The sequence below is a fragment of the Anabrus simplex genome, chromosome 3 (genome assembly GCF_040414725.1).
Source record: "Anabrus simplex isolate iqAnaSimp1 chromosome 3, ASM4041472v1, whole genome shotgun sequence".
In the NCBI taxonomy this organism is placed as follows: domain Eukaryota; kingdom Metazoa; phylum Arthropoda; class Insecta; order Orthoptera; family Tettigoniidae; genus Anabrus; species Anabrus simplex.
This window is the reverse complement of record NC_090267.1, coordinates 504,801,480-504,923,375: the sequence shown is the minus strand read 5'-3', so window position 1 is coordinate 504,923,375 and position 121,896 is coordinate 504,801,480. Positions and strand designations below refer to the sequence as shown.

General features: G+C 39.4%; 1 protein-coding gene across 1 annotated transcript; it reads right to left on the bottom strand.

Annotated features, from left to right (window-relative positions):
• Nucleotides 1-5,049: 5,049 nt before the first annotated feature.
• On the bottom strand, nt 5,050-85,371 carry LOC136866577 (exosome complex component RRP43). The gene is made up of 6 exons (XM_067143669.2): nt 85,235-85,371; nt 81,775-81,811; nt 72,025-72,162; nt 64,390-64,684; nt 44,285-44,405; nt 5,050-5,314 (listed from the first exon to the last, which is right to left on the bottom strand). The coding sequence occupies exons 1-6, from the start codon at nt 85,249-85,251 to the stop codon at nt 5,098-5,100; spliced, it is 825 nt and encodes a 274-aa protein (XP_066999770.1). The 5' UTR covers nt 85,252-85,371; the 3' UTR covers nt 5,050-5,097.
• Between the last annotated feature and the right edge of the window lie 36,525 nt (nt 85,372-121,896).

The window sequence follows — 121,896 nt, the reverse complement described above, 5'->3', positions numbered from 1 at the left end:
CAGCCTCGGGAGTTCAACTGAGCAGAGGGGGGTTCGATTCCCACCTCAACCATCCTCGAAATGGTTTTCCGTGGTTTCCCACTTCTCCAGGCAAATGCCGGGATGGTACCTAACTTAAGGCCACGGGCGCTTCCTTGTCTATCCCTTCCAATATTCCCATCCCTCCGCAAGGCCTCTGTTCAGCACAGCAGGTAACGCCGTCTGGGCGAGGTACTGGTCCTCATCCCCAGCTGTATCCCCTAACTCCAAGTCTCACGCTCCAGGACACTGCCCTTGGGGTGCTAGAAGTGGGATCCCTCGCTAAGCCCAAGGGAAAAACCAACCCTGGAGGGTAAAGAGATTAGGAAAGAAAGTGACCAAGGAGGAAAAGGCAATATTGTAGGATGTGACAGCACTCGTCACTGTGATCAAAAAAGATCATATGAACATGGGGACAATATGAGACGGTTGTGAAGACAGCCCTGTTTGAATGTAAACATTGATAACCTGGGAAAATAAGTCTGTTTTTATACATATATACATACATTATCATTATAGACTGTTATGCCTTTCAGCGTTCAGTCTGCAAGCCTCTGAGAATTTACTAAACGTCGCCACCATCCTCGATTTGCAACTAGTGTTGTGGCCTCATTTAGTTCTATACCTCTTATCTTTAAATCGTTAGAAACAGAGTCTAACCATCGTCGTCTTGGTCTCCCTCTACTTCTCTTACCCTCCATAACAGAGTCCATTATTCTCCTAGGTAACCTATCCTCCTCCTTTCGCCTCACATGACCCCACCACCGAAGCCGGTTTATGCGTACAGCTTCATCCGTCGAGTTCATTCCTAAATTAGCCTTTATCTCCTCATTCCGAGTTCCCTCCTGCCATTGTTCCCACCTGTTTGTACCAGCAATCATTCTTGCTACTTTCATGTCTGTTACTTCTAACTTATGAATAAGATATCCTGAGTCCACCCAGCTTTCGCTCCCATAAAGCAAAGTTGGTCTGAAAACAGACCGATGTAAAGACAGTTTCGTCTGGTAGCTGACTTCCTTCTTACAGAATACTGCTGATCGCAACTGCGAGCTCACTGCATTAGCTTTACTACACCTTGATTCAATCTCACTTACTATATTACCATCCTGGGAAAACACACAACCTAAATACTTGAAATTATCGACCTGTTCTAGCTTTGTATCACCAATCTGACATTCAATTCTGTTGGATTTCTTACCTACTGACATCAATTTAGTCTTCGAGAGGCTAATTTTCATACCATACTCATTGCACCTATTTTCAAGTTCCAAGATGTTAGACTGCAGGCTTTCGGCACAGTCTGCCATTAAGACCAAGTCGTCAGCATAGGCCAGGCTGCTTACTACATTTCCACCTAACTGAATCCCTCCCTGCCATTTTATACCTTTCAGCATATGATCCATATAAACTACAAACAGCAAAGGTGAAAGATTACAGCCTTGTCTAACTCCTGTAAGTACCCTGAACCATGAACTCATTCTACCATCAATTCTCACTGAAGCCCAATTGTCAACATAAATGCCTTTGATTGATTTTAATAATCTACCTTTAATTCCATAGTCCCCCAGTATAGCGAACATCTTTTCCCTCGGTACCCTGTCATATGCTTTCTCTAGATCTACGAAACATAAACACAACTGCCTATTCCTCTCGTAGCATTTTTCAATTACCTGGCGCATACTGAAAATCTGATCCTGACAGCCTCTCTGTGGTCTGAAACCACACTGGTTGTCATCCGTCTTCCTCTCAACGACTGATCGCACCCTCCCTTCCAAGATGCCTGTGAATACTTTGCCTGGTATACTAATCAATGAGATACCTCGATAGTTGTTGCAATCCTTCCTGTTCCCTTGCTTATAGATAGGTGCAATTACTGCTTTTGTCCAATCTGAAGGTACCTTACCAACACTCCACGCTAATTTGACTACTCTATGAAGCCATTTCATCCCTGCCTTCCCACTATACTTCACCATTTCAGGTCTAATTTCATCTATTCCTGCTGCCTTATGACAATGGAGTTTATTTACTATCCTTTCCACTTCCTCAAGCATAATTTCACCAACATCATTTTCCTCCTCCCCATGAGCTTGACTGTTTGCAACACCACCATGATGATTTCCTTTTACATTGAGAAGATGTTCAAAATATTCCCTCCACCTCTCCAGTGATTCCCTGGGATCTGTTATGAGCTCACCTGAATTACTCAAAACACTGTTCATTTCCTTTTTCCCTCCCTTCCTAAGATTCTTTATTACTGTCCAGAAAGGTTTCCCTGCTGCTTGACCTAGCCTTTCCAGGTTATTACCAAAATCTTCCCATGACTTCTTTTTGGATTCTACAACTATTTGTTTTGCTCTGTTTCTTTCATCTACGTACAAATCCCTGTCTGCCTCGGCCCTTGTTTGGAGCCATTTCTGATAAGCCTTCTTTTTACGTTTACAGGCTGCTCTCACTTCATCATTCCACCAAGATGTTCGCCTTTTCCCATCTTTACACACAGTTGTTCCTAGGCATTCCCTTGCTGTTTTTACTACAGCATTTCTGTATGCCACCCATTCACTTTCTATATCCTGAACCTGCTTACTGTCTACTGTTCGAAACTTCTCACTAATCATATCCATGTACTTCTGTCTAATTTCCTCGTCCTGGAGATTTTCTACCCTTATTCGTTTGCAGACAGATTTCACTTTCTTTATCCTAGGCCTAGAGATACTTAGTTCACTACAGATCAGATAATGGTCTGTATCATCGAAAAATCCCCGAAAAACTCGTACATTCCTAAAAGATTTCCTGAATTCAAAGTCTGTTAAGATATAGTCTATTATGGATCTGGTACCCCTAGCCTCCCATGTGTAGCGGTGAATAGCCTTATGCTTGAAGAATGTATTCGTAACAGCTAAACCCATACTAGCACAGAAGTCAAGCAAACGCTTCCCATTCCCATTAGCTTCCATATCTTCCCCACATTTACCAATCACCCTTTCGTATCCTTCAGTTCTATTCCCAACTCTCGCATTGAAATCGCCCATTAGCACTATTCTATCCTTGCTGCTGTTCCTGACCACGATGTCACTCAATGCTTCATAAAACTTGTCAACTTCATCCTCATCTGCACCCTCACATGGTGAATACACGGACACAATTCTTGTCCTAATTCCTCCCACTGACAAATTTACCCACATCATTCGCTCACTTACGTGCCTAACAGAAACTATGTTGCGTGCAATGGTATTCCTGATAAAGAGCCCTACCCCAGACTCTGCCCTTCCCTTTCTAACACCCGTCAAGTACACTTTATAATCTCCTATCTCTTCCTCCTTATCTCCCCTTACCCGAATATCACTTACTCCTAGCACATCCAGATGCATCCTCTTTGCTGACTCAGCAAGTTCTACCTTCTTTCTTTCATAAGCCCCATTAATATTGATAGCTCCCCATCGAATTCCATTTCGTTCGCCAAGTTGTTTCCAAGGAGTCCCTCGCCTGTCAAATGGGAGTGGGACTCCATTACTCCCATAGGTCCGAGGCTTGCTTAAAGTGTTCTGAGCTCGGTAAATTCGTGAAGCAGGATGCTGCCCTACTTGCACATAGTCCAAGTGAGGATCTCTCCTCTAACGGGTTATGGACCACCGGTGAATTGTATAGTCCTAGCCGCCTGAGCACAAGGAGGGCCACGACTCAGAATATGTCCGAGATGCCCACTCCCAGTCCATAGCAACTGGTATCCCGACTCTCAGGACCACTTACTAGGCCACTCAGCCGTTGCCCATGGTTCACGAACTAGGACGTGACTACAGTAACCCACAAACATGAACCATCTGTCTTTATATCTGTTTTTATATTTCTCTTTTTTACCATAGCAGTAATAAGATTACAATATGTTTCATGTCGTATCATTTTGTGGTCCAGAGACAATTTCACAGGAAGTTCTCAAAAATCCCACCACTGACCTCAATGCATTTGTCAACTCGCTGAAGAATGTGACATGCTGCTCTTCGAAGATCATGATGACATTCCCATACACCAAATGGAAATTCTAAGTTCCCAGGGAGGGAATTAGATTCTTTTCCACCAATAGAGCATATAAAAAATCAGATAAAAAATTAGATGGATGGCTTTTCCGGCGTTTGCTCTATTAACCAGCGTTTCGTCTTAGGTCTGACACTCCCACTCTGAAGAGTCTAGTGTCAGACCTAAGACGAAACGCTGGTTAATAGAGCAAACGCCGGAAAAGCCATCCATCTAATTTTTGATCTGATTCCCATACACCAGCGAGTGAGCAGTTCGTCTTGTGTATTACCTTTTCTTCTGTAGACTTCACTCTTCACCCAATAATCTGAGGGGTTGAGGTCGGAAGTCCTGGGTATCCAGGGAATGGTACTACCACAACCAATCCATCGATTAGGAAATGTGGTTAGCCTATAAAATAAGCTTTCTACTGGTGAAAGAATTTGAGACGCTGAGTGGTTCCTGAGATTAGTCTCCACATACACGGTCACAAACCTTCTCTCTTTACAATATTAGTTAGACATGTATTTTTCTTAAGTTTTAATGCAGTATACCAAACAAGGATAATAATAATAATAATAATAATAATAATAATAATAATAATAATAATAATAATAATGACAATAACAATAATGCTATTTGCTTTACGTCCCACTAACTACATTTTTGGTCTTCGGAGACGCTGAAGTGCCGGAATTTAGTCCTGCAGGAGTTCTTTTATGTGCCAGTAAATCTAGCGACACGAGGCTGACGTATTTGAGCACCTTCAAATACCACCGGACTGAGCCAGGATCGAACCTGCCAAGTTGGGGTCAGAAGGCCAGCGCCTCAACCGTCTTGAGCCACTCAGCCCGGCTAAACAAGGATATTTAGCAGAATCATAATACATGAAATGCACTTATTACATCCTTATCTCATAGCATCTCTACATTACAGTTCTTTAAAAAATCCTCAGCTGAATAGTTAAGAAGCAAGGACAATGTATGGGAAAGAGAAATATTTGCACACACAAATTACATTAAATGAAGAAGAAAACTGTCATAAATATAATTCAATAACAATACACTCAAATTATCGTTCAGGTGGATTTAAAGCAGTTTCAACCAACTGATTAATTTGTTCTGCTCTTTTCCTTGCTTTGGAGATACAGTCTTGCAGCTGATCTTCAGACAGTGGACTTCCGCCAGGCTTATATACAGAGCAGAGTTTCTGTCCTTGAACAGCAATTGTCAGCAGTCCTGTTGACAGAGTCTCTTCTTCAGTAGTAGGATCCGTAATGAGAATATCACTAAAAATGAAAACAACAAAATAAACACACTACCATATTAGCTTAGGTATAAAAATTTATTAGACTTCAGATATAAACAGTAGATTTTGTCATATAGTCACTGTCAAAAGTGGGAGACATTTATTCATCATTTCAACAATTGTAACATGCTTCAGGATAGTTATTTGTAGTGAACAGTGTTATCAACATCACTGAATCTAGTGGTTCTTAGGCAGTGTTCATAGGAGAATAACTTAAATCTATGAGATTTCTGAAATATAATGCTTCATTTTGTTGCTCCATTTGTAACACTACAATCACAGAAATATGTGTAAGAAAATTCAACAATAGTCTACTTCTTTTTAATTAACGATTTGCCACTTCATGCCCACAGATCAGTACAGAAACAGCGTCATTTATCTACACGAACAACATGCCCTGCCCACATACACATAAATAGCACTGAGAGGATGCTCTCTCTAAAACAAATAACCATTTGACTTCGCTTATTACGTATATAATGTGCCATTTCACTGTTCCCAACAAGATCTAAGTAGAACAAAAATGGAGTTAAAGTCATCAGAACGTCGATAATAAAGTGTCAGAGTACTACTATGAGCCGAAGGAGTAATGTTTTCGTCAAGCGCTCGACGAGAAAGGAGCATAGAAGGCGGTGGTAAAGAAAGACGTGAGAAGATTGTTAAGAGTTATTATTAAAAACTTAACATTCGATTCGCAGTAGGAGAACACTACAGACGTACTCAAGAGGAAGGAAGACATCGTTTTAACAAAATACTGGTCATAAAATAGAGAGAAACCTTTGTCCACAGACTGTTTTACGAAAATATTAGCGTTCGAGAATATTTCACTCCGTGAAATTAAATTGTATTTTTGGAATATAAAGACTTCCACATCGCTACGTCACGATATCTACCTAAGACGACGTATTAGCCGATACAATCAATTCCGAGAGGTACATAGCTGTAATATCGACAGGGAGAGAGAAGGAGAAGAATATATATACACAAATATTTCCATAATCCAATTGAAATATTCATTTTTACGCATTGCAAATTTTAGAATATTTCCAATGTCAATTTTCTAAAGAGCAATATTTCTATACCATATTCAGATGGTAGAAAAGCATATCCATAAGATGACGAGATTAACCAAACTGACGTCTTGTTTTGTTCCGATTGCCCGAGAGACCAGCAGCAACATGCATTAAGAAAATGGAGGCGAAGCTACCTAGGTTATGGCGACACGGGATGACGTTTCCAGCCCATGAGGACCAATAACCAGCCGAGACAGTCCCAGATGCTCCCAAACAGATGAGGGAAATGCTGTGAGCTGTGCCTGCATGTCCATCCACCCGGACATGAGATAACAACGGGGGAATCAGAGCAAAGATAAGTTTCTTTAAGTCAATGCTATAAATGGAAATTTATTTATTTTTCAAAGTGCTATTCCAACTAATGTCGGTGAGATGGTAACATATGGGAAGACGAATACCGTAGTTAGGTTAAAGGTCGATAGGTATTCATTGGACCTAAACGTCAAATCCATGTATAGAATGTAGTCAACCAGTGATACTGAGGTTAAATTTTTATATCTTGGTGAATTTTATACGACGTTGCGATAAACACTAGGCTTATGTGAGAACTTATGACATCAAATAATAGTGGAAAAGAGATCGTATACAGCAGGGATGGCGAACCTATGACATGTGCCAATAGGTGACACGCAAGCACGATTTGTGTGGCACGCTACACAACACACTACCATATATTTTAACGTTACGTTTTAATAAAGAATTATGTTACTGTTAAATCTATGGCCTTTTTTACAAATTTTATTAGGTTAAAGCGGAACCTCCGTGGCTCAGGCGGCCTCCCACTACTGAGTTCCATGGTTCAAATCCCGGTCACTCCACGTGAAATTTGTGCTGAACGAAGCGGAAGAGGTTTTTCTCCGAGTAATTCAGTGTTCTCTGTCATTTTTCATTCCAGCAACACTGTAATTTCATTTCATTTATCAGTCACTAATCATTGCCCCAGGTAAGTACGACAGGCTTCGGCAGCCGGCACAATTCCTATCCTCGCCGTTAGTTTTTATTAGGTTAAAGCAAAAATACATTTTATTCTTAAAATTTACCTTTTTAAAAATGCAATTTTCAATTATTTTTGCAAAATAATATCAGGAAACATTGACTCGAATGGATTTATATGTAATGCAATCTAATGTCTAAAGAGAATCGAAGGAGGGGGTTTAATGATGATGTTTAAAAGAAAATAACCGATGGCACACTAGACAACAGAACATAATAGAAGCGACCTTAGTTGACACTAGTCAGAAAAGGTTTGCCATCCCTGGTATATAGGATATGCTTGCTAAACAGAAGGATATGGTAATATTTTAAGGAATTATTAAAAGATTGAGACTATAAAGGAGTAGTCAAGTAAACAGTCAATGATGACAGACATACGTCGAGCTGGAATGAATTAATGCGTTTACTATGATGTGAAGTGTTATATGAGATGAATAATGTGAAGTGATTGTTTTATATGTGAATAATGTTATGAGGTTATAATGATTAATGCTGGTGATAATTATTGTTCACCGTAAGTGAGGTCATAGTTTATTTTAATGAGGATAGTATTTCAAGTTACGTATTTTTGAGACGATGAATGAATATAATTTGTCTTCAATCGACCGTTGATCCTTGAATAAGTCATATGTTGTGTAGGATACGATCTCAGTGACGTCCGTATGTTGATATTTTAATTGTAGATCATCAAATAGTTTCTGATGAGGAAGATGATATGAAATTAACCTACATCCATGTGTTTCTTCTGATCTGATCGTAAGAATTTTCTCACATATTAGGGAAGCTTTGAAGATTATTCCAATGCATTATCCGATATCACTGGTGACGTATCTTCACAACTAAGGGTTGTTGGTAGTAAGTAGTCTTCTCACAAGCTAGACCACCCAATTACGGTATGATTGGATTGAGTAATGGTCAGACACACTTGATAGCACAATTTTATGACAAAGATATGCACTAGAATTAATTAATGCTCTCAAATAAGAGAACAATTTGTGTAATTTCTAGATATGATGTTTGATCATAAAATTTTAAAGAATATAATGACTTAAAAGGGGTTATCTTTGTCTCTATAAGAAGATATACCAAGAAATTTGAGAACATGTTTGAAAAATGTGATACATATTAACTGTTTTAAATATTTCTGAAGACATTTTCTCATGTCAATCTGGTTGTGTATTTGAGCACAAATAGTTCGAATCAAGCAAAGTTACTTTATTGCAAGCAATTAATGAATATTAGATCAAGCAAGTAGGATTTTCGGAATAATTTCACAAGCATTTATATAATGAAAGTTGTGATCCTAATTTAATTTATTTGTAGCCAAGTATGGAAGCTGCGTCCAACATTTAAAGACTCTCAATCTACGACAGTATATATATTGTGATTCGATATAATTTTCATTCATTCGATTAGATGCATTTAATGTCTTTTTCAACCTAAGGTTTCTTTTCAATCAGATAGTTTTCAATCCAATGTTTTTCAATTAATGTCTTTTAATGTAATGTTTTCATTTTAATTATTCCAATTTGAGATTTTGTTTTGAATTTAACATTTCAAGATATCTCAATGCTTCGTACTTACAGTTTCAGAGAGAAATTCATGACAACTTTTTGAGTCAGACCTTTCTTGATTTTCAATAATTAATGCATAGTAAAACTTAGCCATTCTTTTAATGACTTCTAGAATAGATGCCTAGACATATGTGATAACCACTTGATAATTTCGTAAGCCGAAGGTGGAAACTAACTAGAAATACGGGAAGGAGATGTCCACCGCATAAGTTAGGTATTTCCACTAGCATAAACCAGTGATCTTTCCTCTAATGCGGAACCCATAGCCCATAAACTTCGAATAGCGAGAAATGTGATTATATTTGAGCTAGCCTGGATCTCACGCGACTCGACCTGGACGCGGGAACGGCGCAATAACAACATCAGTAACATAATATTATTCATCAAATGCAACACATGCTATTTAAGCATGAAGTCAACAAATACAATTCTAATTTGTCATAGACAACAACCAAGGCAGTGTCATCGATGACATACACCACCACAATTATTTTATACTAGTATGTAAGGCTATCTTGGACAGTAGAAATTAGTATGTAAAATGTAAATGTAAATTTGAAATGAACAAAGATTACATTACCCATGTTGCGTAGATTAATTGTATAGAATCGTAACAGAAATGATGAAATTTCCTCATGAACCATACTGACTGTAGTTGTACTTCAACGTTTATGGATCTGCAAACTGTTGAGTTACTCTATAGGCCTATAGCTATCCCTGGGTAAACATTGGAGTGGAGAGAATCATCCCAAATCCATGTAAAGTTTGTCCCTGTGCCTTGTGACAGAGAAGGCTAAAATTAGAGGAAACTGCCTCAGCTTTGTGGCATGTCAAAATTTCCAAATCTATTCTTGGCATAGTACACGTTCGTCCTGAAGCTGAGCCCATAAAAATTTCTGCATGAATATTTTTGTCTATCTTTATCACAGTCAAACTCGTCCCGCCATTTATATGTAGATTTATGATTTCTTACCAATATAACAGTGCTGAATCCATATATTTACTTTGAGTATAGTAACTTGATCAATAACAGACAGCAACTGGTCTATAAAACAATATGGCGCTCACGTGTGTCCGTTGGCTTCAATTCTGGCTGCAGATTGGTGAGGTGCTTTATCGCGCATCTTATTCAATTAAATTAATAAATTTCATTGTTTGTCCGTATTGAACCAAGATTACAACTTTTATTATAATTTAGATCCACCTTATTCAATACATAAAAACTGTTGTTTAGATGAAATTACAACATATATTTCAATCAGAACTAGTTTCGACGCCCTTTTTGCGTCATCATCAGCTGAAAAATTGGCAATCACATACGTTTATCTACGTCAAATTGAACACAATTTAAAACCATGTTAGCAACCTAAAACTGTGTTACAATTAAACTGTTTCAAAGTCCATATTTTCTACAAGTCCGAGACTTGCGAGTCTTAAACCTTAAATTGATGAAAACATGTGTAAACCGGTTTGCTCACTAATAAACTAATGTGGATTTAAAAGAACAGCAACTTAAAAATAAAATAGTCTTGAAGAAACATTAGTTTCATTTAACACACTTCTTAAAACATGACGTAGAATCGTATTAAAATAATTCAGTAAAATCTTCAGAGTCGCTTTAATGGAGCAATCCTAGTGAGGTGGAAACGAGCAATCGGTCCTTTAAGATGTTAACAAGTACAACGTTCCCAGTTCAATGCGGACCTGAAATAATAGGAATCTAATAAACTATCGCTTAACTGAAGAGGCAAAATATAAAATTACGTCTTATAACGTAAACGTTTTTACGTGACTCACCTCAAAAGATCGCTGTCCATGCGAAGCACAATGAAGCCTAGCGAGTAGTGTTGTGTTAGTAATCAAATGTCCAAGGTTGGTCTGGGCCGAAGGGGCGAAATAGGGGAAAGCGGGAAGAGCAACTGAGGAGCGGCAACCTGTTGGAGCTCCGGAGGGCGTGGTCGTAGAAAGCAACTAGTAAAGCTATTACGCCTAATATGAAACACCGCCCTATTGACCGGGATATGCACATTTTTTAAAAACTCAATAAGGAAATCAAAAAGAATATTTGATTTTTCAGAAATTTCATTTAAATTAAGGTTTGGATTAAAATACTGATTCAGGTGTATATAGCAGCCCTCCGTAACACCCAGCAAACTTCCTTTTCCTAAGTTCTCCAAGATCTCAATGTCCTGTTCTATAGATGTGAATTTATGCTTTAGATCATGTACATGCTGGCCTACCGCGGAAAATCTGTTATATTTTATTGCATTGGTATGTTCCCTGTATCTAATTTTAAAACTTCGTCCTGTTTGACCTAGATATGTGCACCCACAGTCGTTACATTTAAATCTATACACACCCGATTTGGTATATGGGTTCGATCTATTAACTGAGGCTGAATTGTGCAATACGACTGTCTTATTATTATCAGTACGAAACGAAACCTTGACATTATGTTTCTTGAAAACATTAGTAAACTTAAATATATCCTTATTATAAGTAAATATTGCGAACGCCTTCTGATTAGGTTTGTCTTTGGCCAAAGTGGTTTGTAAATGGTACCTGAACTTGTTGATACGTTCAATAAAGCATTCACTAAAACCATTAACCTTAGCCATTGAATGGATTATATTGAGTTCTTTATTCAAATTAGCTTTTGTCATGGGGATCCTAAATGCCCATTCTACTAAACTATTGTATGTAGATTTTTTTGACTCTGTGGGTGCTCTGAGTCTTGTCTAATAGTGACTGCCGTTTGTGTAGGCTTTCTAAAAATACTATAAGCAAAAGATGAATCCGATCTGTTGATTTTTAAGTCAAGAAAATTAATTGATTCATTACTTTCTGACTCCAAAGTAAATTTAATCTGTGGGTCAATGTTATTAAGTACATCTAGAATAGCCGTTAACACGTTCCGTCTAAAATTACTAATGTATCGTCCACAAATCTAGACCAAAACAGAATGTTGTCAAATTATCTGTCGTTCTCCATCATGTATGTTTCCAAAGAATCCAGATAAATCTCTGCCAAGATTCCCGAGGCCGGAGATCCCATTGCCAACCCATCCTGTTTATAAATGACCTTGTCAAAGACTAAGTAGTTATTGTTTACAAGTAACTTAACCAATTTCATGAAATCTTGTATTTCAAGTTCACTTAGCTAACTGTAGGATCTTAGATTCTTAAAAACAATAGGAAGCAACTTATTGGTTCTAATACTCTGAAACATGTTGACGATATCAAATGAATGCAAGGTATGGTGAGCCTGTAATTTAAAATTGCTTAATTTATTAACCAGTTCTATGGAGTTCTTTATGGATTTGTTTGCCATAAATCTATAGTGCTGTTTAAAGAATTTCTGAATGAACTTAGCTAATTTGTATAGAGGACTGGGTCTGTAATTCATCATGGGCCGAATGGGAACCCCGACCTTGTGAATCTTTGGGAGTGCTCTCGCTGTTGGAAGGCCCGGGTTCATATTTACTAGTTTTTGCTTCTCCTGTTCGGTAAAGAGGAAGGAAGTTTTCATGATATTGTCCCGAAGTACATTTGTTGCCCCAAATGAAGTCATTTGAAAGCAGTTGTTATATTTTTGGATATTTGTAAGGAAATGTATGGAATCTGTTCCTGTTACTGAAACCAATGAGTACAATGGATCTGGTGGTGGAATCAATGGCACTAATTTCACTGTGCCATTTGCGCAACACAATCCAGCGGCTTCATTTTTGTATTTCATTGCCTTACAATATTGGCAAACTGAGTTCATAGATCCAATAGTAATGCATTGATAGGCACTGTAGTCAAATGAAACATTGTAACTGAAAGCAGCTCGATTCAAACTTGTAAGATCATTAGCCGAACGACGCGCTGCACGGGTTTGTGATATCCGAATCCTTTCAGTTTCATTTCGTTCTTCACGTTGTTGTGCAGTTCGATTAGACTGAAAATTAGCTTGGCTTGTAGCATTTCGAGTTCTTCGACCGAAGTTGCTCCGCCCGCGTCTTATAGGCGACATGAGTCTGTAAATGAGTATACTGTGTATGGAAGCACACACAAAATAAATCAATCAACCAAAGAAATTGATGAACTTGTTTGTTGAGAAGCGAAGATTTAAAAACAATCAGGGTACACAAAGGTCTCCAACTATGACAAAACACGACACTGCATGCGACTGTCTGGAGAGCGTATGTTTGGGAGATCAGTACCGCCAATTGAGGCAGCGAGATAGCCAGCCAGCCGAGTCACGCGCAAAACCAAAATCCAAGGAGACGTTCTTCCTGTCACAAACTGAGAACTAAGCGAGATAAGAACTTGGGGTTTGTTTTAAAAATAACTTCCATATCCAAAAACCATTTGTCTCGCTTTGACCACCTATGCAAATTCAATAGCAAAGAAGTTGGCCAGCAAGGGACTTTTTCGTGCCTGCACATAAAAATCTCTGAACATGACTGAAAAGAAACACCAACAGTGCAGGTTCTTATCATTTAAATTTAAACACAAACTTATCTACGTCGAGCTGAAATGTTCCTTTACCAGCAATTATTTTGTAAACCGCTTTTTGTTAACGGCATCAAATGCGGCTTGAAATTTTGTACATAATCCGATATTCACCCATTTTAACCGATAACATTCAGATTTACGGACATTTGGCAAATGCGCTGGATTAGAAGAGGAAAGCGCTAAGCACAAACGTGGGAGAAGGAAAGAGAGACGAACAGTTTGAATGGAAAAAAGAGAAATGGGGCTTTTACGTTTTTCCTGCGATTTTTTTCCAATTTTTCTCTTTGTAAAACCCTCACTCGAACTTCGACGAATATTTGAAAAAAAAGAATTAGTCGAATTGGTCCAGCCGTTCCAGAGTTTTGCGCTTAGCAACACATTTAGCGATTCATTTTTATTTATATAGATATATATAAGTTTACTAATCTTTTCAAGAAACATAATGTCAGGGTTTCGTTTTGTACTAATAATAATAATAGTTGTATTGAACAATTCAGCCTCAGTTAATAGATCGAAGCCATATACCAAATCTGGTGTGTATAGATTTAAATGTAACGACTGTGGGTGCACATATCTAGGTCAAACAGGACGAAGTTTTAAAATTAGATACACGGAACATACCAATGCAATAAAATATAACAGATTTTCCGCGGTAGGCCAGCATGTACATGATCTAAAGCATAAATTCACATCTATAGAACAGGACATTGAGATCTTGGAGAACTTAGGAAAAGGAAGTTTGCTGGGTGTTACGGAGGGTTGCTATATACACCTGAATCGGTATTTTAATCCAAACCTTAATTTAAATGAAATTTCTGAAAAATCAAATATTCTTTTTGATTTCCTTATTGAGTTTTTTAAAAATGTGCATATCCCGGTCAATAGGACGGTGTTTCATATTAGGCGTAATAGCTTTACTAGTTGCTTTCTACGACCACGCCCTCCGGAGCTCCAACAGGTTGCCGCTCCTCAGTTGCTCCTCCCGCTTTCCCTTATTTCTCCCCTTCGGCCCAGACCAACCTTGGACATTTGATTACTAACACAACACTGCTCGCTAGGCTTCATTGTGCTTTGCGTGGACAGCGATCTTTTGAGGTGAGTCACGTAAAAACGTTTACGTTATAAGACGTAATTTTATAATTTGCCTCTTCAGTTAAGCGATAGTTTATTAGATTCCTATTATTTCAGGTCCGCATTGAACTGGGAACGTTGTACTTGTTAACATCTTAAAGGACCAATTGCTCGTTTCCACCTCACTAGGATTGCTCCATTAAAGCGACTCTGAAGATTTTACTGAATTATTTTAATACGATTCTACGTCACGTTTTAAGAAGTGTGTTAAATGAAACTAATGTTTCTTCAAGACTATTTTATTTTTAAGTTGCTGTTCTTTTAAATCCACATTAGTTTATTAGTGAGCAAACCGGTTTACATATGTTTTCATCAATTTAAGGTTTAAGACTCGCAAGTCTCGGACTTGTAGAAAATATGGACTTTGAAACAGTTTAACCGTAACACAGTTTTAGGTTGTTAATATGGTTTTAAACTGTGTTCAATTTGACGTAGATAAACTTATGTGATTGCCAATTTTTCCAAGAACCTACATCAGCTGATGATGATGCAAAAAGGGCGTTGAAACTTTTTTTTTTTTTTTTTTTTTTTTTGCTATTTGCTTTACGTCGCACCGACACAGATATGTCTTATGGCGACGATGGGATAGGAAAGGCCTAGGAATTGGAAGGAAGCGGCTGTGGCCTTAATTAAGGTACAGCCCCGGCATTTGCCTGGTGTGAAAATGGGAAACCACAGAAAACCATCTTCAGGGCTGTCGACAGTGGGGCTCGAACCCACGATCTCCCGATTACTGGATACTGGCCGCACTTAAGCGACTGCAGCTATCGAGCTCGGTGGCGTTGAAACTAGTTCTGATTGAAATATATGTTGTAATTTCATTTAAACACAGCTTTTATGTATTGAATAAGGTGGATCCAAATTATAATAAAAGTTGTCATCTTATTCAATGCATTCACAATCATAAAGAATGGGTACCGTCCACCTAATCAATACTTTATTATATCTGAGGATGACCTCTGTGAATGTCGAAACCGGTACTACATAGTAACAAAATATAATAAAGTATTGATTAGGTGGACGGTACACATTCTTTGTGATTGTGAATACCAAGTATTAATACGGACATGAAACTGATAGATTATAATCTTATTCAATGCTCGCTGTCTGGCACAGGCAATGTTGCTAATATGGTGACTGCCTCAGCGAGCGAATGCATTGCGGTATGAGTCGCCATCTCTATCTTATTCTGTGCTCGCTGACAATCATCTACAGCAAAGCTCCAAACATGTAATTTTCTTTAAGAGTACTAAATTCCTGCTTGTGAGAGTTTCGATGTATTTTTCTTGTAAAGGAGAAGCAACAGCATATATCTGGAGCAAATTCCAGCTGTTGAAACAGTCTCGCTGTGAATGTCAGAAAGGATATACCAGGAGGGATCAAATATAAACGGGATTTTATTTTTTATTTACATTCATTCATTGAAAAAGACAAGGCAATTATAATTTATTTTTCCACATAGTTTCCTCCTTTGGAAATGCTTTTGTCCCAGTTTTTTGATGCCCTCATCGTAAAAAGAACAGGGTTGTGTCACCAGCCAGTTGCGCACAAGTCTTCCACACTCTCGTCCTCTTCAAATCGTTGCCCTCCTAGAGCTTCTTTAAGCGGTCCGAACAAATGGAAATCGCAGGACGATAAGTGCGGACTGTAAGGAGGATGATCAAGTGTAGTCCAGTGCATTTCCTGTAGCTTGGAGACAGAGCTGGAGTATGGGGCCGCGCATTGTCGAAATACATGCTCGAGACTTGCTGTTTGCTGTATTGGAACTTGCCATAGTATATCACAAGTTGGGATATATAACATAACGAAATTTCATCATGACAAAGGCCCACATCAATAAGACGTACACTAGTTTCAAAATGTCCTCGAAGATTACCCTACACAACTAAAATCAACATTACTTAGAAGGATCTGCACAGAGGACAGAAGAATGGAATCCATATAACATAAATTGAAAATTTTAACAAGTGTCTACCTATACGTACAATTTTAATGTGTTGAAACTTTTTAAATGTTATATATTGTGACCTGTGTGTTTTTAATATGTTTTACATACTCATGCTCTATTTATAACTTTTTAACCTGACCACTGATATTTTAATTATATGCTATTATTCCATCCCCCATTAGACATCCGGATGCCTAATACAATAACAACTTGTGTATTGTCTAATGGCTAAAACAAAACATGTACTAGCTGATGATGGCCGTTAAAGAGCCGAAACCGGTACCAGCTTAATCTATTAAAATAAATTGTGTATTGAATGGTGGAAAAACACATTTCTTATCTATACTTTGAGTCTGTCAATACGGAAAATGAAATTTATAAATAATAATACGGAAGCCAACCAGGCAAAACGTAAGGCATTTAAATATCAGAACTTGAAAATTAAACTAATGAACACAACCAAAAGCATTGCCTTTTTGAAGGAATGCCTTTCAAACAACTTAACACCGAAATTTCTCCAGAAATACAATAATAAACACAGACGAACCACTCAGACATGCAAAACACAAAACAGGACTAATGAAATTTGGTTAAAAGAAGAAATAAAATTCCTATATCGGAAGAAACAACACCTTAATAATGAACTTTACTCAACACACCTGAAAGCATCCCATGAACTCCCACACAGCTATTGGAATTACTTTCAACGAATTTCCAGAGAAAAAATAGAAGACTTAGCCATAAAGAAACAAAACACACTAAACAAAAAACTGGAAACACTGAAACAACAACAAAGTAAACCAAAGCCACTAACCATAATCCAAAACAAAGATCCCTCTCTTCCTAACAAGAATTCCCAACATAAATTCCATCCGCCTATAAAAAATCTTACGCAAACCGTATTTGACGACGTAGAAACGGATATATTGAACAGGGGACCCAAACACAACTGGGGTAATGCATCATCCTACCAGAATATTATAACTACCATTACCGAAACAGAACTTGCTTTACAAAAGATCCCATATGACATACGAGACGAAGCAAGACACGAAATCAGTAGAAAGATCCCGCAATACATCAATAGCGTCCACAATAATAACCCAAACATGAATACCACCAATAGATCGAACTTAAACAAACTTAAAAATAAAATAAAACAGAACAATCTACTAGTAACGAAGGCCGACAAAGGCAACACTACGGTCATTATGGATAAAAATGAATACATAACAAAGACTAAAAAATGTTTCCAAGACAATACTTTTTCTATTAAACGCCGAGATCCAACCAATAACATACAAAGGAATTTAAAAATTTTACTTAAAAACACACATTTTCTTCTCACCGAAACTGAATCTGCTAAACTCATAACAATGAACCCCCAATTACCGACCGCGAAAGCCTACCCAAAAATACATAAAGAAGACGTACCTATGAGACCTATTATAAACTATAGAGCCAGTCCAACCTATAAATTATCGCAATTCATCCAAAAATTTTTAAAAAAGCACTATACATTTTTAGCAAACAAAACAATACTAAACTCAATAGATTTTTGCAACAGAACCAAAGAGCTAAAGATCGAACAACACCATACTCTTGCTTCATTTGACATAATAAATATGTACCCTAACATTCCTGTTAAACAAACAATCAAAATAATAGAATCTAACCTAAAAAACAATAGCAACTTGAGCACCTTAGAAATAAACGAATTCATAAACTTACTTGAATTCGCCATAAACAATAACTATTTCAGATTTCACGATACCATTTATCAGCAACAAGGCCTACCTATGGGGTCTCCTGCCTCCGGAATATTAGCAGAAATATACATAGATAACCTAGAATACACGTCAATCAAAGAAATAGAGAATATACATTTTTGGTGCAGATTTGTTGACGATGTCTTCGTAGTTTTAGATAATAGATCCACTGACGCACAAACTATACTAGATAAGCTTAACACTCTAGATCCCCAAATTAAATTCACCAAAGAAACCGAAAATAACCGTGCACTAAATTACCTAGACTTAACAATAACCAGACACGACAACCACTTATCTTACAAGATCTACAGGAAACCCACACACACCTCAAATACCATAAAAAATGACTCCATTCATCCCAATACACATAAAAGAGCAGCCTACTATAGTATGATTTATAGAGCCTTTAACATCCCAATGACAACAGAAGACCAAAATAATGAATTGAAGTTAATCCACGACATAGCTAAACACAACGGGTACAGCAAAGAAATGGTCAACAAAATCATTCACAAAATAAAATCACAACCTAAAACTAAATTAGCAAAAACAGCCAAACCCAAAAAAGGCTATGCTCTATTTACCTTCAACAACACCCACATATATACTATAACTAATATTTTCAAGAAGCACAACATAAAAACAGTATTCAAAACCACACACAATAGTACCAACATTATACATAACACTAAAACAGTCAATAATAACAATAAATACAACCAATCAGGTGTCTACCGTATCAAATGTAACAACTGTGACATAAGTTACATAGGACGTACAGGCAGAAACTTCACCATCCGCTACAATGAACATATAAATGCAGTAAAACATAACCATTTCTCATCAATAAACCAACATGTAGAAGAATCCAAGCATAGTTTCACAAACATCAATAACGACATGACGATACTAAATATAAACTCCAAGGGCCCCCTGCTCAACATAACCGAAGATTTCTACATTTCTTTAGACCAATACGCCAACCCCAATCATAACATTAATGATATTAATGAAAAAACCAGCATTATTTTTGACAAAGCCATTCCGATATTAAAGAATGATTATCTCAAAATAGTAAACACACGCTCTAACAAACCAACGAATCACAAGCCTGACCCCGCCCCTACTTCTCCAACGGCCACTCCTTCTTCCCCTCCACCTACATTCCCCTCCACAGCTAATATGAGCCCCAGACTCACTCGCAGTAGAACACAACAAGCCTTCAAACACATCAGCACAAGACTTCCACAACAACTATAGTAAGTACTCTTTCCATATACACACACTAGGCATTCCTTCATGCACACACTACCGGCATACTTATATCACTTTATCTTTACAGACTACAAGAACAAACATAGACGAGAGAAGTGTTACCACCGACTACTTCTAAATACATGCTCAAGACTTGCTGTTTGCTGTATTGGAACTTGCCATAGTATATCACAAGTTGGGATATATAACATAACGAAATTTCATCATGACAAAGGCCCACATCAATAAGACGTACACTAGTTTCAAAATGTCCTCGAAGATTACCCTACACAACTAAAATCAACATTACTTAGAAGGATCTGCACAGAGGACAGAAGAATGGAATCCATATAACATAAATTGAAAATTTTAACAAGTGTCTACCTATACGTACAATTTTAATGTGTTGAAACTTTTTAAATGTTATATATTGTGACCTGTGTGTTTTTAATATGTTTTACATACTCATGCTCTATTTATAACTTTTTAACCTGACCACTGATATTTTAATTATATGCTATTATTCCATCCCCCATTAGACATCCGGATGCCTAATACAATAACAACTTGTGTATTGTCTAATGGCTAAAACAAAACATGTACTAGCTGATGATGGCCGTTAAAGAGCCGAAACCGGTACTAGCTTAATCTATTAAAATAAATTGTGTATTGAATGGTGGAAAAACACATTTCTTATCTATACTTTAAGGACTAAGATATCGACGATGAACGAGTCTTTAATCCGTCATGAAGAAATTATTGACGATTCAGCTCAGTATAGCTGCCGTAACTGCCTCCTACTGCATAGTATTGCCGACGAACCTGATGAAGACATGTATAAAAAAGTCAAAGGACGCATAGTAGTGTTACTAAATAATGGAAGAAAAGAATATATTAGTACTGTAGGTGACTTGAACAGAGCTCTAAACTAAGCAGATGTAACAGTGAATTAAGGTTTAAGTCTTAAAATGTTCAGTAGTTTTCATGAGTATATATTTGTGTGTGTGAATTGAGTCGGCGAATGTACCTGGGAAATTCTCGGTAAGTGTTTCTTTAGTTATGCGTGATAATGGCTAAGTCTAATGAGTCTTGTAGCAGATGATGAATTCCTGTATGCCATTGACCCGGACGTATTCCAAGACAATGACAACCCTCTTTCACAATCACCAGTAGCTCCCCTACCCCAACCTGAGCCCACAGGAATCCTATTGAAACGTGCCTTGTCGCAGTTTCCTAGAACCCTGCAATGTTGCCACATTAACTGTTTATCACTTTTAAGTCACTTTGACGAAGTCCGTTCTATAATTACCGATACAAATATGCATTTAATCAGTCTGAGTGAAATTTGGTTGACTAACTACCAGTTCCACGCTTGTAAAAACAGATGGGTATACTTCATACAGACATGACCGCGCAGGTAAACGAAGCGGTGGTGTGGCAGTGTACTGTAGAGACGACATTAAGAGCAAAATAATGTGTAAATCTTCTCCCAATGACACCCCGCATACTGAATATATGTTCCCTGAGGTGATTGTCAACCACCAGAAAGTGTTAATAGTAGTAGTATACAAGCCACCCAAGGTAAGTAATATAGACGCACCTGAAGCGGATCTGCTGAAACTTATACCAGGTTACGAACACATCATAATCCTCGGTGATTTTAACATAAATCTCCTGACCCAGACTGGTGACTGGGACCGAATTCGCAAACTGCTCATTTCAATGGACATGACCATCTTACCATTACATGCAACTAATCACGTACATACATGTAACGGCTCAACCCACACCCTAATTGACTACTTAGTGACAAATAATCCCCATAAAGCTGTCAAGCATGGACAAATCTCCGTCCCTGGTATCTCTACACAAGATCTTATCTATCTGTGCTACTCAATGCGGGTGCCGAAGTTTAAAGCTAGGTATATAAACTACAGAAACATGAAAAATATAGACTTAACTCAACTACAACATGACTCATATAATTTGCCTTAGGACGACATAATACGACAACTGCAGGACGTGAACTTGAAAGTACATCGATTTAACTCATTGTTAGGACTCTATGACAAGCATGCTCCCGTTCTGCAAGCAAGGGTTACTCGCTCTCCTGCTCCGTGGTTAAACACTGAGATAAAGGCAACAATGGTCCGCCATGATGCTTTATTTTGCCGGTACAGAGCAACAAAAGAGCAAACGGATGTCGAACAATACTGTCGTTTATGGAACAAAACGAAACAATTAATTAGAAACAGTAAATTTAAATATATCAGAAATCAAACCAAAAATCTCAATACAGTTGATGCGTGGAATCAGTTACGTTCAATAGGAATAGGAAAAATTAAGGAACCTCATATTCCAACAATACCACTGGACACACTTAACTCTCATTTCACTGGTAAACAAATTGAAGAAACTCGACCCCAATCAGGAATCCCGTTACACGAAGATGGCAATTACTTTAATATTGAACCAACATTCTCATTCCGAACTGTCAATATAAACGAAGTAAAACAAGTTTTAAATTCCATTAAATCTCAAGCGAAAGGAGCAGATCATATTCCAATAGGCTTCATAAAAAATGTCACCGGCGCAATATTACCGATCATTACTCACATCTTCAATTACTGTATAAATTCAGGAACTTTTCCAGACATTTGGAAGGATGCTCTAGTGATTCAGTATTAAAGAACACCACATCAAATTATCCATCAGACTAACGCCCTATATCTATACTCCCTCCGCTAGTGAAAGCCCTTGAATGACTAATACACGAGCAACTAACTGAATATCTCACAAATCATTCACTACTAGACCCGTTGCAATCTGGCTTCAGGAAGTGCCACAGTACGACGACAGCACTTCTTCGGGTAACAGATGATATCAGGCTTGCTATGGATAAACAACAGGTGACGGTACTCACGCTCCTTGATTTTAACAGTGCATTTGATACAGTCAACATACAACTCCTCCTTTCAAAATTGTGCTCCCTTGGCATCGACCAGAGTGCGCTCAATTTCTTTATATCCTACTTCACAAATTGTCGCCAGTGTGTCTCAGTAAACGATGTTACGTCCAAATGGGCTATCAAATTATATGGTGTGCCTCAAGGATCTGTGCTGGGACGTTTATTATTCAGCCTGCATATCAATGATATTTCATCCCCACTTGTCCACTGTAAATAACACCTGTACGCTGATGACTTACCGGTATATTACCATACTAGCGTAGATAGTATATGCAAAACGATCCAACATATGAATACAGACCTACAATGACTCACAACGTTATGCCAGAAACAATGCCTTACTCATCAACCCACGAAAGACCCAAAGCATAATAATTGGACACAAAAAATTACTATGTGCTCAAAATAGAAATCACAATCCTCCAATTACCATTGATGATACCAAAGTGTCATACTCCAAGATAGTTACAAAACTTGGGGTCACCTTAAATGAGACTCTGACCTGGAATGAGCATATAACTAATGTGTGCAGAAAAGTACATGCATCCATTTATCCTTTGAAGCGTAATAAAAATGTTCTCCCACTGGACCTTAAACTAAAAGACTCATACAAACACTTCTATTTTCAATCTTTGACTACTGTGACAGTTTATTGACTGACCTAACCTGTGAACAAGCAGCAAAACTACGTGTACAGAACTCTCGCATTCGATACGCCTTCTAGCTCCGACATGATGCTCATATAACACCATACTACAAAAAGTTGGGATGGCTACGTTTAAATGACCGTAGAAAAACCCACCACACATATCGTTCAATTTTAGGCTTCTTTCTTCATTCCACGAAATTAACACTCATTCCGGATCACTACTTCAATAGCAATGCACTGAACAAATTCCTACGGCCATTCATTCCTGGTCTCTGCTTCGAGGTTATGGAATATGATCCCGGAAGATATTAAAAAGTCTTGCTCGTCTAGGACATTTAAAACCGTAAATTCCTCCAGAGTACACACAGTTGACTCGAATGAATGAAAGAGTGAATGACGTGTGAATGAAACCAAAAATTACGTACTATATTTAAGTTCTTAGGCTATCCCATTTACGTCCTTACTCCTCTCATTTAACGCTATAGACTGACTGTAGAAAAAGACTATATAGTAACATCGATTTTAGTATACTCAGACTGTATCATACTAATATTCAGTTAATTTAATTTAGCCTTATATTTGAATAAGTTTTCCTTTAAGCTAGTTGTAGATATATTCTTTAGGTTATAAGATTATACTTTTTTGTTATTATCCATTCGCTATTTATCCTATAATTTTTCATCAGTAGTAATCTTAATTGTATTATTGTTATTCTTTATCTGACTCACCTATCTCAATAACATAAATTGATTACAATGATATTTTAGATTAATAATGTAATAATAAGAGAATCAGATACAGGAAAATCGTTTTGGTTTCAGAAGTAGAAGGTCAACAATAGAGCCCATTTTCATTATGAGACAACTAATGGAAAAGCATTGGGAGTACGGGAATGATATGGTGATGACATTCATTGACATTGAAAAGGCATATGACAGTGTCCCCAGGACGCAAGTTTGGGACAGTCTGGTGAAAAAAGGAATTGGACAGGAATTAATAAAAATGATCATGGCATTGTATAAGGAATGTTGTAGTTGCATGCAAACACAAGTTGGCAGGACAAGTTGGTTCAAAATAACTAGTGGGCTGAGACAGGGAAGTGTTCTATCACCAATCCTGTTTACAATAGTAATGGATGACATCATGAGAACAGCAAAAACAATATATGGAGGAAGAGAAATGAACATGATGTTATTTGCAGATGATATTGTCATTTGGGGAGAAGATGACAGGAAGGTTCAAGAACAGTTGAATGTGGTGAATGGGAAGATCGAAGAATGTGGATTGAAAATAAGTGTAAAAAAGAGTAAAACTCTTGTTATGACTAGAGGGGAGAAAGAAGGGAAAGGTCAGATTAGACTTGCAGACAAGCCCCTCAAAGTAGTGGAAACGTTTAAATACCTGGGGAGTGAATTAATGGAGAATGCTCGACTGGATGCTGAGATTAGTAAAAGGATTCAAGCTGGAAGTTGTTTCTATCATAGTGTAAGAAACATGTTATGGGACAAAGATGTGCCAACGGAAGCAAAGGATACTATGTACAAGATGTATTATGTACCCATAACAACTTACAGAGCAGAAACTTGGACAATGACAAAGAAGGATGAGAGTCGAATACAGGCAGCCGAAATGAAGTTCTTGAGGAGCATGATACAGAAGAGTAGAAGAGACAAAATAAGGAATGAGAAAATCCGGGAAGAAATTGGAGTGGAAAAAATGAATGATAGAATAGAGAAGAACCGACTAAGATGGTTTGGGCACACAAAGCGAATGAGCGACGAAAGAATGCCAAAAAAGGTGATGGAAATGCAAATCCAAGGAAGGAGAGGCCGTGGACAACCACGATTGAGATGGAAGGATACCATCCAACGCAGCATTATAGAAAGAAACCTGGACTGGGACACAGTGTTGGAGGAGGAGTGGTGGAGAGACCGAAGAAAGTGGAGAGGAACCATATTTGCCCCTACCCGGCTACAGCTGGATAAAGGGAAATAATGATGATGATGAATGTAATAATTAAAAAAAATGTATGTGGTTAAGTGTAAGAGAGGGCCAAGAGCTCTAACTTTGCAAATAAATAAATAAATAAATAAATAAATAAATAAATAAATAAATAAAATAAATAAATAAATAAATAAATAAATAAATAAATAAATAAATAAATAAATAAATAAATAAATAAATTAATTCGGCAGCTGGCACATTTCATATCCTCGCCACTAGATGGGTGCTCCATTCATTCCATTCCTGACCCGGTTGAATGACTGGAAACAGGCTGTGGAGTTTCATTCAACTGTCTCATTCATTCAAATGAATAATCGAAAAAATAATTGAATGGAGAAAATATTAGCTATTCTATTGCCTCATTGATTTAAATGAATAATTGAAAAATAAGCTAATCGGAAATACAATTGAAAAAATGAAATAATAAAATAAGCGATAAGTTTGTATTCAATTATCCCATCACTATTAGCAGCATATCAAGGTACTTGTGGTTTTCATACACTGGCATCATTCAAATACTACCACCACAACCACGTAACTCACGCATGACTAGCAAAAAAAAATGAATGAAAATCCACAGCCTGTTTCCAGTCATTCGACCGGGTCAGGAATGAAATGAATTAAGCCTCTATCTAGCGGCGAGGATAGAAAACGTGCCGGCTGCCAAAGCCTGTCGCACTCCTCTAGGGCAATGATTAATAACTGACAGATGAAAATGAAATGATATTGAAGTGTGTTGCTGGAATGGAATATGACAGGGAAAATTGGAGCACCTGGAGAAAAACCTGTCCAGCCTCAGTTTTGTACAGCACAAATCTCGTATGGAGTGACCGGGATCTGAACCGTGGAACCCAGAGGTGAGAGGTGGCGTGCTGCCGCCTGAGCCTCGTAGGGTACGCACGACTAGTACAGATGATAAATTTGCTACTGGACAGCTAGGTGAGGCAGACAGCTCATAACTCTCGTCAGTTTTATGGAGGGGGAGGAAACCCATCTTAACCACATCCCCGCTGGTTATTAACAGCAGAGCTCCAAACTGGCACGTGACACTTGTAGCTCTGTAGCCGAACTGCTTACGTTGAATATTGCCCCACAAAATGATTTCATTAACATGAATTTTTGAGAGAACCACTTGCCGTATGCAGAAACACCCCGGACCTCATTTCTTCGTTTAGTTATACTGCACAACATAGTACAAACACAAAGCCTACAGAACGTCTGGTTAGCCTGCTAGAAATCTCTAAATACCATAACGAAAACTCTCTTTCTGGCTAAACCAGGCACCTTTTTCTATACGATTTATGCATATTTCAGTTTTACTGACCTGGGACATCGTGTGTTTGCGGCTGCCTAGTTATACCCCACCCACCGTGTATGTACGTGTATATCTATACATATAAAATAAGAGTTTTGTCTGTACATTGCTCAGAATTTGAAAAGAATGGTATTTCTGTATCGGTCATGTCCACACTAACAAGGAAATGCACTTTTTACTTTTCCGTAATTTCTGTCTGTCTGTATGTACATGCATCACTAGAAAAAGGCCAAAGAGAATTTATGAAAATTGGATTGCAAAGTCGGGGAATAAGTCGCTACAAACTAAGCTATAAATGATTTTATTCACACTGACAGAAATGATAGTTGTTTTTTTTTTTTTTTCTAGGGGCTTTACGTCGCACCGACACAGATAGGTCTTATGGCGACGATGGGATAGGAAAGACCTAGGAGCTGGAAGAAAGCGGCCGTGGCCTTAATTAAGGTACAGCCCCAGCATTTGCCTGGTGTGAAAATGGGAAACCACGGAAAACCATCTTCAGGGCTGCCGATAGTGGGATTCGAACCTACTATCTCCCGGATGAAAGCTCACAGCCGCGCGCAAATGATAGTTTAGGGGAAGGTCTAAAATTTAATTTTCAAATATTTATGTTATTAATGGTCCTATCGATAAATACTACATAACTAAAGTTATAGAGAATTAAATTTCCAACCATTTATGTCTTATACATTTTTACCGTACTGGCTATGACAACACAGATATTCATGAATTTGTATTTTTGTTGCTAAGTCCATATCAACGTCGAGCCACGTGAAAAAATGAGTTAACAGAATTTAATGAAAATTGGTATATAGAGTTGGAGAATAAGAAACTACAGTGTAAGCTATAAACAATTTTATTCACCCTGGATGAAATTGTAGTTTAGGGGAAGGCAAATAAAATTTAATTTTTAAATACCTATCCTATCGAAAATTAGTACGTAAAAAAAATTATAGAGAATACAAGTTCCGATCACTTATGTTTGATTCAGTTTTACCGTACTGACTATGATGAGTGGTATTTCAGAGTCGGAAGAAAACTAAATGTGAAGGTCTACAATATCAAAAGCGCATAACATTGATCAACAATAACATTACATTGACCATTGTTTACTGTGATGTTATTTGTCTCTAATGCTGCCTCTCAACTCTGATAGATGGGATTACTGCTGCGTACCGAGTATAATAGCCTGACTGAATATTGGCGGGAGAGAGCCGGGGAGTTAGAAAACTTTCTTCTTTAGCATGCCATTCCTCTGGTTCATACATTTTCTGATACAGCTGGTACGTAACACACTGGTTCTTCATAGTATTCCAGTTATTCGATCCCTACTCTGATGCGCTGTTTTGAATGAGCAGTGTACATACTTGGCAGAGGCTGACTTAGTAGTAGTAGTAGTAGTAGTAGTATGGCCTGGTCTACAAGAACCATTTAGGCCTATTCCAAATTATAGCACAACAATTCACTAAATAACTCAAAATTCAACCCTGAAAAGGGCCATTTCTTAAGAAAAGCTTCTTCCTTTTATTAAATTCTACATTCATTTTATTCCAAATTATCAGTGAAGAGAGGGTTTCTCCTCTGGCTTGGAGGAAAAATTTGCCTCAAAGTCAGATAGATTTTTCCGCCGCCAGTGTAGTGAATTGATATTTTCCTACTCATCGGGTACTCCTAGGAAATAGATTAATAAAAAGGGCATAGTTTTTGCCCTGGGAGTCTCCGCTATTCGACCCTCTCCCCGACGAAAATAGACAAAGAGTGTTCACGGATCACGGCTGTCTGCGGCTTGGTCATTCCAGCTCTTGAACTTTGGACTGTTAGATCGGCAGTGTAGTCCTGTTTGTTAAAAGTGAGAAAATGTGTGGTGTTTCATTTCATCGAGTATTTAATATGAAAGCATTGCTTTTAATAGCGCCAATCCTACTGACGTCATTGTAATGTATGTTCATTTCAGTGGGGAAAACCACTAAGACAGTCTTTCTGAGGATGTAAAAAAGGCAGGTGGAGAGTGAGTGTCTACCATTATAATGAAAACTCCCCAACCTCATTGCGACTGATGGTATGCAAGCGGGTCTACCAATACAGTGAAAATTCCCTAACTCAGTCTTGCTATGAGAAAAGATGTTTGGTGATTTCCCTGTCGCGTTTCTAGGGTAACGTTTAGAGCTGTGTAATTTAATACAATCTTGCTCACACCGTGTACACTAGGATTCCGTATACAGTGTAGAATTTCGTAGCGAAGCACGGGTACATCACCTAGTATATATATATAAAAATATGTAGCTTTATTGTTGTGTTTCAGTCTTGCTTATCATTCTGAGTAGTATAACAATAACATTGTTGGATTTCAAGCATTGTTTCCTCATTGTTTATATAACATTCAAATATCCCGCCCAATACATTCACTAATGGTTTCTGCCTTACTTCAACAGAAACTCTACAGTTCTCAGAGTTCTGTGAACTGTGCCAGGTCTTTTCTGGCAGAGCTGGAACCTTGGAGCCTGTCTTGGGACGACAGAATATCAGTGGAAGAAAACCCTGCGACATGCAGCAAAAGATGGTCATTCCTGCCATTCTTCCACTGGCACAGGCTTTCCCGCCAGGCAGACACCAACCACCAAGTTTTCAACCCTCCAGAGCAATTCCCTAAAATTGCAGCAATAGCCTGTAGGTGGCAAATATTTATGGTTAGTCCTATTAGTACAAAGTTAACTTTATGACTACAGAGATTCTTTAGTTTGCTATTAGGGGGTTGAATGTGTGTAATGAGTTCTGTGGGGCATGGTGAATAGCCATTAGTGGTTTATTAAGAAGAGCTTTTTCAGTGGTGGGGTATGAAGACATTGGTGAGTGTGGCATATTTGCTTTATATTCAGAGGGTCTAGTATCAAAATCTGCCAAAATTTTTACAGGTATTAGATAACATCATATTTAAGAATGTTGCAACATCCTCCAGTGTAACTTATGAGTTGTGCTTTTTATTACTCATACAAACAAAAAAGAGTAAGCATCTTATCTACAGAGCAAAAAATTCCTCATGTATCCTAGGGAAAAAAAAGTAGGAGCGTAACTATATGGCTTGTTCTGCTGGTTTTCCAATTTTGTCTCATTTTCTGAATATTTTTAAAAATTAAGAATATTATTTTACAACATTTTGCTAGCAAGTGGCTATGTACATCATCATCATCATTTCCCCCTTATCCAGCTCCTGCCGGGTCGGGGTACTTATGGCATTTCTCCATCTTCCTCTTTCCTTCCACCATTCCTCTTCCACGATCTTGTACCAGTCTAAATTACGTCTTCTTATGCCGCTCTTCACTGATTCAATCCATCTTGTTCTAGGTCTTCCTCGTGCTCTCTTGCCCTCGCACTTTGCCTCCAGCATCTGTCTTGGAATTCTATTCTCCTCCATCCTCTTTACATGTCCAAACCACCTTAGTTTATTCTTATCAACTGTCTCATTTAGCTTTCCTATCCCAACCTCCTTCCTTACATCATTTCTCACTCTGTCTTTCCTTGTCTTTCGTATCATACTTCTTAGGAATTTCATCTCACTGGCCTGAATTGTACTCTCTTGCCTGCTAGTCATAGTCCAAGTCTCAACTGCATAAGTCAGTATGGGTACATAGTACATTTTGTACATTATTTCTTTACTTTTCCTTGGTATTTCTTTGCTTCAAACAAGTTTTCTTACACTTTGGTAGAATGCATTACTCTGCTGTACCCTCCTGCTAATCTCCATGTCCACCCTTGCCTTTCCTCTCTCGACATCACCATAGTCTTGCGTTTCTCTGTACTGATTTTCATGCCATACTTCTCAATTTTTTTGTTCAGTACATCTAGTTGTGGTTGCACTTTTTTGCTCTCTTTCCCCAGATCACATCATCATCTGCAAATAGCAGTATCTTCATCTCTTTATCTCCATAGGCTTCCTTTGTTTCCTTTACAGTTTCGTCCATGACCATAATAAACAAAAGAGGTGACAGCACACTCCCCTGTCTTTGTCCAGTCTTATTCCTAAACCATTCTGTCTTTCCAACTGGGGTCAGTACTCTGCTAACACAGTTGTTGTACACTGCTTGCAGCATTTCTAACATTTCTCTTCCAAGTCTCTTTTTAACCATGGCTTCCCAAACTTTCTCTCTGTGGACACTATCATATGCCTTTTCTATATCTATGAAAGTTATGACCAGATCCTTTCCATATTCCCAGTTATTTTCCATCAGCTGTCTCATGCTAAAGATTGAGTCCACTGTATTCTTCCACTCCTGAAGCCATATTGTTCCTCTTTGTAACACTCCTTCAATCTTTCTTCTCATTCTTCTTTCTAATATCCTTTCCAGTATTTTAAATACCAGCAATATAAATGTGATTCCTCTATAGTTACCACAAACTTTCTTGTCCCCTTTCCTAAACACTGGTATTATTATCCCTTTTCTCCAGTCTTCTGGTACATACCAACAGATCCAATTGCCTTTATCATTTCCACACTGATTTCATCCATCCCTGTTGCTTTTCCCATTTTCATTTTTGTACCACTAACTCCACCTCCCGCATTGTTATATCATCATCTGTTGTTGACTCCTCACACATCAAAATACTCCTTTCTTCTCTTTATCTCTTCTGGGTGTGTTAACATTTCCCCCATCTTCCTTTTTTACTAGCTTTGAGGTAATTCTTAGTCCTTTTACTTCTTATAAGTCCATACAGCATCCTTTTACCGCCACTTATTGTACATCCGCTTCCATTTTTTGTGTAAATTGCTATGTACAATCAATTACTAAATGTATAGATGTGTGCACTTGCATACATATGAAGCATTTGCATTACAATTAATTTTTTTCTTCTATTCCTTGTGGTTTAACATTGCAGTAACACATTAAGGAAACCTTCCTTTATGACTACCAAGCAAGTTGCAATCGCAACTGCAGCCAAGTTGTGGTTTGTATGAATACAATTGCAATGCTGATTACAAAAATGTATAAATTAAGTACCATCGCCAATTACACTGTAAGCTTCAATATTCCGCTCATAATGGACCATACCTATTTTGACTTTAGTAACTTTAGCCATCTAAAACATTTTTCTTCTTTCATTTACAACTTGTTTTACGTTGTACCAACACAGATAGGTCTTATGGCGACAATGGGACAGAAAAAGACTAGGATTCGGAAGGAAGCGGCTGTGGCCTTAATTAAGGTACAGCCCCAACAGATGCACTGGAAATCTGTGTTTAAGATTGAAGCTATGTACATTTTAAACACAGACCATTTCCGTAGCATTTGTTGATTGTGTTTTATCTCAAGTTTTTTATGTATCACTGGTTTTTTGTATGTATCTTGACCTCTAGGCTAGGTCGAAACATATCCTATGTAGCTTTTTAGATAAATTATTTATCAAATGGCAAACGTGTATTGAACAGGTGGACGTTATACAATTAAATTCTTTTAGAATTTTATCTTATATATTTAAAGTCAATACGGAACAGGAATGAAGTTCATTACTTGTAATAATTCCTATGGGCAGTTTATTTGAATTCTAACATATGGACATGGCTGGAGGAGGCTACATTGACTAAGGGGAGTTTTTTGGAGTAAAAGAGAATTTGTGTAATCTGAAAGACAGTCTTGGTAAATGCCTAGTGAGAAAAAGGAAAACTTAACTTCAGGGCTGCTGATGACAGGGTTCCAATCCACTCGCTCCCAAATGCAAGCTTACAGCTAGCAAACTCGCTCAGTTTCAAGTTTTATGTTTTCCTAGGCAATATCATTCTAACCGAAACGTTTTCTTCAACCACAATAAAGTTAATACAAATAGTAATCAATACCAAGGATCTGGAATATATAGCCTCACATGCGCAGAGTGCAATTTTTCATACGTTGGCCAGACTGGCCGAAGCTTTATAATAAGATATCTAGAACGTGTAAATGCAGCCAAACACAGGAAACATTCTGCAATGAGTATACACATGCAATAAACTGGACACAGTTTTACAACTATTGAAAGGGATTTAAAAATCTTAAGAAGAGTAGAAAAAGGAAAAGAAATGACGGAATTGGAAAACATATACATTCATTTAGATCAACAATACAATAAAAATAAAAACCTAAATGATGAAATAGAAATAAAGAATCCCATCTTATTACAATTACCGGAACTAATACAAATACTCAAATCAGATATAAATAAATTCTATAAACATTTTAATCCGAAAAAAGTTAATGGCTTATTGACACAAACAAACTCAACTCCTCCCCTCACTTCCCCTAGACTATCCCCTCCACAGTCTACTGCAGCTACCAATGCGCCGCCTACCTTAACTTCCCCTTCCCCCTCCCCGCCAAAACGTAAACTCATCCACACTCACTCATACAACACAAGAAGTGCAAACAGGATAACAAGTAGTTCTCAAGAGGCTAGGAGTAACACCAAACAATTACGAAGCAGAAAGGAAAGTAAGTGACAATTCTTCCAATAAGATGTTATACAGAAACACAATCAAAACCATAAACATATAATTTTTATCTTTCATTACAGATACACCAACGAGCCATTATGGAACGTTCGAGAACATTTTAAATCACATCAAAAAGTGTTTTATCAACAAGTTTGTTCACGAACAATTTTACCCCATTGATAATATAAATTAATATCAATACATTTTATAAATGTTACTCCCGCCATTGTCCGGTCCCAAGTCCGGAATGAGAAAGGAGGAGGGTTTGCTGGTCTGGCACCCAGCTGTAAAATTGCCAACGCCGAGTGTTGGGCGGCGGGAAATAACCTGACTCCCTAAGGGGGCCAACGGCTTCGGGCGAATGAGCCCCTTTGGGTGGGGTGATGGTCCCCACAGTGGAGGAAATGCCACTGGAATCCATTATGCAGCGTCTGTTCTCCAGGTTAGGGGCGGCTGCACAAGGCGTCTGTACTCCAGAGGAGCGGCCTCATTATCACCTCACTGGATCACATCCAGAGTTGTAATTTGGGACCTAGTCCCACACAGGTGACACCTTGACAGTCAACCATGGAAGGTCTTTTAAGGAATACTCCACCGGCTGAACCAAGAGTTCAGAGAAGGCAGCAGTCGGATACGGTGGGCTGCCACCTGAAAGATACCGTGAAGTCGGAGGCACGGAAATACCCCAGTACTACATACACGAATGAGACAAAATCAAGAATCATACCAAAGCAGATAACATACTTCTCTACACACAACATAAACTCACTCATGCAAACTGGTAAACTAAAAGTGATCACCGACATAATGGACCAACACAAAATTCTTATCATGGGATTACAGGAAATTAGAAACACTGACCAGGATGCCTTGGAATCTCAAGGGTACAGACTTTATAAAGGTATACCCGGGAAGAGAGTGATGAAGAATGTCCCACAATTTGGAACAGGATTTTTGGTCAGCCTTAAAATAATAAACTCAGTTCAAGAATTCAGATCACAGTCTCCACGACTCTCAACGCTCACCTTAAAGGCATCTAATAAAATCTATACTATAATAAATGCCCATGCTCCCACTAATGATAAAAACAACTCCTCAAAAGACCAGGAGGAAACAGGAGAATTTTGGGACCTATTGGACCAGACCATAGATAACATCCCCAAACACCATATAAAATTATTAATAGGCGACTTCAACGCTCAACTAGGCAGAGAAAGAAAATACCGTGACATCATCGGAAAATGGCCAGCACACAAGAAAACAAATAAAAATGGAGAGAGACTAGTTGACCTGTGTAGAAACCATAATTTAATCTCAAAATCTACATGTTTTAAGAGGAAACCTCAAAAACTCAAAACATGGAAACACCCTGACTACACTAAAGGAGAATGGCAACTGGACCACGTCTGCATGGACAAATACCACCACAAAGAGATCTATAACGTCAAAGTCCTCCGAGGAATAGACACAGGTTCAGATCACTACGTAGTTAAAATTAAAATTAAACTCACTCCCCAGAGGAGACAACAAAAGCAAGCCCTTAAAACTAAAAGAAAAATAGATCCTACCCAACTAATCGACAACAAAAATTACCAGAAAGCAACTGAAAAAATAAAAATCACAGACAAACTTGAAAACTTAGTACACAACCTTAAACAAATTGCAGAAGACCTAGCTCCAATTAAACCACGTAAAAAACACCAATGGTGGAACAGTGAATGTGATGAAACAGTGGAGAAAAGACATCAGGCATGGCTATTACATCAGTCCCAAAAGACAGAAATATCCTATCAAAAGCTAGTAAAACAGAGAAAAGAAACTACCCAAGTCTTAAGAAGAATAAAAAGACAACATCATAAGGACACCCTGCAGTTAATTGAAGAACAGTTCAGTAAAACTAAATCAAGGGACTACTACAAAACCTTCAGAAAGCAGCTCCAAAAATATGAACCCCCGACCCTACTGATGAAGGATGAAGATGGTAAGCTGGCCCATAACAATAAAGACAATGCAGAAATTCTGGCTAAACATTTCAACAAGCTTTTAAATTGTGAGGAACCTACAGAACTCCTTCATTTGGACACCAACACCCCGATAAAAACATCACCAGAAAACATCAATCCCCCCACAATAAAGGAAGTCTACCAAGCTCTGAATAAATTAAAAAACTACAAAGCGCCAGGACAAGATCAGACCTTTGCGGAAATCTGGAAATATGCAGGAACCTCAGCAAAAGTTGCCCTCCATCAACAAGTTGTCTCTATCTGGATTAAAGAAGAACTACCAGAACACTGGACAACAGCCCTCATTCATCCTCTGCACAAAAAAGGGGACAAAACCGACCCTAATAACTACAGGGGAATCTCTCTCCTAGACATAACATACAAAATATTTTCAATAATCATCCTTAATAGGATAAGTTTACAACTTGAGAAAGAACTAGGAGAATATCAAGGAGGTTTCAGACCCTGGAGGAGCTGTCCTGATCAGATCATGAGTCTTAAGTTGATAATGGACTATAACAGGAGAAGAAACAGAGATATGGTGATAACATTTGTAGATTTCAAGAAAGCTTATGATTGCATCCATAGGGAATCTCTGTTTAAAATTTTAAGACACCTTGGACTACACCCCAAATTAATAAACATGATAAAATTGACTCTCACCAACACCAAATCCAAAGTCAAGTTTAGGGGTGAAACATCAGCGACATTTGAAATTAAAACTGGACTACGGCAGGGAGATGGGCTCTCACCACTATTATTTAACTGTGCTCTAGAAATGGTAATGAGGGAATGGTTTAGAAAATGTCCCCCCAAAATAAAGATTGGCCGAAAAATCAAAACAAATTGCCTGGGTTTTGCTGACGATTTAGCATTACTAGCAGTGGACATAAAAGAAGCAAAAACCCAGATATCAGAACTTCAAAACATTGCAAATAAAACTGGCCACAAAATATCATTTGAAAAAACAGAAATTATGCCCCAAAAACCAACACAGCTAAAAGAAGTCACCATAAATGGTAATAAAATCAAAATAGTAACTCAGTTTAAATATCTTGGAGAAGTAATAACACATGACTTAAATGAAAAAATCTCAATCCAAGTAAGAACAAATAGATTAGCTAAAGCACAAAAATTAACATGGGATATCTACAAAAAGAAATGTCTATCAATAAATACAAAAATAAAACACTACAACACAGTTATAAAACCGGAAGCTACATATGCAGCAGAAACACTCTTTTACCTGAATAAACAATCAAAGACTGACAGACTTCAGAAAATTGTGTGGAGGATTGGAAGAACCTGTATCAACAAAAAATATCAGAAAGATGGACAGTGGCGGTTAATACCTAACAAAGTCGTGTACAAAGAGCTAGAACCCATTACAGATACTATGCGTAAGAGGAGACTGGGATTCTTTGGACATATCATGAGGATGCAGGACTCGAGACTTCTGAAACAACTAGTACAACACAATCTCGTCTCAAAAAATACCACAACAGGATGTAAATGGATCAGAGAAGTAAGAGAGGATCTGAAGGAAATAGGCCTTACAACAGAAGACACCAAAAATAAGATAAAATTGAATACAAAACTCAAGAATACAAACCTCCGCTTTACCCTTACACAAAACAAACCAACAACACGCACATTTTCAACTGAGGAAAGGGAACGAAGATCGGAGCGTCTGAAGAAGTACTGGGAGGACCGCAAAGCCCGAACAATCCCTTCAAAGAGACCTGAACGACGGACTGACTAAAGTGATCCTATGTGGACATAGAAGAAGAAGAAGAAGAAATGTTACTCCAGCAACGAGAACAAATCTATCGACCATAATGACAATTATCAACTGCAGAAAATATTCCATACTGTTATGAAGTTTTAATGATAATTATACAAGTTAAGCAACGGGAACCAACACAACTAGTCAGATTTCAAAGTTTTTTATTTTATTCTTATTTTTTAACCAATTTTAAAAGATGTTCACCGGATGAGTTTTGGCGATAAAATGTTTGGACTGAAGAAGATTTTAGACAAAAAGTGTTAACTTAAGACATAATTTTATTGTTGTATGACTTTTAAAATGTTATAAGATTGTCAATTAGTTTTATAAGAGTAATCTTGAACCAACGGAATTGTTTTATGATCTTACACAATCTTAGATTAATGATAGTTTGGCTGATGATGCTCACGAAAAGGAGCGAAACATGTACCAGGTAAACATCATAATAAATATGTAAGTTTGTAATATATATTTATTGTATTGAAAAGGTGGCAATTGGCAAACCTAAAGGAATTGTATCACAAGTAGATCTTCAATACGGACAAGGAAAATGAAGTTTATAACCTGCAATAAGTGGTATGTTCCAAGCTGTCAGCAGAGAGATGGCGTGGAATGACATTAGTAGACGAATAAGTTTGAGTGGCGTTCATGAAAGTAGGAAAGATCACAATATGAAGATAAAGTTGGAATTCAAGAGGACAAACTGGGGCAAATATTCATTTATAGGAAGGGGAGTTAGAGATTGGAATAACTTACCAAGGGAGACGTTCAATAAATTTCCTATTTCTTTGAAATCATTTAGGAAAAGGCTAGGAAAGCAACAGATAGGGAATCTGCCACCTGGGCGACTGCCCTAAATGCAGATCAGTATTCATTCATTCATATAAAATCTGGTACAATAGTCAGGAACGAAATTATTTTTAAAAGGTTCAAAAAGACGGGACCTCGTATGCTCTTGATTGCAGTGCATGGCTCAAAGAGAATGAAGCATGGCTGACGCGACTGGCGAGAGATAGCAGTGAAGATGACGTCACTTAGAATGCCAACACGCTGGTAGCAATGCAGGGAAGTTGGCGACGGAAGGCGATAATACAAATGAAAGCAGCGATCAGGTTTACTGCGAGCTAGGCCTACTGCTGAACTGACAGAGACAAATGACTGGCCATTAAGTTCTTTTGTAGCAATATTTAATTATATGATAACACGATACCCTTATCCCTTTCTTCTATGGGATCGAGTATGAAGTGAGACGAATCTTCGTAGCGAGTTTTTACGGCCGTATGCCCTTCCTGACGTCAGCCTCACCAGAGGAATTAAAGAGATGTAACAAATGACGTGATATGAGTATCTAAAACGGACTCTTATACGTACCGTAGGCCTAAAAGATGTGTTCACCATTTGTTGTCATTTTACGTTTAGAAATACTGCCCTCCGACGAAAATAGCCAGTATAACTGAAATAGATTCTAAGCTTGTTAAATAACAGTACGTATAGAATGTTTACACGTACAATTTGAAGCTCTTTATAACCGAGAAGTCCTGTGTTCGCTGCACAAAGACCCTCCTTTTCTATTTTTGGCTGTAAAAGTGGGGGGGAAAAGGTGTCTAATACGCGAGTAAATACGGTGTGTGCTAGTTACATAATATTCATTCATATTTGATTCACTGATAGCTGCAAATTAAAATGTAAATACTAAAACTATCTATTTAAATGATAAATTTTAATTATTGTCGGCATAATTGCACCTGTTACATCAGAGTTTAAATGTTTAGCTTGACTATCACGTGGTCTCTCGATTAGCGTGGAATCGCATGCGAGCACTCGAATCCACATGCCGTTACAAACCCATATTGCACTCCACAGCAACAAAGTACACTGACTGAGCAAACGTCATGGGATAGCGGAGCACTGATGCGCAGGTGTGTTGTCTGCACACCACACGCCCCCTGTGCCAGCGGCAGTTGTGTAAGAGAACCTGTGAACAGTGACTGTGCATGTGACAGGTGTAACGTGGAACGTGGTGAGCTGACACCTTTCGAACGGGGTATGGTAATCGGTGCCTGATGGATGGGAAGTGCGATTTCGGAAGTGGTGCAGGAATTCGGCTTCACACGATCAACCGTGTCTAGGATGTATTGTGAATGGTTGAATGCGGGTGTCACCATCCACAACAGACGAACGACCGGCCGTCCAGCCTCCCTCGATGACTGTGACAGGCGACATCTGAGACAGATTGACAATAGTGACAGACGGGCAACCGTGCAACAAATCACGGCTCAATTCAACACAGGCCGTGCTAGACATGTCTCCCAGTGGACAATCCGTAGGAACATGAGTTCTATGGGGAGCCGGCGCCGCACACGGGTGCCACTTTTAACTCAACGCCATCGGGCACAACGACGCGCATTTGTCACCAGTCACCAGGGATGGATACTGGAACAATGGCGTAACGTGATATGGTCGGACGAATCACGATTTCAACTGCACCATGCCAATGGGAGTCACCGTGTATGGCGCAGACCACATGAAGCGATTGATCCCGCCTGCCTTGAAGGTGTGGTCCAGGGTGCTGTTGTCTCTGTTATGGTCTGGGGTGCATTTTCCTTGTATGGAATGGGTCTCCTAGTTGTTCTGGAAGAGACTTTGAATGGTACGCATTATGTTGAGCTGCTCGGAGGCCATCTCCACCCATTTTTGGCCTTCCATTGCCCAGACAGTTCTGCGGCGTTTCAAGATGATAACGAACCACCACATCGCTCCCACATCGCCCAGGAATGGTTCCAAGAACATGCAGCGGAGGTCCAATGACTGCCATGGCCACCCAGGAGCCGCGATATGAACCCTATCGAGCACATCTGGGATGTCCTGGAACGCAGGCTCCGTGCCATGGATCCTGCACCCACGAACAGACCAGCATTGGCGGCCGCTCTGCAAACTTCCACCTCCACGGCGTCTCACTGCAGTTCGCAAGGCCAGAGGAGGCCCCACACGCAATTAGGTGATTATCCCATGACATTTGCTAAGTCAGTGTAGTAAATCCCGGTGTTACTTGATTATGATCGAGCAGTAGAATTCTATAAGTTCAAAATACAGTACTCTGTTATGTCTTATTCGTGATAACACTAAAATCGTTCCATTTGCAGTTATATTACTGTTAATGCCCTGAGGGGCACCTGGCTTACGAAAATTTCTGGGGGGAACACTGCAAGACCTGTCCCTCGCACACTGACTGAGAAACCGAAGGGAAATTACGGCTGAACTGCTGAAAAGGAGATTTCTGCTCCAAAGACAGATGATGGACCAAGTCATTTATGTTCAGATAATAATAATAGTCATCTTATAGTCTCAGCTACCATGTGCAAGCATTTTTTAATTTGACGCCATCTGGTCGCTTGCTGTTTTATTTTCCCCTAGGCCTACTGGATGGCAAGGTAAATCAAATATCTCTTGGGAGTCTATGGCTGCATTTTAACTTTATCAGGTAAACACCAAATGTGTCCTCAGAGACCTTTTATTACATGCCGATATCACACGACATCAGGTGACAAATGGACTTTCTTTCGCCCTTCAAAAGTCTGACTACCTCTGCCGGGTTTGAACCCACTATCTTGAAATCCAGAGGCCAACACTATTACTGATCCACAGAGGGAGCTATTCAGGAGGTGGTGGTGGTGTTTATTGTTTTAAGAGGAAGTGCAACTAGGGAACCATCCTCTATATAACACTAATCAGAGAAAGAAAAATGGAAGGGATCTGTCACTTCAAAAAAGGAAGATATCGGCCAAAGGAAGACAAGGGCCACGAAGGGCGTGAAAAAGAGACTTCCTAGGCCTCAAGTGCTCTAATACCATCAAGGTTGGATAGGATAGATGAAAGTGAGGAGCCTGGCACAAGTAAGTGGAAGCAATGCCATGACTCAGCTCAGGGCCCCAGGGTCGCCAACTCACGCTCACAAGCTGAAAGCCCCTGAGGCTCCTATTAGTTGCCTCTTACGACAGGCAGAGGATACCGTGGGTGTTATTCTACCGCCTCCATCCACAGCAAGAAGCTGTTCAGGTACTGATGCATCAGGCGATTTCATGCTGCTGAGCTGACTTGTGGGTAGCTGAGTAATTGTGAATATCTGGCCAAACTATATACCTTGCCCTTTAATATTCTACGTACAGTATAACTCCAATTATGCGCGACCTCGAATTAACGTAAACCCGCATTTAACGGAAGGTATTTCCAGTCCCAAAAATTATTCCATAAGAGCAATGCAATTTTATATTCGATTTAACATAATTCACAATCAGGGTAAAATCTGCATTTCGCATTAAGGAAATGTTAAAATTCTCAAATATTTAATATTATTTGTTTCGGTTATGTGACAGTAAGAACCCGTGAAAAAGGTGTCATAAGCTTGCTAAGGATGATTCAAGGTGGCAGAGGAATTTGAACACCCGTTTTAATGACAATGTTATTAAAACATCTGAAAATTGCTATGTTAATATGTGCAATATTCTTCGGTTACAATGAGAACCCTTTTACTGATTCATCTGTTATAACAAGTAAATTCGGACGTGTTAGTTTTTATCCGTTATCAATATTCATACACTCTACTCCAGCGTTTATACTGAATGCGATCGATCATCTTCCGTGCGATCTTGAGCAAGCCTGAGGTCTCCGTCCTCACTTCAGCGTCTTGTTAAATTCCAGAAAAGCTGTTCTCGTGTAAATTTATAGCGAAAATATTATTCTACAGGGAGCTTGAAATATATTTTCATAATACGGGCACGGTAAACCTAGGTTAGGTGACGCTGTTTGAAGTAAGAAAAGGGATATGTTTGCCACAAGCCTCTGGATTGATGCTATTACCGTTTTTAAGAATGAAACTGAATATGCATGTTCAGGCTATTGGAATTAGAAAATACCTGCTAATGAGTAAGCCGCTGCTTGGAAAACATCCATGAAAATGTTTAAACAAACCGATTGCTGATACCTATTTAAATGTGTTTTTGTGCGAGTTTGGTATCTTTCCCGACTTGTTTGGATATCATGTATAACATTATAAGAACAACCTTAAACTGAAGCAGTTTTGCGACCACTGACAAACATCTGTCAAAATGAAGCACAAACCGTAACTACAGTACAGAGTGTAGGGTAGATATCTCCTTGTTTTATTGCTGTCACTGTGTAAATAATGTATGATGGTACAATTTATGCTAATACAGGCAAAGATCAGGTCCCCGTAAAAAACTTTAAATAGGGGATCTACTGTATTTGTCTTGTTTGTGCCTTGCAAGTTCTTTACGTTTCCTAGTGTAGAAATACAGTTGAAAGGAAGCAACGTGAATATATTGCAGCAATCCCAGAAGTTGAGATACACTAGCATCACAGAAAAAGCTTTCTGTGCTTGGTTCAGAGACCTCCAGAAATGCAGAAGCTGTATACAGAGAGTGGAGTGGGCTATTATGACAGGACAAGAAGAAGTTGATTACATTACATTTTACAATGTTCTGGAACAACAGGAGTATTTGGAATTTCTTTCATAATACAACAATCTCTTAGACTATTTAGGCCCTATAACCAAACAAGGATGCATGGCCATTCAAAGACAAAAAGAAAAAGAAATAAAAACAATTTTCCTAATCCTGTGTACATTCATTGTGTTATGCACTAAAAAATTTAGACATGGGAAGGAAGAAAACCTCTGAAAGCATAATTAGCTGGAGAATAGAGTTCCAAGGTTTGGTCAGAATATGGCACAACACTCAAAAGGATGTTAACCCTTGTAACCGTCCAGGCTTCTCCAGCCCTATTAATTTAATATAATATAATTTTACGCGATATCATTTGATATCAAGTTTATCCGCCATCAGCAATTATTCGTAATACCATATTTATTCTACGTCAAGCATTTGTAAATTAGGTTTTTGCAATCATATTGTATATATTATAACCTCATTTATTATTTAGTATTATATTATGAAAGATAGGAATTTATTATGTATTGGATTTGGTTAATATGTTGAAATATAGTTGTTGTCATTTCATCTCATATTTGTGTATACGGAAAAGGTTATTCTTGAGCGTGGAAAATTACATGACTCACTGGGTTTAACTCATGAGCCAAGGCTAGTAAACAGCGACCCGCGCGCGAGGCTTGCAAGCTGGTCAGCTACATCATCGACACGCCTACTGGACTTGTCAAGAAAGAAGAGAAGGGGAATTGATAAATCGATCTACGAATTAGATACTTCGTTGTATATGAGTTTTGAGATTGAACTGTTACCAAGAGCGGGGGTGAGCCCGGATATATAGAGATTCTCACCACGAGAACGGGATCCTAACTAGTATTAGAACATCTACTTTGAACGACGTTGTTGATTTTGAGACAGTATGTGCTCGCTTCGATACAGTACTTAGCTGCGGTTATGTTATTGGATCTACGTGAGATGAAACAAGCTTACGGCTTGTGTTATATTCAGTAAATCTTCTGGACGAAGAACAATGTTTAGTTCAAGTCTACAGAATTTGGTACAAGTCTGTACCGTATAAATAGTATAGCTCAGTTGGATTGAGATTTCTACTAATATGGAAAAATTCATATCTCTGAATTTTCTCCTCATACGATCAACGCTGATCAGTTTTTACAAGTATAGGGCCAATGTCTAATTTAAAGACTAGGCAATTAGGGAGTGCTAGTCCAGATAGCCCGTACCACATCAGAGAAGGAAGGAAGGATGTCCATGGAGCCAATTCTACATCGAGAAGAAGAGAACGAGTAACCACGGAAACCCGATGACTTCAACGAAAGCTGCAATTGGTGAGCTTCAATTAGATAAAGCAAGCAATAGTCATTTCAGTAACGTAAATTCTAAATTCCTCCACGCTTTAAGGAACTTTTCCGATTCATCTCATTTTTTTGTATAATAAATTCATTTGTATTTTATATTGCGTTAATTTTCTTTCTTAAGCGATACTTAATGGTTAATTATTTAAAATCCTACCCCTGTGATTTAAGTATAAGTCTCTATGCTAGTAAATATAAATTTTGGTTTACAGTTTTGTTTAAAACTGTAACCCTGGCGCCCAAACATCACATAGAGAAATGGGAAACCATGGAATGTTAATTGTTTCTATTTGCGTGGCAATTTGCGGGCAAGCCACATATAGTTTATTTGATATTCATGTGTCTCAAGGTAATAACTTTCATCTCCCCAAATGTTTTGATGAGGAGAGTGAACAGTTACACCCTTGAGAAGACATCTTGGTGCTGTTTGACAGGGATAGGGTATGTGCTGGTACCAGGTTTCATTCCTACTGTCATTCATTTCATGAACTCCTCCAATGAGCTTGATGTCAGGAAGGGCATCCAGTTGCAAAAACTAGCAACAAAGATTCAACTCACTTCATACCCGACCCTGGAGAGAAATGGGACAAGGGTTGGAGGGAGAGGGGAAGAGAGAGAGAGAGAGAGAGAGAGAGACCCACACTTTCTCTTCGTTCATATATTACTTATGAAATATATAACGTACTCACTCATCGAAGATGGCAAAAGTAGTGGCTACGGGAGCACTGTGGACAGTAAGAGACTTCCGCTTCTTTTCTGATACCACAGTAGTGTCCTTATCCGCATCATACTCCACCACTGGGAAGGTGACTAAAATGAAGACATTAAGGTAAAATGAACGACTGTTGTTCCACCAGGACAAAACAACATTTTCAATGACAATTAGGTGTAAGTTTTCGTAAGTGCTAAAGTCTAGATAAATAGCTAAGAACAAATACATATATAATATGTTGTTGTTTTTTTTGGTTTTTTTTGCAAGTTGCTTTACGACACAGATAGGTCTTATGGCGACGATATATGTTTTTATGTCATGTTTATAGTTTAAGTAAGTTTCTTAAAATTCAGACAATTTCAATATACTGAGAACGTAACACTGTATCATAGTCCATTGTAATGAAATATGTGCATATGTACAGGGAGGTCAAGTTATCTCTCGGCCAGGAGCTGGCAGGCACTTGGGATTCAACTTATCACGCAAAGTAGCCAGCCAGTTGCCAGTAATGTCACTGGTGTACCTTCAGATCGATGTCACCCAAGCACTGCACCAGCCCCATGGCTCTCACTGTATGTGCATATACAGTATACATTTAATGTTGTTCCAACGCCTAAAGGATTTTGGTGCCTCAGAGACAAGAAAGGGAAACTATGCACTGCAGCTGAAGAAGATGGGGTTCAAATCAACCATCACCTGGAAACAAGCTGTGGAATGTCAGTGGAATATAATTGAGAGATGACAAGAGGAAAGAGTAAACTGAATCTTGCTTCACAATAGTGATTAAGTACATTCAACTCTCGATTTACTGTAATCGGATTAACCCTGTTGCGGCTTAACCACGATATTAAAAAAATCACTAAAATGCATGAGTGTTAGGAGTTACAGTAATACAGAATTACAAAGGGTCGGAATAATATTGCTGAGTCGTAATAGTAGCAGGGGTGGCACGACCTTGAAGTTATTTGTAGCTGGTGTGTCAACGGCCGCGAGCACCTGCTGTATTCCACACCCTACCAATCTGTCATTGTCTTGTTTTTGTTCAGTGCAGTTCGGTTACAAACAATGGCAATCAAATGAAAGCATGTTGTTTTGACAATTCAACAGAAGTTGGATACTGTACGAAATACAGAACGAGGTTCTACCGTTCAACAGGTGTGTGCCCATAACAGTGATTGTACCGCGCGGGATATTTTATGCAAGAAAGACAAACTTCTATCATTTGCTTGTTTGTCCGATGCAAACAGTGGTATGGAAAATCGAAAAACTATGAAAAAGTTTATGTTTGAGGAGCAGCAGTGAGCTCAAGGGACTCCAGTATTAGGACCGATCTCTATTACTAAAGTAGTTTTTCTTCGAAGCTCTTGGGATGGAGGGTGCTTTTGAAGCATCATCCGGATAGTTTACATGCTTTAAATAGCAACATGGCATCCATGATGTCAGTGTAAAAGGCGAGTTGTTAAGTGGAAATGCAGAAGCTGCTCAACAGTTCAATTCGGATTTTGAAACATTTCTTCTGATGAGGGTTTGGTCCCAGAACAAATTTACAACGCGATGAGTTACGCCTATATTGGAAATGCCTACCAACCTGTACTCTTGCTTCCAAACAGCAGTGTTGTGCACCAGGCTATAAAGCATCTAAAGAAAGGATGATGCGAACTGTACTTTCAGTACGCCTGTTCTATTTGTCACAGGTGAACAATGTAGTGGAAGTGGAAAATGTTTATTGAAGACTTTATTTGTAAAGTGTGGTAATATGTTTTATTTGTAATGACCTAACCTGTACTGTGTAATATTTGTAACATATGGTATGTGTAAATAGCAGATTTCAGTTCTGTACTTAATGGAAGTATCCAGAAAGTTACATGAATTTTTGAACACTTTTGTTGGTTATGTCTTCTATAAGGCATTTTCTAACTATTCTGGAAATGGAAGATTGCGAACGTGCGTATTCGAGAAGTTTAGTTAAAGTTTGTGACTGAAAGTAGGAATTGTGATTGGTGAAACTAGGTGCTGGCTACTCCAAGGCCACGGTTTACCTATATAGAGAGAGCAAAGCTGCGTTCGCGATAATTCGGACTTGTCTGGGTCTTGTCTTGGCCTGGTCTGCCTTAGTCTGTCTTGGTCTGTCGGAAGTTTTACGTCGTGTGCGACGCTTCGCTTCCAGGATGGGCCACCTTCGGGTAAGCACTCTTGAATTCCGTTCCAGCTAAAATTTCCATAATGTTCGGTTGCTATTTCGTATAGGAGTCTGCCCTAGCCTAACCTAGATTCGCCAAATTAATTATTTATGACTCCTTAGCTTTTCATCTGGGCTTGCCTGTTTGTTTTTGAGGGATTCCCATTTCTTATTTCACTAAATATGTAGATTGTAATTTAATATATTTACCTTGGGGTTTGCCTCTGGTAGTTCTGTGTCACTTGATGTACGCTAGAGTTTAGGAGAGTACGTTCACTTCAGTGCAAATTGTAATTGCTTTTTATGTTGCTTTTAACCTACTAAATTGCACTATACAACTGGATTTGTAACTAGATGTATAGTTGGTTTGAAGTTTGAAACTTGTACTGAAGGCATTATCAAAGAACCTCTAAGATATGTGTATCATGGAGGTTATAGTTCGTAAGTTGTAAGTTGGTGGATTTTGATTCGGAATGTATTTGTAAAATTTCACTTGTAAATAATATTTTTCAAATCTAAGGATCACGGCTGATTTATTTCGGAATCTGCAATCTAAGCCATGTCCATGCCCTCGGTAGGTCCTAGCTGTTTCCACTTTTCTGGTTTATTGTCCACTAGTTGGCCCTACTGATATTTACGTATGTTTTGGTCAGCGGAGATCTGCGTAATTTCAGAGTGTGTAGTGGTTTCTGATATTGTGTAGTTGCTCTTACCTTCCCCCTTTATTGTGTTTAGTGCTTTGTTTTGTGTAACCACTGTAGTAAAGGTTACATTTGGTAGCAGAGACAAGCGCTGGGTTGCAGACGACGAAAGGTGAACCGTGATCATACCTAACCTAAAATTCTGTAAAAGTTGTGATTCTTGTATCGCTTGAAATCTTGTTTCTACCTGTCAGGATGGCTCGCGCTGTTCCTAATCCTTTCCATTTGAGAAAAGCTGAACTCGTTTATGAACTTCGTATCCGAAAAATTAATTCAACAGGCAATGTCAGAGATGACACTAGACTGTTGAAACAGTTGCTTAACCTACCTATAACCATACCCGAGTTAACTACAGACGAGTTGCGCGAGTCTTTAGCCGTGATTAACGATAGGTTACCTGAATTTAACGCCATTCTTGTGTCCTTTGGTGCTTCTAAGCCCTCGCATGGCCAATTAGCGCGGGTTAACGGGCAGTTACTACATTATCTCGACAGAATTAAGGATTTGTTGTCTCTCAAATTGCCGGAAGCTGAGCGGCAGAAATGACAAGCCTTACTAGAACAGTTTTCCAGAATTTTTGACAGAATCAGTGGTTTGCTTGAAAGCCCGCCTGGTGGCCATGATCGTTAAGGCGCTGAAGTCTAAAAACGGTCTAACACTGAGGTTAGCCGGTTCGAGTCCCGTTGGTCGAAAAAATTTTCACCATCAGAATGTTGGCCGACAGGGTAGGGGAGGTGGTGGTATAGAATTTCTAATCACTAGATTGCGTGCCAAAAGCCTGGATTAAATTCCAAACCTCTCCGCAGTGCTCATATGGAGTGAGGGCATATGACGCTGTTGATGGTGATTCGTCCGTCGGATGGGGACGTTAAGCCTTGAGCAGACCCCTTGGTGCTATTCGACAGGAGTAGGCTATGTGCCGGCACCGGGTTTCACCCTTTCCATACTATCATATATCACGTCATTCATTTCATCTCTCATTAACTCCTCTGATGAGGTTGACGTCAGGAAGGGCATCCGGTCATAAAAAACTGCCACAACAAATTCATCTCACCTCATACCCGACCCCGTAAGGAAACGGGACAAGGGTTGGACAAATAAACAGTGGTTTGCTTGAAGGCAGTAAGTTAAATAACAGTTTCTGAAATTCAAGTGTCTATCCCATCTGAAATGAATGAAATCGTTAATTCTGGTGATGCATCTGTTGCTGCTCAAGTGGGCATTCTGACACCTAGTGCTGGTGTTAGGCCTATTCAGGAGTCTGAGGCGAATAATGCTGCCCTAGGATCTTCTGTTTCATTGTCTAGAACTAGGACATCTGTAAGTCATTCTAATGATATATCTCTTTTGCATGTTGGTACCCGTACAAGTTTTCCTGGGCTACCTGGTAATTCTGTTGAGGCTCAGTGTCTGCCCTCTATTGTTAATCAACCCAGTTCTGATGCAATGGTGCAAAACCACCCCCCTGTCTTAGCGCCACCGGTATCAAGTTGCATAACCTCTACACAACCGGTTAATGCCCAAATGGTCTCTCAGGTTAGTGAGAACCTTTCTCAAATGAGGTTGTCTGCCCCCGTAACGTTGCAGGATAACGTTAGTCCTAACCTATCCTGCACTCCGTCCTTTTCACAAGGGCACCCAAACCAAAGGTACGAGGCCTCACTAAATCCTCTGGACTATTCTAAGCCTTCCCAAGCACCCCCTACACCTGTTTTCCCCAATCTGCCTCACCCGTTGACCACTGTGTTTAAGGGAGTCTCGAAATTTTCAGCTAACTCCGTTGATGAAATTGTTTCCTTCCTTCGCTTCCTAACAGAGTTCAAGGACCAGGCAATAGTGTATAATCTCAGTAACGACAACGTATTTCAAATTCTATACCAGCATGTCTCTGGAGCTCTTTCTGAGCATATTGTCAGGGCCATTTCGGAAAGATGGTCTATAGATCTGTTTCATGCCCATGTGCTTGAATATTTCATTTCTGCTCGCGCCCTGTCTGCATTAGTGCAGAAGCACTATTTCAGAGTACAACATCTTAACAAGTCATTATCTGAATATGTCCAAGACATTAAGCTCCAAGCTAAGATTTTCCAGCTCCACTATTCAGAGGCTCAGAGGATTGCCAACATAATTGAAGGTCTCGCCCCGAACTATAGATCATATCTGGCTCTTTCGCACTGACCAGCAACGTTCGCCCAGTTGGAAGCAATTACAGTGTCCGCTGAAGTCATTCGATATGCTGACCAGCTACGCCTTGCATTAGCCCTACCTCCTATAAGCATGCCCTCTCCTCAGGATTCTAAAACCACCCCGTCACCTGCTTCCAACTCGTGTAATCCTCGTTCGTGCTTCAATTGTGGCTCCATGGCTCATCTCAAGAGGGATTGTCCCAAGGCTGGGACATTCGGCAATGCAAAACCTGCCATGGGTAGAAGCCCTTCCACCCATTCTTCTTGCCGTAACTGTGGATCAACTAGGCACTGCTGGCTCTGGACCCCCAGGCCAAAGTACTGGTAGATGACTAACTGCCAGTTCTGATGGTAAACCCCAAAACATGGCTTCTTGTCTTGTCGATCATGACTGTACTTTGGTTGATTTACTTTATGTCTTATTGGACATCAAGTTCAAGTTCGTTTATAATTACCTTGATGATCTCATAATTTTTAGTGAAACCTTCGAGGAACACCTACTCCATCTCAACGAAGTGCTTGAAAGACTGCGTAAAGCAGGTCTAACCCTCAAGGCATCCAAGGTTTCCTTTGCACAACCCCAGATGTCCTTCTTAGGACATATTGTGTTGGGGAGGGGTGTCTCAATCGATCAGTCTCGTACTGCCGCCATCCAGAATTTTCCCCCTCCAAAGGACGTCAAGGCTGTAGCCAGATTCATTGGCATGGTTAATTTCTTTCGCAAATTCATTCCCAATTTTGCTGAACGTGCAGCCCCATTAAATGCTTTGAGAAGAACGGATGCCAAATTTCTGTGGGGTGATGCCCAACGTGAAGCCTTCATGGACTTAAAATCTGCCTTATGTAACGCTCCTGTACTGGCTATGCCAGACTTTTCTAAACGCTTCATCCTTCAGACAGACGCCTCTTCCTCAGGCATATCCGGTGTTGTTCTTCAGGAATTTCAAGAAGGGCGTCGTCCTATTTCTTATGCTTCACGTGCCCTGAATCCTGCTGAGCGAAATTATTCCATTTATGAGTTGGAAGCCTTGGCTGTTGTCTTCTCGTTAGAACGCTTCAGAATGTACCTGGAACATCTTCCTTTCGATCTGGAAACTGATAATTAGGCGTTGAGTTGGGTACTGGCCAAGCCGCGAAAGACCGGTCGTCTAGCACGTTGGGCAGTGCACATCTCAGCCTTCCAATTTGAAGCCCGTCACATTCATGGCACTGAAATCATTGTGGCTGATGGCCTCAGCAGGATGTTCTATCCAGGCAGCTCTGACCCTCAATCGGAGCCAGCAGACCCATCTCCCGAACAAGTATCAGCTTTTGTCAATGTAGTTCTCACCGACTCTCCCTTCCTTTTCAAGGATATATCCAAACATCAACAGGACAATGCTGAGTTAAAAGGGATTATCGACAGGATTAAATCCGGTGAGCATGTTAAGCCCTACATTCTTAAGAACGGTGTCCTGTGTTGTCCTGCTCGCGGTCGCAGAGACCCCAAAATTGTAGTCCCAACTAACCTGGTCCCGGCTCTCTTCAAATATTTTCATGAATCCCCAGTGGGCGGTCATCTGGGCGTTTTCAAAACAAGAGAAAAGATTCATAACCACTTAATTTGGAAATCAATATATAGTGAGATCCGTACCCTTGTCAAGTCCTGTAAGATTTGTAACATCAGCAAACCCGCTCCGAATACCCGTCTAGGTCTCTTGTCTTCCGAGCAAAGCTTCTCGCCCAAAGGAAAGACTGTTCATAGACTACATCGGGCCCTTCCCGAGATCTCAGAATGGTTATCGTTTCATACTTGTGTGTGTTGACGCCTTTTCGCGTTTTACATGGCTGTTCCCCACTCGTATGGCTAACGCCAACACCACCATCTCGTGCTTAGATATTCGCCTCGTTCGGACCCTCTCAATTTTTGGTAAGTGATAACGCAAGAGCCTTTACTTTTGCCCAGTTCCGGAATTTCTGTTTTGATCTATCCATTGCTCATGTAACCACCGCCCTGTATTACCCGAAGCCAAATTATGCTGAGAGAGTGAATCGTAACCTGTGATCTGCCCTCATCGCTTATCACTCCTCAGACCACTCCAAGTGGGATTCCTCATTAAATTGGTTGTCATTTGCATTTAACACTGCTGTCCATGAAAGCCACAAGCAAACCCTTGCTTCGTTAATGTTGGCTTTTACTCTGAATTCTCCTCTATCTAATCTGTGGTCAATTAATGATCTTCTGCCCGACGATGCCAGCCCAGAAAAGATTTGAGCTAACTGGCACTGTGCACGAAAGAACTTGAAGGTTTATTACGCTAGGGTCCAGCGTAATTACAACCACGGGCGAAGGCCGCACGATCTGTCTGTGGGTGACCAGGTGTTTATTAAAACACATCCCGTCAGTAGTGCTGCGGACCATGTTATCAGTAAGTTGGCCCCCAGATTTCAAGGTCCCTGCACCATCTTAAAGTTCCTCACCCCGGTGACATTATTGGTGAGTGATCCCGAAAGGAAAAGGATCAGCAGAGTCCACCTCTCCCATATCAAGGTACCTTAAGTCTGGTAGGGAGGGGTAAATACCATTGTTGGTGACCATGTAGATTTAGTTTATTGTAAGGTATTTATAAGGATTTAGTTATAAGACAATACAGTTGAACCTGCTTTATACGTAACTCTGTTCTACGTAATTCGTATTTGTACGTAATTTCCTTTAGGACCCGGCAAAATATAATTTAAAAGAGTGTTAATTAAACCTTATTTATACGTAATCCGTTTATAGGTAATTCGCTGTTATACGTATTAAATGTCAGTGAAATATAACTGAGTTTTGCGTAATTGTAATGAAAATGAGCTTTTTAAAAAGAAACTACTGTATTTACGAAGTTTCCTCTTTGTCGGCGTGGGCAGAAGTAGAGTGATCGGGTTTCGTTGCTGAAACAGAACAGTTTCACCGAGTGACATTGTTGACGCTTACTTACTAGCGGCTTAAGAAAGGCGACTCCCCTTCGCTCTTCCTCTACCTTCGTCGTTTTTGACACGCCGCCAAAGATTAAGATACATTATAAGCAAAGTGGGTGGTTTGGGTGCGGAAACAAGAAAATACAGTAAATTTGTTTGAATATGAGAATTTCTTTCGTGGAAACAATGGAGGAGTAAAATGTCCATGATGCCGGTATCTGGTGTTTACCGTTGTACCCGATGCATTTACTGGACGTATTCAAAATGGCGCCTACGGAAGGTAGAGGCCAGCCAAGGCAAAGAAATGTATAATAAGATATCGATATTGATGTATGCTAGGAGGCCATGACTAACTTAAACCTACCACTATGAAGGCGGTGTACAATGGTGTAGAATCGATAGAATTGTTTTTAAAAAAATAAGAAGGATAAAACAGATTATTATAAAAAAACTGACTTGAAAAATTGACGTGGTGAGAACAAGACGTTCCGAACTTCGCACTCGAAAATAAGCGAGATTGGCAATATTTAGCGAGAAGCATTAAGCTGAGAAGAAGGAAATATTGAGCGAATTGAATAGATAAGCATTAAAATACTGGAAAGAGGGAGTAAAATCCTGAAGCTTTGAATAATACGTCCAGATACTTAGACGCAAAGCCGTTTGAAAATAGGAACTTGATTGAGACGTGAGAGCTCGAGATTAAGCCACTCTTAGTGAAAATAATCGCAAGGAAAACCAAATAAAGAAGCAATCACCATAAAAATATATATATTCTACGCGGAACTATGATGAGCTTATATTTTTCAGAATCATCGCATATTATCTACTGTGTTGCTGAACAGATGATGGCTTGCTAAATCGGCATAGACCAACCTGGAGGGAGATGTCATCCTGGCCGTTAAAACCACCCGACCCGTGTGGAGGAGGTCACACTACCTGAGATACCACTGGTGGAAATCCTGCCCAGTTCCCGATCCAAGGACTACGACCACACCGAGGAGCAACTAAGGCCCGAGATATTGAATGGCGAGCTAAGTAATAGTATTAAGTAATATAATTTCTTATGTGGAGTATTACCAGTATATACAGTAGATCTGAATAGCCTAAGCGTGAGATAATTAAGTGTGCTTGTGAATATAAGAAAGTGCAGTGTGAAATACTTAAGACGATATCTCGTTACGGAGTGGTAATGTGTTACTACATTATTTTATCCAAGGATGAAGGAATACGATTTAAAAGTACGACATAGTGTAACAGCTGTTTTCAAAGAATCCCGGTTAGTTAGAAAGGTCCATGAGTGATGTAGTAATAGTCAAACCCAGTTACGTCACAGAGGGACGCATGTTGAATTGGTTAAGATAAGTTACCATACTCTTTGCTGTATGATTTTATTGAAAGGAAAGATACTGAATTTGGGGTTATATACGGAGTTGCATGATTAAAATGCGTTTTTGAGGAACGAATTCTGCGCTATTGATGAGATACGTATCGTTGTGTAATTAATATTGGAGGTTAAACGCGGTAGTTATGGATGATAAATGAATTAAATATGAATTGAATTGAAGGTTAATGATGAGATAATGGAAGTGTGTATAGTATTTTAAATGATATATTGCGCAGAGTAATAGGAAGTAAAGCGTATTTGATATATTTAATATGTGATGTTGGAGCACATGCAGTGAGATTACAGAATAAAAGTATGCCCCAGGGAGGAACTATAGCAAGGTATGAACAATAATTACGTATATTTTAATGATGTGTGAAAGTGGTTTGACAATAATAACAACCGGTGATGGGTAAATGAATACATGATTATGTCATATTCTGAATGAATGGTTATTGCATGGAAGAATAAGCTTGTATGCAAGTAGTATCATAATGTAGTATTGAAATATCTTTGTGTTGGTATTAGCACACCTATATATGATAAATGCTTACTGGCTGTATGTATATCGAGCTGGAATACGATACATAAGAAATTATTTAGCTAGAATAGGGAAATTATTTGACATTTACGTAGGATATCATCGATGTTTTGTTAATATGGAATATTATTAGAGTGAATACTTAGTTAGGAGCCGCAATTTAAATGGCAATCGGACCGAGGAACTTAGTGCGTCATTCAATATTTCATTTTCTTCACGCTAACCTGCACCAACGAACTCAGATAATTTTCAACATAACTTAGGTCACTGATATTTGTATTCAGGATATATTATTCAAATTCAATTCATTTTCGCAGAAACTTGAACAACGTGATGGTTGTATTTTCAATGAGGTATATAATTATACCGTGACTGATGGAGTAATTTATTGATATAACGAATTTCGACCGTGGCCAAAAGACTGTGATGTAATATATTTAAGTGACCAAATGTAATTTTTAAAGGGAAGATAATTCATTTCAGGAATACGTTACTCAGTGTGTTAAGATGTAAGCTTAGTTTAGGAATTAGGCAGCGCTGACCTAACATATTTGATTCACTGATTAAAATATTTATTTTTTAAGTTGATAATTGAAGCTTATGAGTCATACCTGATATTAACCATTTCTTTTGCGAAACTTGACAATTTAATAAATGTGTTTCTTGATTAATTTCTTATATGATGAAGTGAGTTTTCATTCATATTGGTAGTTAATAGTTTTACTTAGTGTGTAAGGTTCTCGTTGTGCGCATATATATATTTTTTCTAAAAGGATGACTGAAGTTTGCGTTCACAAAACAACTACTGAGCGTATGGTATCGTTACTTTCTCTGAACCGCGTACGATATCGTTACTTTCTCTGAACCGCGTATGGTACCATTATTTCTCCTCGGACACACGTAAAACCAAACAGAAAAATTAACCATTTTTCTGGAGGCATGGATACCCTGAGATATATTTAACTGACTAGTTGGGAATTACTGTGGTTACCCTGACCCGTAGGGTGCACCGTTGAACAGTCGTTTTGTCATTCAGTTGCTTTTGATTAGCCATGGAGAACAGGAAAAGGAAAAGTTATACGAGAAGTGGACGCTAATCCACACAAAACAAAAACTGAAATCACTTCAGACTTAGGGATTGCTTATACCACGCTATGTACAATCGTCAATAAAAGAAACGCTATTTTGGATGAGTTCTTAAAACTGGGTTCAAAATGACCAAAACACAGCCCTCAGACAGTTAAGGCGCCGGCCTTCTGACCCCAACGTGGCAGGTTCGATCCAGGCTCAGTCCGGTGGTATTTGAACTACGTCAGCCTCATGTCGGTAGATTTACTGGCACGTAAAAGAACTCCTGTGGGACTAAATTCCAGCACCTTGGCGTCTCCGAAAACCGCAAAAGAGTAGTTAGTGGGACGTAAAACAAATAACATTAATTAATTATTAAAACACATCAGTCAGCAAGAAGGGTGGTACGTAGATTTGGAGAAAGCACTTTTCACATGGTTCCACCAAAAGCGGGATGCAGCTCTACCAATTAGTGGAGACATGCTGTAGGCAAAGGCGATAGATTTATCTGAAATGATGATTATCACTGCTGATTTTAAGGCTTCGTCAGGATGGTTGCAAGGGTTTAAAGATCGTCATGGAATCAGAGGGAGAACAATTTCCGGTGACTCAAAATCCACGGACGACGTCACAGTGCAACACTGGAAAGAAGAGGTTCTGTCGGGTATCGTAAGCGATTTTCAGCCTCCAAACATCTACAACTGTGATGAGACTGGCCTATTCTACAATCTCATTCCTAATAAAACATTAGCTGAAAAAGGTGACTCATGCCATGGAGGGAAGAAAAGTAAAATTTGTGTAACAGTACTTCTCGTTACGAATGAAGATGGATCTGACAAACTTCCTCCACTTGTGATAGGAAAATCGAAGAATCCAAGGTGTTTTAAGAGTGTAAAAACAAAACCTACGGAATCCCATGGAACAGTGGTTGAAAAAACTGAAAAGAAACAGAAGAAGATCCTTCTTCTTATGGATCGATGTGCAGCACATCCGCCTCAAATCGTTCTGGAGAGAAAGTCCGAGTGGAATTTTTCCCTCCTAACTGTACCAGTGTTCTACAACCACTTGATTTGGGGATCATTGCAAATTTCAAAGTGCATTATAGAAAAATGCTGGTTCAACATTTAATAACACTGAGTGATGCAGGAAATGAACCTCTCTCCATTAATTTGCTACAAGCCATGGATTTTATTTCGGCTGCCTGAAAGCAGGTGTCTTCCTCCACAATCAGCAACTGTTTCCCCAAAGCTGGTGCCTTACTAGAAGAGGCTGTCTCTAATGATGATTATGGGGATGAAGTTTTGTCTGGCAATGAGCTAACGCTACCAGAGGGTGGAGAATGCGATACTTTTGTGCACTGAATGAAATAATAACATTACGTTATTTATTAGACCACCTAATCAATAATAAATAACTTAATGTTATTATTTCAATCAAATATCATCAATACGGACCAAAAATGATATTTATTACATGTAACTTTTGTGCATTTCGATGACAGTCTGGCTGTATGTGGAGAACTACCGGATGAAGAGATTATTGCTGACGTATGCCAACAACGCGGCGGTGATGGACCAGCAACAAGCGATAGTGACATTGGAGGTGGAGATAACGACTTGAATCTTGACCCCTGAACTGTGTGAAGTGTTAAGTGCCATTGAAGTGTGTAGGCGTTACATCAGTGTGAAAAGTTGTAGTGAAAATGCTTTGAATTCATTACTAAGTTTGCTAAAGGTGGTTTATACTCTTAATGCTAGAAAAGTGAAACAAGCCAAACTATCTTAGTTCTTTAAGGCTGGACCAAGTTCAAAATAATATTTTCTGTCTTAATGTATTTATTATTCGCAAGGATTTACACATGTCGGTCTATTCTATTGGTTTTTCAGTAAATACGTGATGTATTGCGTAAGTCTGATTTCTAATTCTGAGTTACAAGTAGTTTTTTCTCTTCCCCTTGATATACATATATGTCAGGTTCAACTGTAATAAGTTTTATTGTAAGTTAGTTGTAAGCAGTTGTGTAAGTGAATACTTTAGGTATCATCTAGTGTAATAGATTTAGTTTTATAAGTTAGGTATGTTTTAGTTTAGGGTCGACCGGGCGAGTTGGCCGTGCGCGTAGAGGCGCGCGGCTGTGAGCTTGCATCCGGGAGATAGTAGGTTCGAATCCCACTATCGGCAGCCCTGAAGATGGTTTTCCGTGGTTTCCCATTTTCACACCAGGCAAATGCTGGGGCTGTACCTTAATTAAGGCCACGGCTGCTTCCTTCCAACTCCTAGGCCTTTCCTATCCCATCGTCGCCATAAGACCTATCTGTGTCGGTGCGACGTAAAGCAACTAGCAAAAAAAAAAAAAAAAAAAAAGTTTAGGGTCGCTCCTTGGAATTTATTCCCCTTACTTTCAGGTTTAGGGTAAACTCCTATAGGTTCCTTCCACCCCCACCATAATCTTGTCAAATGAATTATAGATAGCAGTGCTTACCCTGGGGCTAGTGCCCTAATATCCCTGGTGTGCGAAGGAGAGTCCCTACTGCATACTCATTAAGCCACCCATTGGGTGACTCTACGCAAGATCTTTGAGCCCAGCAGCATACTTTTACCTCAAGTATTCCCCTGTCTGCTGCGGTTTGTTTATGTTGCAGTGGCTGCAGTGACCAGCTCCTTCTGACAGCAACCTGAAGTGCCAAGTTGGGAGGCACACTCTGTACCTTGGGCGCTACCATCCCGCACCACGATCCTGTGGCAAACATCCTAATGGTGGCAGTCTGACTGGACGGTGTCTCACCCATCTGCTTATTTGGTGCAAGATACCACTGGACTGCAATTACACAGCTACCGGGGTCGGACTGAAGTTGAATGGAGGCTGGCGGCAAACGGCCGTGTCGGCAGCCGCATCATCAGCGAGGACCTGTGGTCTAGCTGTGCTGTGACTGGTGTGGAAAAGTGGTGCAAAATACTTAGTCCGTAATCTCGCCTATAAGGAGACTTTGAACGCTGTTTAGCAACAAAGTGAGAAGTTCCTGGATGACGTTACCATGTGGCAGAAAGAAAGTGTGTATATCCTTTGGTGGACAGAGTACAAATTGTCTAAACAACTGTGAAAGGGTCAGAAGGCGTTTTGAAGTGTAATTGTGACCATCCATGTAGATTTTGTGATATTTATTGAAAAGGTGGATCTACGAACACCTTCATTATTTTTGAAAATTATGTAACAGTGTGGTTTGTTTTGCTTTGATTACTTAGAAAGTCAACTTCAAGAAATCGTGTGTGTTAGAGTAATGTATCTTTACTATCTGTACTGTGTGAGAACGTTTTTATTGCTTTCTCCCCAGTGAAACTATGTTAATGGTCAAGCATGGCTCGACTTTCGGGGGGGGAGGAAGATGTCACAGGTAAACAATGTAGTGGAAGTGGAAAATGTTTATTGAAGTGTGGTAATATGTTTTATTTGTAATGACCTAACCTGTACTGTGTAATATTTGTAACATATGGTATGTGTAAATAGTAGATTTCAGTTCTGTACTTAATGGAAGTATCTGGAAAGTTACATGAATTTATGAACACTTTTGTTGGTTATGTGTTCTAGAAGGCATTTTCTAACTATTCTGAAAATGGAAGATTCGTGAACGTGTGTTTTCGAGAAATTTAGTTAAAGTTCGTGACTGAAAGTAGGAATTGTGATTGGTGAAACTAGGTGCTGGCTACTCCAAGGCCACGGTTTACCTATATATAGAGAGCGAAGCTGCGTTCGTGATAATTCGAACTTGTCTGGGTCTTGTCTTGGCCTGGTCTGCCTTAGTCTGTCTTGGTCTGTCGGAAGTTTAACGTCGTGTGCGACGCTTCGCTTCCAGGATGGGCCACCTTCGGGTAAGCACTCTTGAATTCCGTTCCAGCTAAAATTTCCGTAATGTTCGGTTGCTATTTCGTATAGGAGTCTGTCCTAGCCTAACCTAGATTCGGCAAATTAATTATTTATGACTCCTTAGCTTTTCAGCTGGGCTTGCCTGTTTGTTTTCGAGGGATTCCCATTTCTTATTTCACTAAATATGTAGATTGTAATTTAATATATTTACCTTGGGGTTTGCCTCTGGTAGTTCTGTGTCACTTGATGTACGCTAGAGTTTAGGAGAGTACGTTCCCTTCACTGTAAATTGTAATTGCTTTTTATGTTGCTTTTAACCTACTAAATTGCACTATACAACTGGATTTGTAACTAGATGTATAGTTGGTTTGAAGTTTGAAACTTGTACTGAAGGCATTATCAAAGAACCTCTAAGATATGTGTATCACGGAGGTTATAGTTCGTAAGTTGTAAGTTGGTGGATTTTGTTTCGGAATGTATTTGTAAAATTTCACTTGTAAATAATATTTTTTCAAATTTAAGGATCATGGTTGATTTATTTCGGAATCTGCAATCTAAGCCATGTCCATGCCCTCGGTAGGTCCTAGCTGTTTCCACTTTCCTGGTTTATTGTCCACTAGTTGGCCCTACTGATATTTACGTATGTTTTGGTCGGCGGAGATCCGCGTAATTTCAGCCAATGTTTTTCTCTGAGTGTGGAGTGGTTTCTGATATTGTGTAGTTGCTCTTACCTTCCCCCTTTATTGTGTTTAGTCGAAAACTGATGATGATGATATCAAAAAGAGCACCATAATTATGGCACACTGCACATCGAATGGAAGACAGCTCTTTTAAGAATCATTCAGTAGTTAATGTGTCTGTGTTGTGTGCCACATTTAATCAACCAAGCTCTAAAATTGCGCGATCTTTATATGAAGTGACAATCACTACTCGTCTGACGTGAGTAGCAATATTGACCGAACAAGAAAGTGTACACAAACTTTTCAACGCATGAAATGTGTGCGCAACAGATGAAAGGAATTTCGAAATACCAATGAATATTATAACTTCCCATTAACTTGATCTGGGAGAAGAAATATACTGGTACCGTATAGTATCACACATCCTTTACAGTGACATTTCATGCTGTTCTGATACTTAATTATTTTTATACAGTGAAACCTCGAATCTCCGTTTTTCGAGGGACCATGAAAATAAAACGTATAACACGGGAAAACGGAAAATCCAGGAATGAATGAAAACCATCAACAATTTGGCTAAACATCACAAAAATTAAATATGTATAATTATAATCTTACAAAAACTCCTAAACCAAACCAAACTACAGCCCCAGTGGGACTTTGCCTGCCAAGCGACCGCTGCTCAGCCCGAAGGCCGCATGGTCAGTGCGACGAATCCTCACGGCAAATATTCCTGGCTCTGTAGATCGGGGTCGCCATCTCACCATTAGATAGCTCCACAATTAAAGGTATTCACGTAGGCTGAGTGGACCTGGAACCAGACTTATATCCAGGTAAAATTGCCTGACCTGGTCTCAATCGAACCCGGGCCCTCTGGATGAGAGGCGGGTATGTTAGACCGCGAAACCGCATTAATTACCGGTACGCGAGTTCAAAATCTCGGTACCCGGTACTTTATTTTCAATTTTACAGGGGAATCTTCGTCAGTTTCCCGTGAAAACTTCTTTCAGTTCAGCAACTTTGATTAGGCTAGCCAAACTTTGAAAAATCTAATAACGCCAAGCCAAACGACAATCGACCACAATTGGTTTTGATTCTCTCATCTAATAAAATAAAGCACATTGGATACAAAAGCACCCAAAATGATGGCGAAATCCGTTCATTTCTCAATCTTTCATTGTAATTTGGTCTCCGGTATATTGTTCGTAGTCAGTTTCTGGAAATCTCGTACCGCGCAAATTAGGCCTACATCGACTTTTAAAGGTTATGTTGAACTCGAAAACATGGTTTCGAATGTAAGTATCGATTCTTAAAAGTTCTCGAATGCATTATATTCAATTCTGCGCGTCACAAATCCAATCAAATTGGAAAGATAAAAGAAATGTAAACACTTCAGAAATTACGGTTATTCGTGACCTTGAGGTCATCTGGAAAGCGCGCTCGCTGCACATGTCAGTACGAGTTTGAAATGATACCAACCATTTAACATGTAACGTGCGCAAATAAAACGACTGCAGTTTTTGGTATTTTAACACGAAAACGTAACATTCCCAGTCTTACATCAGGACCTAAACAGTAATAGGCAATCCCAAGACCTCCCATGGCTTTCTTTTCTCTCTCTCTCTCTCTTTTTTTTTTTTTTTTTTTTTTTTTTTAACGTAGGGTGCAACATCTGTTTTGGTCTCGCTAACATATCATGTACGATAATATCAAAAGGTACTGAATTTGTGTTAAGAAGGAGCAGTTTCGATTCCTGCCTGAAAGCCCAGTTACTCTGCAGTGCCCTGAGCAAAGTGCCGAAAACCTCTTCGGCAGTATGATCGAAAAAATGTAAAAATATAAACATCTAACCCTGGACATAATATGGACGCTTTATACGTGCGAACATATGACGAAACTCGTTCCGTCTTCAAGCAGAGCTGTCGAAATGCGCCGTGTCTCCTTGCAATTGTTGTGGGCACCCTCTGCTTTATGATTTTCCGAGATTCTCTAAACAATACCTCCCGAATGCGATGCTAAGATGGTCTCTTATGCAAGTTCCCCGCCGATCGCTTTTCTAGTACCGGTACAGTACTTGCTTTAATTATCGCAGTGACGGGGCGTTAACGCCAAGATCCATACATATGCCATAGCCGTCGTTTCGTGAGATACAGTTTATTAAAAAACGATTGATCGAGGATTTAGCATTGATGGGACTGGAATTTCTGGACGGTTGATCCGGGAAAGCGTTTCTTCGAGGAACGGATAATGCAGGACTTTTACAAGGTGATTTAGTTACGATGCTCGCGGGACCACGTAATTTGAACGCATATTCCGGGAAAACGTATTTTCCGGGAACGGATAATCGAGGTTCCACTGTACTACTAAGTGAATTATTACAGAAGTTAGGTTTCATAAATGTATGAGTAGACCAATATAGGTTTTCATTACGAATTTCAAGAGCTATGGCATGTTCAGAAAATTCAAGCATAGTAACTCGGTAATTAGTTACCCTCTCCAGTGGCCTCACCTTGGAGGAAGCATTACATATACCGGAAAAGAATGACATAGACGTAAGAGAGATATGCTGTGCCGCTGGATACGGCTGTACATTCTGATGAGGACTCTGCGGGGGATGATGAAGGGGGTTTCGTAGACCATCTTACAGGACAGCAATTGAACGCAGTACCTGAAACAGTTTTCAGCCTCGAACGTGATAAACAGTGTGATGTTTGCACTGGAGAGGATTCCTTATCAAGTAAAAGGTCTAAAAAAATATGCCCCAAGTCCTCTCAACATAGACCCAGGAATGAACTCCATTTCCTAATCCAGACTACTCCACACTCTGGGATAACTCAGTCATCAAGACATTTGAATGCTTCTTTGACAAGGAGTAAAATCCCATCAATGGAACAATAGATCAGTTGTTGAAGTTACTGAGCTCAATAGCTGCAGTCGCATAAGTGCAGCCAGTATTCAGTAATCGGGAGATAGTGGGTTCGAGCCCCACTGTCGGCAGCCCTGAAGATGGTTTTCCGTGGTTTCCCATTTTCACACCAGGCAAATGCTGGGGCTGTACCTTAATTAAGGCCATGGCCGCTTCCTTCCAATTCCTACGCCTTTCCTACCCCATCGTCGCCATAAGACCTATATGTGTTGGTGCGACGTAAAACAAATAGCAAAAAAAAAAAATTTTAAAAGAGTTGTTGAAGTTAACTCCACAGGACAGACTTGTGTAATGTGTAGAAAAAATGTTCCGCTTCTTTCCTCGTAACAGTAAACTAACTGCAACCCAGTTTTATGAACAGTTGTAAATGATAGTCTGGTCAAAAAATATACTTACTCTCTTTTTAAATTTTATGCACCCATATTTTTTGCAAATACATTTTCAGGTTATTTTTTCATTCATATAAAAATCCAAACAGGATCACATTAAAAAAATCATTCCAACAAAGTAGCCATAATTATGGTGTGCTGAAGTAAAACTGTTGATTGTTAATATTTTTTAAAGTTTGTCACCACAAAGGAGAAAACTTTGGGAGAATTTCTCTTTAGTTGGGAAGTGGGAAACTATGCTACAGATCTAAATATCATGAAAACGGGCCAAAATTGGGAAATCACCAACCCCAGACTTGCGTAGTGATAACAATGAATTATACAGAAGAATGCGTATCATTTTTTAAACAAAAAAAATCATAGCTCAAGAATATTTTAGCAACCAAACTAAATATACTAAAAACCTTGAATATAAATGTTTTATGTATGTGCACCTAGTTGCTAAAAGTAGCCACAAGATAGCATTTAATTTTCTTTCTCATATTCTCAGACAAATTCCTGTTACAGAACAAAGGGGAAGAGTACAAAAATGGGAATTAAAGATTTATTGCATTAAGACTATGACATAGATCTGTGTCTTGTTCGTTGCTTCAATGTATATCACACACCAACAACAATTCAAAAGTGATTTATAGGCTACAGAATTATGACAGAAAATGTCTTATCTGTAGATTTTTTATTGTAATATAACTATTTTTAATTGTATCCTTTTCTCATTGTAATCTATTTTAAGAAGTCTTTGAATATTTTTAATAGTAACCTAATGTTAACAAAATATTCACTGCTGAAAGCAGTTCACAGAATTTAAATTCATTTTAACAGCAACAAATATCTTTGGGCTTTTAATCTCTTAAATATCTAATTAACATTTTTTAAAAATAGAATTTAAAAATGATTCATTATTCTGGCAGTTGACTTTCAAGGTGTCTTTCCAGAGTCTCTCACCAGCAGACAGAGTACAGGCACAACCCGACCGAAGTGGACCGAGGAAAGGAAACAAGCACACAGCCAGAAGATGAAAGCTTTCGGGGCGAAGAAAAAACAGAATTTTCATACAAGGAGTCGAAACGAGCCCCGTGGTCCTCAGTAGGCCCAAACGACAAGAAGAAAAAGAAGATTGATTTCCATACCTATGCTTATAATAAAAATTAAATTTTTTCAATTAAAAAATTGGAAATTTTAGGACTACTGTACAATTAATATTTTTAAAATGTTAACTGTCATACCTGTGCGTAGAGCCGCAATCAAGGCAATAACACACGCATCTAGAAGAGCTCCGTCATGATCAAGGCAGTAAAGGTCACAGTGAAGAACCCAGACAAGTTTCTCAGGCACAATGCAGAGCTCACCTAAATCAATACAGGCCGAGTTCGACACAACTTCAGCCACAAAGTGACTTGCCACTTGGGCTTGGTCGCTGGGAGGTCCTGGCCGGAACTTAGGAGAACACAACGGAGGAAGTGTTACATTAGGTACAAAGAAACCTTTCCCAGGCTCCTCTGCTTTTGGTGGGGCTATCTCCTGAAAAGGAAAGTTTACATTTCTGAATTTTATCATGAATACCTACAAGGGCATCAAGTGTGGAATAGCTTGTGTGGGAAAAAATAGAATCTAATGGGAGTTGGAATCCTAAAAATGAAAGTTTTAGATTTTAGTCCTATAAAATAATTTAGAATTTTGTGATTTACCATTAAGAAGTTATTCTAGAAACAAGTTAGTTAAAAATTATACCATTTTTTGTGTGCTTCCAATGACCCCTGTTTTATAATTCCTGTGTATGTATAAAGTATCTTTATGAAAATAAAATAGTTCTGCTATCGGGACCTAGTATTCACAGTGCACTAAGTCTTCTGGTATAGGCTAGAGCAATTTTGTTACTTTCATTGATCTGTCTCTGTCCGATCCTTGGCTTTGACAATATGAAAGTGACTTAGGTATGAGCAATGCTAGGAATGCCATTCCTTATGCAGTCAGTCCCTGGTATGAATGGTGTGAAAATATTGCTCATAGGGTCAGGTGGCGTATACATTTCAGTAAGCTTGGCAGACTGATATGTAATAGCAACTTCTGGCTTGGTGAAGAAAGCAACGGGAAACTACCTCACTCCTCATTTCCCTAGTACGCCTCTTCAGTGATGCCTAGGCCATCTATGACAGCTGATGGCAGAGCTGTTGAAGATCCAAACAGCCTTCGGGTTGAGTACTGAACATACATACATGTAAATAAAGTTAAATGAAACTTTCATAGAAAGTACATGGTATCACCATAAAATTCTGTTTTTTGTTTACCAAATGTTCTGTGGCTAAGTGATCTTCGACACTCTGAAGGGGCCTCAGACAAAAAGTTTGGGAAACCCTAGTCTACAGAATTAAACATTTGGAAATAGGAATTAGGACATTCACAGGAATATATAGGGACTACTGTGAATACAGATGTGATTTTAAAATAGACAAAGATCCCCAAAAAGTGGCAACTACGAAAAGATGTATTTTGTACTTTTGTTGCAGAAATTCACAAAAAAGGTACTTAAGTGCCCCTAACCATCAAACCCAATACTTCCAGCTCTTCTAAATCGTACATTGCCCTGTAAAGTTTGATTGTGAGCGTGTACAGTAAAACCTTGATGCATCGTTTTTCAAGGGGGAGGGGGAAAATGACGACGGATGCAGGAAAACTATAAATGCGGGCAACATAAAAAATAGGGGGAAAGCAAAATAATAAAATACAGGTAATGTATTTGGACATTTTTCGTTATGTAAATATATTATTATTATGAAAACAACAGCAATGGTGTGCGGCCTGTGGAGCCGGGTGCAGGTCTTTAGAATTGTAGCATAATAGGCAATCTACGCGCTTATGAAAATGCGGCCCTACCAAAAATGAATTTTAATGTTTAATTTGGCACACAAACAGCCCTCGAACCGTTGGAAAGGAAAGTTCAAATCCTGATCGAGACCCTTTGACCCAAAGGCCAACACGTGCTAACTATTTAGCTCATACTATACATAACGGTATCAAAATACTGCAACCGTGATATAGACCGACGCGATGAAAATAAAAAGCGTGACTTTTACACCGTTTCGTTTCACTTTTCTTCAGACATTTCGTAATAATCGGAAACCTTTCAGTTGAGTTCTCTTATTGCAAATTAAGGATGTACGTAGATATTACGGCGATAACCTTTATTTACAAAAAGATTCCATAGATCCTTCGTGAAGGATAGGTTAGATACCCAACACGGCGCGGCTCCTGCAGCTCGGCAAAGACGATGTCACAGAGGTTAGAAATTCAACACGGCGCATCTCGGATGATGTCACTGCAGCCTGTGCGAGGCTGCCCACTTAGGAACTAGTTACAAGACTAGGCTATGAGAAAAGATTATTGGTCTGGCTTGTAAAAAGTCCATTGGGCAGAGGGCAATAGTTTATTACATTTTATTATTACAGGTGCGCACTGAACTGGGAACGTTGTCCTTGATAACATCTCAAAGGACTTATTGCTCGTTTCCACCACACTAGGATTGCTCCATTAAAGGGACATTTATTGAATTATTTCTACCACGATTCTACGTCAAGTTTTAAGAAGTGTGTTAAATTAACCACATAGTATTTCAAGACTATTTTATTTTTAAGTAGTTCTTTTTTTAATCCACGTTATTTCATAAGTGAACAAACCGGTTTGCATATGTTTTTATCAGTTTTTGGCATAAGACTCGCAAGTCTTAGAGACAGTATAATTTTAACACAGTTTCATGTTAATATGGTTTTAAATTGTGATAAATTTGACGTAAATATACTTATATGACTGTAGATTTTTCCACAAACTTATATTAGCCGCATAACAGGTTGCCGCTATTATATGCTAAGAGTATTGAACAGTCCCTCTAAATTCAAAAACTGTTTGCGTATATTTTTCTTACGTATGATCAATCAATGCCGGAAAATTGTGGTCGAGGACAAATAATTTTTCGACGATCGATGCGATAAAATGATAGTTCGAGGAACAATAGTTGTGGGGAAATTTAACATTGATTTATATGGAACATTTTTGGGACCGAATAAATTAAACGATGAATGCGGGAAAACAACAGTTCCGGGAACGATGTATCGAGGTTCTACTGTAAAGTTCCATTTTTCAATGTATGGGAATCTGAATTGTAGATTTTGTGTATCGGTTATTTCTGTTATGGATGGTGTTCATTAATTGGAATAGATTATAAAGATAATATGGTACCTTAGTAGAGAATATTTTGTGTGTAAGAAGTGAAATGGAGAGCAGCCCACATTCTAGAAGTTTTCAATAATAAGGTTTATGACGCTCATCATGTCTAACATCCACAATGTAACAAAAACAGAATGCTGTACAGGAAGAAAAACAAACGACAGTCGTTCCGCGCATACGTGTATGGTTTTTTTTTTTTTTTTTTTTTTTTTTTTTGCTAGTTGCTTTACGTCTCACCGACACAGATAGGTCTTATAGCGACGATGGGACAGGGAAGGAAGCGGCCGTGGCCTTAATTAAGCTACAGCCCCAGCATTTGCTGGTGTGAAAATGGGAAACCCACAGAAAACCATCTTCAGGGCTGCCAACAGTGGGGTTCGAACCTACTATCTCCTGAATACTGGATACCGGCCGCACTTAAGAAACTGCAGCTATCGAGCTCGGTTTGTATGTATGTTTGTAGAAAGTGGTAACCCTCCAGGATTAGTTCTTCCCTCGGACTCAGCCTCGGCAGGTCAACTGAGTAGAGGTGGTTTCGATTCCCACCTCAACCATCCTTGAAGTGGTTTTCCGTGGTTTTCCTCTTCTTTTCCAGGCAAATGCCGAGATGGTACCTAACTGAAGGCCACGGCCGTTTCCTTTCCTCTTCCTTGCCTATCCCTTCTAATCTTCCTGTATTCCCACAAGGCCCCTATTCAGCATAGCAGGTGAGGCCACCTGGGCGAGGATCAGGACCCAAAGTCTCATGCTCCAGGACACTGCCTTTGAGGCAGTAGAGGTGGGATCCCTCCCTGAATCCAAGGGAAAAACCAACCCTGAGGGTAAACGGATTACGAAAAAAAGATTTTGCTTCTGATTAGGCGACCCTTGACAGTGGTACCATATGGGAAAATGGTGATATATAAAGAGCCTTGAGAACATAAAGCTGTAAATATGACCTAAGTCTAACAGGCTCCTGCCTGTAATTAATGGAAGGAAAGAACAAAGGTCAATACTTTGGTAGTTTTCGCAAGAGAAAATCCCACATAACCCTGTGACTGTAGGGGTTATTTTTTTTTTTGCTAGGGGCTTTACGTCGCACCGACACAGATAGGTCTTATGGCGACGATGGGATGGGAAAGGACAAGGAGTTGGAAGGAAGCGGCCATGGCCTTAATTAAGGTACAGCCCCAGCATTTGCCTGGTGTGAAAATGGGAAACCACGGAAAACCATTTTCAGGGCTGGCGATAGTGGGATTCGAACCTACTATCTCCCGGATGCAAGCTCACAGCTGCGCGCCTCTACGCGCACGACCAACTCGCCCGGTGTGTAGGGGTTCTGGTACCAGGTATCAGAGCTACTGTGTCATGTTAACCGATCTATCTGTTTCAATACCTTGGATGTAACATACTGTAGTTAAATATTCACAATATCCACGGAAAACCAAACATTTGTGGATGCGGATGAAGGAAGTGCAGACAATATTCTGCATTTCCGCAAAGGGCTCTATCTATATACTGATGTAGTGTACTGGGACTAAAATGGGTGTACACCTGAAGATCATCAGCATACATATGGTAAAACCTATTCTTAAACACTGTTGGTACATCATTGATATGAATATCGAGAAGCATACAGGACCAAGCAATGCACCTTGTAGTATGCAAGTATTCACTAATTGTCAACCTGAAGATATACAATTCAAGAAAACAAACTTTCTGAGAACGATGGGACAAATATGATTCAAACCATGACAAAGCATTTTGCAACAATCTGATTGACTTAAACTTCATTAGAAATAATTCCTAGTTTACACAGTCAAAAGCTTAGCTGAAACTGAACAGAAACAAAACGGTGACTTGTCGTCTGACAAAAGATTATCACTATCGCTGGCGATTTTTAGGAGAGGTGCTGTTGTGCTAAGACCTACCTTTGAAAACTTTTTTTTTTACAAGTTCCTTTACGTCACACCGACACAGATAGGTCTTATGGTGACGATAGAACAGGAAAGGGCTAGGAGTGGGGAGGAAGGGGCCGTGGCCTTAAGGTAGAGCCCCAGCATTTGCCTGGTGTGAAAATGGGAAACCACGGAAAACCATCTTCAGGGCTGCCGACAGTGGGGTTCGAAGCCACTATCTCCCAAATACAGGAAACTGGCCGCACTTAAGCGACTCAGATGTGGTGTTTGTGATTGTTTCAAGAAGTATAACTAGTCAACCATTCTCTATATAACACTAATCAGAGAGGAAAAATGGAAGGGATCTGACACTTCAAAAAATGAAGGTACCGGTATTGGCCAAAGAAAGACAAGGGCCATGAAGGGTATGAAAATCAAAGATTCCATAGGCCTTGAATGCTCTAATACCGTTGGGGACTAAAGAACAAGAGTTTACTAAGGGAGTTCGAATAGGATATGTAAAAGTGAGGAGCCTGGCACAAGTAGAAGCAATGCCAGGACTCAGCTAAGGGTCCTGTGATCGCCCACCCACAATCTAAAGTTCAGACTCTCTGGTGCCCCTTTTAGTTGCCTCTTACAACAGGCAGGGTGTGTTATTCTACTACCCCCACCCACAGGCGCTTTGAAACCAGATTAGATGTGATTTAGGATGCTGAAACCAAACAAACAGCATATAGCAGTTCATGCACTATCTTTTCCTGAGCTTTACTTAAAGCACAGACTATACCTACTGATTGGCCTAAGGTCACTACAGGATGTAGGTGCTTTTCTCTTAGGTACTGGATGTGTACAACCACGTTTCTAAGGGGTGTGAAAGATTCCATTTTGCAAGGAATAATTCAACAAGTGTAAAACAGCTGGCCGGATAATATCAATGCAATTCACGATGAGTGTGACTGGAAGAGTGAATGGCTTTTGTGCAGATTGGACTGCTTTGATTACTTGTGACGGATATACATATTTTTGTTTTCTGCCCATAATGTGTGTTATAATCACTTAACATGTCCACAATCTACATACATTCCATTCAAGTTACGGTTTGCTGATTACTCACAAGGTAGAGAGAGAACTCTTCAACTTCAATAGATACCTTCACAAGTAAGAAACACCGGCAAAGCTTCGTCATGTGGTTACTACAGCACCACCAGGATTACAATATAGGCTATTATTAGGTCGATGATGATATTTGTTGTTTAAAGGGGCCTAACATCTAGGCCATTGGCCCCTAATGGTACAAAATGAGACGAAATGTAATGACTATTTAAAAGTCCAAAATTCATCCACTGACCAGAATTCAAAACTTGATGAATGAATGAATGAATACAACTTTAAAGTAATCGGCGGATCCAACTCGCAATCCTGAAAGTTAAAAATAATTCCAAAATCGATCCACTGACTAGAATTCAAAAATACTACGAATAATGATCATGAATTTAAAATAATCTGTGAATCCGACCCACAATGCCCCACCTTCCCAGACTCTATCTTAAAACAACGGTATTACTGACCAAGGGACTGCTTCCAAAGCACAATCCTGAACTGATAGTGCTTGTTGTCTAAAGTGATCCAAAATCCAGGTCAACGGCCCCTCATAATAGTACTCAACGCTAGTAACGCAGAACCATGGTATTTCTAATGATGCTGCAGTAATCAAAAATAGCGTAGGCTCACGGTGTTCCACACAATATGATACTACTCACAAGTATTGTATGTCGCACAGATAACACAGACCTATGATGTTTCTCACATAATGGCACCACTCATCGGCAACGCAAACCCATGGTGTTCCTCACATAGTGGGTACTGATTGCGGGCGCCGGTATTGCTGTGGTGTTCCTCACATAGTGGGTACCGATCAAAGGTGCCGGTACTCCCGTGGTGTTCCTCACATAGTGGGTACTGATCACAGACCCACAGTGTCGCTCATACAGTGGTACTAATCACAGGCGCCTGTATTCCCGTGGTGTTCCTCACATACTGTGTACTGATTACAGGCAACGCAGACCCATAGTGTCGCTCATATAGTGCTACTAATCACAGGAAACACCCAGACCCGTGGTGTTCCGCATACAGTGGACTAATCACAGGTACTGTAAACCCACAGTGAACCACTGTCTGCTGCTACTACAAACCTATTGTGTACCGAACATAGTGGTATTACTCGCAAGTGATGATACTAATTACTAGTAGTTTCACTGTTCTAATTCAATTATCCCTTGGCTGCCCCTTTTAGTCGCCTCTTACGATAGGCAGGGGATCCCATGGGTGTATTCTTTGTCTACGTCCCCCGCCCACAGGGGGTGCTATTATTAGGGTGGGCTCCCCAAACCCAAAGGCATCTTATAACTAACTGCTGAGTTTTAAAGAGGCCGTCCCTAAACTGGAGAACAAACACTGCTACATACTGGATTTCAGTGGCATTTCCTCCAGTTGGGGCCAGCACCCAACTAAAGAAGCTCTTCCGTCCAAAGTTATTGGCCCTGTTGGAGTCAGGTTATATACCACCACCTAACACATTAAGTTGCTGACTGTACAGTCTCCTCCATCCTGTAGAAGGTAACATTGGCCACACGAATAATAATTATTTAAGACATGTTTATGAAAATGATTGTGGTAGCAAGTGGAATAAATTTTGAAGTTTCAGAACATATAGGTTGTTTCATTTTGTCTTTCTATGTATCATTTCATATATAATCCACTCACAAGTTTAATGCCACAAACAACAGTGGTATTTCCAATCTTGACAAGAGAGGAACCATCGGCTGTCTTGATGGAGCCGACATTGACGGAAGCAGGCCGAAATTTCTGAAAAGCTCTTCCATCAGGTCTCACATCATGTGCCTGCAAAATAAAAGGGAATTAATCCTTTTACAAACAGACCAAAGAAAACTGAAAACATACTCTTTTGTGGATTTCAAGAAATAACATCTACTAACAAATAAAATACTAAGACCTTTTCAGATAAAAATCAAAATTGTTTCAAACTATACACACAATAAGAACAGCTAGTATTCTATAAGCATCAGTAATATCAAAAGGCAATCAAAAATTTTAAAAATCATGGCCCTGCAGAAGTGAAGTCATATAAAGTGTGTGTTATTTTGAATGTATTTCTATAACCTCCCAGATATTTAGGGCTCGAAAAATGCTGGGTGCCAGGTCACCATGGTGACTGGAAATATGTGTGTGGTGCCTAGCTTTCTTTTGATGTTAGTATGTCCAATCTTTATCTGCCAGTAAATCTGATGTTTATGTGAATGGAGGGATTTTACTGCAAAAAAGAGCCCTTAGATGTTCCTAACTACATTATACGAACACATAGTGGGATGAGGTTTAGACTATTGTGGCAATAACATGTCCTGTTGATTTAAACCTAAGAATTTCATTTTTTGTCCGTATTGAACTGAGAAGGATGATAGGAAAAACTTAAAACGGTCCACCTTTTCAATACAAAAAGTTATATTTTATTTATAACATGTATTTGTACTTGGAACTAGTTTCGACGCTGTGTTTGCGTCATCATCAGCCAAAATGGGAAACAGGCAAGCATGTAGGCATTTATGTTACACAAGGCGTTACATTAAACAATACACATCTTACAAGGAGATAAAAACAGGGACGAATATAGGAAACAAATGAATCGTTGAGAAAACAAAAGTTATACAAATTAAAAATAACCTTAACCACACATCTTGCAGTGCGAAAGTGTTCTTCTTGAATGATTCCTGAATGTAAAACACACGCGCACACATTTCTGAGGAGCCAGCAGGCAGGACAAAGTAAAGTGAAACCTTAAGAGTTCTTCTGAGAAGAGTTCATCATTTTTCTATGTTCCGACTAACTAATGAAGTCTCCCTTGAGTTCCTGATAAACATATACAACAGGAAATTCTCCTTCACTCTCCACACTAGCTATAAAGAACAACGGTAAAATTTTAAATATTGCGCAGAGACGTGAAAGCATGATTTTGAACATGATATAACTCCTTCAGATAACCCAGTTTTTACACAAGGTGTTACATTAATTAATACACATCTTACGAGGAGATAAAAACAGGGACGAATGTGGAAACACATGCATCGTTGAGAAAGCAAAGTTATACATATTAAAAATAAGCTTAACCACACAACTTGCAGTGCGAAAATATTTGCCTTGAATGATTCCTGAATACAAAACGCACGCGCACACACTTCTAAAGAGCCAGCAGGCAGGAAAAAGTAAGGTGAAACCTTGAGAGTTCTTCTGAGAAGAGTTCATCATTCTTTCTATGATCTGACTAACTAATGAAGTCTCCCTTGAGTTCCTGATAAACATACACAACAGGAAAATTAAAACAATACACATCTTACAAGGAGATAAAAAACAGGGAAAGTTATACATATTAAAAATAACCTTAACCACATATCTTGTAGTGCGAAAATATTCGTCTTGAATGATTCCTGAATACAAAACACACGCACATACATTTCTGAAGAGCCAGGAGGCAGGAAAAAGTAAAGTGAAACCTTAAGAGTTCTTCTGAGAAGAGTTCATCATTTTTTCTATGTTCCGACTAACTAATGAAGTCTCCCTTGAGTTCCTGATAAACATACACAACAGGAAATTCTTCTTCACTCTCAACAATAGCTATAAAGATCAACGGTAAATTTCATTTTAAATATTGTGTAGAGACGTGAAAGCATGATCTTGAATATAATATAACTCCTTCATTTAACCCAATTTTTTACACAAGGTGTTATATTAAACAATACACATCTTACGAGGAGATAAAAACAGGGACGAATGTAGAAACAAATGCATTTTTGAGAAAGCAAAAATTATACATATTAAAAATAAGCTTAACCACACAACTTGCAGTGCGAAAATATTTGCCTTGAATGAATCCTGAATACAAGATGCACGCACACACTTTCTAAAGAGCCAGCAGGCAGGAAAAGGTAAGATGAAACCTTAAGAGTTCTTCTGAGAAGAGTTCATCATTCTTTCTATGTTCCAACTAACTAAAGAAGTCTCCCTTGAGTTCCTGATAAACATACACAACAGGAAATTCTCTTTAACTCTCAACAATAGCTATAAAAGAGCAACGGTAAATTGTATTTTAAATACTGTGCAGAGATGTGGAAGCATGATCTTGAACATGATATAACTTCTTCATTTAACCACCTTTGAAAGTTTCTCTCTATATTACATAGCTTCATTAACAACCATTCTGTAGATGCACAAATTAATCTTGTGATCTTCATAGGTCCGGTATTCAGCTTGACAAGAATATAAAATAGGTATTAAGGAATACATTGTTCTCAGAAGAACTCTTAAGGTTTCATCTTACCTTTTCCTGCCTGCTGGCTCTTTAGAAAGTGTGTGCGTGCATCTTGTATTCAGGATTCATTCAAGGCAAATATTTTCGCACTGCAAGTTGTGTGGTTAAGCTTATTTTTAATATGTATAATTTTTGCTTTCTCAAAAATGCATTTGTTTCTACATTCGTCCCTGTTTTTATCTCCTCGTAAGATGTGTATTGTTTAATATAACACCTTGTGTAAAAAATTGGGTTAAATGAAGGAGTTATATTATATTCAAGATCATGCTTTCACGTCTCTACACAATATTTAAAATGAAATTTACCGTTGATCTTTATAGCTATTGTTGAGAGTGAAGAAGAATTTCCTGTTGTGTATGTTTATCAGGAACTCAAGGGAGACTTCATTAGTTAGTCGGAACATAGAAAAAATGATGAACTCTTCTCAGAAGAACTCTTAAGGTTTCACTTTACTTTTTCCTGCCTCCTGGCTCTTCAGAAATGTATGTGCGTGTGTTTTGTATTCAGGAATCATTCAAGACGAATATTTTCGCACTACAAGATATGTGGTTAAGGTTATTTTTAATATGTATAACTTTCCCTGTTTTTTATCTCCTTGTAAGATGTGTATTGTTTTAATTTCCTGTTGTGTATGTTTATCAGGAACTCAAGGGAGACTTCATTAGTTAGTCAGATCATAGAAAGAATGATGAACTCTTCTCAGAAGAACTCTCAAGGTTTCACCTTACTTTTTCCTGCCTGCTGGCTCTTTAGAAGTGTGTGCGCGTGCGTTTTGTATTCAGGAATCATTCAAGGCAAATATTTTCGCACTGCAAGTTGTGTGGTTAAGCTTATTTTTAATATGTATAACTTTGCTTTCTCAACGATGCATGTGTTTCCACATTCGTCCCTGTTTTTATCTCCTCGTAAGATGTGTATTAATTAATGTAACACCTTGTGTAAAAACTGGGTTATCTGAAGGAGTTATATCATGTTCAAAATCATGCTTTCACGTCTCTGCGCAATATTTAAAATTTTACCGTTGTTCTTTATAGCTAGTGTGGAGAGTGAAGGAGAATTTCCTGTTGTATATGTTTATCAGGAACTCAAGGGAGACTTCATTAGTTAGTCGGAACATAGAAAAATGATGAACTCTTCTCAGAAGAACTCTTAAGGTTTCACTTTACTTTGTCCTGCCTGCTGGCTCCTCAGAAATGTGTGCGCGTGTGTTTTACATTCAGGAATCATTCAAGAAGAACACTTTCGCACTGCAAGATGTGTGGTTAAGGTTATTTTTAATTTGTATAACTTTTGTTTTCTCAACGATTCATTTGTTTCCTATATTCGTCCCTGTTTTTATCTCCTTGTAAGATGTGTATTGTTTAATGTAACGCCTTGTGTAACATAAATGCCTACATGCTTGCCTGTTTCCCATTTTGGCTGATGATGACGCAAACACAGCGTCGAAACTAGTTCCAAGTACAAATACATGTTATAAATAAAATATAACTTTTTGTATTGAAAAGGTGGACCGTTTTAAGTTTTTCCTATCATGTCCTGTTGACACAAATGAGGGCTGTAGTCTTTCAGATGTTCGGGAGGTTTCAGTTGAAAGTTATGAGTGCCTCAATTTGAAGTGTGTACGAAGGTTGGTTTGTGTGCAGTGTAGTGTTTACAAGTCATCACTAGCTCCCTCTATGGACCAGAGGTACGAGTGTTGGCCTTCAAATCCCAAGAGAGCGGGTTCAAACGCAGCAGAGGAAGTCAAATTTCTGATGGGGGGAATAAAGTCAATTTGACAGCACATGTCATATCATCCCCACTATGGCAAACCACCAAAAGTGAAAAATTATGGAATATTAACTTCTGAAGTATTGGTTTAGATTTTATTACTTATATAATGTCTACCCTCTGACAAAGCCCCACATCTGCAGCTCGTTCTTTACGGCTAACACATAAAACCAATCATTAAATATAAAAATTGATTTCACATGAGTAATCACTTCTTTCAGCTCTCCTAATTTGTTGACAATTTGCAGATTCGCTAGTTTGCTAGAGCGGGGACGATATGTCGGCATTTAAAGATCTCCAACACCACATTCAGTGTTTACCCGACAAAATTCATTAAAAACTGAGCTATAAACCAAGGAGAGATTTGATTTATTCTGCCATCTAGTAGGCCTAAAGTAAGCAGCCAGATGGTGTAGAATGAAATTGCTTGAACACGGTAGCTGAGGCCAGATGATTATTATTAAGTCATGACTGATCAAGGTAAGCAAAGGGGGAAGCAGTTGTCACTGAATGAAGCAAATCATGCATTACACTGTTTCAAGACATTTCAGGAGACTTGAAGTGATGCACTGGCATGCGCTGCAAAAGAAAAATAACCCCAGGGCAGGATCAATTTGTGCATCTACAAGCTCTCCTGAAACTGCCACTAGTTACAGCACGAACACGACAGGAAGCTTCTGGAGTACGAGTTAGTGACCAAGCAGTCAGAAACAGGCTTCCAATTGGATGGTGTTATGCTTTTTTTTTTTTATAAGATCATTGTTCCATCTGGTAGCGAAAGGTGTAAACTTTATACAATTTATTATTTGGACTTTTGTTCTCAACACGTTTTAAGTACTTTATAAAGAATAAATGTATTGATTAGGTGGAAAGTTCCTATCTTTACATTTGCGAATACTTTAATCATCAATACTGTACCAGGAAGGCATAGGCCCTGGCACATACGAGTTATAAATCTTTATTCATGAGCACTGCCTGTAGCTTGCCTCCCCTTAGAATTCTCTCGAAACCATTTTCAAAATTCTCAACGACTGGATCAATAAATATGAGACCAATACTAAATTGTAGCCCATATTTTAAAAGTACAACCCTGCAAATCTGAGATTAATCCATCCAGTGGTTTCCAAGATATAATAAGTTAAATTTTGGGAAGAGTTATCACCTCTTCATCACCTGATTCAGAGCGTTGCTCACAGCCAGATATAAATAGGTCAACAAACCGAGCGTATAGCCAGTGTGTGCACCTTGAACTCTACGATTATGACAGAACGACAGTATGCTGCGTAGCGATCTGTGAAGACGTAGAAGTTACACTCGATCACTGTGAAATTGAAAGCACAGTGCCTGACATTGCTTGTGTTGCGCTGATCTCCAGGAGGTAGCAATTTGCTTCAATCAAGCAACTCGTCTTCGATTTCTACACTATTTTGGACTTCATATTTGTTAAATTACGTTGTGACTTCGCGCCTGATAATATATGCATGCTGGCTCACTTAACTGTTCACCTCTTCTCGTAAACATTTGGAGACAATGTTGAACTTTGGGTGTGTTGTGCTACTATTCAGAAGATCGCACCTTACTTCATATAAGTGACCGACCTTCTACTTCTTCTAGATTTTATGATTTAAAATCGCACAGTGCCAATCCCCATCATCTTATTTTGCCTCTTCAACAGTTTTTGTGAAAGACTCATTCTTTAATTTCTTTTTTACCCATGAATTGTTTTTGCATTTTATTCAGCTGATGATGACCCAGATTGGGGTCGAAACCGGTACCGCTTCCGCTTATAATTAAATAGAAATGTAAATCTACATTTCTTATTTGTATTGAATAGGTTGCTACTTGCTTTACGTCGCATCAACACAGATAGGTCTTATGCGACGATGGGACAGGAGAGGGCTAGGAGTGGGAAGGAAGCGTCCGTTGCCTTAAGGTACAGCCCCAGCATTTGTCTGGTGTGAAAATGGGAAACCACGGAAAACCATCTTCAGGGCTGCCGACAGTGAGGTTCGAACCCACTATCTCCCGAATACTGGATACTTGAATAGGTTGAATTAGGTTATTTGTTATTTCAATTTAATAGCAATTTTTTTGTCAAATATTAGACCTAAATCACGTTGTTGCAACTATGGCGATGCACTTGTCAAGTAGGTAATATGATGTAGGTAGAGGAGATTTATGTAGGTTTGTGGTTATGTGGTTTCGTGAATTGGGGATAAGTTTCCAAGTACGGCACCAATTCGAGAGGACGTTAAATGAGGACTGTAGAAGAGCTGCATTTGCAAAGAGTACGGTATTTGCTGTTTCAGACACCAGAGGTGACTGGTAACCATGAAGTTTTATTTTTTGCTAGTGGCTTTACGTCGCACCGACACAGATAAGTATTATGGCGACGATGGGATAGGAGAGGCCTGGTAGTGGGAAGGAAGCAGCCGTGGCCTTAATTAAGGTACAGCCCCAGCATTTACCTGGTGTGAAAATGGGAAACCATGGAAAACCATCTTCAGGGCTGCCGACAGTGGGATTCGAAACCACTATCTCTTGGATGCAAGCTCACAGCCGCGCACCCCTAACCGCACGAACAACTCACCCAGTGTAACCATGAAGATGTTGGCCTCATAATACCACACTCTGCCGATGGTTATGTAGGAAGCCAGCAAGAAGGATCAGAAAACTGCCATATATATTAAATCGTTCAGAGAGTTTATGGAGCAGCAGAATATGGTCTACAGAATCAAAAGCTTTTGAAATGTCTATATAGAAGATATCCAGCTGTGATTTAGCTGCAATGGCATGTGATGCAAAACTATGCAGAGTGGCTAGGTTTGTTAGACAGGAGCTACCTAGGTTAAGTTAATGCTGAAATCCCACTATCCCACCTGCAGGAGAAACCTACTCATATAACCAAACGCAAAAATATTTTCTGCCAATAACCACAACCCTCCGCTGAACACTCCCTACCAATGGATGCTATTTTATGAAGCATGGCCTTGTTCCCAGAATTCAATGTAGTTAGATGTAACAACCATCTTTGCGTTGCTAATCGATCCTAAAGAAAAATCAGTTCCAACATTAAATGTGTAAAGGATTCCAACAGTGTTGACCACTGGCTGTCTCAGAAGAGAGCTGGGGTTCGCTCCCTTCAAGAAGTTTTCTGCTATACCGCCCTGACCTGATAGATCAATTGCTTTTTGTCACTACCAAGGATATGTGCAAACCAATACAGAAAATCTGTAAAAAAAAAAAAAAAAAATCTAAACCCTTATTCCACATGTACGAAAGCAGTGCTGAGAAAAAAAATATCAAAAGTTGGTAGCAACTAACAACACACTTATCGGCACTCTCCTCAACTAATAACAAAGGAGCATCGCCCTGCTCAGAGCATGCATATCTATCCTTCAGTCCCTATCATCCTAGAATTGTACAATATTAATTTTTACCATTGCTCTGTTTACAGCAGGAGTGTATAATTCCATTTAATAGCACTGGTTTGTATCGAACTATTGATTGTGTTCCAGCTGGTAGTAACTTCTATTTGTGCACAATTCTGGGAGTAATGTCATATTGTATGAATTTCATTCAATCGCTGTGGGTATTGAGGCAAGCGATATGAAAAATGTTGATTCTATTTGGTTATAAAAGTAAAAGCGTGTGTGTGTGTGTGTGTGTGTATATATAGCTGATATACCTGCGCTTTGCTACGGAATTCTATATTGTATACTAATTATAGGTTAGGTAGTGTACACGTTGTGAGTAAGATTATTAAATTGCACATCTCTTAACGTTACCCTAGAAACGCGACGGGGAAGTCACCAAACATATTTTTTATATGAAGACTGGGTTAGGTAATTTTCATTGTAATGGTAGGCCCACTTGTCTACCATCAGTCACAATCTAGTTGGGGAATTTTCATTATAATGGCAGATACTCACTCTCCACCTGCATTTTTACATCCTCAAAAAGACCGCCTTAGTGGTTTTCCCAACTGAAATCAACATAGCACCTTAAAATGACATCAGTAGGAATGTCGTGATTAAAACCAATGCTATCATACGAAATAGTTGATCAAATGAAAAATCACACATTTTCTCACTTTTAACGAACAGTCCAAAGTTCCAGAAATGGAATGACCAGGCCGCAGACAGCCGTGAGCACACTTACTTTCGGGGGGGGGGGGGAATACAGGGCAAAAACTAAAAACTATGCCCTTTTACTCATCTGTTTCCTTGGAGTACCTGATGAGTTGGCCGGGGGGGGGAATCTATCTGACTTGGAGGCAAATTTTTGCTCCAAGCCAGGGGAGAAACCCCCTCTTGGCTGCTAATTTTGGAATAAAATGCATGTAGAATTTAATAAAAGTGAATTGGAAGAAGCCTTTATTAAGAAACGGCTCAATTCAGGGTTGAATTTGGAGTTATTTAGTGAATTGTGGTGCTACAATTTGGAAGAGGCCGAAACTGTAATTCTAGACCAGGTCATAGGTGAGCCTCTGCCATTATTCCGTTAACTGTGCACACTGATCAATCCAATTAACACGTCACAGTACGGACTGAATAGCTGGAATACTATGATGACCCAGTGTCTTATGTAGCAGCAGTATCAGAAAATGTATGAACCAGAGGAATAGTGTACTTGAGAAGAAAGTTATCTAACTCCCCTGCTGATTCCCGCCAATATTCAGGCAGGCTGTCATACTCTGTAGGCAGCAGTAATCCCATCTATCAGAGACGAGTGGCAGCATAAGAGATAAGGAACATCACAACAAACAATGGTCAACGTAATGTTACTGATGATCAATTTTATGAGCTTTCGATATTGTAGGCCTTCAAGAAGTAAGTATAAATAACCACCTAATCGATACTTTATTATTGCCTCAGGCAAAATTGAATATAAATTAACACTTACAGGACATGTTTCGACCACTTAGTGGTCCTCTTCAGCTGTATAAAGAAAGAATTGAGAAGAAAAAACATTAGGACAATAAGCACAAATAAAAGTTCTTTGGAGACTCCTTTGTTAAAAAACGGAGGTCATCAGAACAGGACATCTTGCTTCTCGTTATTGTTTGGAAAAGATGTTTATTCTGCGCTGTCTATAGTATAAATTGTATACCACCATCAAATGGCAAACATTCTGATGGTGAATTCTTTTTTCAAGACCAACAGGATTTGAGTCGGCTAACAATGTGTCAAACTGTAGAGACTTCACATGTTAATGATCATAGTCCCCAAGGCCTCTTCTACAAGTCATACAAGTTAAAATTTGTATGATTCACCTTTTGAAATAATGTGATTATTTGTTACTTTATTAGCTTACTTGTTTGTTATTTTATGAATTAACTGTATCAGAAAGAAAACACTTACCAAATAATCCCTGTAGTATTTCACAGGATGGATTGTCCTGAAATATGTCAGAAGTACATTATCAGTACATTAAAATAATCACCATTTCATCACATAAATATGATATAACATAATTTCTAGGCAAAAGTTGTACAGACCTTTTTTTTTTTGATAAGTGTGCCTTTGTCTATAATGTATATAATTCAGTAAGAGTATATATGTATTTATAGTATTAATGCTTCTGATACGAATTTAAAAATTTAAAAAAGAAAAACTTAAGAGAAAATAATAGCCTAACAGTAACAGGCTTAATCAAACTACCGGTATACAGACAGCAGTCAGACGTAAGTTGCTAAGTTAGCAGCTATGTGTAGCCGTTGCCCACGAGATATACAAGGCTGGGACATAGCTATTAATTTGTCGCCGAAAAAGCGGCCCGACCGTGTTTACAGTTTGGCTGCTAGATGTCAGGTTTCCGTTCTGTTCTTGGCGGACTTTAACATTGTGATATGCGGAGTAATTGTGATGCTGTGTTGATTTTGTGCAATTTATTGTGACTATTGTTTCTGTTGGAGAGTGTCTGTGAGGTTGAGAAGAAGGTTGTGTACCTCTCAGTATTTCGGATGACACTAAAAAAGCATGAAAATTGACGTTCCATAGTTTCCCTTCCGAGTGTGGTTTAAGGGAGAAATGGAAGCAAACTATTTCTAGCCAAGGTGATATAGTAGGATCTCTTTAGGTACCTAGCAATTCTTCTCATAAAACAGATTTCAGTGTAAGCACATCAATCAAATTTCCTTCTGTTTTCATTGTGTATCCTGTTCACAAACAGGAAAATGTCAAACGCAAGAAGCGCCCAGATCCCAAAAATGATGTATTGTCATAAAAATTTAGTAAAAGTTCCGATTCAGATCACGATGAACATACCATATCTTCATAAGTCAGCCACAAACGCAAAAGGAGTACAAGTCTCGTTTCTATATCAAGGAAAGTCTACGAGTATCTCTGTTAAATCTAAAAAATATACAGATGAGAAAATTAAATACCAGATTACAGAAAATAATCTGTAAATTGAGAAGTAGGATACGGGTAATGAAATCAGAAAATAAGTTTTACGGTACCAGAACTTGACCAAACAGCAAACCACATTGAAAAGCATGTTAAAATTGGTCATTTAGGAGCTTTATTCCTGTTAGAAAGAATTTAATTTTCTTCTTCTTTCTTCATCTGTTTACCCTCCAGGGCCGGTTTTTCCCTCGGACTCAACGAGGGATCCCACCTCTACCGCTCAAGGGCCTGGAGCACCAGACTTCGGCTTGGGGGACACAGCTGGGGAGCATGACCAGTACCTCACCCAGGCAGCCTCACCTGCTATGCTGAACAGGGGCCTTGTGGAGGGATGGGAAGATTGGAAAGGACAGGCAAGGAAGAGGGAAGGAAGCGGCCGTTGCCTTAAGTTAGGTACTATCCTGGCATTTGCCTGGAGGAGAAGTGGGAAACCATGGAAAACCACTTCAAGGATGGCTGAGGTGGGAATCGAACCCACCTCTACTCAGTTGAGCTCCCGAGGCTGAGTGGACCCCGTTCCAGCCCTCTTACCACTTTTCAAATTTTGTGGCAGGGCCGGGAATCGAACCCGGACCTCCGGGGGTGACAGCTAATCACACTAACCACTACACCACAGAGGCGAACACAAATTTAATTTTACGGGAAGAAAAAAAAATAAATACAGTGAAACGACGTTAAATATTTGCGCAATGGGCATAACATCGCTCACCAAACAGCGGCTTCAATACGAATGTCAAAATATCAGATGTGCGGAGGAAAAGATTGGATCGGTGATAATTGGTGAAAGGGCGATTAAACCCAAAGTTATTTATGACAGCAATCTCAATCCGCTTATCGGATACTCTGAGGCACAATTAAATGAATCGGTAAGTGACAAACTCACCATCAGATTTCTCTGCTTCTTTCGTGAATTACTTATTTCGTTTAAGCATATTGTAAGAAAAACGTTGTAGAAAATAAGTCAAACAATTGCTCTTGGTCTATCTTTGTTCTCATATCTGTTTGCTGCCTTCTGAAATAACTAGTTTTAATGAATTTTTTTAGTTTTTCATATTCGAACGTGTTGTAACGAGTGGGCGAGGCAGATCAGTAAAGAGAACTCTAGCGGCACTTGTCGGAAGTATTTCGAGGACGAGTCTAGTGTGCTGTATTTCCCGGCCTTGTGTATCTCGTAGGCAACGGTGTAGCGCACTGTGAAACCCCAATAGAAAATTGTTACCAATAACAATAGGCTATATGAAATTACAATGGAAGTTGACAACTGTACAGAAACCTCAAGTCAAAGATAAGCCATTCTTGTTAACAAGTTACTACACCTTCAAAAGCTTTGAAACCTACATGAAACAAGGTAAGTCAATATTCTTTCAGTAATAGATGCACACTACTTTTAATATTAGGCCTGCCTGACTCCATCTACAAGTCACTCAAAGGTCAAATAGTTTCACAAAATGAAGTCCAAGGATAGTCCCTAGCAATCTAATTATAATAAACAAAATAAACAATACAGTACAGTATGTAATGTTTCATTGAACGTAAATGTGGTAAAGTAGCATGAAGTCACAATTTTAATAAATAAAATAAACAACAAGCGTGTAATGTTTCACAGAACTTAAATGCTGTAACGTAGCATAAAGCTGTTTGCAATAATGTTTATCTTAAACCTATGTATTGTCTATTAATGTACCCCATGAAGGAATGGTAAACTAAAATGATCTTTTAATGGCATTTGTACATCACATTTTAACGAATTAGAAGAGCAGCAGGGCTCCTAAGTTCAAATTGGTCTTTACCCTTTCACTATCCCATCACCCTGAAAATAAATCTGAGTTAGAGCGATGTTAAAAACGTTAAACCAATAGGGAAGGAAAAAAAAAAAAAGCTTAACACGGTACGATTGCTCACAAGGTGTGGCTAACGCCATACAGTAATAACAATAGTTCACGAAATGTATCAAAGAGGTAATTAGAGGCTATCACTACTGATAGCGCACTGATGATTTTTCCAAGTTAAGCCTGCATACAGGCATGATCTGGGTTGGATGTCATGTGTTTGAGGTTAATATCGTCGTTGCCGGGACAAAACCTCCCATGTGATATTTTTGGAGATATACTGACCCGCAGCACATACATTATTAAGAGCGAGAATGCCTTGAAAACATTCACACAATATTGCACCTTAGATGACAGAACCTTCCGGCAAAAGTTCTAAGCTAAAATATTTCACATAGGAGGTTTTGTCCTGGCAGCAACGATATATTGCTTTGGCCCTACAAACATCAATATGACCTGTGTACCACCTATGAAACTACTTCATGTTTTAAAAATTATTTTGAATTAACGGATTAGGAAGCCGATCATTTCCACACATACGCACACTTAAACACATCACACAGAAGGTAAAAATACTGCATTACTTGTATTCGGCAGCCATGTCCAAATTCTCATCTATTTTCCATTATTTTCAGACAACATACAACAAAACAGCCTCAAAGGGATGACTTACAACCTTCTTCTTCTTCTTGGTTAGTTGTTGGACATCGTCGTAAGACGCTACGTCCAGTCACTGGTTTGCGGGTTAATTAATGTCTGGGAGAGGTGCCAACAGTAGAAGAAAGTAGTACACTACGAAAGAGGAGGGAGAGCTATGTAAGGAAGCGAATTGCAACGGTTAATGATGAAACTTAGGAAAATACCAATGAGATATAGGCTAAACGATCAGGGAAGAACACAAAAACACTGGGACACAGGGTTCTAATTCTTCACGTCTGTGTGGTCTGTCACGACGTCTTACTACAAACAAACAAGACCGGACCACATATAAGGGTGAGTATGTGCAAGTCCGCACCTAGAGGAAAGGAAAGGGTTACAAATGGATGTTACATACAACGAAAAAATTGATGATTAAGTCGACAACGTGAAAAGTCGGTTAGTACACTAAACACGAAACGTTTAACGGCAGTTGGTAACCCTCATGAAAAAGCTTACCTATGAATTCGCGACGGTGATGTTCATATGTCTGACAGTGAAAAAAGATGGGAGTTACAGTACTGACTGCTCGGCCACATGGACAGAAGGTACTGTCAAGAAAAGTAAGGAAAGAGAGATGTGTAAGCTTACAGACACGATTTAGGCGGAGGCGGATGTGTGGAGAGTGCTCCTACAATTCTATTACAATAACCGTATGTTTTACTTGGAAGGAGTGGAGTGTTACAATAAAAGAAGAGTTTCATCCTGTAATGACTTTAACAAATGCTTCAAGCGGACATTTTGTCCCGCGTCTGCTATTAAATCGTCAATTTTCTTAGAAAAGTTGCGACATTGGTCGGTAAAAGTAACATTTGAATTACCGTGTAAAGCCGTGACAGATGCTGATAGTGGTGCGTGGGAATCCGAAGGTTGCCCGTGGGGACTTGACTTCCGTGATGTAGATGCAGGCTCGTTAGAAGTAGCAGGTAACAAACGCACGACTGGAGTGCCAGAATGTTCTGGAACCGTCTTCGGATTACTTATCAAATTGAGATATGATGCCCTGTCATAACCTGGTTTAACGGGTGGGCGGGAAGGGTTACTAACCACCATAGTAAATTTACGCTTTCGAGGGAGAGTTTCTTCCGATTGAGATGGTCTATTGGGTAAAGGAGGGAAATGTTGTGGCATCAGAAGGGGGTTGGATAGGGACTGTAATGGGGCAAAATGGTTTTTCACTTATAAATATGATTTGTTTTCAACACTCATAATGCGTTTAATTTCTTTCTGTTGTTTGTGGATTTCACAATGTTCTGCTCCCGCAGGATGATTTCCGCCGCAATTAGCGCATTTAACTACTTGGTGAGTGCAATCTTCAGTAGAGTGAGTAAGGGAACATTTTCCACATCTCGGCTCCCTGGAACGACAATTAGTAGCGGATACCGCTGACATCGTTTGCATAATAAAGGAGAGAATATAAAGGCCTGAACCTCTAAAATGACTTTAAAAATGGACACACTTTTCGGAAGTTGTTGACTTTCGAATACAACCTTCACAGTACCTGTAGGAATATATTCAGTTTTTCCTTCTTTGGATGAACGTCTATTTAGACGTTGTACTTTCACTACAGGATATGGTGAGTCTAAATAGGTGAGAATGTCGGATTCGGAAAGAGTAGTGTCTACTCCCCGTATTACCCCTACTCGCTGAATATTCGAGGACGGAATAAAAGCTGTCAATTTCTTTTCTTTAAGAATGGGATGAGAAAGAAAGGCGTTTGCAGCCTTACTAGACATGAAAGTAACTTGGATCCTATTTCTTCCCTTCCTATGGATGGCCTTGACGTCACCAATTTGCCTCTCGTAGAAAATCCTACCCAGAGTCATAGGGTGAATATGTCCTATTTTATTTTGAGATTCGGTCGATTCGACAAATACTATGTAGGGGCCAAGATGAGTGTTAGAATAGGTAGATACAGGAACGTGCGGACGCTGATCTATGTCACGTATTGTATCTTGAGAACTGTCTCGTGGGGTATCAGTATTACTAGCGTCCATGTGTAAGTCCTCACTCACGGCATCTTTTCCAATATCAGGAGGTCTTCCTAAAGGGCCACCGCCACTATCTACAGACATAGTACTCCAAAAGGGGATTACACTATACTAGCACCAAAACAAACACAAAAGAAGAATTACTAGGATACAAACACAAACATAAAACACTCTACTTATCTACAGACAGGAAAAAGCCGCTGCACCATTGACCGGAGCGAGACGTGTGCACTGCACAACAGCCGAACACCGAATCTCTTGTCTTGTCTTGTCTTGCGGAAATTTATTTGGGATTCAAAAGACTCTTTCCCAGTCACAAGATCATTAATATATTACACTTATATCACAAAACACACGTTTACAACACTAATGCCCGATTTTAGCATGATCACACGTAGATAGATGCACTTAAAGAAGAAAAATTATATCGGGTATGAGGAGGTTCATGGAGGTATTACATTCGGTACTGAGCAAGGACACAAAGAACTTAGTAAGCTGGAATAGGAGTAACGTGTTACACTGTACAAGATCGGAAAGTAATAAGAACCTTGAGACAATATCTACTCACCAGGGACATTTAGAAGTGCCACCTCACAAACATGTCGGAACAAAAACAACTGCAAAACTAAATCATAATTACAATTTGATGTGAGTGTTATCAAGGTACACGTTTAAAATAGTAATGATCGTAGGCAAAGGTTGGTGCAACAAAACTGAAAGTCGTGTAGGGAAAGATACTTGAACTTTGAGTAATTTCTGCATTAAAATGGTCTGGTGATATGCATATTGGGGGCAATGAAAAAACAGGTGGTCACTATCGCCCTCAGATTCTCCACAGGAACAAGTTGGGTCGTTCGTAATGTGAAATCGAGTTAAATATACTGGGGTTAAGGCATGATTAAAACGTAGTCGGATGATATTAGTAATGTAACGTCGTGTATACGTACCATTTGCAAACCACGGCAGTGTGGGAATACTCGGTTGAAGTTGATAGTAATATTGACCTTTCGTACGAGCAGATAATCGCCATTGTGTGCACCATGTGTGTTGGGCTGCAGTTTTGATATGTGGAAAGAAGTCGGGAATCGGAATTTTGATGTGTAATATATTCGCGGTATCTGCACTGGCGTCTTTCGCTGCTATATCGGCCATATCGTTGCCTACGTGCCGATTATGCCCTTTAATCCATATTAGCGTTATAACAAAACCGGATGTTTCAAGTCGAAATAGAAGAGACTTGACTTCGTAGACATATGTATTTGTATGAGGGGCGAGTGAATGCAGAGCTTGTAAAACACTTTGGGAATCGCTGAATATATTTATTTTTTTGGATTGCAACTGCTGAGCATATACAAGGGCTTGGTATATGGCATATAATTCTGCTGTAAAAATAGTTAAATTATTAGGTAACGGATATTTAAAGCTAATGAGTAGTTGTGGATCGTAAAATGCTGCTCCGACTCCAGTATTTGATTTTGACCCATCGGTAAATAGGTGGTAATCTGGTGTAGTTATGGAACTTTTAAATTTCTTATGAGCATATAATGTGGGATAAGGTGCAGACATTGATCGGATTGATGCATCGGAAGGGGCAATGATAATAGAAGGACGGAATGTTTGAATATCATAGTGGTATGAATACGTATTAATACGTGGTGTACGAAATATAGTCTCAGTAAGATGGTGGATTTCAGCATAAGCCATATATATGGCGGGATACCGATGATTGGGAGGAGGACGTTGTTGATAATATTCATATAATAATTGTAATTTAGGGACAATAAGGGAGTTCGTTCTACTAATATGTTTAAGTAGGAATTTTTTGGAAAGTTTTATCCTGCGGATGTACAGTGGTTCTTCCGTATTTTCTACTAATAAAGCGTTAGTTGGTGTTGTGCGGAGGGCACCCACACTGATACGTAGTGCTGAAAATTGGAGACGATCCAACGCTAATAAACTATGTTTAGAGGTTAAATCAATAATATGGGCGCTATAATCAAGTATGGACCGAATGGTTGCATGATATAGCTGAAGTGCTGACAAAGGGTCAGCACCCCATGCACGTTTCGTTACCGTTCGTAAAATGGTGATATAACGATCAGATTTCCTAATAAGGTGTCGTATATGAGTTTGCCATGTGAGTTTTTGATCGATATATATTCCTAAATATAAGTGTTGTGAAACCAAGGGAATGCTATAGGTGTCAAAGTTAATAGGGCTTTTATCAAAGGTTCGTTTATGTGTAAAGATCATTGCTGCACATTTAGGTATAGAAAGGGAAAGTCCATGGGCCGTTAGCCACTGAAAGACTAAACTTAAAACCTGAGATATTTTGTCTCTACAAAGGTCAATGTGGGAGTCAGCACAATAAATAACATAATCATCCGCGTAAGCTAGAATACGGGCGTGTGGTAGCACAAGAGATTCGAGCTCTTTCATGTAAAGGGCAAACAAAATTCCACTGAGTATCGATCCCTGTGGTAAACCTTGTGATGTGTAACGGCTATCAATTGTGTGTTGAGGAGATTTAATAGTTAACCGGCGGTTAGTAAATAGTTGATTTAAAATAGAAATGATTTGGAAGGGGATTCCAACACTAAATAATTTCTCCCAGAGGATATGCAATAACACAGCATCATAGGCACCTTTAATATCCAAAAACACTGCTACGACAGATTGTTTCCGCCATTTTGCTAATAAGATGTCGAGTAAGAAAATAATGATAGGGTCTTGTGTTCTATTACCCCGTCGAAAGGCAAACTGATACTTGGGTAATAACGAGTGATGTTCCAATACCCACGCCATTCGTTTCATAAGGATTTTACAAAAAACTTTGCGTATACACGATCCCAGAACTATGCCTCGGAAATTGTCAGGTTCAGTAGGTCGTTTTGTTGGTTTCAGGATGGGTGTGATGAAAAACTCGTTCCATGATGCTGGTACATGTAATGTCTCGAAAATACTATTATAATATTTGAGTAAATAAATTTGGACATGGGGGGTAAGGCCTTGAGCATTTGATAAGTAATTGCATCAGGTCCTGGTGATGAGCTATTGACGGTACATAATACAGAGTGTAATTCAGTATATGTAATTGGATTCAAAAGGGAAATAAAAGAACAAGAGTTATTCTGTGAGGTGGGTAGAAAGAGTGGATTTACGGTAACGGGGGCAAGGGTGTATAAAAAAATCTTCTAGAACTTGTCGCGGATAAGCAGAAGAAGTTTGGTATTGGAAAGTTCTCGTGATCATGCGGATCGCGTTCCAAAATTTCGTTGCTGGAAGCTATGGAGTTATTTGAGAAATAAAAGATTGTCAAGCTTTTCGCTTTTTTGCATTAAAGACGAGTTTTGTTTTCGCGATATGGTTTCGCAATTGAAAATAATGCTGCTGCAACACCGAATCTCGTATGACAATCGATGACTTACAACCAAGTGTCACCAAAAAGAATGAGTAGTGTGTCAGGAACAGTGTTGCCAACTGTACAACCTAAAATATCGCTAAATTCGTTGATGAAAGTCTCTAAAAATAGCCCAATTTTTTTCAAAGTCTCGAAGAAAAGTCGCTAACATAAAATTACCAGTAAACATGAATAAAATGGACATACCTATGCAGAAAAAAATATTCCATCTTCATCGTCTTCCATTTCCTCCTCAGCAAACGATGTAGCTTGTGAAGTGGAAGGTTGCTGAGATGATGTAGCAGGTAATAGTTCAGCCGTTGTTGAATAAGCATTTTTAGTTCCTATCTTCCTGACGACCTTCTCTGGAATATCGTAGGAATGGCAGGGTTTCCTAGGCACTTAAGCGCATTCCTGATGTGAATGATGGATGCTGCTGTTTCGACTTTCAATCTGTTTCTCACTTTAGATTTCACAATACCAAGTGTTCTAAAGAGCCTTTCTACTTCGGCATTTGAATGCGGGAGAGCCAAAATTTTCATAGCAAAAGTCGCTAGTTCCTTGAAGGGATTTTGTCCTGCCGAATCACTATACTGTAACACCTCTACCCAGAAATCTGTGGTATTTGAAACTTGACTCCATTTTATTGCGTTTAAATTACGCCACTGATTCTCAATGTGATCTATATCTGAGACACTACAACCCATATCTTCCGCTAACTCAAATATTGGGTTTTTGACAACATTAAGACAGTTTTTAATAGAAAGGAGAGCCATTTTTCTTAGGTTTTGAAAATTGTTCGGTAGCCTATTTTTTAGTTCTGTAAGTTAATTAGCTTTTTTGTGAAGTTAATACAGCGGCCGCTAACCACTTCTACCTTTTCTACTGATAGAGTTTCCGCCAGTTTTTCGAACTCGTAACCCAGATAGGGTTTGGGATCCACGTAACTATCAATCTCAGTTGATGGAGAAAACAGATCAAATCGAGCAGTTGGGTTTAGGATTTTCCTTCCTAAAACTGTATAAGATTCATGAGATCATCAAGTAAACGAGTAGGGTCTGCATTTTCAGATTCAAATACTTTAATTACTTTTTGGACCTCATGCAGAATACTTTTTAGATAAGTCATGAACAATCTGTTTGATAAATCAGAGTACCGTACATTTGGAATAACATCTCTGAAGTATAACACTGTTCTTGTGTCCTTACTATATCGAAGTGTAATTTGAGCTCATCCCACTGTTCAACAATTCGCCGAACAGCAGGTTCAATGGATAACCATCTTGTTTCACAAAATTTTACAAGTTTGAGAGGCTCTTCACTATTTATTGCATTGTAAATTTGCTTGTAAATGCCCTGTCTCTTGCTGGAATGAGCAAACCAAAGGTAAGTTTTTCAGAGTCAAATATTCTGCCATTCCATAAACAAATTGCATTTTCATCAGCAGTCTTTATGTATAAGCTAGACAGGAAATTAACCCATTCTACTGTTAACTTCTCCCATTTTAGTGAAATTCATGGATATGAAACTAGAGGATCATTAAGGATATATCCCTCTCATTCTAATTCAGTAAAGTACGGCGAGAAAGGCATAGAATCATCAACGTTTAGGGAATATAATGTGTTGCCTCCTGTTATAAAGAACTCTAAATCGGTTATATGTTTTAAGAAAAAACTGAAGGAATATTACTCTTTTACAGATATCTTAATGTAATCTCTATATAACTTGATTTAATTAATACAATAATATATATATTGTCCATATTTAGTATATTACAGCCATGCAATATCTGAATATACTTCTGAAAATTATGATCCTAACATGTAAAAGAAAAAAAAGTACTTGTCACTTTACAGAAAAGCCATTGTATATGAAATGTAATTATTGTGTTGCCTTAAAAAAGTATGTACTGTATTGTCCCTATCAAGAGCCAGAGGCTCATGGGACCTTTTGTCACCAATAAATAAATAACTTTCACGGACAATGAAGTCAACATTACGAGGCAAAGTGTCTTCCGTAGCATGAGAAACAGCTAGTTGTATGGAATGACACACGCACCTAATCATTTTCAAATGAGGAATATTAAACTCTTTTTTCATAAGTTCATATACCCCATAGTTCAGCCCAGTTATCACGGAAGCGTTGTCTACACCTATACCTAATAAATTAGCAGGCTTCATTTGCAGTTGCTGTAAGAGTAGTCCTATTGCGTTAACAATAGCTGGTGCTGTGCCATTTGGTAAGTCTACCAAACCTAAAAATCTTGATACTATCCTTTTCATACTGACGCTGAAGTAACGAATTATGACACCCAACAACTTAGTAACGGATATATCTGTTGCCTCATCTATTATTAAACTATAGCCCTGATCGCATTTTATGTTTCTGAGTTTCAGAATGTTTCTTTCAATCATTATATTTAGCATACAGTTCTGTTTTACAGTAGACGCAGTAGGCTTTGGACTTATCAGAATCTACCGGTCTAAGCATTTAAACTGATGTTCCAAGTCTGTTGGTGTTGGTGTTGAACAAAAAACAAAAACACAGTTCACAAACAAGAAAATACGAAAATGAATATTTGAAATCGCACGTGTAAATTTGCGTAAATACACCTAAAAAACCATGAATGACTTCAAGAAAAAACACAGATCACAACAGAACTTATGATTACACCGATAGCTGCGAAGAGATCGATTCATTTTCTTAGAGTGCGCGCGCCTGAATCACCTCCGTCCGCTGTGTAATGTTACGCGTAACTAAGAGGCATTTATTTATTTATTTAGCGTATGGCTAACACATCACATTATAGATACAATAATAATAAATAATATTTACAATTTTAAGTATTTACAGGTTCAAATTATTTACATATTCAACACACAAGGGTGAGAGCAGAAAAAAGTATCTTGGGTTTCCCTGGTAGGCAGTGAGAGGACACTGCTCCACAATGTGCCGAACTGTTTGCTTCACAGCACCACAACTGCACGCTGCCGAATTAAGTATTCCCCATTTAAGGAGGGAGTCGCCACATCTGCCATGGCCAGTGCGAATCCTGTTGATAGTTGTCCAGGTCTTCCGTGGAAGATCAAAACCCTCTGGTTTGTTTTTCAGCCATGGTAGATAGTGATATTCTGATGGAGCACTGGATATCCATACTTGCTTCCAGGCCTGAAGCAGATTAAAGTTAGCGTCTGCTAGGTTTCTGGCTGTTCTAATAGGTGGGCGTCTTGATTTTAGCCTGTTAATAAGAACATCATTCATGTCGTCATGGATTGGCAACTGACTGTTGTTAGTTATTTTCTTATAATCTCGTAGGAGAGCATTTTCTCGGCGGAGGTGAGGTGGTGGAATATGGGATAGAACAGGTAGCCAGAAAGTGGGAGTAGATCTAATTGTCCCTGATATCATACGCATAATGTGATTCAGCTGAGTGTCAATTAATTTCGTGTGACTGCTGTTCAGCCATATTGATGAGCAGTATTCTGCAGCAGAGTATACAAGACCAAGAGCTGAAGACCGTAGGGTAGATGCTAATGATCCCCAGGTGGTTCCACACAGCTTCTGTAAGATGTTGTTTCTTGATCGTAACTTAGCAGCCGTATTCTGACGATGTTTCTTGAAGGACAGAGTTCTGTCAAGAGTAATCCCTAGATATTGTGGATATCTGTTGTGGGCAAGACAAGTGTTCTCAAACTGAACCTTCTGTTCACTATTGGCCATTTTGTTGCTAAGGTGAAAACATGTAACTTCACTTTTATTTGGATTCAATTGTAATCTCCATTTGCGAAAGTACTGTCCCAAGGTGGTAAGATCAGCCGTCAGTGTTTCTTCAGTGTTTTCCATGAATTTATCTTATACTGCCAGAGCCCAATCATCAGCATATCCGAATTTCCTAGAGCTAGTTTCAGGTATATCAGCTATGTACAGGTTGAAAAGCAGAAGAGCTAATACAGAACCTTGGGGAAGGCCATTGTTTAGAGTTTTCTCACTGCTAGTGCCATTTCCCAGTATTACACGAAACTTCCTCTTGGTGAGCATGCTATCAATAAGTCGTGCAATCTTCTTACATGGAAAAACACGTAATAGTTTGCAGATAAGTCCTTGTTTCCACACAGTGTCATAAGCTGCAGTCAAATCAATAAATGCCACAGAGGTTTTCAGTTGTTTTTGAAAGCCTGCCTCAATAAATGTTGTTAGTGACAAAACCTGATCTGTACAGCTGCGGTTTGGTTGGAACCCTGCTTGTTCAACAGGCAAATTTTGAAAAATGACGGAACTAATTCTGTTATAGATTAGCCTTTCCAGAAGTTTGTATACTATGCTCAGAAGAGCAATTGGACGGTAATTTTTGGGTTGATCATTAGATTTTCCTGGTTTTAGGATAGCAATGATCTTCGTCCGTTTCATAAGCCGAGGGATAGACCCTCTCTGCAGGATGTCAGAGCAGAATTTAGCAAGCCATATTCTAGCATATTTTCCACAGTGTAACAGAAATTCAGGGTGAATGCCATCAAACCCAGGGGCTTTGCCTGACTTCATACCTTGTAAGTCATTTGATATATCTTGTGGAGTGAATGGTTTGGAATAAGTACTCTCTTCTGGAATGATTGCCCTCAATGTTTTCAGTTCACGTTTTATCCGTGTAGTATGATCCCGATCTTCTGGAGCTTGTGATTTGTTCACAATCTGTGCTGCAACCATATCCGGGGTTACTGGAGAACTAATTCGATCTATCCGACACCCCTCTCCTAGCTTTCTTAGAATGGACCATGCTTTTCGACTTGAGCGTTTGAAGTCAAGGTTTACAACTGTTTCTGTCCATTTCTGCCTGCGGGCAGCATCCAGACTGTGGATTAATTCATCTGCTATGCATGGGTCACCAGTTGTAAGGAACTCTTGGTAGAGAATATCACTGTTTTCATTCCAACCAGGGATATATTCCTTTCGGTAGCCTCTAGGTATAAACTTCTTTGCTGTTGCTTCAAGTCCGTAGCTTTAACCTCAAAGTGCCCTACACGTGACCCCTGGGTGGTGCTAAGAAAGCAACAACATTGGCAGCCAGACAATCCTTGGGATCTCCTGGCTTAAAACATATCACAATGGCAAGACTAAGAGGCAAAAAATAAAAAATCGAATGACTGACTAATCTAACTGCGTTAATACTGTATTAACGCTGTCTGTGCAACTCCCAGCGCCTACACATGATGTCATCCGGCAGATAAGAACAGGAATTGCCGAATGATGTCATAATGTGATCACATGAAATGACATACAAGGAAGTCCAGATTAAAAAATAACCGGTCATAAACATTCACGTACTGAACTGCAGTTTATACCGTTAAATTGATAATAATTTTATTAAACTATGAAATTCACCAGTTTTACCTCTAAAGTGCTTGAATAATCGCCAGAAAAGTCGCTAATCGGAAAAATAAAATTTTGTCGCTATCAAGGTTCCCGAATTCACTAGATTTAGCGACTTGTCGCTGAAGTTGACAACACTGGTCACGAAGAAGCAACCAAGAAGCAAGAACTAGCGATGTGAAGATGAGGCCTGAGGTGGACCTTCTGGTGATAAGCATAAGCAGCCATCGGATGCAGATCGAGCAGGCAGTGGATGATTGAATCGGATAATAAGAGTACAGCGCTCCTGCGGTAATCTCTGGTACTACCGACGGAGGCAAAGCGGTTACGGAGCTCCGGAGCTTAATCGGAGGGCCGCCTCCTATTCGCAACAGTAGCTCCGAGTGTAAGTACGTAGTGGGCTGTAATTTCAAACTTACGTCCATGAATGTAGGCGCCCTATAAAAATAGTTACCTACGTACACAAAAATTGATCTATATCACCGATATTCCATACAATAACCCTTAACAAAGAACGTATAGTCATTCAGAGTAATTAATACATCCTCTCATTTGTTATCAAGAAAATGTAATTATATCGACATATAATACATATCCCATATACCTGTAGGTATAAACCCTGTAGATACAACAAGCAATATATCTAAATAGGTTCAGTTGTTTCTCAGAAAAGTGCAGGCCAGTTAAATTCGCTTTTAATTTCTAGACATATGTAAAAAACGCGAAAGACGTGCAGAAGTATGGGATAATTATTTACGAGCGGACGGAGGAGTTCAAACGGTTCAAGTCTGTAAGTGCTGCGCTGTAAAACATTTCACAAATGACTCCTAAAACTACGGCTCCGCGATGTAGGTGGCAACGCGTCCGCCTGTCACCCAGCGGCCCCGTGTTCGATTCCCGGTCGGGTCAGGAGTTTTAATTGTAAATTATTAATATCCCTGGCCTGGGGACTGCGTTTGCGTCATACTTAACGTCCCTTTCCTCACATTCAACACTTTACACTACTGCCATTTACATAATACACGCAGGTTTCCTCTGATATGGTGCAAGTAGGGGCAAAATATCTTCATAGGTCGACGCCCCGAACAAATAACATTAAAAAAGTTAAAGAAGGAGTATAGTTTCGCGCAGTAATAGCGACATGTTATAAATCCCTCTGAAAATACTCGTTCATTCCTCCCGTATGAAGTTCACACTACGCGCTTGTCATTCAATCTTTGTACGTAAGAATGCTATCTGTAATATCGTCCAATAATAAGGGTGTAAACTGAGGGGCCTAGTTTCACACGATAATAATGACAAGTTATAAATTCCTGTGAAAATGCTCGTTCATTTCTCCCCTACCAAATTCACACTACGCGCTTGACATTCAATCGGAGGTTCTGATACATAATTACGTTTGTACGTAAGAATTCTATCTGTAATATCGCCTAATAATTAAGGTATTAACTGAGGGGCCTAGTTTCGCACAATAGTAGCGACAAGTTATAAGTTCCTGAGGAAATGCTAGTTCATTTCTCCCGTACCAAGTTCACACTACACGCTTGTAACTCAATCGGCGGTTCTGTTACATAATTACGTTTGTACGTAAGAATGCTATCTGTAATATCGCCAAATAACTAAAGTATTAACGGAGAGGCGTAGTTTCTCACATTAATAGCGACAAGTTATAAATTCCTGTACAAATGCTCTTTCATTTCTCCCGTACCAAGTTTAAACTACGCGCTTGTAATTCAATCGGAGGTTCTCCGGAGCCTCCGCTCCGTAAACAACCGCTCCGTTAACAGCGCTACCAAGAACCGTTGCCTACGAGATACACAAGGCCGGGAAATACAGCACACTAGACCAACACCTCCTAGATAATAAGGCCTAAAAACAGCGTGGTGATGTCACGCTATACGGGCGATGACAATGCAGAGAAACGCGGAACATAGTTAAACACAGACATGATTTTAATATTTTCTGCCAATGGAATAATTTATTTACTAACAAATAGCGTTTCAAATTTAAAGGATATTGAATTATACTGTCGTTATTACCGTATTTTAGTGACTCTGCCATTAAAGATGAACTGCAAACAGTTGTAAAACACGACAGCATTTTGCAATGTTAACTTACTTAGGCCGAATTGCTAACAGCACAACAGGATGTTACAAACATACACTGACTGACAGAGCAAATGCAACACCAAGAAGGAGTGGTTCGAAAGGGATGAAAGTTGGGGAAAAAACAGAGACGGTACGGACGAATAATTGATGTTTATTTCAAACCGATATGCAGGTTACACAATGCGCACGGCATCGACTCAGTAGGATGCAGGAGCACCGCGAGCGGCGATGCACGCAGAAACACGTCGAGGTACAGAGTCAATAAGAGTGCGGATGGTGTCCTGAGGGATGGTTCTCCATTCTCTGTCAACCATTTGCCACAGTTGGTCGTCCGTACGTGGCTGGGGCAGAGTTTGCAAACGGCGTCCAATGAGATCCCACACGTGTTCGATTGGTGAGAGATCCGGAGAGTACGCTGGCCACGGAAGCATCTGCACACCACGTAGAGCCTGTTGGGAGATGCGAACAGTGTGTGGGCGGGCATTATCCTGCTGAAACAGAGCATTGGGCAGCCCCTGAAAGCATGGGAGTGCCACCGGCCGCAGCACATGCTGCAAGTAGCGGTGGGCATTTAACGTGCCTTGAATACGCACTAGAGGTGACGTGGAATCATACGCAATAGCGCCCCAAACCATGATGCCGCGTTGTCTAGCGGTAGGGCGCTCAGTAGTTACTGCCGGATTTGACCTTTCTCCACGCCGACGCCACACTCGTCTGCGGTGACTATCACTGACAGAACAGAAGCGTGACTCATCGGAGAACACGACGTTCCGCCATTCCCTCATCCAAGTCGCTCTAGCCCGGCACCATGCCAGGCGTGCACGTCTATGCTGTGGAGTCAATGGTAGTCTTCTGAGCGGAAGCCGGGAGTGCAGGCCTCCTTCAACCAATCGACGGGAAATTGTTCTGGTCGATATTGGAACAGCCAGGGTGTCTTGCACATGCTGAAGAATGGCGGTTGACGTGACGTGCGGGGCTGCCACCGCTTGGCGGCGGATGCGCGGGTATCGGCTGCGATTTGACGAAGCGACCAACCTGCCCTTCTCAGCCCGATCACCATACCCCTCGTAAAGTCGTCTGTCTGCTGGAAATGCCTCCGTTGACAGCGGTCTGGCATTCTTAGCTATACACGTGTCCTGTGGCACACGACAACACGTTCTACAATGACTGTCGGCTGAGAAATCACGGTACGAAGTGGGCCATTCGCCAACGCTATGTCCCATTTATCGTCCGCTATGTGCGCAGCACAGCGGCGCATTTCACATCATGAGCATACCTCAGTGACGTCAGTCTACCCTGCAATTGGCATAAAGTTCTGACCACTCCTTCTTGCTTTTTCATTTGCTCTGTCAGTCAGTGTGTTTCAATTTAAATATGCATGACATGATCTTAAAAGAAAACTAGCACGTATAATATTAGCATAGGCCTAACATCTAAGCTGATGTAGCATCACTGGCAGTATTTGCACATGAGCCTACAATGTTTCCTCCCTTGAAGTTCATGTATGGTTTAATGAGAATTTCACCTACCATCGATGTTACCAATTTGCCATTCTTTTCGAAACCATGAACTTTATGTTTTACGTATTCCAGAAAGTATGTAAATTTTTCTCCTAATATTGGACTACTATTCAGACTGGAGCCTACTCTTTTAAAAGTTCTAACATGTGGCAACATTAAATTGCTACTATGTCTCGTATATTTGTAAAAATCGCACGGCGCAAGAGCCCTGAAGGGCTTGGTCTTGGCCCTGCTCAGCCCGAAAGCCTGCAGATTACGAGGTGTCTTGTGTTCGGCAAGACGAATCCTCTCAGCCGTTATTCTTGGTTTTCTAGACCGGGGCCGCTATCTCACCGTCAGAGAGCTCGCAAATGTAATCATGCAGGCTGAGTGGACCTCGAAAAAGCCATCAGATCTAGGTAAAAATCCCTGACTTGGCCAGGAATCGAACCCGGGGCCTCCGGGTAAGAGGCAGGCATTATATACCTTCACCACGGGGTTGGCCATACATTTGTAAACATGAGGAGATATCAGACAGAAGGTTGAACAAATAACAAGAAAATCATACACATACTCCTTTATAAACTAAGAAATGTTTTAACTGTGACTATTAAATTAAATGTGGGGACATCACCCTCGGTGTTCAATTCATCAACTAGGTCTAGAAATTGACTTATTTCTTGAATCTTTCTACACATTGTTACACTCATTCCTTGTGATGCAGCTATGATGTTTTGTAACTAAAGAGTATACCGCATTTGTATTAGTAATTTTGCCCACGTATACATTAGAAATATATTATACTTTAATAAACCCCGTTTAGAATAAAGGCCATGACCAATAAGATGATTACATATGCTATCAGTATAGTTGCCTTGATGTATCGACGTACAGAAAAATTACTTACGTTCCCTTCATCACAGTACAACAACCATCAGGTAACAACATGTTTATTGTACTTTTCAGCTGTGTAAGATTCTGGATTGAAATGCTGTGTATGAGACATATACTATCTTCAATGGCTCTGTTTATTGCTCCTCTTTCTATTCTACATTTTTGCCTGGTTCTTCTCTTCACCTGCCAGAATGTGACTATAAATATGATGGGCAGTTGGGAAAGATATCAGTCACTGCAGTCTCTGGCAGTCATGGTCTTGGAAGATGGTGGTGGTGGTGGTGGTGATTATTGTTTTAAGGGCAAGTACAACTAGGCAACCATCCTCTATATAACACTAATCAAAGAGAAAATATAGAAGGGATCCGACACTTCGAACAATGAAGGTATCGGCCAAAGGAAGACAAGGGCCACGAAGGGCAGGAAAATGAAAGACTCCCTAGGCCTCCATACGTTATACCGTCGGGTTCTGAAAAGAACAAGAGTTGACCAAGGTAGTCGGATAGGATAGATGAAAGTGAGGAGCCTGGCACAAGTAAGTGGAAGCAATGCCAGGACTCAGCTGAGGGCCCCGTGGTCGCCAACCCACGCTCCAAAGTTCATAGCCCCTGAGGCCCCTTTTAGTCACCACTTACGACAGGCAGGGAATATCGTGGGTGTTATTCTACCATAGGGGCCATAGGGGGTAGGTCTTGGAAGACGAGTAATTAAAAGTTTTTCCTGAGGATCAGTACCAGTTACTTCCTATAAAATATCACCGACTTTGAAATGCCTGTGGCATACCTGTAAAATAATGTATCACCGTGAGCGAAATTCGTGCATTTACAGAGTGAATCGGTCTATACCAGCAGCTCTTGTAGGTGGTATGTTTTAATGCGTATAATAATAATAAAAATAATAATACCGTTCAAATAATGTATCCCATGATTGTGAGCTAACATAACCTTATATCAATGAAGAGTAAAAATGCCTACATATCACCAGGAGTTGCGTGTAGTTAAATACGTCATAGGCCTATGCTCTTTATGATTATGTGAGAATGTAATAATAATAGTTACTCACCATTGAGTTATTAGCAAATCTGTAGTGTTATCTTGGAATTGCACGTAAACATATCTGCCGCATAACCTCGTCTTTCGTAAACTTAATGCATGCACTTCGTTATCACTGTCGGAATTCTCCTTACAGTTGAGTGCGCAACACATCAGTACCAATGCGTACAACGGTATTAGCAATTAGCACCATTAGGTAGGTAAGGGTTATACTGCCCGAAGGCAGGTCCGAACCTCCGCAGAGGTGTTCCTGAGCCGGAGTTTACGTGCGGTAGGGTGGTCAGTTCCTTTCCGCTCCTCCATTCCCTTACTCCCCACCAACAGCGCGTGGCAACCCATCCAACTCCTGACCACGTCCAATGTTGCTTAACTTCGGAGATCTCACGGGATCCGGTGTTTCAACATGGCTACGGCCGTTGGATTAACACCATTAAACGAATTAAAATTCTTCTAATTTCAGTGTTACATAGCCAAACTCATTGCTGTGTTATTACTGAAAAGGTTCAAGCTTGCCTCGCAATGCTGACGTCACAGTATATTCCCAGAACGGTTGTGAGCCCTTATATATCTAGGAGATGTTGACTAGACTCGACCTCGAGATACTTCCGGCAAGTGCCGCTAGAGGTCTCTTTACTGATCTGTCTCGCCCGCTCATTGCAACATGTTCCAATATGAAACACAAAAAAAATTCATTAAAACTAGTAATTTCAGAAGGCAGCAAACAGATATGAAATCAAAGATAGACCAAGAGCAATTGTTTGACTTATTTTCTACAAAGTATTTCTTACAATATGCTTAAACGAAATAAGTAATTCACGAAAGAAGCAGAGAAATCTGATAGCGAGTTTGTCACTTCTTACCGATTCCTTTAATTATGCCTCAGAGTATCCGATAAGTGGATCGAGATTGCGGTCATAAATAACTTTGGATATAATCGCCCTTTCACTAATTATCAGCGATCCAATCTTATCCTCCGCACATCTGATATTTTGACATTCATATTAAAGCCGCTGCTTGATGAGCGACATTATGCCCGTTACGCAAATATTTAGCGTCGTTTCACCGTATATCTCTTTTCCTTCCCGTAAAATTAAATTTGTGTTCGCCTCTGTGGTATAGTAGTTAGTGTGATTAGCGGTCACCCCGGAGGTCCGGGTTCGATTCCCGGCCCTGCCATGAAATTTGAAAAGTGGTACGAGGGCTGGAACGGGGTCCACTCAGTCTCGGGAAGTCAAGTGAATAGAGGTGGGTTCGATTCCCACCTCAGCCATCCTCGAAGTGGTTTTCCGAGGCTTCCGACTTCTCCTCCAGGCAAATGCCAGAATAGTACCTAACTTAAGGCCACAGCCGCTTCCGTCCCTCTTCCCTGCCTCTCCTTTCCGATCTTCCCATCCCTCCACAAGGCCCCTATTCAGCATAGCAGGTGAGGCTGTCTGGGAAAGGTACTGGTCATCCTCCCCAGCTGTATCCCCCGACCCAAAGTCTGGTGCTCCAGGACACTACCCTTGAGCAGTAGAGGTGGGATCCCTCGTTGAGTCCGAGGGAAAAACCGACCCTGGAGGGTAAACAGGTGAAGAAAAAAGAAGAAAATTAAATTCGTTCTAACAGGAATAAAGCTCCTAAATGACCAATTTTAACATGCTTTTCAATGTGGTTTGCTGTTTGGTCAAGTTCTGGTACCGTAAAACTTTTTTTTTCTGATTTCATTACCCGTATCCTACTTCTCAATTTACAGATTATTTGTAATCTGGTGTTTAATTTTCTCATCCGTATATTTTTTAGATTTAACGCAGATACTCGTAGACTTTCCGTGATATAGAAACGAGACTTGTACTCCTTTTTCGTTTGTGGCTGACGTATGAAGATATGGTATGTTCATCGTTATCTGAATCGGAACTTTTACTAAATTTTGATGGCAATACATCATTTTTGGGAGCTGGACGCTTCCTGCGTTTGACATTTTCCTGTTTGTGAACAGGATACACAATGAAAACAGAAGGAAATTTGATTGATGTGCTTACACTGAAATCTGTTTTATGAGAAGAATTGCTAGGTACCTAAAGAGATCCTACTAAATCACCTTGGCTAGGAATAGTTTGCTTCCATTTCTACCTTAAACCGCACTCGGAAGGGAAACTATGGAATGTCAATTTTCATGCTTTTTAGTGTCATCCGAAATACAGAGAGGTACGGTACACAACAGTGCACCTTCTTCTCAACCTCACAGACACTCACCGACAGAAACAATATTCACAATAAATTGCACAAATTCAACACAGCATCACAATTACTCCGCATATCACAATGTTAAAGTCCGCCAAGAACAGAACGGAAACCTGACATCTAGCGGCCAAACCGTGAACACGGTCGGGCCGCTTTTTCAGCGATAAATTAGTAGCAATGTCCCAGCCTTGTATATCTCGCGTTATAATACAAGGCCTGGAAATAAAGCCCGTAAAACGCTATCGAAGTGGTCACACTAAAGTTCAGTGCTGGGCCGCTAAGGTCGCTTTCTTGCCCCCTGCTTTCCAGCTTCGCGCCTTTAAACGTGTTTATTAACTGAGTTGGTTGTGAATGTTAAGCATTCGCAGTGCCATTCATGGTCTATTCACGAGAAATTTCGTTTCACAAGTTTCCAATGAATGTTCAATGTTCGAAACATTATACAGAGGAAGTATTACGCATGAGATACGACTTCCACCTGATGAAATTAGGTTCCAAAGTTTTGATCCGAGTTAACTTACGTCACAAGAATCGCGCGATCCCAAAATTTGTCACTGGACTTTTTTGTAAATATTGCTACCGTGACCGGCGATCATTTGAGAGGCCTCTTCAAACTCAGAAATCTTAAATTAGGAAACCAACCAGAAAAATAATTTGCCCAACAAATTTGGAAAAAATGAATGTAGCAAGAGCTAAAAATACCGTATTGTACTTCCCCTCGGAACAATCTCTTTTTTGAAAAGTATGGAGGTGGTTTGTCCCGGGAGCATTAAATACAGTTTAAAATAAATCAGTTGTTCTGTGGAGCATTTTATGAAATTGTTCGATGCGCATGACGTCTGCAACACCTCACATGGGACATATTCTAGGAATGAGAACAAACGAGCATCTTTTAGTACTGAAGATGAACGTCTCAGTTGGTTAATTAATGATTTCCTGTCATGTAATAAGGAGTAGGGGTGTAGGGGTAGCGTGCCTGCCTATTAACCGAAGGACCCGGGTTCGATTCCCGTTCAGGTCAGGGATTTTTACTTGGATCTGAGGGCTGGTTCGAGGTCCACTCATCCTACGTGATTAGAATTGAGGAGCTATCTGAAGAGCAGCGGTCGCTTGGTAGGCCAAGTCCTGGGTTTGGTTTTTGGTTTGTCATTATATTAAGAAAATTCAAATGCATTCAGAGAAAGTAAAAAAGATTCATGAGGGAAATATATCGTTCATAGATCTTGACTACCCAATCCACTGTGCCCTGCGTAAAATACCTCATAAGTATACATTTGGATTATGCAATGACGAGGAACCTCACAAGCGATGACGTCGAGCTCTTCTTCAGCTACCTAACACGCCAAGCGGAATACAATGACATTATGGTTAGTGTGGCGAAAGAACAAACAGACTGTAAAGGCTGTTTGGAACATATCTCTTCTCCAGCTATTCAAAGTCCAACATTGGGTCTTATTCGTTTTCAAGATCGAGGAGCCCTCAGATACCGAAAATCATCGTCTGTGGCACTTCTGCAGTGAACAACGAATTTGTCACCTCCGCTACGCAGTACATGCCCCGAAGAGAGTTACTAAAAAGTGTACATTTTTAAAAGACATTTTCAACAGTGAAATTAAGTGTAGAAAGTGTAAACATGACAAACCAGCTGTTTTTCTACAATGAAAATTTCTGAGACCTTTATTAGACAACATTGCTTCGAGCCACTCAAGTAGAAGAGAGAAAGTTTTGAAACTGGATAAGAAGCCCCTCAAAGGAAAGTTTTGAAACTTCAATGGCATATCCAAGCCAATGCAGCACCGCTCTATAAATAAAGTACTGTCAATACTCGGAAAAATATTCAGCTCTTTTTATTTAGGATATAATTTACTTATTGGCATATACGGCCATGCGAATACATGGGGGCAAGAACGCGATCCTAGCGGCTGAATGGTGTACTAGGATGCTACCCGTTTCCATGAGTGCATTTCAAGGCCTTGTGTTATAGCGTAGGCAACGGCTACAACCAACCCTCCTATAAACTCCACACGACGTTTGAGGTTGTTCTTCTTCTCATTCTTGATTTTTGATTGGGCTCGATATTTATCTAACACCCAGTTCCAATACTGTATGAATGAAACACTTCACAACACCTATTACCACTTGAAAACCTTCAACTTTTCCAGTCTGAGACCGGGTCAGGAATGTAATGAATGAAACATATATAGGCTAGTATTACAATGGGGTCGCCACTCCCAAGGTGATTATTAATGACTGATAGATGCAATGAAATTATAATGGAGAATGTTGCTGGAATGAAAGATGACAGGGAAACCGGAGTACCGGAGTAAAACCTGTCCCGCCTCCGCTTTGTCCACCACAAATTTCACATGGAGTGATCGGGATTTGAACCACAGTATCCAGCGGTGAGAGGCCGACGCGCTGCCGTCTGAGCCAAGGAGGCTCTACTCATAACCACTTATTTATGAAAAATAATAAACACTTTGGGCCGATTGCAGAAACGATGACTAGTTTTAAGCCTTAGACATCGTATACCTAAACAACGTCTAAATCATTCACGATCTTCCATTGCATAAACAATGTTCAGTAGATGTTTAACGAGACATCCCTTAAAGTTTCAATTTTGGTTTGAAAATGGAGACAGAAGTATCTTTCATGTAACTCTTTGCTTGTCGCAACCAATGAAATTCGCCGGTGCGCGCGCCGAACGCCAGTCAGCTGTTTGTCTTCCTACATATTACTCAAATATGGCTGAGCATGATTTGCCCACAGATAAGAGTATCGCTTTCGGTGCAAATTAAATCTCATAATATTATCGACACTAAAGCGACACGCCACGGTACGGGGAAGTGTAGCTTTCATTATAATGTTGTTACAATGAGTGTAATCTACTCATAAATACGGTAGCTTCGACGAAGGGAAGATGAAGCAATAGTAATGTGTAACCGAGTGTGTTGTACGGGCCATATAGATGTAGCTTGCATTCTGGAGATCGTAGATTCGAAACGCATCATAGACAGCCGTGAAGATTGTTTTCCGTAGTTTCCCTATTTTTACACCAGGCAAATACTAGGACTATTATTATGGCCACGGCTCTTCTTCCCCAGTCCTCTTTAAACGATAATCACCACCACTTACCTTTTCCTATCTGATAGTTGCCGAAAACCTATAAGATTATATATATATAAAAATCCCATACAACCTACTTTTTAGTTTTCACTATTATGTGTGTTTACTTGGCAGTAAATATAAGTGAATCTCTCCCGGTTGATGTATGTGACAGCCCTCAGACGATCGGGACACGTAATTGTGATATGTATGTAGTCGAAGTGACCTATAAATCCATGGAAATTACCCCATGTATATAATAAAATATATCGATTGCCAAGAATTGTTCAAGTTGACAGTTACCGGACTGTCACTTTGTCAGTCTCAAGAAACAAGTCTCTCGTAAAGCGGAACCTTATCTTTTGATTATCTCCCCGTGCATGTCAAACGAATTGCTGCGATTTAGCAGCGGGTGACCCACAGAGAGGCCGTCGGACTAACCTTTCTTCCCGGAATCGTCTCAACATGATAATACAAATTACATATTTCACGGTACATAACCTCTGATTGTGATTCACTCCTGTCATTTGAGGTTAAACAGTGCTCTCGGCAGTGTTTAAACATGACCGGTTGAACATCGGTTTTAGACAGTGTCTAAGTGATAAATAACGTCTCTGCAATGCGGCAGCCATACTTAGGCATTGTTTAACCGTAGACATCGTCTAAATGCCGTTTCTGCAATCGGCCCCTAATCTCACAGATTTTAAAGCTGGTAAAACTGTAAACTTCTTGGTTATTACCATGTAGGGATCGTACCTCAGTATGTGGAAGTAATGCAACTATTCAGAAAGTACTTTAGCACAATGATCACTAGTAGGAGTGAAAATCTACATCATATGGGTATAAGGGGAATAGACCTAGGAGTAAGCACGTGGACACAAGATACTATATCTTCACGCAAAAGTGACCCATCTTGCCGTCTTGCTGCTATGACATACTGGAAAGGGTCTCTAAATGGGAAGGACATAGAATATAACTTAACTACTAAAGGATCTAGTATTGAGGATGGGATAACACAACTCAGGGGTTTGTAATGTGGATATTGCTGAATGTCTATGTGAAAAGTACCAAGAACGTGTGTTATTACGAACGACGTGTTACCCTAAACCTTACCTAATAATAATAATAATAATAATAATAATAATAATAATAATAATAATAATAATAATAATAATAATAATAATAATAATAATCGTATGGCCTCAGCTACCGTGTGCAGACATTTCGACTTGACGCCATCTGGCTGTCTGCTCGTCAATTTCGACGTTCCGTTTCACCCTAGGCCCACTAGATGGCAGACCGAGTAAACCGGATCTCTCTTGGGCGTCTATGGCTGAGATTTAATTAATTTTATCGGGTAAATACCAAATGTATCACCAGAGATCTTTTTCATGCCGACATTGTACGACATGGAGTATCGAATGGACTTTTTTTCGCCCTACAAAAATCTGACTACCTCTGCCGGGTTTGAACCCACTATCTTGGAATGCGGAGGCCGACACTCCACCACGGATCCACAGAGGCAGCTACCTTACCTACTGAATTTGGATCTTTGTTAACAAAAGAGCAACGCACTATGACACATGTGATATAGTCGACAAATGACAGTAGCAGTGCGAACAAGGGTCTCAGTGCCTGTTGGAGTTGTATATTAAACAAAATCGAATCAAATCTTAAATAGGCATAGTCGGCAGTGTGAAGTAAGACCTTTTAAAATGACACAACTATTAATGAAAACATTAACTGGATCGAATTTCTTATAGTATGATTTCGTATCATCTAAGAATCTGTTTAATATGTATATTACCTCCGGTGTCGGGTTGTAAAAAAAGACAATCAACACTTGTTGGAAGCGGTAGTCGTAAACGTATTAGACTTGTAAGTAACCGTATTTGAGCCTAAATATATAAAGGACACTTTAGAATGAGCTGATTTTCATCCGCCTCATTTGAAGCACACTGACATATCGGTTGGTTCAAAATGTTGAAACGAAATTTATACATGGGCGTAAGCGCATGGTTAAAACGTAGCCGAATAATATTTATTATGTGATGTCATGTGTATGTTGTTCGTTGATACCAGTGTTGGATTAGCAGAGAGGGTAGGATTCTGTGATAGAATTTCCCTTTTATTCCTGCAGTTTCATTCCAGAACCGTTGCCATGTTGATTTTTGAGGTTTCTTTAGTATTGGATTTCATCAGTTACTGGAGTCATAAACGTCATTGGAGGGGTGTTGATCAGTGATGCTTCTTTGGCAGCTTTATCCGCTTTTTCATTACCGGGAATATTTTTATGCGCCGGAATCCATATAATCGTAATCTGTATACCAGTATTATGTAGGTCATATACTAGCTGCTTAACGTTATAAACATACCAGCTAAGCGTGAATTTAGAGGACTGGATCGATTTTAATGCTGATAGTGAATTAGTGAAGATATTAGCATTCGGATTTGATTAGTTTTTTATATACAGTAGTGTTTTTCTTATCGCTATAAGTTCTGCTGTGAATATAGAGAAATCCGGGTGAAGTTTATATAGTTCAATGTGTTGTATTCTTTCATAATAAAACGCTGCGCCTACTCCGCAGTAATTCTTAAATCCATCAGTATAGAAATTATGACCAATATTAGAGTGTGATAAACGAAGTTTTTTCGAGGTTGATGAAAACGTAGAGGTTTTATACTGCAGCAAAGCAAAACTAGTAGTTGTAGCTTTTATAGTATCTGCGTAATACTGGACTAGTTCATACGATATTGTAGGTCTATAATGGGGAGGGGGAGTTGCGCTCCTTATGATATTGGTTTTTAATGTCGATACATGTTGGAATACGCTTATTAGAGCAGGGGTTCTTTTATCTCTTATATTAAACGAATTGTATCTTTCATACAGTAGTTGGAGTTTCGGTATAATAGGATTAGAAACTGTTATAAAACGTCGTAGTAGGTACTTTGAAGCAAGGTACTGCCGGCGAATATGGAGTGGTAGTTCTCCCGTTTCCACTTGCAAAGCATTTGTCGGTGTAGATTTTAATGCACCATAACAAGTACGTAATGCTTGGTGTTGTATAGAATTTAGCTTATTCAGTGTTGCGGGATTAGCAATATCAATGATATGTGGGCAATAATCTAACCTTGAACGAATTGTAGCGCAGTACACTGACTTGGCCGTTGTAGGGTCTGCCCCCCCATGATCGTCTCGTTATAGCTTTGAGGAGTTTTATATAATTAGCAGCCGTATTTCTGAGGTAGTGGACATGTCTAGCAAAATTTAGTTTGTTATCTAGTGTGATGCCTAGATTTTATGATGTGTATTTATCGGTATTTCATATGAAGCCACTGTTAGCGGTTCAGTTTTGTAGATCCGTTTCTGCGTAAAAATGAGTGTTGAACACTTAGATGGAGATAGTGATAAACCATGGGTACCTAGCCAGTTCTGTACTTCGAGCTTTACTTTAGTAATAGTATTACGGGCACTATTAATATCCTTCTCTGATGTGTAAATGACTATATCATCCGCATTGAGTAAGATACGAGCATATTGTAGTACAAGTTGTTCTAGGTTTGAGAGATACAATTCAAATAATATGCCACTAAAATATCGCCCTGTAGAATTCCATCCGTAGATTTACGTGAAATAGGTGGAGAATCAGGGTGTTTTATTATAAGCGTTCTATATGTAAGGAGGTTTCGGAGTAGTGTGATTAATGAAGTAGGAATGCCTTTGGATGGTAATGAGGCCCATAACATATGCAATGGGACGGAATCAAACGCCCCCATATATCCAGAAAAATTGCAGTTACGTGGTATTTGCGTGTTTTAACAAGCAATATGTCAGTTAGTAGTATATTAATGGCACCATGTGAACTGCGACCTTTAAAATATACATATTGATATTTGGGAACTAATTCATGGTATTCTAAGTACCATAGAAAACGTTGTAGTATTATTTGTAAAATGTTTTGCGTATACAGGATGCTAATACTACTCTACGAATATTCTTGTGATCATTTAACGGTAGCCGTGGTCTGGGAATATGTATTAAGAAAAATTTATTCCAGTCGTCTGGAGGGGTAGAGGTTTGTAGGATTTGGTTGTAGTGTTTAACAAGTGTTTGCAAGGCCTGATTGGGGAGGGCTTTTATCATCGTGTAATTAAAGTAATCCGGACCATGTGTGGATGTTTTACATTTTTGTTACGTAGCTGTAAGTTCATGTAGGGTGATGTTCTGTAACAAAACTGAAGATGATCGTGTAGAATCGTTGCTTTTAAGGATAAACTGTGGGACCACCGTATTCGGAGTTAATGAGTAAAGGAATTGTTCAATATATCAAACTGAATTAAAGGTCTAGTAATTTGTGTGGAGACACGCGTCATTGCTTTGACCGCGTTCCATAAACTTGTTACCGATATATATTTATGGAAAGAATTGATAAATGTTTGCCAAGCTCTGCGTCATTTTTGGTGGAATATGCGGCGTAGTGTAGCAGTATGGTGTTTCAGCCGAATATAATTCGCTAAGTTTAATGTTTTCCGATAGATTTTAAAAAGGCGTTTCCGTTTAAGAATTAAGTGGTAGCATTCATCATCCCACCATCTGAGGCCACCAGTATTGCGGGACTATGCGTTAGGTGTTGGTTTAAATGGGTGATAACATTCCAAATATTGATATATCATTTGATAGAGAGTATTGTAATTACACTCATCGTATGTATTGCCCCCGTTTTACCGGGCAGCTCAGCCAGTAAGCAAGAGTCCCAGAGGCGGAACGTTCACTTACAGGCAACGCAAAAAATTATTGAGGACAGGGACGACCTAAGGACTGACGACAAATGAAAACACTAAAAATGGGTTTTAACATTTATTAAAATTAATTAGCACTTTCCAAAATTCAATTAATATTTCCAAAAACTTGAATAAAAATATTTAATTCTTCCCTGTTGGAATTCACCCACAATTCTTCATTAAATTGCATTCTGCAAAGATACGAAACTGAGTTTTATTAAATCGTATTAGAAAATTAATTAACTTATTATCTGAGAAAATCCTATCTCAAAATATCAAAAATCTGATTTTTCGTATCATTATTCAAATTAACAATATTCTGCTATTTACTCTTAAATGAATCAAACTTTCACCTCTCATGAAAAATCAAATAATCATTTCTATTAATTAAATATTATTCTGATGAATTATTTATGCTTCAAATTATTTAATTAAATTACTCTGAAGTCCTATATTCAACTCCTTATATTTCCAATCTCGAGTTATTTGACCTAGTGTTGTGCACAACTCACAATAAAGACTTAAAATTCTCACTGTGTAAGGTTAAACGTTTTACATTTCGTGAGCTTAGTTCATTGACGTGATCCTTGCTTAAGTATTTTTTTCTCCAAGCAAAGATCCTAATCTGTCTTATTTTATCATAAAATCGCTTAAAGATTTATAATTGAGCCAAATATGCTCGCCACAAAACAACAAGAAATCGAAAAACATTACGCGCACCGCGTACACATATCATGCCGAAATACCACCATGAAAAATCACATTCACAAAATATCAATCATTCATCCATCTCACATTCAAGCTTAGGTTCCCGGTAGTATTATCAAATAGATTTATCGAAACCTATCTCTTGATTTTTATTTTTAAAAATTATTTGAAATATGAGAGTTTTCCCGATGACGATATCAGATAAGGGCTACCATTGCGATCGTCTGGCGTGTGATTGTAACAGGATTATCACTTTTTCAACGAAATAGATTCCACAACGATGTTCCAGAAAAATTTTTCGGTAGAAATCATCATTAAAATTCCATAGAATTGCCTGCAGTCATAGATAAATGAGCATTCGTGCATACGGTCTATGAGTCACGCCTTCGTTAATTTTAATCTCCTATTTCCCAAATTATCGATCAATATGTGCTGCATAAGAAGAAGTTACGTTCAAGGACATACTCTCTTCCTTAAATGACTCATGTAATGGACACACAAATAAAATCCTTTCTCAAGATCCATTTACAAGTCTCAAAATACCACACAACAGTAAATGCAAAATTTGTGAACATTCAAGTCAGGACCAATATTCCAGGCCTACATCTACTTCAATATAGCAAACATTAATCACTTATATACACAGTAATAATTACACACATGACCTTTAAATATTCTATTAGACAGTTATAATGTTCATTATTATTATTATTATTATTATTATTCGCGCGTGGTCGCGTCATCGTAGGCTATGGTTTAATGAAATCATAGATGACTCTATCCTATCTCGAATCTATGATGAACCACAAAAACATCAAGGAAAAATCCTAAATTCACAGAACACGTCGATATTCTGTCCCAAATAATTCAAAAAATTATTCCAAATTTATTTAATAAATTAATAAATGTTATCGCGTGGGTCAAATACTTTTAACACCTTCCTCGACTTATTATGGGACAGTGAGAACATGTCACGAAGCACTCACTCAAATAGAATGAAATACAGGTCCCAAATACACTCCCACACACATCAAACCTACCAACACCATAGAAAGAAGAGTAAAATTTCTAACTACAAAGACTATTAGAAATGATCTCAAATATTCAAGCAAGGACTACGTCTACATAATTATTACAACAGAAAATAGAGAAAAATATAATTTAAAATCTTAGCTGTAGTAGACTTGGCTTCTGGACTCGGTTGATGATCAGTGAATATTTAACCAGATTTCATCTCGGATATTATTCTCCCCTGGGCTGAATTATGCCTCACATTTTAATTACACATGGCTGCAGCAGGCGAAGACTTAGGACAGTTACAAACTCCGTCGTAATGTTGAAGTTCCATTCTTCCGAAATAATTCAGGACTGCTGGTGATCTTCCGTCTTCTGGTGAAAGCTGAAACTAAAAAGTTTGTTTTAGTAATAGTTCCCAACACACGCTTGATTCTCCAAGTTGGCACAGTTTTTACGTACTTTAAAAGTTCCTCAGATTTGTAAAATTAAGGAAATCTGAACTGCGGCGTTTCCAATATTTTCCGTATCTCAAAATTTCCTCAGAAGCAGAAATAATATCATCCTTCATCAAATGAATGCTTATAATTTTAATATCGTATATGCCGTCTCCTATTATACATGTGCTCTTACAACACGACGACGAGTACTTGTACAAAGCAATTATTCACGTAGAAAGCCGAAGACAAAAAGAGCGCAAATTTCCCCAGATACATGGGTATTTATTTCTTCAAGACGTAGGTGTGTTTGTCAGTTGAATTTTATTGGCGGAGATTTAGCGATTGGGCTAACCTTGCGATCCAATTGGTTAAATATCATGACGTCAAAATCTCAAAGTATTGATCGCTTTTGGTCTAGTAAAATCCGTGTCCACGTGCTACTCAGCTGAGGTCTACAACAAGGCACAACAAACCCATACTTGCTTGCTGCTGGCTAGCAGAGACAGTGCACAGTTGAAATCTCCTTCCTAAATGATAATTTTATGCATTGTTCCACCCCAGTAATAAAATATTCTTTCCATGCAGACCAATAACCAATTTTCAAGGGTACAGTATGTTTTTCAATCTGTTTGAGTTTAAATATATTGAACGCCTCGGGATCAAACTTATGTAAAGAGCGTGTTGTACTCGTTACTTTATGGGACCATGGGGATTTCACTATTGATCCGGAACCATGAGTGATAAATATTGCAAAGTGATCACTGCTATGGGTATCACTTAATGTACGCCAGGTAGTTGTGGATGCCATATTATAACTGCATAATGAAATATCCACTGCACTGGGAGGTGCTCCAGGGGGTTAGTCTATTCGGTGACCCATCATTGAGAATGACTAGGTTACTTTGCTGTAGTGCATTCAAGAAGTTAGTTCCCCTAGGTGTATCTACTTGGGAACCCCATTTGAGTATCGTGAATATTCATGTCCCCTAATATAAGTAGCTGGCTCGTGTCGGGTAATTGTTGAAAAAAATGTTGCCATTGCATATATGATATATATTGATAAGGTGGGCAATATATATATATATATATATTTATGACATGTTTATTGTTAGATATTATACCAAGTACAAATGTGTTAGGTATTTGGTATTGGGGATGAAATAGCTGATATGTGAATGATTGATGTATTAGAAATGCTACTCCATCACACCCAGGGCCGTCTTTGCGTTCAATTTGGAAAGAAGGTTTAGAAAAAACCATTTTCGGGCAAACCAAGTTTCTTGCAGGACTACTATAGCCGGTGTTGTTTCTTTTATCAATATTCGAAATTCATAATATTTTTCCGAATACTTCTGGCATTCCATTGAATTATTGTCATTGTCTTGATTGAATAGGAGCTGGAAGCCGTCGCAGAATTGTCCAATCATGGTTAACATATTAGGTTGATCCTTAAATAATGGTGGTAGTAGCAACATGAGCGTATGTAGGCAATGTAGGACTTGGTCCTTTTGCGTATCACGTTGAGAGGGCAAAACAGCTGGGTTTACCGCTTGCTGTGATAAGTGTTGTCTCGATGTAGAAGGGATCGGCTGAGGATGTGAAGGGGGGTTTTGCTGAGCCGGCATTGATGCGTGCCGAGGAAATTGATAGTGTTGCAGAATTTGCATATGTCCTATACGATCATAACCGGGAGTTGGTTTGGGTGGCAAATCTTGAACAATAACCTGTGTAAACTTCCTCTTAAGCGGAGCTTCAACAACAATTGGAGTTGCATGAGTATGTAGGGGGAAAATTTTTGAATAGTATCTTGTGGAGCTATTGGCTGTGAGTCTAGACGCGAAGCAGCCTCAGGCACATTAATTTTTTTATGTCGACTTGGCGTTTGTGTACCTCACATTCAGTCGAACCCGATACATGTTGCTTATTACAATTCAAACATTGTATTACATTAGATAGACTATCAGCTGTCACGTGATTTAATGCACAATTCCTGCATCTAAAGGTGGAAGACTGACAATTTCTTAGAGTGTGGCTATATCTTTGGCATTTCGCACAAATAACTGGATAAAAAGTAAATGGAGTAACTTCTAACACAACTTGAAAAATAGAGACATATTTGGGAAAATGTTTCGCACAAAAGACAAATTTGACTGAACCAGTCGGCACATATACTACCTTCCCCTCTTCTATAGTCTTACGATTTAGCCTTTGTACAGAATGTACCTTTATATCACTTTTACAGTTCAGCTTAAGCCACGAAGGAGAGCGGACGCATGAGTAGAGAGCTCGGGAGTGGGAGTAAGGTTGAGTGCTGAGTGCAGGAAGCTTGTGAGGAGTTTGACAACAATGATTGGAGTAGATCAATACAGGGCGGCTATTGGAGGATGGCAGAGGAGAATCAAGAAAGAAGAAGTAAAATCAGGTGGGTGTAAAGTGGATTTGGTAATCAAAGGAGAAGTAGTGTTAACAGCGGCGGTGGTTATAATGTTGCTACTGATTGGAGGTGTAGAGCCGAACCCAGGCCCGACATCTAGTGGAAATGAGGGATGGGAAGACATAGAAGAATTCAAAAAATGGGTAAAAGAGACGGTGGTAGAAGTCTGCCCTTTTGAGCAAATTAAGAATATGATCCAAGAACAAACCAGGGAGTTTGGAAAAATGAAGTTATGGCTGCGAGAAATGACGGACGATATAACATCACAAGTGAGAAAGAACGACGAGGAAGTGGCAATATTAAGAGAAAGAATAGGACGACTGGAAGAGGAGACGTTGAAATTGAAAGCGGAAGTGAATGCCAATACATTGAATCGCAGGAAGAAGTGCTTATTTATTTATGGGGTACCTGAGGAGGTGAAAAAAGACAAAGTACGTACAATTTACAAAGTAGTCGACTTAATACAGGGGAAATTGAAACTTAACTTTAGCGAAGTGGACATAGATGACGTACAGAGAGTGGGAAGAACTAGGGGCAACAGGCCTATCAAAGTAGAACTGTTTTCTACGTTGAAGGCTGATGCTGTGATAGGCAATGCGAGTAACATGCAGAGAGAAAAAATATGGATCAAGCGAGACGTGGGATGGGAGGCTATTAGGAATGAGAAAATACTCAGAAAACACAAGATACGTGCGATAAATCAAGGACTGAGAGCTACTATTAAAGGACAAGAGCTAGTTGTATCAGGCAGAAATTGGAAGAGGAACTGGTCTGTGAATAGACTGCTGGACTTAGAAATGAAGATTAAAAAAGACGAAGAAAAAATGAGCAGTGCAACGAGAGGTGGGGAAGTGAGAAGAGATAACAGTAACAGTGTAATGTGTGAAGAGGGTCAGAGAGAGGCGCCAAGTGAAAATGTAACCATTCACAGTGAAGAAGTTCAGGAAGAGGCGACATGTGAAAGGGTGACCATAAGCAGTGAAGAAGAAAGGCAGGGGAGTGAAAGCAGTGAAGTAAGGGAAGTGACGGGTAAAAAGGTGACGTCAAAGGCAACCGGAGGATGTCTCAATAGGAGCTGGGAAAGAGGCAAGGGCAGAAGATTAACGGAGATGATGGGAGCTGAAGGTGGAGGCAAAAGAACACAACAGAGTGAAGATGGTGATGAAGTGGCGGCCAAAAGAGATGGAAGAGAAACAGGAAGGTATAGAAAACTGACAGACATGTGGGATTTAGGGAGAAATGAGAAGGGTGTAGTCACTAGAAGTAAAAAGAACAATAGTATAGGGAGTAGTGGAAATAAAGATTGTTAGATGTAAGAATGTAGTGTTGAGGAATGAGTGTTTGGTATTTGTAGGTGAAGATGAAGTGATATTTTGAAGGTTGTGATGGTGTATGAGTGTGTGGTATTTGTAGATGGAGATTTATTTGATGGTAGACGAGTGTGTGCTAGGGCTGAAATGTGGTGTTGGAAGTAGAGGTGGTATATGTTGAAATGTGGTGTTGGAAAGGTATGGAGAAGTGGTGGTGCACTCATGAGTAAGTTGTATTTAATGTGATGGTATATGAGTGGTTGGTATTTGTAGATGTTGAAATGTGGTGTTGGAAAAGTATGAAGATGTAGTAATGTAATTTGGCTATTTGTAAATTTTGGCTTATTGGAAGATGGAGTTTTCGGTAGGTAATTAAGTGTGTTTATGGTTTGTTATGATGGGTAATAGGATGAGTATGAGTGTATGGTAAATTGAGTATGATAGATGAGTGTGTGCTAGAGATGAAAGGTGGTGTTGGAAATAGAGGTGGTACATGTTGAAATGTGGTGTTGGAAAGGTATGAGAAGTAGTGGTGCACTCATGAGTAAGTTGTAAATGAAGGTGGTTTGGAGAGGGATGTGAATAGAGAATTGGTGTTTGTTTGTAAACTTTGGTTTGGTGGACGTGATGACAAATGGATGGTGGACGTTTAATTATTGCTATATTGAATTTATGTGTTGAGAGGGATGAGAATTGAGAATTGGTGTTTGTTTGTTTGGTTTGGTGGACTTGATGACAAATTTCAGGTGGAGTATGGCTTGGTATTTAAATCGATTAAGCATGGCTGACAAGGATAAACTTGCAACGTGAGCATACGTGAGCATGAATACGCAATGGCAGAATGTAACGTAAGTCTGGACTCAGCAACCTAGAGTGGGTCAAGTAATATAAGGTAGGAGGAATGGAATGTGCAAGAGTTTGCGTGTCTAGTTAAGAGAGGCATGAAGGTCTTTGACATTCTTAATACTGCTGATTTTATTTCAACTTTATTATGTCCTTTAATTATGTTTATTTAAACTTCACATTCTGGGAAGACAACAGGAATATTCAGCAAAGACGTTGGACGTGGCATGAAAGGGCCGAGGATGACTACCGTGGTGACCCCCACTTTGGGGGCTACGTTTTCGGAGTATCTGAGGAATTTCATGGCATGTCCATGGAGTACGTTTGATTGTTTTTTCTTTCTTATTAATATTGTTTTGTTTGCTCATTTTTGTTCTCTGCGTGTTTTATTTTTCTTTTCTTTTTTCTGTAGAGTTTGAAAGAGTGAATTTTGGCATGGGCTGAACATGTTATTTTTCTCATTTAAAGGATCAAATGGGTATTATTACTGTAGATCTAGAGAAAAATAATAAAGTATCTATAATAATAATATCACTTTTAATTAGGGATAATATGTCAGCTTCTGTAAGATTTTCCTCAACCCCTCTAATTATACCAAACCGAAATAGGTTTGAATGTGGAATAAATGCATGTAAATTGTGTGAGGCAAGAAAATTACTCTGTAAAATGATTTGGCATGTAAGGCAGATTGAAAAGTGGTCTGAATCCTGTTTCTCCCTTTTGGTTGAATGGAGTGAACAAGGAAATTACTTTCATGTAGAAGTCTTCCGAGTGCCATTGGGTGTAGATTGCCAATGTTATTCGTATTTTTGGCGGACACAAATACAATATATGAACCATGGTGATTGGTTGGGTAGCTATATGAAGCAAACTTACTGTTAGTGGTTTTAGTTGTTGAATTATGAGCATTATTAGGTGGAGGATTATTAGCCACAGAGGTATCCTTAAAGTTATTTGCTGAAATTTGATTCGTCTTCACTGCTTCTCCATGATCTACATTTTCGTTAGCTGATGGATCAGGTTCTTCACATCCGCTACTGCCACTATCCATGTTATCCCACACTGTGCACTCTACCACCCTTCAAGCACTAAGTAGAAAAATCTAGAACGGACTCGATACCATCGCACGCGCTGTACAACTGCACCACTACACAGAGTGAACGAGACTGACACGTTTGAAGTTATATCGTTCTACGCTGCGATTGTATTTAACGTAAATAAATATCACACGAGAACGCGTTCACTTCCTTGTATAAATTACTTTATTTACACTGTACGTCACAGCACACAACTATACACAGAAGCAAATGACACTATATATAACACTCAATAGCGGAGTACCCTGAAGTCGATTCTGACAAGTACAGATATCAACAACACTGACGCGCGCACTATAACATACTCTCTCTTGAATTCCCCGCCTCACTCACTCGAGTCCAATGATCTGACTCCACCTCGGAGCCCAACATTCACTCCCAGTCCATCACTTGCCTGAGTCCCAAGAACCAAGATCTGCGAACTTAGAACTGAGAACTGATTTCACTGACTGACAGCTCGAAATTTATACTACTCGGGCAGCCATCTAGAATGATCGACTTCTGGAAGAGTTCTTACAACACTATAATGAAACACACTCTAAACATCGATCGACCACCTAGTCGAATGGGTACTCGAATGTTCTTTCAGTATTTAAAAGTGTACATGGAAATATCTACAACATTCGTAATGTTTCTACATGTATCTGGATAATAAAACCTTACAATAAGTTTCCAGAACCCTTCATATATATATACCAAATATAGTACAATAAGTCTAACATACGAAAATTATGGAATTTTCTACCGCTTTCGACTCTATAGATTTTGAGGTTAAACAATACACAATACGTATTTGAGGTTATACAATTTTATACTACATATTTACAGGGAAATCATATATTAATCATATTTAACATTTAATAAAAGATAATTTAGCCTTCTATAAAATATAATTAAAATATATTAAACATAATAATTGAAAGTTTTACACCAGTTACAGCGTCGTACGTACGAAAATTATACCCCCTAAAACCTTCAATATCTACCCGATACATTCCTTATTCTAGATCTTAAATTATATCTAGGTGTCCTTATATCTACTTCTACGTCTCTGTTAGTCCTCACTATTCAAATTACACCTAGACTACCTCAATCATACTGTCTTCTCGTTGGCGTTGTTGAAGTCGACATATCGCAACTAGATAGTTCAATCGATGGCCACCACCTTCCCATGGGGGATCCGCTGGGTCCAGCGACGGTGTCCCTGTTCTCCGCAGCAATGATCCGCAGGTCCTCGCGTGGCAGTCGACACTCCACTGACTTTCCCCTTGGTCGTGCCTTTATGTTCTACCAGGACGTACGCGTCTTCGTAATCCACCAGTGTGATGCACGGGAGAGGCTCGCGTCGTGTTCTTGGTCCCATTGAGTCTTATCTTTTTCCGGGGTGCTGAATTCAATGTTCCTACCGGCATATGATTTGGTGCCGGGACTAGTGTCATGGTTACGTGGCACCCTCGTTTGCCGGTTGTCGTCACCACAAGGATCCCGTCATCCCGTGGAGTTGTCATCTTCACGACGCCGGAGCCGCCATCACTGCTTGCTGGCTTCACCCGTGTCTGCAGAGCTGTCGTGCTTTCATACAACCCACTCGCTCTATCCGGTAGGCCTTGAACTACAGACTCCACCATCGCTGCAATGATTCCGTCGTCCTGTGGAGTTGCCATCTTCAAGACGCCGGAGCAGCCATCACTGCTTGCAGGCTTCACCTGTGTCTCCAGGGCTGTCGTGCTTTCACACAGCGCACTCGCTGTTTCCGCTGGGCCTTGAACTACAGATTCCACCATCGATCGTAGTTCGTTGTCCAACGATTTGATGTGGTCCTTTATTCCTTGAGACTGGGCCTCGATTATCTAACCGAGATTTTCAGACTGGGCCTCGATTTTCCGCCCGAGTTTTTCGTATTGGGCATCGATTTTAGCCTCAATTTTACCCTCAAGTTTTTCGGACTGGGCCTGAATCAACGCAGTTAGTTGTGCGAACATACTGCATACCCGGTCGTTGGATTCTTCCTCCGAGGTGACTTCCAAGTCGAAACTCTCTGACTCCTCTCCGTTGCCTATCAAATCCTGGGGCAACATCTTTTGTAAGTTCGCTTTTCTTCCAGCCGTCGGTAAACCTCGGGATGTCAGCGCTTTCCGAAACACCAGCGAACTCATTTGGTCGACCTTCATTGCTGAAGTCTTGAAGTATCCTGTCGCGGTCGCCAATTTATCGTTCTACGCTGCGATTTTTTTGACGTAAATAAATATCACACGAGAACACGTTCACTTCCTTGCATAAATTACTT

Coding starts and splice junctions, on each gene's coding strand:
- LOC136866577 (XM_067143669.2), bottom strand. Junction 72,163..81,774: donor AATACTACAGGGATTATTTG/GTAAGTGTTTTC, acceptor TTTATTTTGCAG/GCACATGATGTGAGACCTGA. Junction 44,406..64,389: donor GATTGCGGCTCTACGCACAG/GTATGACAGTTA, acceptor TCTTCATTTTAG/TCACCTTCCCAGTGGTGGAG.